This window comes from Rattus norvegicus, chromosome 1, assembly GCF_021556685.1.
Source record: "Rattus norvegicus strain SHRSP/BbbUtx chromosome 1, alternate assembly SHRSP_T2T, whole genome shotgun sequence".
Taxonomy (NCBI): domain Eukaryota; kingdom Metazoa; phylum Chordata; class Mammalia; order Rodentia; family Muridae; genus Rattus; species Rattus norvegicus.
The window spans coordinates 123,550,199-123,690,331 of NC_141534.1; the positions used below are offsets into that span (position 1 = coordinate 123,550,199).

The following is a 140,133-nucleotide window of genomic DNA, read 5'->3' on the forward strand; positions in this document are numbered from 1 at the left end:
TTTGTTTCCCTGCGGTCTAACTTCTTGAGTTCTTTGTATATTTTGGATATAAGGCCTCTATCTGTTGTAGGGTTGGTAAAGATCTTTTCCCAATCTGTTGGTTGCCGTTTTGTCCTAACCACAGTGTCCTTTGCCTTACAGAAGCTTTGCAGTTTTATGAGATCCCATTTGTCAATTCTTGATCTTAGAGCATAAGCCATTGGTGTTTTGTTCAGGAAATTTTTTCCAGTGCCCATGTGTTCCAGATGCTTCCCTAGTTTTTCTTCTATTAGTTTGAGTGTGTCTGGTTTGATGTGGAGGTCCTTGATCCACTTCGACTTAAGCTTTGTACAGGGTGATAAGCATGGATCGATCTGCATTCTTCTACATGTTGCCCTCCAGTTGAACCAGTACCATTTGCTGAAAATGCTATCTTTTTTCCATTGGATGGTTTTGGCTCCTTTGTCAAAAATCAAGTGACCATAGGTGTGTGGGTTCATTTCTGGGTTTTCAATTCTATTCCATTGGTCTATCTGTCTGTCTCTGTACCAATACCATGCAGTTTTTATCACTATTGCTCTGTAATACTGCTTGAGTTCAGGGATAGTGATTCCCCCTGAAGTCCTTTTATTGTTGAGGATAGCTTTAGCTATCCTGGGTTTTTTGTTATTCCAGATGAATTTGCAAATTGTTCTGTCTAACTCTTTGAAGAATTGGATTGGTATTTTGATGGGGATTGCATTGAATCTGTAGATTGCTTTTGGTAAAATGGCCATTTTTACTATATTAATCCTGCCAATCCATGAGCATGGGAGATCTTTCCATCTTCTGAGGTCTTCTTCAATTTCTTTCTTCAGTGTCTTGAAGTTCTTATTGTACAGATCTTTTACTTGCTTGGTTAAAGTCACACCGAGGTACTTTATATTATTTGGGTCTATTATGAAGGGTGTCGTTTCCCTAATTTCTTTCTCGGCTTGTTTCTCTTTTGTATAGAGGAAGGCAACTGATTTATTTGAGTGAATTTTATACCCAGCCACTTTGCTGAAGTTGTTTATCAGCTTTAGTAGTTCTCTGGTGGAACTTTTGGGATCACTTAAATATACTATCATATCATCTGCAAATAGTGATATTTTGACCTCTTCTTTTCCGATCTGTATCCCTTTGATCTCCTTTTGTTGTCTGATTGCTCTGGCTAGAACTTCAAGAACTATATTGAATAAGTAGGGAGAGAGTGGGCAGCCTTGTCTAGTCCCTGATTTTAGTGGGATTGCTTCAAGTTTCTCTCCATTTAGTTTAATGTTAGCAACTGGTTTGCTGTATATGGCTTTTACTATGTTTAGGTATGGGCCTTGAATTCCTATTCTTTCCAGGACTTTTATCATGAAGGGGTGTTGAATTTTGTCAAATGCTTTCTCAGCATCTAATGAAATGATCATGTGGTTCTGTTCTTTCAGTTTGTTTATATAATGGATCACGTTGATGGTTTTCCGTATATTAAACCATCCCTGCATGCCTGGGATGAAGCCTACTTGATCATGGTGGATGATTGTTTTGATGTGCTCTTGAATTCGGTTTGCCAGAATTTTATTGATTATTTTTGCGTCGATATTCATAAGGGAAATTGGTCTGAAGTTCTCTTTCTTTGTTGTGTCTTTGTGTGGTTTAGGTATAAGAGTAATTGTAGATTCGTAGAAGGAATTCGGTAGGGCTCCATCTGTTTCAATTTTGTGGAATAGTTTGGATAATATTGGTATGAGGTCTTCTATGAAGGTTTGATAGAATTCTGCACTAAACCCATCTGGACCTGGGCTCTTTTTGGTTGGGAGACCTTTAATGACTGCTTCTATTTCCTTAGGAGTTATGGGGTTGTTTAACTGGTTTATCTGTTCCTGATTTAACTTTGATACCTGGTATCTGTCTAGGAAATAGTCCATTTCCTGAAGATTTTCAAATTTTGTTGAATATATGTTTTTATAGTAAGATCTGATGATTTTTTGAATTTCCTCTGAATCTGTAGTTATGTCTCCCTTTTCGTTTCTGATTTTGTTAATTTGGACGCACTCTCTGTGTCCTCTCGTTAGTCTGGCTAAGGGTTTATCTATCTTGTTGATTTTCTCAAAGAACCAACTTTTGGTCCTGTTGATTCTTTCTATGGTCCTTTTTGTTTCTACTTGGTTGATTTCAGCTCTGAGTTTGATTATTTCCTGCCTTCTACTCCTCCTGGGTGTATTTGCTTCTTTTTGTTCTAGAGCTTTTAGGTGTGCTGTCAAGCTTATGCCTTAGATTTTACTTGATCGGGTGGATTTTTAAAGTTTCCTATGTGTTCATGTAAATGAAGCACTTACCATTAACATAACGTTTGCTATATACTAAAAGCATTGGTTTGTCATTTAATGATGATTTTTTCTTCTATTTTGAAAATTGTTGCTTTGAGATATTTACTTTTTGTTTGATTGCCTTTTAGATAAAGTTTTACTCATTGGATTTAGCTGACATGGAAATTACCTTCTTGACCGGGCTGTCTTTTAACTCAGAGATTTATTAACTTCTGACTTGTAAGTGCTACATGTACACTCACATGCCACCACAGTTAGCTAGATTTCATTAATGCAAATTATGTGTGTGTGTGTGTGTGTGTGTGTGTATTCTCTCTCTCTATCACTGAAACACTGTCTCTCTGTTTTTAAGTCCCAACTTATGTCTGTGTGGGTGTCTCTCTCTCTCTCTCTCTCTCTCTCTCTTTCTCTCTCTCTCTCTCTCTCTCTCTCTCTGTGTGTGTGTGTGTGTGTGTGTGTGTGTGTGTGTATGTGTAGAGGTATGTAGGTAATAAAGGATGTATATTTCTCAAGATCTGCAGTTACATGTAATTCCTGACATGATTTCTGAGAAATAAGTTTGCAGAGCAGTATTAGTTTTTATAAGTAGAAGCATCACTCAACATCACTATGCAACTTTAAAAATTGGTGATTCTGATGTGCAATGAATATGCAAATGATGCATAAACATAAATGTAGAATAGCTCCTGAATGTTAATAGTTGTACATTCATTTAGTTTTCAATAAATGTAAATATGATATTGACTTAGTAATATCCTTTTCTGCAAGACCTGGGATAGGGAAATGCATAAGGAATTACTCAGTGTGCTTTGAATTTGGACAATCTGCCCTGTGTATTATGATTAAGGAAGGAAAATTTTGCATAAATAAAAGGTGACTTTGAATGCATATGCGAATATTCAGCTTCCTATTCCATAGCAGTATTTTCAGAAGCTATCACTGTGGAGCTAACTTTGGTTCAATATATGACTGAGCAGATAAGTATGGCAATATATTAATTCATGTCATATTGAAAGAAAGGGATGACCACTCTTCAACAGGCTGGGCTACTGCAGATCAGACACTCTGAATCTTCTGTCAATGCTGGAGATATTTAAAGCTTGATGAAAAGATACTTCTGCATTCTTGGTTTCAAAGATAACTTTTAATTATTGATTCCTATTAGTAAAAAAGCCTGTGAGATTACAATGCTGTAGTATTGTATTTATCAAAATTGTCAGAGGATACTTGGTAACAAGTATGCCATAAGTTATAATAACTTATTACCTATAGCAGCAATGTTTGCTTCAATGGCTTTTTTTTTTCTGGCCAGGAAGATGCTGTGCAGAGTAAACTGGATTTAAATATACTGTGTTTCATCTTAATCTGCCAACTATCTGGTCAAAAGTAATGATTTTTAAATAAGTGATATTCTGTCTTCCAGATTTTATACAAAAACACAATTGACAAGGATAATATGTTGGTTTTATAAATAAGAAAATGAATCCTAAATTTTTGCATTTTATACATCTACTGTGTATCAAAGTGTGATTAGGACACTGAACGCCGAAAGAAATTCCTCTTTTATCATATTATTGTGTGTTTGTTTGTTTTTATTGGAATTTCTATATATTTTTCAAATGTTATTCTGTTTCCTGGTTTCCTGGACATAAGCCCGCTATATCATCCTCCTTCCCTTCTTCTCTAAGGGTATTCTCCTCCCCATCGACCCACTCCTGCCTTCCCCCTAACATTCCCTACAGTGAGAGTCCACCGTTGGCAGTACCAAGGGCTTCTCCTTCCTTTGGTGCCCAACAAAGCCTTCTTCTGCTACTTATGAAGTTGGAGCCATGTGTCAGTCCATGTCTTTCAGTAGTTTTAGTCCCTGAGAGCTCTGGTTTTTTGCCATGGTTGTTCTTATGGGGTTGGAAGTCCCTTAAGATCTTTCAGTCCTTTATTTCCTCCAACAGGGATCCCTCATTTGCTGCTCCAAACTCTGCCTCCATATCCCCTCCTATGAATAATTTTGTTCCCCATTTTGTGAAGCAGTGAAGAAGAAACTCACATTTTATGAGCTTTCCACTGTCTCTGATTAATGGTGTGCTCCTTTTCTCTTCCTCCCTTTTTTTTTCTCCTCTGTCTCCTCTTGCTTTTCTCCTTCATTTAATTTCTGTTTTTATTCATATCCCTTTTAATTTTTGGAACTTTGAGACAGTGTCTCATTCTGTAGAGTAGGTTGAGCTCAAATATGAAGTAAACATTTTGTTTCTATTTCTTGAATGATATGATTAATATGTAAGTCAATATATCTTGAGTATTTTAACTTGATTTGTAAATGTGAAAATGACGTTGCTCATTAATTACTTTTACAAATTTTCTTTTTTTGTGAAAAAGATCAGTCACATTGGCAAGTGCCCTTATATCTATCTACTGAGAGGCATAGTCAGAGAGTCTACTATGAGTTTACTTACAGCCAGAACTACATTTTAGAATTTGTTTGTAACAACAACAAAAATATATTAATAAAATTGAAATTGTAGTGGCAGAATAGTATTTCTTCTCTTCCTGTATCTCTAGTGGTAAACAGCAGGTTGCTGAATTAGCAGCTTATATCTCAAACCACAGAGAGGAAGCAGAGAGACTTCTCTCAAAACCTTCCACAAACAATCATCAACCACAAGTCAAATGATTAAAAATTAGAAGCTAATCATTGCCATCTCATTGAAACCACTGCATTCCACGCCTTGTCACCACATCTCACAACCAAATTATAATAAAAGTATATACTATACAAATTTAAAAGACCCCATTATTTTTTCATAGAATGAATCCTGTTTAAAACTTTAAAGTGTCGTTTGAGCCTCAAGTCAATAATTTCAATGTTATCCCGTAAAATCTAAATATAGTTACATATTATTAAGATACAAAGACATAAACATATATTACTTTTTCTCTAACATTAACTCAGGCCATCATGAGAAATACCTTACCTCCTGGGTTCTGTTGTTCCTTGTGTGTATAGCATATAGGCATTTAAGATGAAAGAATCCTCTTCCTTTTGGCATCAAAGTTCAACGGGATTTAGAACATCATTTCCCAAGCAGTACATACAAGGCAGATCTCTGAGACTCATGTCCCTGAGACCACAAATGAGCCCATGAGGGCTCCTTCTTTTTTGGCTTAGTCTCTGGGAACTCTGGGGAGTCTGGTGAGTTGACACTGCTTTTCTTCCTATGAGGTTCTCTTTAAATAAAATTCAGCTCAGCATTATAATGTTTCATGATATTTGTACTTTTTCATATTTAACAAAATAATTTTTCAGTTAAAAGGCAACATACAAATAAACATATGTTTTAACTATGATATTCATTGTTTTAAATTAGTGTTTAATTATCAGCCACCAGCTTCTACAACTGAGTATGTGTTTCTTTTTTTTTTCTTTTATTGGATATCATCTTTATTACATTTTAAATGTTATCCTCTTCATCCATCCCTGCTTCTATGAGGGTGCTCCCTCACCCACCCACCCACTCCCTCCCAACTCCCAACCCAGACTTTCCCCTACACTGGGGCATCTAGGACTGAGTGCCTGTTTTCACATTATGCCCTACAAGGCCTTCTGAGTATGTTTCTTATCCCTAAGCCATTTGCAATAGCCAAAGACTCCATAGTACTTATCAATTTTCCATGCAATATACTTTTACTTGTTTTCCAGCCATAAATATACTCCCAATAAATTATGAAGTACTCACATAAAACTTTACATCAAATTAAAAAAAACATTTTGTGATTATTTGTAAACTGTAAACCCATTAAATTTTAAACAAACACCATTTACCTAGGGATCCTTCCCATGTGCTGCCACCAAGGCCACACTATCACTGATGCCAATAAGTGCTTGCTGACAAGAGCCTGATATAGCTGTCTCTGGAGAGCCTCTGCCAGAGTTTGACCAATACAGATGCGGACGCTTTCAGCCAACAGTTGGACTGAGCACTGGGACCCAATGGAGGATTTAGGGGAAGGAATGAAGGATCTGAAGAGGTTTGCAATACCATAGGAAAAACCATGATAGCAGCTAACCAGACCTCCTAGAGCTCCCAGGGACTAAACACGAAGCAAACAGTACACACTGAGGGACCCAGAGCTCCAAGCCGCAAATGTATCAGAGGATGGCCTTAGGTAGCATCAGTGGGAGGGGACGCCCTTAGTTTAGTGAAGGTTCAATGCCCTAGCATAGGGTAATGCTAGGGTGGTGAGGCAGGATTGGTCTGGTGGATGTTCAAGCAGGCTCACAGAAGCAGGGAGGAGAGGGGATGTCATAGGTGGCTTGTAGCGGGGAAACTGGGAAAAAAATAAAGAAAAATATCAACACATTACAATAATGCAACCTTGTCAAATCTAATTTTTAAAGATAAAATCCCAGATGCTTTTAAAGAGAGAGAGAGAGAGAGAGAGAGAGAGAGAGAGAGAGAGAGAGAGAGAGACTGATGTTTTTAATACACTATACAGGAAAATTGTTGTGATTCCAGCCCCCAGAATTTTGAGATGAATTCACAGCATATAGACTGGTGAAGTACCCAATTAAAAAAAAATCTTGGTGGCAGCCACACGTTTCTTGCTACCCATCCTAATGTTCTGTTTTCCAAATGAAGCACACGCGCGCACACACAGAGAGAGAGAGAGAGAGAGAGAGAGAGAGAGAGAGAGAGAGAGAGAGAGAGAGAGAAAGAAAGAAAGAAAGAAAGGAAGGAAGAGTATTTATATATTTATATGCCTAGAACAGCTCACAGCTCAATGGCTCAGTCACTTCCTAACCTTTATGGGGCTAATTCACCTCCTTCAGATATTCTCAAATTATTACGTACTCAAATCTATATTTCACCATTGATACTTTGGACCCAGTCAGGCAGCCCTCTTGCGGTGTCTTTTTTCTGGCTCTAACATGGCAGCTATGCTCTCTAGTCCTGTACCTTCTCAGGCATGGAGTCTGTCTTTCTCCTTGCATGGGAAAACTCCCTCTATCTCCTCATTCCTCTCTTTCCCTATGACTCCTGCATCTTATAAATCAGGCTTCTGTCTGCATTTCCCACTCATTGGCTCCCTGCAACTTTATTTAGCAATCAGAACCAACTGGGAGCAGGGTCCTTCTGTTACGTTCAGACGTGGGATTCTCATGCTAAAAATTTGGGGACCCAAATTAACATAATATGAGCAGCAATACGCCAAACCCACTACATAAAATAATGTATGAAAAATAAATATATAAATAAGCAAGGTGAAAATTACTTTCAGAGTGTTTGCAATCTTACAAATCACTAGAATGATACGTGTAGGGCTACTATTTGTATTCTGAGATAAATTATCCTTTGTATAAAGATTAATTTCATATATAATTCACAGCTACTTCTGTTTCATATATCATTTAATAAGTTGCATATTATGTTATTTTTACCTTTGCTAATCTTATACTACAATAGTAAGAAGATCAGAGAGAACATTTTTGTTTTTGACGCTATGCATGCATGTATGTTTGTGTGTGTGTGTGTGTGTGTGTGTGTGTTGTGTGTTTGTGTGTGTGTCGAAGAATTCTTCACATATTACATACCATTATGATTCATACAGCATTTTGGATATTTGAAGGCACTTTTAATTGGTAAAACTAAAATATATTTAGATATGATCGAACACATTAGTAATTTTAGAACACAAGAGGATAAAGCAGAAGGATCATAAATTCAATGTTAGTACAGGCTATATAAGAGCAATAGCAGGCAGCCTAGTAAGGTCTTGAATGAATGTTAATAATGTTTCTCTATTTGACATTAATTGCCTAGAGGCTTATTGAACCACTTCCCCTAGCTTTCATAACTATATCTAGGTTCTACTATGGTGTTCATGGTCCCTCCTCTGCTTCCCATGACTGGAGGTTAACAGGTCCAAACCTGCACAGTTTTTGTGCCAGTAATGACATGTTTTGTGAGACCAAGGTATAATGGAGATGTTATATTTGAAAGATGTTCAAACCTATCAAACTTACTTTTTGGCACATATTATTTACCAAATATTAACTCCTTCATGATATTCTTGGAGGAGTGATATAGTATTCTCCTGTTCATATGAGCTTTCAATAGTCCTGATGCTCAGCACTTCGAGTAGGTATAACCAATACTCTTACCTCTGATCGCTGAACAAGAAATTTCTCCAGAAAATCAGTTGCAAATTATTACATGTATACTTAAAATAATAAAGTAAAATAACTAATGAGAGAATGATGGATGAAAAAAATAATGAAGAGAAGAAAAGGAGGGGGAAGAAGTGTGGAGAAAGGAAGACAAAAGAAGGGATAGAGTGAGGGAAGCAGGAAGGAGAAAAAGGAAAAAAGGGAACAGAAGTATATGTAGGTAATAAAAAGGAATAATAGGATTAATAAGATAAATTATATATCAAAGGTACACAAAGAAATCAATTATGTTACATAATCAAAAACTTCTAATACATTTTAATTTGTTTTTTAACGTATTTATTTGCATCGGGCTCAATTCTCCCATCCTTGTCACTTCCTCTTACAATCTTTCCTTGAAATCCCTTCTCCTCTGAGTGAGTGGGTGACGCTCTGGGTATTCTCCCACCCTGGCATATCTTAAACAAAGACATTATGAATGTTAAGTGCAAATGGATGGAACTTGAGAATATCACCATGAGTGACGTAACCTAGTCTCAAATGGACATGCAGGTTATATACTATCTTATAAGGAGATACTAGACCTAAAACTGAGGTTATCCATGCTACCCTCCACAGACTCAAAGAAGTTAAAAAGAAAGAAGATCCAAACAAGATTGCTTGAATCTCACTTATAAGGGGTGAAATAGTCTTATGAGGCATGTGGATGGAGGGATATAGTAGGGAGAGGTAATAATGAGTAGAATGGGGAACTTCAGGGGTGGTCATGAGATGCTACCTGTTCATGAGAGATTGCTACATGGTCATGAAAATGAATGAAAATATGCAAAGGAAAGTGTAGGGGAAGTGGGGGTGGGGTATCTCCATAATGAGACAGAGACTTGGGATAAAATAGTATCTGAAGAATCAATAGAGGTTACCTTAGCCTCTACTCTCAGCACTGGGGATATGGAACCTTTAGAGGCCACCTCCTGTAGCCTGACAGTAACCCCAGAAAAGTTATAGAGACACCAAACAATTCTCAAAATGTTCAAGCCAATATTTATCCTGTGTACAAAAAACGTAGGCACAAGGAATGGGGCAGAGTCAGAGGGACTTACCAACAAATAACCTGACCACCTTGAGTCCCATCTGATGGCGGAAGTACCCATCCCTAACAATATTGATACTCTGTAATATTTGCAGATGGGAGGATGTTTTCTTCAGAGCATCTCTACTGACTCAGAGAGATACAGACACCCACCAAATAGTGAATGACGCTTGAGAACTCTTATGGAAGAACTGGAGAAATGATTGTGGACCCCAAAGGGGATGAGAAATGATTGTGGACCCCAAAGGGGATGAGAATTCCACAAGAAGACCAACAGAGTTAAGAACCTGGTGGGCTCTCAGACACTGAATTACCAACCAAAAATCATATGCCAGCTGAACCTAGACCTCCCTTAACTTTTATAGCAAATGTGAAGCTTGGTTTTTATATTTGTACTGAACAAGTATAAAGGGGTCTATCCCAAATGCTGTTGTTTGCATTTGAGATGCATTCTTGAAGCTTGGGTGCTTTGTTGGCCCCAAATGGAGTGGATGGCCCTAGCCTCACAGAGACTTACCATGCCAAGATGGAGGATACCCATTGGTCCCCCACCCTCTCAGATGATATAAAGGGTGATGGTGAGAAGGATTGTGGGAGGAGTGAGCAGGAGGAGAGCAGTGAGAGGCATGTAAACTGAACAAGTAAAAAACAAAACCAAACAAAACTCCAAGATATGTCCTTTTGTCCCAGTGCATATTTCCAATCGTGTTGTATTTTTACGAAGAATCAAGAGAATAAAAGTTAAGGGATTGGAGAGAGAGTTTGATAGTTGAATACTGCTACTTTTACAGAGTTCCAAGGTATTCACAATTAACTGTAATGATTCAGAAATCAATTCTGTTATTTCTTATTATATTACTATTAATGGCAAAAAGTAATGGGATTGCATGACCTCATTACATTATTTTTTTCCTTAATCTTTTTTATTGGATATTTTCTGTATATACATTTCAAATTTTATCCCCTTTCTTTATTATCCCTCCAGACCCCTTAACCCATTCCTAACCCCCTGACTGCACGAGGGTGCTTCCTCACCCACCTACTCACTCTCTCCTGCCCTGTCATTCTCCTACAGTGTGGCATCAAGCCTTCACAGGAATAAGGTCCTCACTTCCCATTGGTTCCCAACAAGCCCCATCTTCTGGTATATATGAGGCTGTAGACATAGTTTGCTCCATTTAGTTGGAGGTTTAGTCCCTGGGAGTCCCTCACCTACTTCAGTCCCTTTTCTGGCTTCTCTATTCTGGATCCTGTGCTCAATCCAATGTGAAGATCCACCTCTTAGTACTTAAAATTTCTTATAATTTTGTCACCTGAAGTTAACTTTAAAATACATGTACTGCCAAAATTGAATTTTTTTAGGGTAAGATTCAAAATGAGTATCTTCTTATTAAGAAAATTAATTTTTCAATTTCTTCTTTGTAAGAAGTCCTTTTTTGATGGCAGTGAGTTCATTTGAATCATAAAATACATCAATAGATTACCTCAGCAAACCAGGAGTTCTTCTAGTTTTGTTTTTCTAGTTGTGTTACGTGTATGCAGTTGTTATGGTATTTGTGACCCCTGGGAAATGAATATAGATTCAGTCCAATTATCATAAAATATTTATTGATTAGTTCATAATAGTACGAATAATCCCCGAGTCGATTTGAGATTGTTTTAAAGGGAGGGTTTGGGAAAGGACATTTAAAGGAGAAATTCATACAAACACATTGAATACCTATGCAAGGAAGACAAATTTTCTGTTCTGTCAAGTGACTAAGGCAATCCAAAACATCTTTGGCTATCTGCATAAGAAAGTTGCCAAAGCAAAAAAATATCCAGTTAGTCACATCATACAACTAGGTGATTATGTGTGTACATTTTGGCGTGAGGGTCACTGAATCAAGGTTATTGGGAACTTTTCTTACAGGGAGTGACATGAGATAAAATTGGCTCGTGGAACCCCAGAGAGTTGCTTAACATAAAATGTGCCTTGCCATAACACTGTCACAATACAAACATGTTCAATGAAAGTTTATAATATCTCTTTTTCTAGATGTAAAGTCATGTGTCACCATGGTTAGCTAGATTTTAATAATTTTAGTCATGTGTGCATATTTTTCTCCGTCTCCATCTCTGCATCTATCAGTCTCTGTTCTCTCCTCTCTCTCGCTCTCGCTCTCGCTCTCGCTCTCGCTCTCGCTCTCGCTCTCGCTCTCGCTCTTGCTCTCGCTCTCTCTCATGCTCTCTCTCTATTTCTGTCTCTTTCTCTCTCTCCCACATCTTCTTTGTGTGTGGGGGGGATTTGTGCTGGGCGGGAAATGCATAGAAGTATGTACGTGTCAAAGGCTGTCTATGGCTCCAGATCTGCAGTCCCATGTAGTTTTTAGAATCTTGACATGAGTTCTGGGATATCCTCTTACAGGGTAATACTTGATTTTACAAGTAGAAACATCACACAGGATCTTCTATGCAACTTTAAGCCTTGGTGATTTAGATGCATGCTTATTTTTCAAATGAAAGTACAAACCAAAAATATAGAAAGATTCTTGAATTTAAATGTTCATACACTGAATTATTTTCCAGTAAATGTAAATGTGATATGGACTTAGCAATATGTTTTCCCGTGAATCAGAGTCCACACTGGAAAGAGAAATGCATTAGGAAATAGTAAATATGCTTTGAATTCGCACAATGTGCAAAAATCTTCAAAAATAATAAGGTGGCTTTGAATGCATATGGAATTACTCTGCTTTCTATCCTATGGCAGAACCTTCGGAATCTATTCTTGTGTGGCTCAAGTTGCTTCAATGTAGGACTGAGCAGATAACTATTGTAATATATTAATTCAAGCCAAAATGAGAGATGGAGGTTACCACCCTGAAACAGGCTGTGCTATGACAGATCAGTCCCTAAGAATCTTCTACCAATGTTAGAGAAGTTTAAAGATGGCTGAAAACATACTTCTGTCAATTTGAATTTTAAGGATTCCTTTCAAATATGATTTTTATTAGGAACAATGTCACTGAAATGTCAGTGTTGTTTTGTTGTATTTGTTAATATTGTCATAGGATGACTGGCAGCGAGTATTCAGTAAGAAAGATTGATTTATTATTTTAACATCTATATTTGTATCAGTAGCTTTCTCAGGCCAAGAAGTTGCATAGAATGGGTTGGCTTAATCATACAGATTTCCATGTATATCTGCCACCTAGGACTTTAAGGTTATGGTATCATATTGTAGTTCTCTCATCTTCCATATTTTATACAATAGCCACAAAAGATAAGAATTATACAGGGTTACCCAAACAAGAAAACAAATATTTAATTCTTTAGATCTATCCATATACTGTGCAGCAAAGTAAGATTAGGTCACTGGAAATACCTAAAGAAATCCGTGTGTTTTAAAATATATTGTATTATTAATCATACAAGTAATGAATAATTGTGAATATGTACAATTATCAATTCCTTAATTTGAGTTTCATAGTCCTTTCTGGGACATAGAGAGCCAAATTTTTACTGAAGAGGCCAGTGCTAAGTCTCTTGAACCAGGTACTACCCAGGGGGACAGTTTTTCCTACCTGCATTAGCTAATTAAATTAAATGTGCACAAGGATGACAGAGAGTTTGCCTCTCGGGTGACTCTCGATCACATCAAATTTAAAGAGAGAATAACCATCTCAGTAGTATCTAAGAATAAAGGAATGTATGAGATGTGTGCAATAATCTATGCTATGATGTTCTACAGATGAAAACTATGCCTTCATAATCTCTGATTTGAGTATAATTTCTAGCATTGATATTGTTATTTGGGCAACTTACAAAAAGTTCTGTGTACTGATTACAAAATCTGTGTAACAAAGAGGAATTATACAGGCATAGTTAAATGGGCATTTAACATGGGCAGCTAGGAAAGTTGTAGTAGTGTGGTGGAATTAATAGATTTCTTAAATTAACCCAAAAGATACAGGGTTCACTATCGAGGAATATAAAGAATTGTGTAGGTAATGTTTTTGTAATTTTTCTGGACAAAAGTTTCATTTGTACATGCTAGATTTTTCCAAAACCCCTCCTTTCCATAGCATTGAATTCTAGTTTACATACGATGAACATTTTACTCATGTTTCTTGAGCTTTTCTTTACCTCTGCTTATTACAGTCCTCTCCTCTTCCTCCTCCTTCCACATCACTTAATTTCTTCATTTGTTTATTACTTTTTTTTATATTTGAAAGTTGTGAGATAATGTCTCATGCCTGGGCTGTCTTTAAACTTTAATAATCCTTTTGCTTCCATCTCTAGGATGACATGATGAAAGATGTGAGACAATTTACCAGGAATGTTTTTAATTTCATTTTAAAATGTATGTTTAATTTTGATTATTATTTACTTTTAAAAATAATTTTTTTGTGCAGAAAGTCCAGTCTATTTGGTATATGCCTTTAGATGTAATACCTGAGAGGCATAGACAGAGAGTCAGTATTGTTTTTAACTATAGCCAGGATTATGTTTTCGAATCCTTTAATAACAACAACAAAATATATTAATAATATTAAAATTGTAATAGGAAAAGATTTTTTCTCAACTTTCTGTATCTTGGATGGCAAGCAGTAGGTTGCTGAAGTAGTAGTTCATATTTCAAAGAAGAAGAAAAGAGGGCTATTTGAAACATCATGGGATATTTGAATGATAGAATGCTATCTCCAGGGATATTTTTTGCACAGCAATGTTGTATCTCCAAATCTTCCCCAAACAGCCATAGACATGGAGTAAGGTATTTGAAAATTTGAAAGTAATATTGTGCATCTCACTCAAACCACTGTGTTCTGAATCTTGTCATCACAGTCTTACCACCAAATCACAATACTATCATATATTATACAATTTTAAAAGACCCTATCATCTTTCATAGAATGGATATTGTTTAAAAGTTGAAAGTATTTTCTGGACCTCAACTCAATACATTCAATGTAACTGCTATAAAATGAAAAGCAATTAATTTCTTACAGCATACAACAGCACAGAACATATATCACCTTTCCTCTGATATGGATTCAGACTGTCCAGAGAAATCCATAGGATGGTCTTGAGATTCATATTTTTCTGCCTCTTTCTCCTGGGTGGTGTTGTTCCTTGTGTGTATAATCCAACCTGCATTTGTGATGAAGTTCAAGCTTAAATCTGTTTAGTTAGGCAAGTACTTTACCAAATATTGAATATCAAACATGTCTGTCCTGGCACTTGCAGAGTCCCACAGCCTTGCCGTTTCAAACAGTTTACGTATGCAGTACCTTAAAGAATCCAGTAACTTTTTACAATCCACATTTTCTGTAAGAGTCCAAAGTCTCATTTGGAAAATATGGTCTTGTAAAATCAAAATAAAAGTTTTAAACTACTTTATTACTTCAAGAGAATAATCAAGCAACAATGTGAACAAAGCAAAAATGAAACTTCAATCATATTAATAACTCAATATCTTAATAATTGTGATCCACTTACTTTTTTCTGGCATCTGTTAAAGATCTCCATAACTTCTCTAGCTCTTCCTCTGTAGCACATATACAGTTGGACATTCGGGCTAGAGCTGTCTCCAACCCATTGGTGCTACTGATCTTGTCTATCATCCTATGCTATTTGCACATGCCCCATACTGGAGAACCTTGCAGCCAATGAGTTGCACTTGAACCATTAGTCTCTTCTGTCATGTTTTCTGAAACAGATCCCTGCAACAAAGTGACAAGACAAAGCTGTTGTCAATGACATCTCCATGCCTGCATAACTAGCGATATGGGTAGGTGATAGACTTATGACCTCATCATTTTGAAGCACAGTTTATGCACCTTCACCTTGAGGCATCACTTATCAGAGACTTCACATCTGATTGAACGTTTAGACCAAAATGGTCAGCATTTATTATCCAGACACAAAAGCGTTTCCTTCTCTTTAGTAACTCTGGTATTGAAATTACTGAATGGTAATTTCTTCCAGTACATTTTGGAAGCAAGGTTTAGTTCATGAGGGAATAAAAATCCAAGGACACTCGATAAAATACTGAATGAAAAAGAAATTGTAATTTTCTTGACCTTGGATTATACATTTAGTATAATAAAAAATAAAGAGAGAAAGACAGAGAAAAAGAAGGTGGAGATAGTAGAGATAGATAGGTAGATAGATAGATAGATGATAGATAGATAGATAGATAGATAGATAGATAGATGATAGATAGATAGATAGATAGATAGATAGATAGATAGATAGATTGATTAAGCAAGATAAATCTGAAGAATCAGTGTATACCAAAAATGGTAGCCATTAGTGGAAATTGAGAAAATAGACTAACTGAGAAGACATTACTCAAAATGTCTATAAATATCTGGTGATTTGCACTGCAGGTCACCAGTTTTCCCTTCTAGGTCCCAGTTTCCCAACTCCTACAAACCAGTAGTCTGCTCAGAGGAAGAATCCCTTATTTGTACAGATTTTGACAAGTAGAAACTTTTGAAAAAGAACTCGAGTGTCTGAACAAAAGAGAATATTGCAGAGGACAGTCAACCTTATTGTTTCAAAACTAATGGTAAGGATGGATTGAGGAAATATTCTTGTAACAAAGGTACAACAAAAGTAAGTTTTGCTCAAGAAAACTGGAAGGAAAATGTGATTGAAACTAAAAGTCCCAAAGCAAGAGGTGTTACAAACATGGTTTCAGGGCATGTGCAGGGTACACAACTGCTTAAGCTGGGGCCTTGTCTGAGAAGTGTTCTTGTCAATTTAGGCAGATTTAATGTTCAAGATATCTAGTCACTAATGCAGTCTTTGCAAACTCAGTATGAAGGAAGGAGAGATAGGAGGTGGTAAGATTGGTATAGAGAACAGAAATTAAATGAACAATGTGCATCTGATAAATAAATAGAAATATACTTTTGATAAAGTTCTTTCCTTGGGGAGAAAGGAATGGGAAAATGCTACAGTGGTACTAGACAGAACAATTTAAATCAGCTCCTAAGCCTATTCCTCAAATTTCAAAGCCTAGCTTTATAACTGTTCCCCAGCCCTCTCTTAACAAGAATTAGGAAACACCAGTCATTTTTATAGAGAATAGTAAAAGTTTCTCATGAGTGAAATTGAATACCTCTTACACACGAGGTTACAGGAAATTGCATCTTTTTTAGTATATAAACAAGGATTTTTTGTCAGGAAATATCACTTGGATCTTCTTCATTGCATTTTCTAGCATCTTAAGTGAACATCATTGGTTTTTTTCAAAGACCAACCAGGTTTAATTTCCTGAATCAAAATTAGAAAGACTGCTATACCAAGAGGTCATGGATAGTCATTAATTCTTTTTTACATAATCTTAGTTTTAAAATCCTAGATAGATATATTTGTGATATTACCTAATGTCTGAATTTATGGTATAACAAGATGTCCGACTAGCCGTCAGGTTTGCAGGCCAGAATTTTTCAAGTAGACCTGATTTCTTTTTAATTGTGCCAATTGCAAAGATAGATATTTAAATAGACTATTTTATTGGTTGGGACGTTGTATTAGTGGTTGAATATAGGTCTAAGGAGCAAATGTCTGCAGGGATTGAAGAAGAAAGAAGAGTGAATCTTCAGCACCAGTGTGAGTGGCTTCACACATCATAACAAGCAGACATATAGGAGATGTTAATTGAATAATTTCTCTGGAAGATTAGAGCATAGTTAAATTTTGTGAGATTTGTCTAAATAGTTCAAACATCAAAATAAGTTTTAAACTTTTACACCTTAATTAATTAATTAATTAATTAATGGCCTCCTCTCAGCCTCTGTATGCTGTCTGGTGTTCTGGTGTTTGAGAGATCTCGGGGGTCCAGGTTAATTGAGACTACTAGACCCTCTACAGGGTGGTCCTCCTCCTCCTCAGCTTTTTCCAGCTTTTCCCAAATTAAACGACAGGAATCATTAGCTTCTGTCCATTGGTTGGGTATAAGTACCTGCATGTGACTTTCTCAGCTGCTTGATGGGCCTTTCAGAGGGCAGTCATGCTAGGCTCCTGTTTGTAAGCACACCCCAGCATCAGTACTAGTGTCAGGCCTTTGGGCTTCCCCTTGAACCGGATCCCACTTTGGGCCTGTTTCTGGATCTTTTTTTTTCCCTCAGGTTCCTCTCCATTTCCATCCCTGCAGTTCTTTTAGAATAAAATAATTATGGGTCAGAGTTTTGACAGTGAGATAGGAACCCCATCCATCACTTGATGCCTTGTCTTTTTGCTGGAGGTGGTCTCTACCAGTTCCTCTGCGCATTGTAGGGCATTTTGTTTAAGATCCTTCCTTTTGAGTCTTGAGAGTTTCTTACATCACAGGTCTTTGGTATATTCTGTATGATATCCCCAAACTTCGACCCCTTGAAATTGCCTGTTTCCATTCTTTCTGTTGGACTTAGGGTTTCAGTCCTTTCTCCCACACAATACCAGATCATCTTCTCCTTTTCCTCGCCTGCCCCATGTCCCCTTTCCCTCCCCGATCAATCAAACCTCCACCTTGTTATTGTTATCTTCCCACTCCCAGATGGGAGTGATGTGTCCTCACTTGGGCCCTTTGGTTTGCTGAACTGTCTGAATTCTGTTAACTGGATCTTGATTATTACATATATTTTCTTTAACTAATATCAACCGATAAGTGAGAACATACCATGCATGTACTTTTGGTCTGAGTTACCTCACTCAGGGTGATATTTTTTTAGTTCCATCCTTTTGCCTGTAAAAATCAGGATGTCCTCGTTCTTAATAGCTGAGTGGTATTCCACTGTGTAAAGGAACCACATTTACTGGACTCATTCTTCTTTCATGGGACACCTGTTCTGTTTTCCAGCTTCTAACTATCAAAACATGGCTCCTGAGAAAAATGTGGAACATGAGCCCCTGTAGCATGGTGCGGCCTCTTTTGGGTATATTCCAAAGAGTGGTATTGTTGCTTCTTCAGCTAGACCTATTTCTAATTTTTTGAGGAACGTCTGATTGATTACCAGTGTGGTTGTACCAGGTTCCAATACCAGCAGTTGGGAGTGTTCCTCCTTCTCCACATACTTGACAACATGCACTTTCTCCTGAGGCTTTTATCTTAGTCATTCTCATTGATGTAAAGTGGAAACTCATGGTCATTTTCATTGCATTTCTCAGATCACTAAGGACTTTGTACATTTCTTTAGGTGCTTCTCAATCATTCAAGATCCCTCTGTGGTGAATTCTCTTTTTACTTCTATAACCCACTCTTTGTTTGGATATTTTTCTTTTTTCTTTTTTTGGTTAGTTTCTTGAGTTTTTTAATATATGTTTGATATGAGCCCTCTATCATATGTGGAGGTAGTGAAGATTTTGTCCTATCTATAGGTTATTTCCCTAATTTCTTTCTCAGTCAATTTATCATTTGTATACAGTAAGGCTACTGATTTATTTGAGTTAATTTTATATTTGTCAACTTTGCTGAACTTGTTTATCTGTTGGAGTAATTCTCTGGAAGAATGTTTGTGATTGATTACATATACTATCATATCATATGCATATAATGATACCTTTATTTCTTCTTTGCAATTTTATATCCGCTTGATCTCTTTATGTTGCCTTATTTTTCTAGCTAGCACTTTGAGTACTATATTTATTATATATCGGGAGAGTGAGCATCCTTCTCTTGTCTCCCATTATAGTGTGATTACTTCAGGTGTCTCTCCATTTATTTGGTGTTGGCTGTTTGTTTGTAGTAAATTGTTTTTATTTTGTTTAGGTATGGCCTTGGATTCCTGATTTATCCTATACTTTAAACATGAGAGACTGTTATATTTTGCCAAATGCTATTCCTGCATCTAAGGAGATGATCCTGTAATTTTCTTCTTTGAGTTTGTTTATATGGATTTATATGAGTTTCTTAAGTAAATTACTTAAACAGATTTTTATACATTGAACATTTCTAATGTCCTCTCCCTTCCTTGGTTCTCCTAAAAGGCCCCTGCCTCTCAACCTCCCGAGTTCTGCTTCCATGAACATGATATTCCCATGCCCTCAACTCTAGACTCACTGCCCTAGCACTGAGCCTTCACAGGACCAAGGACCTCCCCTCCCATTGATGCCAGATAAGGCCATCCTCTGCTATATAGGCAGCTGGAGCCATGGGTCCCTCCATGTATATTCTTTGGTTGGTGGTTTAGTCCTTGAGAGCTCTGCTGTGTTTGGTCAATGATATTATGGTATTTCCGATGGGATTTCAAAGCCCTTTAGCTTCTTCAGGTCCTCCCCAACACTTCATTTGGGTCCCAGTGCTCAGTATGACGTTTGGCTGCAATTATCCGTATCTGTATTGGTAAGGCTCTGACAGAGACTCTCAGCAGATAGTTATATCATGCTCCTCTCAGGAAGCACTTCTATGCCTCAGCAATAGTATCTGCATTTGGTATATGCCTACAGGGTAGATCTCTAGGTGGGGCAATCAGTGGGTGACCTTTCCTTCAGTCTCTGCTCCACTTTTTATCTCTGCCTTTCCTTCAGACAGGTGTAATTTTAGGTTAATATTGGTGAGATCGGTTAGTGGCCCTATGCCTCAATTGCAGACTGTGCCTAATCTCCAGATATGTTCTCTACTGATTCTCTCTACTGTTTTTTAGGTATTTCAGCTAATGTCATCCCCACCGGGTCCTTGCTTTCCTGGTATATGGGACTTTCTGTTGGCTACAACAGTTCACCATGCTACATTCCTAGAAACTTCTGCTCAATTTCCTGACCATCTGTATATCTATCCAGTATCCTCCCATACCTGGATTCTGCCTCCCCCTTTTCCCTCCCACTCCTCTTTTCTTGCCAATTCCCTCTCACACTCTACCTTTTATTATTGTTTTATTTCCCCGTCTTAGAGGATGCGAAGCATCTACAAATTGGTCTTCCATCTTCTTGACTTTCTTATGGTCTTTCAGTTGTATTGTGGGTGTTCTGAAATTTTTTTGCTAATATCCATTTACTGGTGAGCACACACCATTTATGTTTATTTCTGACTGGGTTAGCTTACTCAGGATGATATTTACTAGTTCCTTTTATTTGCCTAATTATTTCATGAGGTTATTGTTTTTAAAAGCTGAATAGTATTCCTTTGTATAAATGTACCACATTTTCTGCATACATTCCTCTCTTGGAGGGCATCTGGGTTTCAGCTTCTGGCTATTATAAATAAGGCTGTTGTGAACATAGTGGAGCATGTGTCCTTGTTATAATGTTGGAGCATCATTTTAGTATGTGTCATGAATTGGTTTAGCCTACTCCTCAGGTAATACTATGTCCAATTTTCTGAGTGATTTCTCTGAGTGACACACATCCTCACCAGCTTCTTCCGCCACCTGAGTTTCTGATTTAAGGCATTCTGACTTGTATGAGGTGGAATCTCAGTGTCATTTTGATTCCTTTTCCCTGAAGACTGAGAAATCGCTTGGGACAGAGGGAGGTTTTAATGATAATACAAAATATTAATATAAAACTTGGCTTCCTTAATATGTTAAACCAAATATTTTTTTAAAGCTGCTGCCATCTTCAGAGGATATGTGAGACTAAGCAGTTGTGGCCCCAGGTTGAGGATTGACTACAAGAGCTCAAAGATATTTAACATTTCTACTTATGTAAGAGAAAGTCCTTGAATTCTCAGACATTATAGTCTAATTGTTGTAATATATTTATTCTCAGGTAAAAGCTACAACTGCGTACAATAAATAGTTGGCTGCTGGAGGAAATTACAAAAAGCAAAAAGAATGACATAATGTTTAGACAGAAATGTTAGAGTAAATTACAGGCCATTTTCACACAATTTGCAGCACACCATGTTATGAAGACTGGGACATTATTCTTTCCTATGGTATCAAAATTTCCCTGGCTCTTAAGACTGGGTACAGATATCAGCAAACCTCCACAACTCTATCAGAAATTCCATGGAAAGTGAATTTTCAAGGAATTTGACTTTCAATTTTATTTTGTTATGATGATGTTGAGAATTAGAGTAAACATTAATTTAGGCAAGGTCCATATTTGATGGTAGAATTCTCTAAAACTATTACGGTTTTTTATTGGAAAGGAGAAATTTGATAAAAAAGGAAGATCTTTTTGAAAAAAAAAACTTTAATTATTGGAATGACACTGTTAAACACAAGTAGAGCATTGGACAATCACAAAGCTCTAGAGACAGATACCTGAACCTATAAGGGAAAACAGTTACAGCAGAAACCAGAAAAACAGCAACAACAAAATATTTAAATGTTCTAAAAATGTCAGTTTCCTTCCTCAATCAAATTTCATCCAGAATACAGAATCTTTTATTTAGGATATATGTATATTTCACATATAATTCTATGTTAATAAGAACCATGTTTGGATCCTGTAATAGTCTATCTGTTGTAATATATTTATTCTCAGATAATATTGAAACTGCCTCAGTTTCCTCACTTGATGTGGGCACATCTCATTGGTCTTTTGCTATTGGACTCAATGATAGACCACATCAACCCTTTTTATAAACGATGGTTTTGTGACATAGTTTGCAAAGTACTACAGAGAGCTGCTTTAACCTTTGTTTTGCAAGAACCATTTTTTTCTATAAGCAAGAATCCACTTGTGTTCATATCTGAGTATGTTTATCATTCCTCCTGTTTTCAAGATGGTTTCTTATCACTCTGATCCTTTTTGAGCCAGCCTTCCTCAGTAGTTAGACATTTTTCATCCACTGGTCCTCTACTTGCTCTTTGGCTGTAAATTATTTCCTAAGATTCAATGCTAAACTCTGATATAACCAAAATGACATCACAAATAGACTATATTAAAGTTTCTTTTGCTTTCTTAACAAACTGCTTTTCTGACAATATAAAAAGAGTAATAAATATTTTTTAAAAAAGGACAAGTATTTGTTTAAAGTCACTGAGACGATTATCCATACACTGTAATTGGCATAATTCTTGAGGACAAATTATGTGGCACTGAAACAAGCATCTCTTATAAAATTTGTCTCTGCCTTCTGTTTAGATACATTTTGGCGGATATATTAAAGAACTGCAGAATTCCTGTATGTATTCCTGCAGTATGTCCTGTTTAAGATATCCACATTCCATTTAAAGAATCACATCTAAATTTACGTTAAAAACAATAACAACAGCTTACGAATCTGCTAAAAATCCCAAGAAAAAATATTCATTTTAAAATTATGCTAAGTGGTTCGTGATTTCTGTGATCCCTCTATTAAAGCTGAACTCTTCACTTCCTTATTTAGAAAGCAAAACATAGTTTTCGGCGCATTTGTAAATTTATATTTGAAAAAAACAAGACTACCGAAAAACAGAAGGACTTGTACTACTCGTATAATTACGAATTCATTCAAACGAAAATATCCTAAACATGAAAAGTGGAAAAGCAAACGACGGTTTTGTGTTCCTGCAAGCATATTAAGTTAATGAAAGCGGGTGTCACTTCTAAGCTTGGCTCCAGAGGAAGTTGAAAACCGAAAGGAATTTTGGTCCTTGTAGTTTCCTCAGGTTAATAGTCTTTCCCGAAGCCTGGAAGCTGGGGATGGCGGGGTGAGGGAGGGGTGAGACATTGCAGCCTGCAGAGCTTTTATGACTTACTTCCTGTAGCGGGTCTACTGATTGGAGCAGCACTCTGCAATTGGATCTTATTCATTGTTGATGGTAGTGAAAAGAAAAGGATTCCTCGGTATTTTCTAGAAAGCATCTTATTTTCTAATTAATGTAATACTAAAGGATTTTGTGTGTGTGTGTGATAGCTACTCTTGGCTGACACCTTATATAAAATCAGGAATTAGGCAAAAGTCCAGATTTGAGGACACTTTTGAATAAGTTTTACTAGTTTTAAATTGGAATGACTACTTTCAATCTGGATCTTTGAGATGTGAAGATGCAACATTTAATTTAATATTTAAAATCTGACTTTAATATGGGTTGCATCTTCTACTGTAATCCTATGAAAGGACAGGGTAGAAGGAATGTTTTTCTGTTTCCCTTCCTTGATTTTACCTCACTACCATATCCATTACTTAATTTTCTTAAAGACTGCTTTCATTATAATCCTGTTGTATACCACAGAGCAGCTAAGACATGTAGCATGAACAACTACAAGGTTCTTGGATCTTCTATTCATAGACAGCTATTTTTTCAGCTAGATTGACTTCGGCCTGTAAATTATTTGAAAGCATCTCAGGTAGGAAATTATATATTTATTTCATAATTTCTGTTACTCTAGCAATCCATGACTAATAAAAAGAGTGAACAGGAAATTATACTATTTTTACTGATATCAACATGTATAAGGTAGATGGGCGATTCCAGTTTCACTGGGCAAAATTGGGAAAAGAATGATTTAAAATGAAGAATCATGTTTCTATACAAAAACTGTTTTAATAACAAAGGAATCATCCAATTTTAATTAAAGGGGATCTCTATAACATAAAAGAGGTCTCTGTGAGTCTTAATAAGATGCAATGTTGCCATTAAATATCCTCTCCTCCTTAATCAACATGAAATATATTCTTACTTGAACTCTCAGTGGCAGTTAGCAATGTCACTGGGTGCATATCTTTTTTTGCAGGCTTGTAGTGATTCAGAGATTGGTTCTTAGGATTTTTCAGCAAGTGTCTCCATTCCTTTGAGAATAACTTCTCTTTGTGCAATAAGCGGCTTTTGTTCAAAAACTGAGATTAGTATAGAAAAAAATTGGCAAAATACAACACCTCATCATGTTAAAATTCTTGGAAAGTTAAAAATTCACAGACCATACCTAAACATAATAAAAAATATACAGAAAACTAACAGCCACCATCAAATTTAATGGAGAGAAACTTGAATCAGTCCAATAGTAAAATCAGTAACAAGACAAGGCTGCTCACTGTTTCTCTTTTTATCCAATATATTACTTGATGTTCTAGCCAGAACAATTAAAAAATCAAAAATGTCAAAGGGAAACAAATAGGAAAGGAAGAAGTTAAAATATCACTATTGGCAGATTAAATGACAGTATACTTAAGTGACCCCATAGTTCGACCAGAGAATAATTAAGCCTGATAAAAAACTTGACCAAAGTGGCTGAATATAAAATTAGCTCAAATCAATAGCCTTCTTCTATGGAAAATGCAAAGGTACCAAGAAAGAAATAGGAAAACAACACCCTTTTAATAGCCAAAAATAATATAAAGTATCTTGCTGTGACCCTAACTAGCAAGTGAAAGGTCTGTATGACAAGAATTTTAAATCTCTGAAGAAAGAAATAAAAAAAGACCACAGAAAATTGTAAGACTTTCCATGATCATGGAGTAGGATTAACATAGTAATTATGTTCATTTCTCAAAAGCAATCACAATTTCCATGAAATCCCGATCAAAATTCCAACTCAATTTTTCACAAATATAGAAAGACTAATTCTCAACCTTTTCTGGAATAATAAACAAACCAGTATAGTGACAATTATATCCAACAATTAAGGAACTTCTGCGTGAATCACTATCCCTGAACTCAAGCTTTGCTACAAAGCAATAGTGATAAAAACTGAATGGTATTGGTACAGAGACAGCCAAGTAGATGAATACAATAGAATTGAAGACCCAGAAATGAAACCACACACGTATGTTCACCTGATCATTGACAAAGAGGTGAAAACAGTACAGTAAAAAGTAAGCATTTTCAACAAATGGTGATGGTCTCACTGGAGATCTGCAAATAGAAAAATGGATATTGAACGATTTTTATCTTCTTTTACAATTCTCAACTCCAAGTGGAACAAGGACCTGCACATGAAACCAGATACACTGAATCTGATAGAAGAAAAAATGGGAAAGAGCCTTGATCATATTGTCACAGGGGAAAACATACAAACAGAACTCCAATGGCTCAGGCTTTGAGATCAACAATTGATAAATGGGACCCCATTAAACTGAACATTTCTGTAAGGCAAAGGACACTGTTTAAAGGAAAAACAACAACAACAACGTAACAATCCTATATCTGATAGAGATGTAATATCCAAAATATACAAAGACGCAATAATTTAGAGTCCAGAGAATCAATTAATCCAATTTAAAAATGGCATATAGAGCTAAACAGAAAATTCTCAACTGAGGAATCTAGAATGACCATGAAGTACCTAAAAAATTGTTCAACATACTTCGTCTTCAGGCAAATTGTATCAAAACAACACTTGTACTCCAGTTCATACCCAACAGAAAGGGTAAGATCAAAACCTCAGTTGACAGTACATGGTGTCAAGGATGTGGAGAAAAAGGAACACCCCTCCATTGTTGATGGGATTGTAAGAAGGTACAACCACTCTGGAAGCAGTCTAGAAGTTCCTCAGAAAATTGGAAATATATTTACCTGAAGACCACTATCATTCAAAAGATTCTCCAACATATAACAAGAACATGTGTTTGGTTATGTTCATGGCAGCCTTATTATAAGAGCCAGAAGCTGGGATCGACCCAGATGTCTCTCAACGGAAGAAGGGATACAGAAAACATGGTATGTTTACACAATAGAATACTAATTAGCTAGTAAAAATGAAGACTTCGCCAATATTGAAGGCAAATGTGTGGAAATTGAAAATATCATCATGAATATGATAACTCTGATCCAAAAGGACACTCCTAGTTTTGCCTCACTGATAACTAGATATTAGCCTCAAATCTCAGAACTCCCATGACTCACAGACCCTATGAAGCTTACCAAGTATGGATGCTTCCATCCCATTTAGAGGTGGGAAAAATAATCCTGGGAGGCAGAGGCAAAGAAGGACTTGGAATAGGGGAGTCTGTTGTGGGGGGAAAAAGGGAGGGGAGGGTCAGTTGTGGGATGAGAATGGAGAGAAGTGCAGAATTACTGGATAATGAATACAAATATGATGCAGGCTTGAGGTATGGAGGGGGACTAGAAAGTCCTAGATGCCAGGGATGCAAGAGGCCCTCAGGACATAAGAGGGATGATGTTAGCTAAGATACACAAAAGCGTGGAGATACTACTTGAAGAAACCAACTTTCATAGATAGACATGGTCTCCAATTGAGGGATAGAGCCATCCACCCACCTCAAATTCTTTAACACAGAGATGTTCATGTGTAAAGAAAATGCAAAAAAAATGAATCAGAGACTGAAGGAGAGGCTATCTAGTACCCGCCCCACTTTAGCAACCATCCATTTGCAGAGGCAAAAAATACTATTGCTGCGAAGAAGTGTTTTCAGATAGGAATCTGTTATAACTATCCTTTTAGAGGCTCTAGCCCCTAAAAAATGCAACTCCTGACAGGCAGCAAGTAGACTGATCCCAGGGACCCCAATGGAAGAGTTATGGGAAGGAATGCAGCCAATATATGGTTTGCAATCTCTGGAAGAGCAGCTTTGTCAACTATCTGGATTCTTCTGAGCCCCCAGGAACAATTACCAAACAATCAGTATGATACTTGAGTCCATGGCTCCAGCTACATGTGTAGCAGATGACTGCCTTATTTAGCATCATGGTAAGACTGTGTTATTACAGAGACTTTACATTCATTTGCTTCATGTTGAGAAATCAAACATAAGCTATACTGGAAACTTTCCTTGCTGGCTAGTTTTAATAGTGCTAGAAGATGACTGTGTATTTTCTAAGTACAGGGAAAACTTCATAATTTTCTTATCCATTGATAAACCTTAAATACTACCTTAATGGCCTGCCAGGTCAAATGCACTCATAGTGTAATTTTGGCAATACTACTTATTCAAGTAACCAACCACATTCTTGATTAGAATCAATGCCTTTTCAGCAGCAGAGAATTCCGGAATGGTACTACAAACATTGGCAGCAAACATACCTAAGAAATTTGTAGATCCTACCAGAGAATATAATAATATTATTTTCCTAAATGGTCGTTTTGTCAAATACCCTTTTAACTATTCTGTTTATTCTCACGATTCTTTGAGTAGATAAGACTCTTATTATAGTGGGTGTTGATTAGCACTAGAATGAATAACTGTTGAAAATACTGAGAATAAGGACTATTATTATTCAGCCACAGTTGGGATATCTCAAACAACCTGCTTTGGCATCAAGAAATATTAAAGAAAAAGTTGCAGGAATTAAATAAAGCTAGCGGATTAGAGAAATGCTGTGAACTGTTGTCTCTATAAATGTCATGGCTGTTGTAAATATGAACTCCAATGGTTACAGTTAAAGGTACACCGTCACAAGACCAAGGACAAATTCAAGGAAGGAGGATGAAGGTTTTCTCAAAACTCCAACCATGCATGCAGACATTGCTATTGGAGTAAATGTCTAGTAGGGAAGCAAGTGTCCTGTTTCCTTAGAAATGTGGTCACTGGTAAGGATAAAGTGAACCCATTCCAGCATTAAGGCAAGAAAGGACTAACTCAGACCTAGCGTCCTAGTAAATGAAGAAACTCAAAGTATTTTCATTAAAATCAGAAACAAGACTAGGAAGGTCACATTCCATGTCTTATTCAGGACAATATTAGGAATCTTAGGGAAGCAACAAGTGTGTAAGTTATAAAGGCAGTAGGAGTAAGAAAAGCAGAAGTCAATTCATGATCATTTAAATATGATAGGATTCTATAAGTAAAGGTACTAAATATATAACCAGAAACTGCATAGTGCTAGTAATTACATTCAGTAAAGTTCCAGGATTAAAAGATAGTGAAATTAATGTTTCTGTAATGAATATTTTGAGAAAGAAATAATAGACACAATATCCTTTACAATACATATATATTATAAATTTATGTGCAACATTGTTAAATTTATTATGAATATATATTAACACTATGTTATGAAAAGTATCATTTATGTATATATATACAAATATATGTATATATGTGTGTGTGTCTGTACGTACAATATATATTATATATGATAACTGTAGAAAAATCAAAAGTTTACAATGAAAATGTAAGGTATAAGAATAGCAAATTTAAGAAAATTAAAACAGAAAACAGCTCGACATGCTTTTTATGGTCATGGATTATCAGGGCTATTCTTATGAAAATTGCCATTCTAACAAAAGGAATTCACTTATTCAATGTAGTAATCAGTAATACCAATGCCAACCAAAACAATATAGCTGTAATGTTATACGGAAACAAAAAACACAATTATTGTATAAAGAAAACATGAATAATAAAAGAGTTGTAGAAGACATTATGTCAGGTGTTGGGGATTTAGCTCAGTGGTAGAGTGCTTGCCTAGCAAGCACAAGGCCCTGGGTTCAGTAACCAGTCCCGGAAAAAAAAAGAAGACATTATGTCAGATGTAAATTTATATGACATAGCTAAAATAACAAAAGTGTGTGGTATGGTATTACTATGCTATATCAATATTAATCAACACAGAAGCAAAAACCTTCAAGATGCCTCAAAGTGCTGTTGGCATTAGTCACAACAGGCCTTCACTTTGGAAATACATTAAAAATTTTAAATCCAAACAACATTTTGAAATAGAAAACAAAATACAATGACATAAAGGATATGACATGTCTCTGTGGACCACTGTGTTCAAGAGTTTATAATTGCCTACACTGGGTCTTCTGTTCATATCTTATAAAATTCAGTTTAGTGTTTTTATGGGATTCCTACATATGTTAGGTAGTGGGTTTCTGATTCTTCTGCCTATTCTTTTGCAATTTTTCTCCTGTTGGGTTGCAGGGTAAACACTCAGTATCATGGTTTTTGTTTATCTTATTATATTTCATTTCATTGTGCTTGGTTGTTATAATTTGGGATGCGTGGTTCTAAAGAAAAAAGGAATTAGAAATAGAAGGGAATTGAGGTGGGGAGGAACTGTGAGGAGTAGAAAAAAAGAAACTGCAATTATGGTTGATTGTATTAAAATAAATTTTCAATGAAAATATAAAATATGATACATTTTAATGAAAAAATACAGTTACAAAACAACTGCAAACAAACAAACAAACAAAAGAAAAAGACAATACACATCCGTGTTGATTTTTCTGATGAAGAATGGCCAATAACCAGAAATTAGCATACTATTTTCCTATCACATAAATTTCAATCAATCAGGGGTAGAGCCAAAATAAAAAGATAACATATCCAAAGAATGCTATACCTAATTCGCCAGTTTATTGTGGAATCTGTGCAACATTACAAAATTTAAAAAATACTAATAAATAACAAAAATCAAAGGATAATAAAGGACTGTAAACATTCAAACTAGGTTACCTTATTCGATCTCAGAAAATAAATTTATTATTCTGTAACGCTCCTGCTGCTGTGGCTTCCCTCTGACGATAATCTGTATATTAATCCTCTAGTGATTTTCCCCTTCATATCCTTCAGGGCGTGGCAAAACCTAATTTAAATACCTGTAGAAATACTATATTTATGCAGCACCTGTATACCAACACAAATGTTCTTTTTTTATCTGACTGCCATTATTCCCACACCCCAATAACCCAAAATACTGTCAGCTCTTTGAAATATTAATGTTCACTTTGTAAGAGAACTGAGATAAAGTGAGAGGGCAGATTGAAGGTTCAAGGGGAGGGCCCCTGCAGCTAACACAACACAGGACAGGAACAAATGAAGTCAGGTATGTGTATGTAAGAGTTTTTGTTGTTGTTGTTGTTTTGTTTTTTTTGTATTTTATTACCTTGAGTATTTCTCATATACATTTCGAGTGTTGTTCCGTTTCCTGGTTTCCGGGCAAACATCCCCCTCCCCCCTCCCCTTTTTTATGGGTGTTCCCCTCCCCATCCTCCCCCCCTTGCCACCCTCCCCCCAACAATCTAGTTCAGTGGGGGTTCAGTCTTAGCAGGACCCAGGGCTTCCCCTTCCAATGGTGCTATGTAAGAGTTTTCTGATATGATCCTTCAAAGACGTGAGATATATAGAATAATTTTCTAATTGCAACATATTTGAAACACTTAATGTGCAAAAATCATGTCTACCTAAAAAACACAGGATCAAAGTGGGAGCTGACCTTGGTTGCTGCCCTGCCTTGCTGATCATTCCTAGGGTGGAGGTAACAGGCACCTTTGACTGCTTTTCTCAGAACTGAACCTGCTGCACTGACTTGATTAATCACAGTCCCAACCCCCAGTCTGTTCCTGTGAGCCAGCACAACTATGCAGTCACACATGTGTGCATGTTTCCAGGCTCCAGGGATTCAAAATTTGTTCTAAAGCTAACGGCATAAGGAGGAAGTGACGAGCTTTAGGCTTTCCTATTGCTAGTATGGAAGAGGGGGTCTTCACAAGCTCTTTAAAAATCAGTTAGGAGTAAAATTAATGTATTTCCGGGGCAACGGGGATACATAATGGAGATTTATAGTCATCTTTAGATTTCTAAAGGAAAGAAAGAGTGCTTAGGAAAAACATAACCGAAACTAGGGAACATACAAAAACTCTCTATACTTGTAGTACTATCATGAGAAATCACTATGGAATAACAGATAATGCCTTAACAACATTCTGCACTATTCAGGTTTTACTTGATTAGGTGGATTTTTAAAATTTCCTATGTGTTCATGTAAGTGAAAACCTTACCATGTACAAAATATTGTTAATAAAATAATTGGTTTATCTTTCAGTAATGAAGTTTATTTCCCTCGTGTTTTAAAAAGCATTGCTCTGATATAATTTTTTATTTACTTTTATCTGTTTATTTTTAAAACAGAGTATTACTCATTAGAATTTTCTGGACTTGTACCTCACATTTTAGAACAGACATGCTTTGAACTCTGAGATCAACAGCTTCGGCTTCTTAAATGCTAGAAGGGAAGTCATGTGCCACCATGGATACCTAGATTCATTATTATGCTTTCAATCACTACATTTATTTTAGCCACATGGATAATGGATATGTTGAATTTGATGGTTAAGGAGTCTTTTTCCAACATCAGGTTCCCTTCGAGCATCTGAAAATTATCATTTTTCCCTTCAGCTCTGCAGATTCAGTTACCTGAATGATGTTGTCAAAGACTCTCTCCAGGTCTCTGGATATTGGCTCAGTTGTAATAAATGAGACAAATGCAGTTTTCTTAGTGGCATTTTCGAAGGTAACAGAGAACTTCAAGGCCAAATAGACACGTGGACCCTGGTAAAACAGTACGCCCACAGTGCCATCGAAGCTGCAATTCTTCACCAAAGAGACATCTGATAGGAGGGTTTGGAGATAGCACTGTTAGTGGGCCCACTGATACATTAGAACTCTGCAAGTGCAAGGGATTCTTAATCCTAATTTATGTTGTTGAATACCTTGATCTCTACAATCCAAGACCTTTAGGCATCCTGTATCGTGTCTCTCAAGTAGGGCTCTTTGTTCACTCTTGGTAAATTCCCAGGTTTCCCAGTCACTTTATTTTGAATCATTTAGGTATATTTCTCTCTGTTTCTCTCGTTCTCTCTATCTGTCTCTCAGCCTCTGTCTGTCTGTCTGTATATTCTTCTCTGATGATTCTATGATTACTGCCTTAAATATGTGTTTAGCCAATGTTTTGATGCTGTTATTACTGCCATTAAGTCATAATCTCTGTGCTTCCTTGATACTAGTCAGAACCAATAATTAAAAACAGACATAGATTGTCTAATTCATATATATTTAACAGATCCTCTCGATCGTGTCAGAAATCTGCTTTTTATAACATGAAATGTTTAAGTTTACTAGGACAGATAGAGACCTCCAAATCCTCACAGATACCTGGCACAAGATATCCAAGATGATGTCAGAACGACAAGTGTCTCTACCTGGATTGCGGTACAATGGCCACTATGAGAGATGAGGTCATTTTCTTGCCTGTTGCCAGGGCTCACCCTAATCTGTAGACAAACAGAGGACACCCAGAGAATTAAATGTCTCATATTGCCTAGGACAAGGTGAGTCATTGCTCCAAAATTCCTTCTATACAGGAGAGCCTCTCATCTCTAGGCCTGATGGGCAGACTACCTTTGCATGAGTTGTGATGGAGAACACAGGGACCTGGAAAAACTGTTTAGGTAATGATCTACAGACTAACCTATGTCATTTTAATTAATATATTACATCTAGATTATAATTTATTCTTCCCAGTTTTCTGATTACATTGAAGCTAAACTAATGAAAGTGTGACAGCTGAAAACAGACAACTAGTCCCTTACCCCAAGGTAATCCACTAATATATTTGGTCATTAGTCTATTCATTAACTAATTAAGGATATCAGATCTGTTATTAAAATACAAAGGTTTGCCTTGCTCATAGACTTCATGGTAAAGGATATACAAGTTCAGATGAACTTACACAGATGAAATCTTCTGCTAATTCCTTACCTAACCTCAGATTTCAGTTACTAAATATTTCATATTTCTTCCCCTTACTATGTCATTGTTGTATTAGGACTTTAACAGTTTAAAATTCTAATTCTTTTCAAGGGAGTTTTGATAAATTAGCCTAACCATAGTAAAACATTCCACTATATGACCCAACTTTAATAATCACAAGCTAAAATTCTGTTTCCTTTGATTGTCTTCTAAATATATACTTAAACAATATCTCATGCTATATTTAAACTATCATCTATCAAAGTTACAAATTTAAGTTTCCTTTGGCTGTCTTCTATCTACAGACTTGAAGTGTTTCATACACTAAATTCATGTGATCAACAATCAAATTCACAAGAATATCAAATTTTGATTGACTTTTTAATGACTTTTTTTGCTTCCCAAAAGACATTTGTCTTCCCTAATCTCAGTTTAAACACTGTTCATGGTATTAACAAGCATCTCTTTTGTAAATTCATACGCTCCGGGAAACACACTCAGATCTACCTCTCATGGACCAAACAGGCTCCATCTTCCAATCAATAGCCAAGTTTCTACCTGTTCCCTATTCCTCTCCTGTTCCCTGGATTTGAAACTCTCATCTCAACCTCCAATGCTTAAGGGTTTCAAATATACACTTATGAAAACTTATTTTCCCCAAACTTACTTAACTTTATTTTCTACCTCGTGTGTGTGTGTGTGTGTGTGTGTGTGTGTGTGTGCGCGCGCACGCGTGTGAGTGCATGCATGTTAAGTGTGTGTGTTTCTATGTTTGTGTGTGGTTGGGACTGGTGGCATACATGAGGGCACGTGTTTCAGCATTTTGACGAATCCGGGCATTTACTAAAACTCTATATCCAGGACAGCTCCAGGAGAGCAACCCACAGAAGCTCCAGCCTATTCTCATAGAAACAAGCACTTTTCTGGGCCTTCACCTTCCAAACTACAAATGGACAGACCCCAAACAGCAAGAAAATTTAGAAATCTCCTAAGACTTGACCAACGTTTCTATCCCCATTTTCTTAGGTTTCCTAGAGACACATCAATCCAAAGTCAGCAAGAAGCAGCTAAAGGTCACATTGAATCTATTGCTGATATACCATCACGTCTTTCTAGTTTCTCCTATTTTTTATTAGACAAAAATGGAGGAATTTTAGCACCTTAACGTGCTTTCTTTTAGGCTCCACCAAACAGATATTAGCAACAGCCAGGTAGGCTTGGCTTGCAATAAATTGGACTTTTTGGCCTCTCTTAACTTTCTCTGACTCCCTTCTACCTCTCTCCGTTCTCCACATGTGGTTGGCTGGCCTCATCTCTCTGTCTCTCTTTCTCTCTCTGCCTCTCTTTCTCTCTCTGTTTCTCTCTTTCTGTCTCTTTTTCTCTGTGTGTGTGTCTCTGTGTCTGTCTCTCTCTGTGTCTGTCTCTGTATCTCTCTGTCTCTGTGTCTCTGTCTCTCTCTCTCTCTGTCTCTGACTCTGTCTCTCTCTGTCTCTCTCTCTCTCTCCTTCTACTTCTACCTACCTCCCCTTCTTATGCCCAAATAAATTCTCTCCTAGAGTAGACCTGTCCTATGTCTGTTCCCTCTGAGGAAGGGATGAATCTGTATGGGCTTGCTGAGGCAAGTCCTCCAACCAAACCATACCACAATCCACAAAATATATCCTTGGCTTTACAACCACACCAAACTCTGATTTATATTTGAAAAGCATGTACTGTGCATTATAAAATCGTGGAAAGAAAAATATTCAAAAATAAAAAAGTTGTCTCTGACTATATATGGAAATAACTTGCTTCATACCCATGACAGAACTTTCAGAAAGTATACCTGTGTGGCTAAATTTGATTCAATGTAACAATGAGCAGATACATATGGTAACATATCAATACATGCCATGCTGAGAGGAGGGGGATGACCACCCATAAACAGACTGTGCTACTGCAGGTCACTCCCTCTGAAGGTTCTGCCAAAGCTGGAGAAGTTTAAATCTTCTTGAAAACATATGCCTATTGCCTATCATCCTGTAGTTTAAAGATACCTATCAAATACTGATTAGTTGGAGGAAAAAGTCAGTAAAACTACAATGCAGCAGTGTTGTATTTGTCAAAGTTTTCAGAGGATGCCTGGGAGGGAGTATTTAATAAGACAAAGCTGATTCCATATTTTTAAAGGCATAATTTATATCAATAGCAATTTCCAGATGTGGAGTTTCCTGTGTAGAATACACTGGCTTTGAATGCAATCCTTCCTACTTCATGTACCTCTGAGCAGATTAAGATTAAGGCAGTTTTATCATGGATTAGTATACATTACAAATGTTATACAATAGTGACAAAAGTTAAAAATTACATAAGGTTAGAAAACAAGAAAATGCATGTAAGATTTTTTTTTCAGCTTTCAAGATCCTGTGTCAAGGTGGAATTCAGATGCTGAAAACTCAAAGAAATACCTGTGTTTTTAAACAATTTTCAATTTCTATTATAAAAGTAAGAAGTGATTGTTGATATTATTAAAGCATCCTTCTGTGAGCTTTGGGTTTTAGAATTATTGCTTTGGACACATAAAGCCAACTTGTTAGTGAAAAAACCAGTGCTAAGGATCCACAACTTTGTGCTGACCACAAGACAGGTTCTGCTTTCTAAATTAAATTAAGATAATCCTGCTCAGTAATGATGGAAGCTTGTCTCTTAGGTGATTCTAAATCTCATCAGGTTGAAAAAGAAAATAACCATCTCAATATTATTTAAGAATAAAAACCTGTATAAGATGTATGCAGTAATCTTTACTATGATATTCTGTGGATAGATATCATGGCTTTGTAATTTCTGCATTTGATTTCAGTTAGAGAATTGGAAATATTATTTTTGAAACTTATAAAAAATTTGTATGTCCTAATACGATATCTGTTTAATGAAGGGGACTAAGAGACGAGTACAATGGTTACTTAACATGGGCAGTTAGAAGAATTGTTGCAATATTGAATTAATAGATCATAAAATTGACCCAAATGATACATGGAACGCTATCAGGGAATAAAAAAAAAATGTGTACCTATTGTTTTTGTTTTTCTTGGGAGGACTCTAATTATGCTCAGTGTTCCATGTTCCCTTTTTTCATAGCAGAGAATTCTAGTGTACATGGGATAATCTTTTAACTCATGTCTCTTGAGCTCTTCATTGTATCTGAATATTGGAGTCCTCTCTTCTCCCTCCTTGCCTTTACATACTTTCTTCTTTTGATCATCCTTTCTTTATTTCTGGAACTTTGAGAAAGAGGCTCATTCTGTAGCCTAGGCTGTCCAAACAATTGTAGTGGTCAGTTTGCTTATATCTCCTGAAGGATATGATTACAGATGTGAGGAAATAAACCATGAGAGCTATTTTTAATTCTCTTCTATTTACACATTACTTATATTCTTTGTCTTTTTATTGGATAGTTTATGTATTTATATTTCAAATATTATTCACTTTCCTGGTTCCCTTCTCTTCCATCGCCCATCCCAATGCTTCTATGGGGATGCTCACCCTCCCCCCAGCCCTCTCACACCTCAAAACACTGGCATTCCACTACACTAGGGAAAAGTGCCCTCAGAGGACCAAGGAATCCTTGCTGTCATTGCAAGATAATTCTATCCTCTGCTACACGGGCAGCTAAAATCATGGGTCCCCAAGTTGGTGGTTTAGTCTGAGGAAACTCTGGGTTGTCTGGTTGGTTGTTGTTCTTCCTACGTGGTTTCAAACCCTATCAGCTCCTTCAGTCCTTTCTCTAATGCCTTCAGTGGGGTCCCTGCTTAGTCTGATGGTTAGCCACAAGAATATTAATTTGTATAGGCAAGGCTCTGGCAGAACCTCTCAGGAGACTTTCACATCAGGCTCCTGTCCACAAGCTTCTCTTGGCCACAGCAGTAGTGACTGGGTTCCGTGGATGCATATGGGATGGATCCACAGGCTGGGCAGTATCTGCATGGCCTTTCCCTCATTCCCTGCTCCCTTAATATCATTGTATTCCCTACCATGAGTATTGGGTCCCCCCTTCTAAGAAGGACTGATGCATCCAAATTTTTGTCTTCCTTCATCTTGAGTTTCATATGGTATATTAACTGTATCTTGGATATTCTGGAACTTGGGTAAATATCCACTTACCATTGAGTGCATATCATTTATGTTCTTTTGTGAGTAGGTTACCATACTCCAGATAACATTTTCTAGTTCCATTCATTTGCTTATGAATTTCATGAAGTTATTTTTAATATCTGAGCAGTACACCATTGTGCAAATGTAACATGGTTTCTGTATCCATTCCTCTGTTGAGCAACATTGGGTTCTTTCCAGCTTCTGGTATTATAAATAAAGTTGCTAGGAGCATAGTAGAGCATTTGTCTTTATTATATACTGGCGCACCTTTGGGTATTAGCTCTGGAGTGTTATCGTTGGAACCACATTTTGAACTGTGTCCAATTTTCTAAGTAATTGCCAGATTGATTTCCAATGTCGTTTTAACATCTTACAGTCACACCGGCAATGGATGAGTTTTTCTCCTTCTCCACATCCTTGCTTGCATTTGCTGTCACCTGAGTTATTGATCTCAGTCATTATGATTTGTATAATGTGGAATTTCAGCATCATTTGATTACCATTTCCCTGATGACTAAGGATGTTGAACATTTATGTAGGAGCTTCTAAACCACTTGAGATTCCCAAGTTAAGTACTCTTTGTTTAGCTCTCTACCTCATTTTTAAGTGGATTATTTCAAATTATTATTATATTAAATGAATAATTATTATTTTAAATAGGATTATTGAGTCTAATGTCTTGGTTAATGTATATTTTCAATATTAACCTTGTATTAGATGTCCAGTTGCTGAAGAACTTTTCCCAATCTATGGGTTGCAGTTTTGTCCAGTTTATAATTCCCTTTGCTTTCTCTCAAGGTCCTATTTATAAATTCTTTATCTTAGAATATGAGCCATTGTTGTTCCTTTGTTCGAAGTACTTCCTTTTCTTCAAAAGGGAAGAATCAAGCAAAAATATGAAGCAATAAAATGAAACATCACCATCGTTTATACTTCAATCTATTAATATTTGTGATCCACTTACTATTTTGTGATATCTTTTAAGGCAATCGGTAAAGTTTTCTATCTCGGAATACTACAGAACCTGTACAGCTAGTATTTTAATATAGATAGATATGGCTATTTCCTCACCATGGTGGCTGCTGATTGTTCTGGTTGTCCTATTATTCTTGCATCCCCCAAATACTGGGGTACATTGCAGCAACTGGGTTTTAACATTTAACAATAACCTCTTCTTGCATGTCTTCAGGAAATCTATCCATACCACCCCCGCAGCTCCCCAGTGACAAGCCTCAGTGGCTTTCCATGAAGTCTCCATGCCTTCATAAAATGTTACTACCTAAATACTTACTACCTCATCAGTTTTTGAACAAAGTTTCATGCTGAACCCCAAAGCATCACTTCCCAGAGACATTACCTCTTTGATTTTGGACTTTTCTGTATTACAACTGATTCATTATTAAGAGCAAAATGGCCAGCATTCACTGCCAACATACCAAGGGTTTCAAATTAGTGGCTTCAGTATTGAAATTTGTGAATTGAAAATTTCTCTAGTACATCCAGGAAACAAAGTTTACCTCATGTGGAAAGGGAATTCTGGAGGATTCAGGCTAAGAGACTGAGTAAGAACTACAATGCATTCCTCTTTATCTCTGCTTTTATATTTAATGCAGGGAAAAAGAAATTAGAGATATAAATAGACATAGAGAGATACAGAGAAAGAAGATGAGAGAGACAGAGATAAAGGAGAGACAGGGAGAAAGATTCTAGACAAGATGAGCCTGAAGAAACAGTAGATTCTGAAGCTGTTAGCCACTAGAGTAATTAGATCAGCTGAGAAGATATTACTAAAAAATCAGCCCAAAATAGGCACTGTGAATCAATACTCCATGTTACCACTCTTCTCTTCCTGGTTTCCAGGTGCCCCTCTGATATAAAGCAGAAAATTACTCTGAGGAAACAAGGCTGATTAATAGAGATTATGACAGTCCACAGAGGTGATCAAGAGCTAGAGGTACAAATATAAAGCACAGAGGTCAGTGCACCTTATTGTTTCAAATATGCTGGTGAGGATGTACTGAGAAATGTATTCTGGTAACAATAAAAATGGCAAACATATTTTTGTTCAAGGCATATGAAATTAACATAATGCCCAAATACAAATCCAATAGCAGGAATTGTTTTTTGCTTGATTGCAAGGAAATTGAATGGCATACAAGTGATTGAATCAGGGCCATGCCTGAGAAATATTCCCCTGGATTTAGGGAATGTCTATTGTTCAGGATATCTAGTACATAATATGGACACAATAAATTCAGTATGAAGGAAGGAGAGGCTGAATTAGTTCATCCAAAGGAATTAAATCACTGGTGTTTGAATCACTCACTCTTGATGAAAAGATTTGTTCCTAGTTCTATTGTAACATGCTAGGCCATATTTAGTTGATATGTCTCAAGGAAACTCGCCTTTTTTTGAAGGTTATTTTGGAGAAGTATAGTTGGATGACAGTAAAGATATGGGAAACGACTTGATGAAGAGGAAAGAGGATACACTCTACAGGGTATTTAATGAATGAGAAAATAATTTTAAAACAAATAATAGAAAATCCTGAATGTAGAACAACAGAAATTTAATACTGCTAACACTCAAGATCAAGATTTCAAAATTTTGCTTTAAGCCCATATATTTTATAAGTATATATGCAATGAAAAAGACACCTTAGAAACCGAGTTATGTTTATCCTATAAAACATAATTATCTTACCAGCTACTGGGAGGAAAAGAGGAGAGGAAAGGAAAAATTGGGACAGGATGAGGTATACGAGGAGATCAGGATGATTTGCAGAATGTCAGGAAATTGAACAAATGTGTAGAGCAGTGGGGGATGGGGATCTGTAGGTAGCCACCAGAAAGTCCCAGATGCCGGAAAAGCAAGAGGTTTCCAAGACTCAAAGGGGGCGAGATTAGCTAAACTGTCCAACAAAGGGAGGAAGAAACTGCAGAGTCTAAATCCAGAGGTTAAGCAAGGCCCCAGTTGGGGGATGGGTTCACTCACTCATCTTCAAATTTTAAACCAGATATGCTACTGTCTAGAGGAAATACATGGACAAAGTGTGGAGCAAAGCCTGAAGGAAAGGCCATGCAGTATCTGACCCTGCTGGTGATCCATTGCATATACAGATATCAAACCCAGACACTATAGCTGATTTCAAGAAGTGCTTGTTGACAGGAACCTGATAGAGATGTCTCTTGAGAGGTTCTGCCAGAGACTGACAAATACAGAGGCATATGCCTCCGCCCAACAATTGAATGAGCAATGGGATTCCAAATGAGGAATAGGGAAAGTATTGAAGGAGGTGAAGAAGCTTGCAACCTCCTAGGAAGAACAAAAATCTCAACCAACCAGAGCCCCCCCCGGGGGGGCTCCCAGGGTCTATACCACAAACCAAAGTTATGCACTGAGGGACTCATGGCTCTAGCCACATTTTGAGTAGAGGGTGGCTTTATCTAGCATCAATGGGAGGAGAGACACTTGGTCCTGTGAAGGCTAGATGCCCCAGTGTAGGGGAATGCCAGGACAGAGAGGTAGAAGTGGGTGAGTCAATGGAAGAACACCCTCATAGAAGCAGTGGTACATGTAATGGGACAGGGTTTTGCAGAGGGGAAACCTAGAAATGAGTTAACGTTTGAAATCCAAATAAATAAAATATCCAAAAATGAATGAGTAAAAATAAGAAATTTACATAGGAAAAGTTGAACATCGACAAGAAAAATAAATAGAAAAATTTTTGTGCTGAGATACATATTGAAGACGTTAATAAGCAATAAGCCCATGAGGAGCAATTAAAGAGTTGTATATTTAAAGAGGAAAAGCTTTATCCTACATGCAAAACAAAAGAAACTTCAAGAGGAAGTTCCTCACTGCTGGTGAAAAAAACACACTTTTACTGCCACATTGGAAATCAGTTTGGTTTCCTGGAAATGATTTACCTCAAGTTCCATGTGTACCATTGTTGATTATAAATTGATGGGATTCCATATCATATTATAGACATACTTACTAGTTCCTATTCTTTGTGGCTATAGTCATATTAGTTATAAATAGGAAATAGCCTACCTTTCCATAGTGGAGAAATTAATAAAAATATGGTATATTACAAAATGAAATATTACTAGGCTATTAAAAATGAAGTAATGGATCTCATAGTTAAATGGATGGAACAACAACAACAGCAAACCTCATTGTGAGTTATCCAGAACCTTAAAGACAAAACAGTCTGTATAGTTTATATTTGGATGTTTTACGACTTGACAACAGCATACAAGAATTAGGATGGAGGGAAGGATTTTGTGACAATTGAGAAATAATATGAATAATTATTGTGATAATTTGGAATGACATTGGAATGCAGCAATTAAATGGAGATTGGGGAATGAAGAAGACACTGTGAAATACTAAGGGGGACAGCTAAAACTTTGAGTCAGATCAGTTCTTAATATATAACATAAATAAAATGTCTAAAGGAAATAAAAAATAATGGGAGAGAATGACCGAATTAGACATCTCTTCCCACCAAATGAATTCTCCAACCCCATGTATTGGCTCTATCTACTATATTTTTTTTGGCCAATGTGTCCTCATTGTAATACTCCAATCACTTCAAACTATTGCCTAAGCTACTGAATGCTCCATACAACTCATGATAGCTCTACTGTTGAAGACAACACCTACATTTTTTGAACATAGAGAAGACAAACAGGTGCCTAACTAAAACCTTTACCTCCTGAATAGTGTTGCTGGTTCTGAAATGTGTTTGGCATGGTTACGGAGGGAAAACTTAAACACCAACCCACCTCTATACTACTTGACCTACCACAGTCAGCTGCCTACAGGATACACTGCTGCAATAGTGGCACCATCAATGGAGTAAACAATACTATCTGACTGGATTTGAGACATACACAATGAGACAGAACACATTTCTACCTTTGTGCTCATGACAAAACACTGGAGTTTAAGGATTAAAGCAGGTATTATTGTTTGCTATAGAAATGTAGGTACAAAATGATTCCTAATAACATTCTTTTTTGCCCATATGTCAATATACTGCTCTCCTATTAACACAAAGCTAGCATATACAATAGATGGAGCCAGTTATAGAGAACCATATCTCCACAACATGCAGAGCAAATGACCTTGGATCATACTATCATAAATGAGTCAATGCCATCTAATCTTTTCCTTCATAGCTCAGGAAAGTTTTGTAGAAGGCATGGAAGAAATATTGTAAAGCACAGTGGTGCTGGGAGGAATGCAAGCAAGTTAATAATGTCCAGATACAACAGGACTGATACACATATTGACTCATATAAATCAGGAAGCCATGCCTAGGTTCTGCACAGGTTTGCAGGTCAAAATTATTTTGATAGCCGAGTAATATTCCATTTTGTAGATGTACCACATTTTTGTATCCATTCCTCATTTGAAAGGCATCTGGGTTCTTTCCAGCTTCTGGCTATTATAAATAAGGCTGCTAAGAACATAGTGGAGCATGAACTGAATAATATCATCCTGTGTGAGGTAACCCAATCACAGAAAAACACACATAGTATGCACTCATTGATAAGTGGCTATTAGCCCAAATGCTCGAATTACTCTAGATGCACAGAACACATGAAACTCAAGACGGATGATCAAAATGTGAATGCTTCACTCCTTCTTTAAAAGGGGAAAAAGAATACCCTCGGCAGGGAATAGGGAAGCAAAGATTAAAACAAAGGCAGGAGGAACAACCATTCAGAGCCTGCCCCACATCTGGCCCATACATATGTCCTGTTATTTGAATCAAAACCTGTAGCCAAACAGAACATAGGCCAGAAGGGAAAGGCAAATGTTATTACTCTGCTAAATGAACACTGTATTAATCTAAGTCCTAATGACTTATCCTTAGACCCATAGCTTACTGTATTTTTCAACCCTCTTGAGAGAAGACTCGTCTGCTGTCACATCATGCCTAACAGAGATCAATAGCTGTTCAAGATTCACGAAACAAGAGAATGCTCAATTCCAGTCACTAAATAAAAAGTCTATATCTTGTCTCCTTTCCAAGCTTCAGGATTCATTGTGGAAGACAGGCTGGTAGAGTTATAACTATTATAGACAGTAAAGGAATAAAGTCAGCTTTCTTCAATATTGTGGCTACTGCTGAATAGTACACACTTCAGCGTAAGATACTCAGAGATTTATTCTCTCTCTCTCTCCCTCTCTCTCTCTCTCTCGCTCTCTCTCTCTCTCTCTCTCTCTCTCTCTCTCTCTCTCTCTCTCTCTCTCTCTGTGTGTGTGTGTGTGTGTGTGTGTGTGTGTGTGTGTGTGTGTGTACCATGACCACATGTAAAGGTCACAGAAAAATTTGGAGAGTCAGTTCACTACATGTGCATGTGTATATATTCTAGGGAGCAAACTCAAATTGTCAGGCTTAAACAGCAATCACCTTTGTCTGAATTGCCAGGGTGGCAGGATGCCTAGGCATTCCCCACCTGCTCAGAAGGGGAGAGGAAGAATAGGGGAAAGTTTGTGGGAGGGGTGGTGATTTGGGAGGGGGACAATGAGCACAATCTAAAGGGAAGAATTAAAATATAAAATTAAGTTTTAAAAAGTTAAAAATTATTTTCATATATATATATATGTATATATATGTATATATATGATCTTGTAATAAATATACACATCAGGAAACTCATAATATCATGGGTCTGTATTTCATTGGAGGGAGTTTTTAAAAACCAATCGTATAAATATGAAGGGAAACTAGTGACAGACTAATTGTATTAATAAGGCTTTTACTTCTGTGAACAGAAACCATGAGCAATGCAACTCTTACAAAGATCACATTGAACTATGGCCGACTTATAGGTTCAGAGGTTCAGTTTATTACCTTCAAGGTAGAAGCACAGCAGTTTTAAGGCAGACATGGGGCTGTAAGAGTTGAGAGTTACACTTATATTATGAAGGCAGCAAGCAGAAGATTGGATCCCAGATAGCTAATATGTGGTTATTAAAGACCACACACACAGGAACACACCTACTCCAACAAAACTACATCACCAAATAGTCCAACTAGCTGGGCCAACCATATACAAACCACTGAACTACATTGTGCTGCTAGTAGAAGCTGAGATGTGAGGAGTGAATGTGAGGAAGGATAAATATCCCTAAAGTCGTTTTGAGAAAGGCATATGGAATCAAGCTTCTGTAAGAGGGGCTTCTCTACACAAATATTTATATGAACTTTTTTCAAATAATGTTAACTAGTAATAAGACAATGGTTTCTCCACAGGACACTATAGTCAGACAAGTACATTGTCCAGTGCCAGATTGGGTTGTCTACTTTGAATTTACTTTCCAGAGAATTCGCATAAAATCCATCCCATTACAAACCTTCTCGGTTACCATACAGAATTTGAGAGTAAGACCCTATTGCTTAGGTAAACACATGGTTAAGTCAAAGAACAGAGTGAATGTATCGAGCATTGACCAATAAGCTTGATTCTACTGTGTACCTTAGTGGATAGCTTTCATAGTACCAGAATATATGAAGCAGGCTACTGCAGAAGAAGTATAATCACCACTTCATCAAGCCTGGAAATACTTCCTGCCAATGAATACTTCTGATACAGTGATGAACTGCCTATCATGAGAATTACCAACATTTTTAGTTGAATTTGAGTCCCAAAATGAAACCCATAATTGGCACAGTTTTCTGCAGTAGGATCCTGCAACTAAACAGGGCCTTCATAGTACTTGCACATCTCCCACTATTACCATGCTAAGTCTTACTGATTTAAATCAATCCATAAGTCATAATCATACCAATAATTTAGTGTACACATGAAAATATTCAAAGAATCAAAAATCTGGCATACCCTTGTATAAAATGTATAGGCATAGTTTATTGTTTAAATGGGAAGGGAGGGATTTTTGTTTATATCAGTTAATAAATGCAATTTTCAGTTTTAGCACATATTGTATTTTCTGTGTAAAACTATGGGGAATGGAAATAATCATATACAAAATAGTTGATAGATTCCATAAACCTATTGGATGCTTCTGTCCATGGATTCATGGTTAATAAATGATTAAATTAGTGCATATCGAAGAAAGTACTATCATGATATACATTAATGCTTTTGTGAGCTTACATGAAGGAAGGATACCAGTAAAAGCAATGTGAGTAATGCATTATGATTCCGAATTGCTAGCACCAATATACTATGTAAATTTTATGATATTTCCTTTAACCATATGTGGGTTTTACTTGAAAAAAAGAGAGCTCAAATTTTTGAAATGCATAAAATAATATAGAAAAAATTAATATTGAAATTAATCATTTTTTGGGCTCCAGTTTCTTTTTAAAAACTCTAAAATAGGAAAATTATTAACTTAGGTGCTATATAAATTTCAGTTTAATCTATGAGTTACTTTCTTGCGAGAGAGCAGTCTTAGGATTAAGTGCTCAAAATTTGAATTTTATAAACAATGCTTTAATCATCCACTTGTGATATATGGATGATTTTGGAAGTAGGTTTATAGTATGGAGAATCATTTCTCTGAGGAAAATAAAATTGTGAGAGAACTAAGGTTGAAAAAGTAAGAGGACTACTTCAAAAGCGGTCCTGTAGCTAAATAAAAATTAAATTTCAGACAATGTCTATAAGCTTGTGAGATGCAGAAAATATTATGAGTATATTTGTAATACTTATTTCATCGTCATGTGTTTTCTAAAAATGTAAAATCTATTATTTTATAGTTGGCAATTGAGACCACTCGAAAATTTGGCTTTGAATGCTCTATAGGTCTTGACAAAAATATATACAAGAATTCTTGGTGAAAAGTTGTGACTGAAAAGGATGATTCCTTAGAACCCCAGGGATGGACAGAAGTTGGAAGACTTCTGATCACAAACGTATTATTTATTATTAGTGGAAAATATTTATTTCCTTAACTACCCTCTCTGATTTTGCAACCAAAATATTTTAGGAGTGTTCTGAAACAAGAATTTCTTAGTTCAGTTCATATATGAAGTCAAAGAAAGAAATTCCACACTGGGACGTGGTAATTTGCCAGGCAATGGGAAAACTATATTTTACCTATGTCTTTACATATATATGATATCTAGTTCCATTTCTTTGGGGAGAAATTGATGCTTTGCTATCAAAAAATAACATTTGAGTAGTAAGTATGAATAGGGAACCATTTTAAAAATCCAAGGACTGAAAATGACTAAACATTTAGTAAAATTTAACAAAAATATATTACAAGGCCTGAAGGTAACATAAAAAAGTGAAAATCATTACTACTAGGCTGCAAAAATTCAGAATTGTGGTATAAGGTATAAGCTATAGGATATATATATATATATATATATATATATATATATATATATATATATATATATATCTGTATCCAAAGAGCACATCTGAGTAGTGGTTGACATTTACAGTCAGGGCGTCTCCCCATGGATCTCTTTGGGCCAGAATAAGCATGCATAGACTTATTTCAGTTAAGGGAATCATGTACTATCCAAAAGATTACATGATCCATCTGCTGTAAATATTTTCTTTTACACAGGTGAAGGAAAGTGTATCAAAGGCTGTGTATCAATCATATATATATATATATACATATATATGTATATATATGTATATATATATATATATATATATATATATATATGATTTCATGAAGAACTTGCTGACAGGAGCCTGGTATGGCTGTTCCCTGAGCGATTCTATCAGGACCTAACCAAAATAGATTCATATAGAGTCAATCATCAGACTGAGACTTGGAGACACCAATGGAATACAAATATATATATATATATATATATATATATATATATATATGTTTGTAAGAGAGGAAGTAAATACTTTAGGAACAGGATTAATTTTATTCTAGAAAAAAATAACCTATAACAGATTAATAGAAAATTGCAGACAAAAAATCTTTAACATGGAAAGACAAGTTGAACTGATCAGTTTTAATAGTTTAATAGTGTGTTAGAGGTTGAAGCCTTTTTAGTGTAATGATCCTAGAAGGAGGCTTCAGTGGTTGCTTTAACAAGGAACTGATTTGTACTATATGCGGATGTGAAAAAAAAACTTTTAAGAATAAACTATCCTCATGGGTAGTTTTGAGGCATACATGCATTCAGAGGCAAACAGGACCCACCATTTGTGCTGAATGTTCTTATATCATACACTACATTTCCACAAAGTACAGACCCAGTGTTCTGGCCTTACTGAAAACAAGTATATGTCTTGGCAGTGATCTGAGAGTACTAATGGATATAACTGTGGGAAGAATCTGGATCTAGGGCTGTCAATAGCATTGCTACCTCCTTGGATTCTGAGGAAAATGATATGGTCATTCTTACATTGAAAAAATTTTTTCAAGTAACTTGTCATTAACTTTTTAATTCATCATTCTATTCATTTACACTTCAAATGATATCCCTTTTACCTGTTATCCCTCCACAACGCCCCATCCCATTCCTTCTCTCCCTATTCCCTTTGCCTCTATGAACATGCCTCTCTACCCTTTCATCCACTCCTGCCTCATCACTCTAGCATCATCCTGGGCGGGGTCTTAGGACTCCACAGAATCAAGGCCCTTTCCTCCTGTTTCTGTTAGATATGGCCATCCTCTGCTACACAAGAATCTATAGCCACGTGATTCTCCAGGTATACTTCTTGGTTGGAGGTTTAGTCTCTGGTAGCTCTGGCTTGTCTTCTTAAATCATATTGTTCTTTCATTGCTGTTCCAATTGCCTTCAGCTCCTTCAGTCCTTCCCCTAGCTATCCCATTGGGGTCTCCAAGGCTCAGTCTGATGATTGGTTGTATCTGCATCTATTTGGTTAGGTGATGATAGAACCACTCAGGGAATAGCCATACCAGGCTCCTGTCAGCAAGTGCTTCTTGAAATCAGCAGAAGGGTTGGGGTTTGGTGTCTGCAGAAGGAACAGATTCCTTGATAGGGCAGTCTCTGAATGGCCTTGCCTTCAGGTTCTATTCCAGTTGTGGGGCCCGTCTTTCCTTTTGTCAGGAACATTTCTGGATTAAAATTTTTGAGATGGGTGGGTGGCCCCATCCCTCAACTAGGGGTGGTGCCTATCTACTGCAGGTGGTCTCTTCAGATTCTATCTCCCCTTTTTGGGGGTACTTTTGCTAAAGTCATCCCTGTTTGGTCCTAGGAGCCTTTTGTTTCCCTGGCGTCTGGGAATTTTTAGTAAATATCCCCAGTTCTGCAGTCCTACTGCTAATTATTTCTATTCAGTTCCCTGACTTTCTGTATTTCTCTTCTATTGCTTCCAATACCTGATCTTGTCCTGTCTTATCCCCTCTCCCTCCTGTCTTCCTCCCATGTCCCTCCCTTCCTCTATCTCCTGTGATTATTTTGTTCTCCCTTCTATGTAGGATTTATGCATCCACATTTTGGTCTTCTGTCTTCTTAACCCAGATATCACTCAACACTGTGTCCATAAACAATTGAAAGAATAATGAAAATATGGTACATTAACTCAATGAAATGAAACTCACTTCTTGAAATAATAAAATCATGGAACTCTTACTTAAGTGAATAGAACTAGGAAAAATCATCCTGAGTGAGAAAAATCATCCTGAGTGAGGTACTCAGAACCCAAAGAAAAATTTAGGATGTTTTCACTTAAAAATACTTCTTAGGTTTTGTTATTTTGTCTTTTTTTTTTTCAGAGTTGAGGACGGAATCCAGGGCCTTGCCTAGCAAGTGCTCTACAACTGAGCTAAATCCCCAACCACTAGGTTTTAATCCTTACAAATGCATGTAAGAATCTTTAAATCCTCAGTGGAAAGATATAGAGTGAGGAACTAGAAATTATAGAAGGTTTTCCTGAATAACTAAAAACATAATTAAATCTGGAGACATGTGGTGTAAGGTGGTAGTTGAATGGGAATATTAAATGCAGAAGTGGAGGAAAGTGGGGTAAGGGACACCAGAATCTGTGGACTCTCTGAAGAATGTTATAGAAATTACTACAGTAGAGGCTCCTTAATATTAACTATGTGAATGGAATATTCTTAAAACACATCATAAAATAATGGGGAGAGTAGAACCTAACTGCCATATCTCACTAGCAAAGCCATTCCAGTGTCATGTATGGGTTACATCTATTTGAGTTTTGATGACTGAGATCACACAGAAGCTCCCAAACAACTTACATTCCTACCCACATAATTGGTTGCTTTAGAAAAACTGATGACAGAACCATATTGATGAAACAACACTTACCTATCTCATTGAACATGAAGAAGTTAACCTGGTGACTAACTGGAGTATTCACCCCTTCCAGATAGTGTTCATGGATTGGAAAATTTATTCATACTTCCTGAGGAGAAAAGGAAAGGTGAACATAGCTGAAATCTTTCAATTTACAATGGTGGACTAGCTACAGTGTACACGAGTGCAATAGTTGTACAAATGTGATGAGAGTAACAATTACGTGAAAGGATTTAATGCCCAGTCCATGAGACACGATCCTGACATACCTCATATGTCCAAGAAAAGAGAAATAAGTAGATTGTGGACCAAGGGGCATATCAAACACCAGTTTTTCTGCAGAAGCAATGTACCAATTTAAAGAACCCTAAAGATATTCTGTCATTCCCTTTATAAGTATATTACTCAGCCATGATCACAGAAGCTGCAATCTGTTGTTGGTGGAAACAAAGGCAGAGACACATACCTGAACACTGTATAGAGATTAAGAGAAATTTGATAACTCAGTTGTAAATGCAAATTCTCTATTAATACTCTCCCTTCACCTCTCATGAATCTTTTTCTTGGGAGAAAACTGAGAGCACCTGGTAATGGAAAGAATGTAACAAAGAACCAATGTCTTTCAGATGTAACAGACATGACTAACTCACATATGATCTCACATAGAACATGACAGCATGATATGGTTTCCATAGAGTAAAGTGAATTGACTCCCACTACTGAGGGAAATAAATAAACATGATCTACCATCTCTAACCATGAAGCTATTTCCACTATAGAAAGGTTCCTAAAGGATAAATTAATTTAATATTGTGGAGTCTAATTGATTATAGAAATCGCACTTATGGAAGATTTTATTCAAAGCAGTAGACAGGCAAATCATATGAACTCAATTCTATTTTGACAATAATTTTATGAATCCTAATGCTGTATCTCTCAACATAAAAAAGCAGATATAATTGAACAAAAGAGAAAATGTGAAAGAGCCTCAGTGCGCTCCAGGAGATTTCATGATAAGGTCATGAGGTATACACACAATAAACATTCTTTGCTAGACACAGAGGATTCATCCTTGTGCTATCTAGGAATGTTTCCCTGGTGGTTATCTTTCATAATGCTCTAAAACACTATTCATGCTCCATTAAGAAAAAAAATAATGGTTTTCTTATCCATTAATAATCGTTATATGCTACAATAATGAATGGCCAGGTAAAATGCATTAACATCGCAAATGTACAAAGGTATTTTGTGCTTAACCAACCACATTATTAATTAGAAGTGAGGCCAGTTCTACAGGACAGAATTTTTGAATGATAGTACAATGATGATCAATAAACTCAGCCAAGGATTTTAAAGTCCCTAGTAAAGAACACACTGACATTGTTTTTCTAAATCATCATTTTGTCAAATTCCTTTTTAAATATTTCTGCTATGTCCTTTGGTATGTGTTGCTGATTATTTCCATAGATAACACTTTCATTACTAATGTTTTGTTGGCACAATGATACATATTTACATAAAGGACTGTGAATAAGCAACAGTCAGTACTCAGACATAGTTGGGGATTCTAAAACTCCCCAGATGGGTAAAAGCTAGAGGACTGGAACAAATGCTATGGGATGTCTCTATAAATGGCACGGCTGTTGTAAACATGGCCTCCTAAAGTTAGGGTTACATGTGTGCCCCTCAAAAGACTGAGCAAATATTCAAGAATGGAAGAAGGAGGGCTTCTCAATATTCCAACCCTATATGCACACATCCTTACTGACATAAATGGCTACCAGAGTAGCAAGTTTCCTGTTTCCTTAGAGATGTGGTCACTGGTAAGGATAAACAGAACATATTTCAGAGAAATAAAACAACATACAATAAAATCAGAGGGAGCATCCTGCTAAATGGTGATAAACTCAAAACATTTTTATTAAAATGAGGAACAAGAGAAGGAAGTTTATTCTTCCTGTCTTATTCAGCATAGTATTAGGAGACTCCTTTGAATATGATATGATTTTATGCATAAAAGTTCCAAAATGTGGCATCAGGAACCTGACAATTCTGATCCCTACATTCAGCAATGTAGCAGTATAAAAAATTTATGAAAATTCATGTCCTGAAATAACAAATACTTTGAGTAACATACTATAGAAACAATATCATTTATAAAACATTATATATCATATTGTTATATAATATATGTCATATACCATGTTATATAAAATATTACATATATATTACATATGTATATATTTGATTACCAATAATATTCATCACACAAATTATAAAATAGTGTTGTAAAACTAGATGGAGACAAAAAAGATTCCGTGTAAAATAAACCTGAATAATGATAAAAGTTCAGGCAGTATCTGCATGGCAGATTTCATATTATTCTATAACATAGCTGCAGTAACAAAAGTGTAATGAATGTTGCCACTCTGTTATATCTGTATTAATTAACACCTGTTTAGAAGCAAGAACCTTAGCAAACCCTCGGACTGCTCTTGACTTGGATCAACATAGTCTTGAATTTAAGATTTTTTAAATCTTAAACACAAACAACATTTTGAAATAAAAAACAAAATACACTGAATAAAAGAATAGGATAAGCCTTTGATAAAATCTGTGTCTCAAACCTAATATTAGTCTGCATTGTTGCCTCTGTACACATCTGAGAGCATTCAATTTAGTGTTTTTATGGCATACTTGAGTGTGTTAACAGTTGGGTCTCTGATTCTTGTGTCTGCTCATTTTCCTTCTGTTGGATTGCCTTGTCCACCTTCAATATGCTCTTACTATATCTTATTATATTTCATTTTATTTATGTTTGGTTGTTATCCCTTGAGTGTTCTTTTCCTCATGAGAGACAGAAAGGGAAGTGATCTGGAAGGGAGGGGAGGTGGTTAGAAACTGGGAAGGGTTAAAAAGAGGAAAAATGTAATCATGATATAAAAAAATAAATAAGAATGGAAATGAAAACCTGGACAAAAATCAATTTTCAATTAAAATATCCCATTTTATAAAGAAAAACAAAATACAATTCCAAAAAAGACCAGAAATAATACAAACAGAAACAAAAGCAAAAACACCCTTGTGGCTTTATCTGATGGAAGATGGCCAAACTCTCCAGCAAACAAACCACCCAAAAAAGCCCAAAACCAAATCTGCATTCTGTTTTGCATATCTTATAAAATTCATCCGTATCAGAGGATGAAAGCAAAGTATAGACTACATATCCAAAGAAAGTTATTTCCAATCCACCAGTTTATTGCTGAATCTGGGCAAAATTTCAAAAGACACTAAAGCATTGTCATAACATTGAAATTGGATCACCTTATGTGATCACAGAAGAAAATGGTTTATCATTCTGTATTACTCTATGCATTGTATTTCATGTGAGTATGTTTGTAAGTATATATGTGTATATATATATATATATATATGTTTCCACATGCCTGAAGTACACACACCCAAATTCACTCTGCCCACTACTCTTTCTTACAGCCATTTTGAAACACTTATCCTTTATTGTAACTAACATTACATCAAAACTCATTCTTACCTGATACCCCTAACTATTCAGAAAATGGAGGTGCAAACCACTTGATCTATTGTGTGCTTTCCCTCTGATGATAATCTGTATGGTAACTTTCAAGTGTTTTTAATTCCTCAAATCTTTCAGTCTATGGCAGATGCCCAGATACCACTGTAACTTCATTTATGGATGTAATTTTTATGCAAAATCCATTTATGAACTTAAATTCCTTTTTATTATTCTGACTGCCATTACTCCCACACACCAATAATCCACAATACTGTCAGCTCTTTGAAGTGCTAATATTCACCCTGTAAGAGAACTGAGCTGAAGTGACAGGGCAGACTGACAGCTCAAGGGGAGGGGCACTGGGGCAAACACAACACAGGACAGGACAAAGGAAGCCAGGTCCTGATCTGATAGGTTTGTGATCTGACTATTCAGAGTCAAAGGCTTGAGATGTATAGAATAATCTACTATTCCAACCAATTTGCCATATTTAGTGTGAAAAAATCACGTCTATGAAATAAATTATGGGGATATGAGGGAGCTGACCTTGTTTGCTGCATTGCCTTGCTGACCAGTCCTAGGGTGCTTTGACAGGCATCTTTGTCTGCCTCTTCTCTGAACAGGATCTGCTGCATTACTTAAGTAATCACACTGTCCTCTGCCCCCGTTCTGTGCTAGTGAGCTAGCATAACCCTCCAATCACGCATGTGTGCATGGTTCCAGGCTGTAGAGATTCAAAATCTTTTCGAAAGCTAATGACACAAGGCAGGTTGCAATGAGCTTTAAGTTGTCCTATTGCTAGTATGAAAGTGGGGGGACTTCATAAACCGCTGTATAAATTGGTCAGGGATAAATTCAAGGTGATTTTTGAGCAATGATGCCTATAGGATATTGAATTATATTCACATTTAGATCTCTATACAAAGGAAAGAAAGAGTGCTTAGGAAAAATGTAACAAAATTAGAGAATGTACGAAACCACTAGATACTTGTAATATCAGGAGAAATCACTAAAGAATAAAAGATACTACTTCAATAATATTCTGCATTAGTCAGATTTAGCTTGATTAGTTGGATTTTTAGAGGATCTGATGTGCTCATGTAAATGAAGCACTTGCCATTAACATAATGTTTGTTATTTACTAAAAGCATTGGTTTGTGATTCAATGATGATTTTTTCTTCTGTTTTAAAAATTGTTACTTTGATATATTTACTTTTTTGTTTGATTGCCTTTTAAAGAGGTGCTTACGTGTTCAATTTAGCTGGAATGGAAATTCACTTGATGAGAGGGCTGTCTTTTAATTCAGAGATTTATTGACTTCTGACTTGTAAGTGCTACATGTAAACACACATGTCACCACAGTTAGCTATATTTTAATGTTAATTATGTGTACATGTATACATTCTCTCTGTCTCTATCACTGAGACTCTGTCTCTCTATTTTTAAGCCCGAACTTGTGTCTGTGTGCGTGTGTGCGTGTGTCTTTCTCTGTATGTCTTTCTGTCTGTCTCTGCTCTGACACACACACTCTCTCTCTCTCTCTCTCTCTCTCTCTCTCTCTGTGTGTGTGTGTGTGTGTGTGTGTGTGTGCGCGTGTGTGTGTGTGTATGCATATGTGTAGAGGTATTAGGTACTAAAGGCTGTATATGTATCAAGATATGCAGTTACATGTAATTTGAGATTCCTGACATGAGTTCTGAAAAATAATTTTGCAGAGCAGTATTACTTTTTATAAGAAGAAGCATCACACCACATCACTATGCAACTTTAAACCTTGGTGATTCTGATGCCCAATGAATATGAACATGGAGTACAAACATAAATGTAGAGTAGCTCCTGAATGTTAATGATTCTACAATTATTTATGTTTCAATAAAGGTAAATTATATTGACTTAATAATATCCTTTTCTGCAAGACAAAGTGTAACTGGGAAAGAGAAATGCATCAGGAATTACAGAATGTGCTTCAAATTTGGACAATCAGCCCTGTGTCTGACAATCAAGGAAGGAAATTATTTGCAAAAACAACAAGGTGACTTTGAATGCATACTGGAATACTCAGCTTCCTATTCTATAGCATTACTTTCAGAAGCTATCCCTGTGTGGCGAACTTTACTTCAATATAGGACTGAGCAGATAAGGATGGCAATATATTAATACATATCATATTGAGAGAAGGAATGACCACTCTTATACAGGCTGGGCTACTGCAGATCAGATCCTCTGAATCTTCTGTCAATGCTGGAGATGTTTAAAACTTGCTGCAAAGATTATTCTGCAATCTTGATTTTAAAGATACCTTTCAAAGATTGATTCCTAATATTAAAAATACTGTGAAATTACAATGCTGTAGTATTGTATTTATCAAAATTGTCAGAGGGTACTTGGTAACAAGTACACAAGTTACAGTAATGTATTATATAGAGAGGCAATGTTTGCATCAATAGCTTTTTTTCGGGACAGGAAGATGCTGTGCAGAATACACTGGATTTACATGTACAGTGTTCCGTCTTAATCTGCCAGCTATTGGGTTAAAAATAATGGTTTTTATGTAAGGGATAATGGCAACGATAATGTATGGTTTTCTAAACAAGAAAAGGAATCCTAAATGTTTTTACATTTTATACATGTACTGTGTGTCAATGTGTGATCAGGACACTGAAAACACTGAAAGAAATCCCTGTATTTCATCATATTGTTGTGTGTTTGTTTGTTTGTTTTTACTGGATTTTTTATTTATATTTCAAATGTTATTCACTTTCCCAGTTTCATAGACATAAGCCAGCTATCCCATCTTCCTTCCTTCCTTCTGTAAGGGTGTTCTCATCTCCACCAAGTCCCTCCTGCCTTCCGTCCAACATTCCCCTACTGTGAGAGTCCACATTGGCAGGACCAAGGGCTTCCCCTTCCGCTGGTGCCAAAACAAGTCTATTCATAGCTACCTATGCAGTTGCAGCCCTGCATCAGTCCATGTATAGTCTTTAAGTAGTGGTTTAGTCCCTGGGAGCTCTGTTTTTTTGCCATGGTTGTTCTTATGGCGTTCCAAGCCTCTTAAGTTCTTTCAGTCCTTTATTTCCTCCAACGGGGGGCCTTCATTTGCTGCTCCAAACTCTGCCTCCATATCCCCACCTATGAATATTCTTGTTTCCCCTTTTATGAAGGAGTGAAGAAAAAACTCACATTTTATGAGCTTTTCATTTTCTCTGATTAGTGGAGTCCTCCTTTTATCTTCTTCCTCCTTGTTCTCCTCTGAATCCTCCTCTTTTTCTCCTTTATTTTATTTCTAGTTTTGTTCATATTCTGTTTAATTTTTGGAATTTGTGAGACAGTGTCACATTCTGTAGAGTAAGTTGGGCAAAAATATGAAGTAAATATTTTGCTTCTATTTCTTCAATGATATGATTAATATGTAAATCAATATATCTTGAATGCTTTAATTTGATTTGTAAATGTGAATTTGACTTTGATAATCAATTACTTTTATAATTTTTTGTTTTGTGAAAAAGTCCAGTCATGTTGGCACATGCCCTTATATCTAACAATTTAGAGTCATAGGAAGAGAGTCTACTATGAGTATACTTACTGCCAGAATTACATATTAGGATTTGTAACAAAAACAAAAATATATTAATAAAATTCAAATTGTACTATAGTAGCAAAAATTATTTCTTCTCTTTCTGTATTTCTAGTGGTAAGCAGCAGGTTGCTGAATTAGCAGCTTATATCTCAAACCACAGAGAAGAAGCAGAGAGACTTCTCTCAAAACCTTCCACAAACAATCATCAACTAGGAGTCAACTGTTTAAAAATTAGAAACTAATCGTTGACATCTCATTGAAACCACTGCATTCTACTCCTTGTCACCACAGTCTTACAACCAATTTATAATAAAAGTATACTATACAAATTTAAAAGACTCCATTATTTTTCATAGAATGAACCATGTTTAAAAGCTTAAAGTGTCATTGAGCTTCAAGTCAATACTTTCAATGTTACCCCTGTAAAATCAAAATATAGTTACATATTTTAGCATACAAGCACATAAATCATATATAATTTTTTCTCTAAAATGATTTCAGGCTGTTCTGATTAATGGTTAGGATGACCTTCAGCATCATATTATTCTGTCCCTACCTCCTGGCTGCTGTTGTTCCTTGTGTGTATAGTATATCTGCATCTGTGATGAAGGTCATTCAAATCTGTTTATGTTAGGCAAATATTTTACCAAAGGTTGAATATCAAACATATCTGTCCTTGGAATTAAAAACCCAATAGCATTTCCATTTTCAAGTCTTTCACAATCCAAATTCTCTATAAAACTCTAACATCTCATTTTGAAAAGGGGGCTCCTTTAAAAATGTACTTTCTAACCTCCAGAGAGAAGAAGCAATCAACGACGTGAATAGAGAAAAATCAAACCACAATCGTGTTAATACCTCAACATCTTATTACCTGTGATCCACTTATATTTTCTGGTATATTTGAAAGGGTCTGAGCAACATCACCATCACCATCATCATCATCACCATCATCATCACCATCATCATCATCATCATCATCATCATCATCATCATCATTATCATCATCAACAACAACATCATCAACAACAGCAACAACAACAACAACAATAACAACCACCTCATTGTGAGTTATCCAGAAGGTTAAAGACAAATACAGAATGGATCTGCTTATATTTTGATATTTTAAGCCCTGACAATGGCATACAAGAATTAGGCAGGAGGAAAGGATTTTATGAGGGTAGAGAAACAATATAAATAATTATGGGGCATATTTGGGGGATACATTGGAATGTAGCAAATAAATGGAGATGGGGGAATGAAAAGGAGAGAGTGGAATAGTAAGAGGATCAGCTATAAGTAGGAGTCAGATCACTTCTTAATATATAACATAAATAAAAAAAAGGATATTTAAAAAGTTGGAGAGAATGACAGAAATAGACATCTCTTCCCACCAAATGAAATCTCCGACCCCATGTATTGGCTCTATCTACTATATTTTTGGCCAATGTGTCCTCATTGTAATACTCCAATCACTTCAAGCTATTGCCTAAGCTACTGATTGCTGCATAAGGCTGATGATGGCTCTATTGTTGAAAACAACACCTACATTTCTTTTGAACATAGAGAAGACAAACAGGTGCCTAACTAAATCATTTACCTTTTGAATAGTGTTGCTGGTACTGAAATGTGTTTGGCAGGGTTATTGAGGGAAAACTTAAACACCAACCCACCTCTATACTATTTGACCTACCACACTCAGCTGCGTACAGGATACAATGCTGCAATTGTGGCACCTTCAAGGGAGTAAGCAACCACTATATGACTGGATTTGAGACATACAGAGTGAGATAGTACACATTTCTACCATTGTTCTCATGACAAAATACTGGGGTTTCAGGCTTAAAGCAGGTATTGTTGTCTGCTATGCAAATGTAGATGCAAAATGATTCCTAACAATATTCTGTTATGCCCATATATCAGTATATTGCTCTATTGTCATCACAAAAGCTAGCATATATAATAGATGGGGACAGTTACAGAGAACTATATCTGCACAATATACAAAGTGAAAGACCTTGGATCATACTCTCATATATGCGTCATTACCAGCTAATCTCTTCCTTCATGGCTCAGGAAAGATTTTTAGAAGTCATGGTAGAATTATTGTAAGGCACAGTGGTACTGGGAGGAATGCAAGCAAGTGATCAATAATGTCCAGATACAAAAGCACTTATATACATATATACTTATATAAACCAGGAAGCCATGCAAAGGATCTGCAGAGGTTTTGCAGGTCAAATTATTTGGTGTCCAACCACTAATATCTGAATCTGAATATGATCTACCTCACTAAGAAGCTCTCTCATTGTGACATAATTTCTAAATCAAAAGTGCTTTGGTCCAGTACAGTTTCATGGGAATAGAACCTACAATCAAGCAGGTACTTCATTCTACCTTACATAAATCAATGGTAGTTTTGAATATTTTTATTCATAATATATTATATTTTTGACCATGCTGGTAATTTCTCATATATTTTGACTCCCAATTTAATATTTTCTTCGACTTTCTCTGTAAGTATGTATCTCTGTGTGTCTATGTGCTTCTTGTGTTTTATCATTTTTGATTACATTGGTCATTTGTTCTGTTTTAGTCAGGTTAGTTTTTTTCTTTTCATGTTTTCTAAGGGTTGGGGTGAGAACATGAGGAAATAGGTCATTTTCCAGATGGAAAGAATCAGGGAGGATGAAATAATGAGGCAGGATATATTGTCGGAAAAAATCAATTTTCAAAAATTATTAATTCAAAAACTGATACAGATTGATATTATTTCATCTTCATGTATTAAAATTTAATTAAGCAAGTCTTCAGAGGATAAATTTCTTTCTATTGGTCAGAGGAAAACTTGTGCAAGTCAATCCTCTATTTCTACTCTGATGCCTTCCTGGATAGAACTCTGTTTTAATTGGAGTTCATTTTACATACTCTTTTAACTCACTGGTGAATCAAATATTTCTTTCACTGAAACAGTGAAGTTCCAACCCAGAAACTGCCATATCCTGGGCATACATCCTAGACTGAGCAACACTCCTGTGTCTCAATGGTTTAGAAAAGAATGAATATCATTTGATTTGATTTGTACTGTCCTTTTTTTTTGAGCATGAGATATAAAGTTACTGAAAAATATTTTACTCTAATTATGTCTCAGATAAAGTAGTTATTTGTTTATTTATGTCATTTAAACTCACTTCTTTTGCTGATTTGTGATGCATCCTCCCAAACTGTAGCCTAGGGTTCCTTCTCACTAGTTTAATCCAAAGTGTACTCAGACGGGTAGTCCCAGTTCATCTCTCTCACTGTGGAATTACAGGTTACAGCATGGTACCTTCCGTCTACATTTTCATATTTGAAAAATTCAGTCCCTAAAAGAATTGAACTTCAAAGGTAAATGAATGGAACTAGAAAACATCATACTGAATGAAGTTTCCAGACCACCAAGACAAGTATATTATATATTTGCTTATGTGGACATTAGCTGTTAAGTCAATGAACCAATGTACAATCTACAGAAGCAGAGAAATTGTGTTTAGAATTTGGGATTAGGAGTAATAGATAGGTCTCCTTAGGAAAGGGAACTAGAATAGATCAATATGCATGGTATGGGTCTTGAAAAGGGAGGGAAGATGTACTGATAATTAGTGAAGACGTCAGTAGAGGAAGGAATATGGAGATAAATAAAATTAAGAGGCATCCTATGGTTACTGTGTTAACAAACAGCAAATGCTTTATGAATATATGCATATGGATGCAGTTTAAAAGATTTCTTTTAACATTATGTTTCTGGAATCAGAAGTTTTGATTATTTACTATAGGTTAGGTAGAAATGCTATGACTTTGTGCATATCCTAGTTAGTGAGATGATAATTCTGAACATGCATATAACTGTATTCCTGAAGGCATAACATTATAAAGTCACATGCACCCAACTGTTACTGTATGTAGGACAGGGAAAAGGGTAAAAGATAATGAACAAATGTGGAGTGGCACTTTGAGATATTGATCTTCAGTAATTAACTGAATATTGTTGATAGAATCCAATTCACCAAGATCTGTCTGTCTATCTATCTATCATCTATCTATCTATCTATCTATCTATCTATCTATCTATCTATCTATCTATGATCATTCTAACTACCTACTTACCTATATATCTACCTACTTATCTATATTTTATTATTATGGATATAATAAAAACATGCCATCAGCAAAATTTCATGCATGTATTTATGCATTATATTTGTGTGTGTGTGTGTGTGTGTGTGTGTGTGTGTGTGTGAATTTCTTAGTGTGGCTTGATCATATTCACATTTCCTTCCATTTCTTCCAGAAGAAATCCTTCCCTGCCCATCTAGTTTTGTATCTTTTTCAGAAACAATTTATACTGCAGTATATATAGCTGTGAATCCACCAACTTGTTACATTAACAAGGCTGGAAAAAGTACCTACTAATGCAATAGTGTTATGATTGACACGAAAATAACCAGCCTACATTCTGGCTGGATTTAAGGCTTGTTCCTCAAATTGAAATGTATAAATTTTCTTGCTATTCGAATCAAAATCCTGTAGCCAAACATAACATAGGCCTGAAGGGAAAGCAAATGTTATTACTCTGATAAAAGAACATAGTATTAATCTAAGTCCTAATGACTTGTCCTTAGACCCATAGCTTACTGTATTTTTCAACCCTCTTGAGAGAAGATTCTTCTGCTAGAACATCATGCCTAACATAAAGATCAATAGCTGTTCAAGATGCATGGCGTAAGACAATGATCAATTCCAGTCACTAAATAAAATATCTATATCCTTTTTATCTCCCAGGGTTCATGATTCATTGTGGAAGAAAGGCTTGTAGAGTTATGAGTATTATAGACAGTATAGAACTAAAGTCATCTTTCTTAAATGTTGTGACTACTGTTGACAACTACACACTGACTTCAGTGTAAGATACACAGAGATTTATTCTCTCTTTCTCTGTCTCTCTGTCTCTGTCTCTCTGTGTGTGTGCGTGTGTGTGTCTCTCTCTCTCTCTCTGTGTGTGTGTGTGTGTGTGTGTGTGTGTGTGTGTGTGTGTGTGTGTGACATGACCACATATAAAGGTAACAGGAAAAATTTGGAGAGTCAGCTCACTACATGTGCATGTATATGTATTTTAGAGAGAAAACTCAAATTGCAAGGCTTAAACAGCAATCACCTTTGTCTAAATTGCCAGGGTCTTAGGATGCCTAGACAGGCCTCACCTGCCTAGAAGAGGAGGGGGAGAATAGGGGAAAGGTTGTGGGAGTGGTGGTGACATGTGAGGGGACAGCAAGCAGAAAGTAAAGGGAAGAAATAAAATATAAATTTAAATTTTAAAAAGTTAAAAATGATTTTCACATACACATGTTCTAGTGGTAATAAATACATAAGTCAGGAAACTCACAATATCATAAGTCTGTATTTCATTGGAGGGGAGTTTTTACAAAACAATGGTATAAATATGAAGGGAAACTAGTGACAGACTAAGTGTCTTACTAAGGTTTTTACTTCTGTGAACTGAAACCAAGAACAAGACAGCACTAATAAAGATCACATTGAATTGGGGCTGGCTTATAGGTTCAGGGGATCAGTCTATTATCTTTAAGGTAGAAGCATGGCAGTGTCAAGGCAGACATGGGCATTCAAGGGTTGAGAGTTACACCTATATTATAATGGCATCAAGCAGAAGATGGATTCCAGATAGCTAAGATGTGGGTATTGAACTCCACACACACAGTGACACACTTACTCCAACAAAGCTATATCTCCTAACAGTGCCATTCCCTGGGCCAAGCATAAACAAACCACTGAATAAATGGTGATGGTAGTAGAAGCTGTGATTTGAGGAATGAATGTGAGGAAGGGTAAATATCCCTAAAGTCGTTTTGAAAAAAGCATATGGAAGCAAACTTCTGTTAGAAACATTTTCCAAATAAGGTTAACTAGTAATAAGACAATGGTTTCTCGACAGGACACTATAGCCAGACAAGTACATTGTCCAGTGCCAGATTGGGTTGTCTACTTTTAATTCACTTTTCAGAGATTTCCCATACAGTACATCCCATTAAAAACCTTCTTGGTTATTATACAGGATTTTAAAGTAAGACCCTATTGCTGAAGTAAGCACACGGTTAAGTCAAAGAACAGAGATAAATTTATCTAGCATTGCACAATAAGCTTGATTCTACTGTGTATCTTAGAGAATAGTTTTCACAGTACCAGAATATATGAAGCAGGCTACTGAAGGTGAAATGAAATCACTACTTTGTCAAGCTTGGGTATACTCTCTGCCAATGAATACTTCCAATACGGTGATGAATTGCCTATCATGAGAATAACCAACATTTTAAGTTGGATTTGAGTCCCACAATGAATTCTAAAATTGGCACAGTTTTCCGTAGTAGGATCCTGCACCTAAACAGTGCATTCATACTACTTGCACATCGACTACTATTATTGTGCTAAATCTTACGGATTTAAATCAACCCATAACTCATAAACATACCAATAAATAAGTGTTCCCATGAAAAATATTCAGAGACTAGAAAACCACACATACACAAGGATAAATGAGTAGGCATAATTTATTTCTTAAATAGGAAGGCAGTGATTCTTGTTTATATTGTATAAGTTAATATATGCAATTTTCAGAGTTAGCACATGTAGAATTTTCTGAGTAAAAATATGTGGCACAATAATGCAAATTATTGATAGATTCCATAAACCCATGTGGATGGTGCTTTCCATGTATTCGTGATCATTAAATAATTAAACAGTGCATTCAGACGAAGGTACCATCATGATAGACATTATTGCTTTTGTGAGTTAAAATGGGGACAGGATTACAGTAAAGGCAATGTTAGTAATGCATCATGATTCCAAATTGCCTACACCAATATACTATGTAAATTTTATGATTTTTCCCTTCACCATTTGTGGATGTTCTTTGAAAAAAGGGAGGTCAAAATATTGAAATGCATAAAATAATAGAGAAAAAAGGTAATATTGGAATTGATAAATTTGTTGTGCTGCAGTTCCTTTTTAAAAAGTCTGAAATACGAAGATTATGACCTTAGGTTTTATATAAATTCCGGTTTAATCTATGAGTTACTTTCTTACTACAGACCAGTCTTGGGAAATAAGTGCTCCAAATTTGAATGTTATAAACAATGCTTTATCATCCACTTGTGGTATATCAGTTTGTTCCAGCAGATTTCAAGATAAGATCATGATGTATACACACAATAAAATTTCTTTGCAGGACATAGAGAATTAAACCTTGTGCTATCCAGCAAAGTTTCCCTGGTGGTTATCTTTCTTAATGCTAGAAAACACTATCGAGTCTCCATTAAGGAAAAATAATGGTTTTCTTATCCTTTAATAATCCTTATATGCTACAATAATGACTGGCCTAGTAAAATGCATTAACATTTCAACTGTGTAAAGGGAATTTTGTGCTTAACAAACCAAATTATTAATTAGAGGGAGGCCAGTACTAGAGGGGAGAATTCAGGAATGATACTACAAACATGATCAATAAACTTGGCTAGGGATTTTAAAGATCCTACCAGAAAACACACTAGCATTGCTTTACTAAATATTAATTTTGCCAAATTCCCTTTTAAATATTTCTGTTATGCCCTTTGGCATGTGTTGCTGATTATTTCTGTAGATAACAATTCTATTACTAATTTTTTTTTGTTGGCACAATGATACATATCCACACAAAGGACAGTGAATAAACAACAGTCAGTACTCAGACACAGTTGGGGATTCTAAATGTCCCTATACTGGGTAAAAACTAGAGGACAGGATCTAATGCCTTGGAATGTCTCTATAAATGGCCTGGCTATTGTAAACATGGCCTCCTATAGTTAGAATTACATGTGTGCCCCTCACAAGATTGAGAAAAAATTCAAGAAAGGAAGAGGAGTGCTTCTCGTTATTCCAACTCTATCTGCACACATTCTTACTGACATAGATGGCTAATGGGGTAGCAAGTGTCCTTCCATTGAAATGTGGTCACTGCTAAGGGTAAACAGAACATATTTCAGAAAAATAAAACAACAGACAACAAAAACAGAGGGAGCATCATGTTTAATGGTGAGAAATTCAATTTTTTTTATTAAAATCAGGAACAGGACAAGAAAGTTCATTCTTCCTGTCTTATTCAGCAAAGTATTAGGAGATTCCTTTGACTAAGATATTATGTATGCATAAAAGTTTCTAAACGTGGCAGCAGAAACCTGATAATGATTAAAATTACTTTCAGCAATGTAACAGTGTGAAAAAATTAATGAAAAGACATGTCCAGAAGTAACAAATATTTTGAGGAACAAACTATGTAAACAATGTCATTTATAAAACATTATGTATAGTGTTGGGGATTTAGCTCAGTGGTAGAGTGCTTGCCTAGCACGTGCAAGGCCCTGGGTTCAGTCCCCAGGTCCGAAAAAAAGAAAAGAAAAGAAAAAAAAAACATTATACATAATACTGTTATATAATATATATTATATAACAACATTTTATATAAAATGTTACATATATATTACCTATGCATATATTTGATGATGAACAATAATATCATTCACAGAAATTAAAAAATAATGTTGTAAAATTATATGGAGACAAAAAAGATACCCTGTAATATAAACCTGAATAGTAAACAAAGTTGAGGAGATATCAACATGCCAGATTTCAAATTGTATTGTGTAATAGCTGAAGTAACAAAAACTATAATGAATGGTGCTACTCTGTTATTTCTGTATTAATTAACACCTCTTTAGGAGCAACAGCCTCAGGAAACCCTCAGAATGATGTTGGCTTGGATCAAAATAGGCATGTATTTTATAAATTATTTTTTAAAATCTGAAACCCAAACAACATTTTGAAATACAAAACAAAATACAATAGGTAAAAGTATAGGGCGTGCCTGTGAGTAAATCTGTGTCTCAAAGTCTATTATCAGTCTGCATTCTTTCCTCTTACACATCTTAGAGCATTCAATTAGGTATATTTATGGCATACCTGAGTGTGTTAAAAATTGGTCTCTGATTTTTGTGTCTGCTCGTTTTACTTTGTTGGATTGCCTTGTCCACCCTCAATATGTTCTTTAAATATCCTACTATATTTCATTTTGTTAATTTTTGGTTGTTATCCCTTGGGTGTAATTTTCCTCATAAGAGCCAGAAAGGGAAGAGATCTGGAAGGGACAGGAGGTGGGGAGAAACTGGGAAGAGTTTTAAAAAAGGAAAAATATAACCGTGATATAAATAAAAATTAAAATGGAAATGAAAAATTGGGAGAAAAATCAATTTTCACTAAAACTACAACACCATTTTATAATAAAAAACAAAATATAATTCCAAAAAGCCCAGAAAGAATACAAAGGAACAGAAACAAAAGAAAGGCACACCCTTGTGGATTTATCTGATGGAGGATAGCCCAGCCACCCCCCAAAAAAACATAACCGCACAAAAAAACCAAAAACAAATCTGCATTATATTTTGCATATCTTATAAAGTTAATCCAAATCAATGGATCAAAGCAAAGTATAGATTACATATCCAAAGAAAGTTAGTTTCATTCCACCAGTTTATTATTGAATCTGGGCAAGATTTAAAAGTAAAAACATATTAACAAATAACATATACCGAAAGACACTAAAGTATTGTCTTAACATTCAAACTAGATCACCTTATGTGATCACAGAAGAAAACGGTTTATTATTCTGTACTACTCTATAAAGTGTATGTGATGTGAGTATGTGAGTATGTGTGTGTTTTTGTGCATATATATGTACACACATATGTATATATATATATATGTAGATATAGATATAGATATAGATATAGATATAGATATAGATATAGATATAGATATAGATATAGATATAGACATAGATATAGATATATAGATATATACATGTGGAAACTTGCTGGACGGTGCAGCACGTTTCCACATGCCTGCAGTTCACAAAACCAAATACACTCTGCCCACTACTCTTTTTTACAGCCATTTTGGAAACCCCTTTCCTTTATTATAACTATCAGAACATCAAAACCCATTCTTACCTGATGACCCAACTATTCAGAAACTGGGAGGTACAAACTACATCATCTATTGTGTTCTTTCCCTCTGATGATAATCTGTATGTTAACTCTCAAAGTGATTTTAATCCCTTCATATCATTCAGTCTATGGCAGATACTGAGATACCACTGTAACTTCCTTTATGGGTGTAATTTTTATGCTAAATCCGTACACAAACTTAAATGTCCTTTTTATATTCCTGACTGCCATTACTCCCACACACCAATAATCCACAATTTGGTCAGCTCTTTGAAATGCTAATGTTCACCCTGGAAGAGGAGGGACCTGAAGTGACAGGACAGATTGACAGCTTAAGGGGTGGGGCACAGCAGCAAACACAAGACAGGACAAAGGAAGCAAGGACCTGATCTGATAGCTTTCTGATCTGACTTTTCAGAGTCAAATGCTTGAGATCTAGAGAATAATCTTTTATCCCAACAAATCTGAAATATTTAGTGTGAAAAAAATCTTATCTACCTATGAAAATATTTTGGGGGTTTGAAAGAGCTGACCTTGTTTGCTGCATTGCCTTGCTGACCAGTCCTAGGGTGCTTGTGACAGGCATCTATGTCTGCCTCTTCTGTGAGCAGGACCTGCTGCATGACTTAAGTAATCACACTGAACCCGCCCCCAGTCTGTGCTAGTGAGCCAGCATAACCCTCTAATCACGCATGCGTGCATGGTTGCTAGGCTGCAGAGATTCAAAATCTTTTCGAAATCTAATGACACAAGGCAGGCAGATGTGATCTTTAAGCTGTACTATTGCTAGAATGAAAGCGCTGGGTCTTCACAACCCCTGTATAAATTGGTCAGGGATAAATTCAAGGTGCTTTCTGGGCAATGATGACTACAGGGTATTGAATTATATTCACATTTAGATCTCTATACACAAGAAAGAAAGAGTGCTTAGGAAAAATGTAATAAAATTACAGAATGTACGAAAGTACTAGATACTTGTAATATCAGGAGAAATCACTAAAGAATAAAAGATGCTACTTTATTAAGATTATGCCTTAGAACTACACGCCCGAAAGCAGAACACTCTGTCCCCATAACTGACTGAAAGAGAGGAAAACAGGTATACAGCACTCCTGACACAAAGGCTTATAGGACAGTCTAGCCAATGTCAGAAATAGCAGAACAAAGTAACACTACAGATAATCTGATGGCGAGAGGCAAGCGCAGGAACCCAAGCAACAGAAACCAAGACTACATGGCAACATCGGAGCCAAATTCTCCCATCAAAACAAACATGGAATATCCAAACACACCAGAAAAGCAAGATCTAGTTCCAAAATCATTTTTGATCATGATGCTGGAGGACTTCAAGAAAGACATGAAGAACTCCCTTAGAGAACAAGTAGAAGCCTACAGAGAGGAATCGAAAAATGCCTGAAAGAATCGCAAAAATCCCTGAAAGAATTCCAGGAAAACATAAATAAACAAGTAGAAGCCCATAGAGAGGAGACACAAAAATCCCTGAAAGAATTCCAGGAAAACACAATTAAACAGTTGAAGGAATTAAAAATGGAAATAGAAGCAATCAAGAAAGAACACATGGAAACAACCCTGGATATAGAAAACCAAAAGAAGAGACAAGGAGCTGTAGATACAAGCTTCACCAACAGAATACAAGAGATGGAAGAGAGAATCTCAGGAGCAGAAGATTCCATAGAAATCATTGACTCAACTGTCAAAGATAATGTAAAGCGGAAAAATCTATTGGTCCAAAACATACAGGAAAGCCAGGACTCAATGAGAAGATCAAACCTAAGGATAATAGGCATAGAAGAGAGTGAAGACTCCCAGCTCAAAGGACCAGTAAATATCTTCAACAAAATCATAGAAGAAAACTTCCCTAACCTAAAAAAAGAGATACCCATAGACATACAAGAAGCCTACAGAACTCCAAATAGTTTGGACCAGAAAAGAAACACCTCCCATCACATAATTGTCAAAACACCAAACGCACAAAATAAAGAAAGAATATTAAAAGCAGTAAGGGAAAAGGTCAAGTAACATATAAAGGGAGACCTATCAGAATCACACCAGACTTCTCGCCAGAAACTATGAAGGCCAGAAGATCCTGGACTGATGTCATACAGACCCTAAGAGAACACAAATGCCAGCCCAGGTTACTGTATCCAGCAAAACTCTCAATTAACATTGATGGAGAAACCAAGATATTCCATGACAAAACCAAATTTACACAATATCTTTCTACAAATCCAGCACTACAAAGGATAATAAATGGTAAAGCCCAAAATAAGGAGGCAAGCTATACCCTAGAAGAAGCAAGAAACTAATCATCTTGGCAACAAAACAAAGAGAATGAAAGCACACAAACATAACCTCACATCCAAATATGAATATAAAGGGAAACAATAATCACTATTCCTTATTATCTCTCAATATCAATGGCCTCAACTCCCCAATAAAAAGACATAGATTAACAAACTGGATACGCAACGAGGACCCTGCATTCTGCTGCCTACAGGAAACACACCTCAGAGACAAAGACAGACACTACCTCAGAGTGAAAGGCTGGAAAACAACTTTCCAAGCAAATGGTCAGAAGAAGCAAGCTGGAGTAGCCATTCTAATATCAAATAAAATCAATTTCCAACTAAAAGTCATTAAAAAAGATAAGGAAGGACACTTCATATTCATCAAAGGAAAAAGCCACCAAGATGAACTCTCAATCCTCATCTTTGGTTGGTTTATATACAAGTGTGCAATTTCTAGGCTTGAAAGTAAAATGATGCTATCTGGTGCTGGATAGAGGAGCCTTATTTTTTATTATGGCAGCTTGCTATTTTTGTAACATGGTGATTTGGTTGAACACAATAAAGTACAGTAGTAACTGATCTCCCCTTCTTCCTGGATGAGTGAGGAGATGATTAAATGTTGATGTCAGCATCCTTGAGCATATTTAGATAAGCTTTTGTTGAAAAGGATGCTGTGTTTGATTGTGGTCCGAAGCTTTGAAGCACTACGTGGCATCTCCTTCCTTGGAGGTCTCACTGTTTAAACATAACATATTTGATAGCTTGTTGGTAAGGTGAGGTCCAGCTTGTCTCCACTAGGTCATCTTCATGTGAATCCGGTGGTTATACGGTTTTGTTCTAGGGATATTTCATTTTTTTAATAACGGTTTTAGCTGACATTCATGGAGAGAATGAATCCTTAGAACTGTGCCACTAGTGAAAGGAAATCCTGTCTAGAGTATGTTTCCTTACAAAGCTGTGTCACACCATCCTTTGGGCCCTCTGCTGGAAAATTAGAATCAAGTCTCAATTAATGCCTTTTAAATTGTATCCTCTAGTATTATAGATGTAGGACAGTACTGTATCATACCTCTGAGGATGTAAAATAGCTTGTACCTGCTTTATGATACATAGTAGTGACCGTGCTTTATCAGAGCTGTTTTTAATGATGTTGCTCAGAATGTTTTCTTTCCAGATGATGACTGAGAAGCTAATTAAAAAAAATGGTGCCAGGTACCACAAGTGTAACAGAACTGTGCTGTTTTCTCGGGTTTTGTTTTTTTACTTTTTTTTTTTTAATGGAGTGTGCTGGATGTCTCTACAGTTTTGTTTAGATGACTGCAGAACGTGGAAAAGCTGTTGCTCCTGTTGATGCATAACACACTGCTATTATTGGTCTTTTTATATAACTATAAATATATATATACAGATATATAATTTGAATTTTTTGAAACTTTAGCTGTGCTGTCAACTTTGGAAAAAAGTATCCCCGTTTACTGTGTTGAGTTGGCACTGTACAGAAATTAACAGCCATATTGGTCTAGAAATATTGAACTTAAGTTTTTTCCATTTGTACAGGGGTAACACACTGTATTAAATATGTAAGGTCTTATCTACGTGGGTTTGATTACAAAAACTAATGAAGTATTCTCTAAATTAAAAAAAAAGAGGTCTCTGTGAGTCTTAATAAGATGCCATGTTGCCATTAAATATCCTCTGCTCCTTAATCAACATGAAATATATTCTTACTTGAACTCTCAGTGGCAGTTAGCAATGTCACTGGGTGCATATCTTTTTTTGCAGGCTTGTAGTGATTCAGAGATTGATTCTGAGTATTTTTCAGCAAGTGTCTCCATTCCTTTGAGAATAACTTCTGTTTGTGCAATAAGGGGCTTTTGTTTAAAAACTGAAGTTAGTATAGAAAAAAAATTGGCAAAATATAACACCTCATCATGTCAAAATTCTTGGATAGAACAAAAATTCACAGAACATACCTAAACATAATAAAAACAATATACAGGAAACTAACAGCCACCATCAAATTTAATGGAGAGAAACTTGAAACAGTCCAATAGTAAATCAGTAACAAGACAAGGCTGCTCACTGTTTCTCTTTTTATCCAATATGTTACTTGATGTTCTAGCCAGAACAATTAGACAATAAAAAATGTCAAAGGGAAACAAATTGGAAAGGAAAAAGTTAAAATATCACTATTGGCAGATTAAATGACAGTATACTTAAGTGACCCCAAAGTTCCACCAGAGAATAACTAAGCCTGATAAAAAAAACTTGACCAAAGTGGCTGAATATAAAATTAGCTCAAATCAATAGCCTTCTTCTATGGAAAATGCAAAGGTACCAAGAAAGATAATAGGAAAACAACACCCTTTATAATAGCCACAAATAATATAAAGTATCTTGCTGTGACCCTAACTAGCAAGTGAAAGGTCTGTATGACAAGCATTTTAAATCTCTGAAGAAAGAAATAAAAAAAAAAAAACACAGAAAATTGTAAGACTTCCCATGATCATGGAGGAGTAGGATTAACATAGTAACTATGTTCATTTATCAAAAGCAATCACACTTTCCATGAAATCCCGATCAAAATTCCAACTCAATTTTTCACAAATATAGAAAGTCTAATTCTCAACCTTTTCTGGAATAATAAAAAACCCAGTATAGTGACAATTATATCCAACAATTAAGGAACTTCTGCGTGAATCACTATCCCTGAACTCAAGATTTGCTACAAAGCAATAGTGATAAAAACTGAATGGTATTGGTACAGAGACAGCTAGGTAGATGAATACAATAGAACTGAAGACCCAGAAATGAAAACACACGTGCGTTCACCTGATCATTGACAAAGAAGTGAAAACAGTACAGTCAAAAAAGTAAGCATTTTCAACAAATGGTGCTGGTCTCACTGGAGATCTGCAAATAGAAAAATGGATATTGAACGATTTTTATCTTCTTTTACAATTCTCAAGTCCAAGTGGAACAAGGACCTGCACATGAAACCAGATACACTGAATCTGATAGAAGAAAAAATGGGAAAGAGCCTTGATCATATTGTCACATGGGAAAACATCCAAACAGAACTCCAATGGCTCAGGCTTTGAGATCAATAGTTGATAAATGGGACCCCATTAGACTGAAGATTTCTGTAAGGCAAAGGACACTGTTTAAAGGAAAAAACAACAACAAGAACGTAACAATCCTATATCTGATAGAGATGTAATATCCAAAATATACAAAGAACTCAATAATTTAAACTCCAGAGAATCAAGTAACCCAATTAAAAAATGGCGTATAGAGCTAAATAGAAAATTCTCAACTGAGGAATCTTGAATGACCATGAAGTACCTAAAAAATTGTTCAACATACTTAGTCTTCAGGCAAATTGTATCAAAACAACACTTGTATTCCAGTTCATACCCAACAGAAAGGGTAAGATCAAAACCTCAGTTGACAGTAGATGGTGTCAAGGATGTGGAGAAAGAGGAACACCCCTCCATTGTTGGTGGGATTGCAAGAAGGTACAACCACTCTGGAAGCAGTCTAGAAGTTCCTCAGAAAATTGGAAATATATTTACCTGAAGACCACTATCATTCAAAAGATGCTCCAACATATAACAAGAACATGTGTTTGGTTATGTTCATGGCAGCCTTATTATAAGAGCCAGAAGCTGGAATCGACCCAGATGTCTCTCAACGGAAGAATGGATACAGAAAACATGGTATGTTTACACAATTGACTACTACTTAGCTAATAAAAATGAAGACTTTGCCAATATTGAAAGCCAACGGGTGGAACTCGAAAATATCATCATGAATATGATAACTCTGATCCAAAAGGACACTCCTAGTATTGCCTCACTGATAAATAGATATTAGCCTCAAATCTCAGAACTCCCATGACTCACAGACCCTATGAAGCTTACCAAGTGTGGATGCTTCCATCCCATTTAGAGGTGGGAAGAAAATAATCATGGGAGGCAGAGGCAAGGAAGGACTTGGAATAGGGGAGTCGGTTGTGGGGGGATAAAGGGAGGGGAGGGTCAGTTGTGGGATGAGATTGGAGAGAAGTGCAGAATGACTGGAAAATGAATACAAATATGATGCAGGCTTGAGGTATGGAGGGGGACTAGAAAGTCCTAGATGCCAGGGATGCAAGAGGCCCTCAGGACCTAAGAGGGATGATGTTAGCTAAGATACCCAAAAGCGTGGAGATACTACTTGAAGAAACCAACTTTCATAGATAGACATGGTCTCCAATTGAGGGATAGAGTCATCCACCCATCTCAAATTCTTTAACCCAGAAATGTTCATGTGTAAAGCAAATGCAAAAAAAATGAATCAGAGACTGAAGGAGAGGCTATCTAGTACCTGCCGACTTTGGCAACCATCCATTTGCAGAGGCAAAAACTACTATTGCTGCCAAGAAGTGTTTTCAGATAAGAATCTGTTATAACTATCTTTTTAGAGGCTCTAGCACCTAAGATAGATGCAACTCCTGACAGGCAGCAGGTAGACTGATCCCAGGGACCCCAATGGAAGAATTATGGGAAGGAATGCAGCCAATGTATGGTTTGCAATCTCTGGAGGAACAGCTTTATCAACTAACTGGATTCTTCAGAGCCCCCAAGTACCAAACAATCAGTATAATAACTGAGTCCATGTCTCCAGCTATATGTGTAGCAGAGGGCAGCCTTATTTAGCATCATGGTAAGACCGTGTTATTACAGAGACTTTACATTCTATTTGCTTCACGTTGAGAAATCAAACTTAAGCTATACTGGAAACTTTCCTTGCTGGATAGTTTTAATAGTGCTAGAAGATGACTCTGTATTTTCTAAGTACAGGGGAGAACTTCATAATTTTCTTATCCATTGATAAACCTTAAATGCTAAATTATTGGCCTGCCAGGTCAAATGCACTTGTAGTGTAATTTTGGTAATACTACTTATTCAAGTAACCAACCTCATTCTTGATTAGAATCAATGCCTTTTCTGCAGCAGAGAATTCCGGAATGGTACTGCAACATTGGCAGCAAACATACCTACGAAATTTGTAGATCCTAGCAGAGAATATAATAATATTATTTTCCTAAATGGTCATTTTGTCAAATACCCTTTTAACTATTCTGTTTATTTCCATAGTTACATTCTCATGATTCTTTGAGTAGATAAGACTCTTATTATAGTGGGTGCTGATTAGCAATAGAATGAATAACTACTAAAAATACTGAGAATAAGGACTATTATTATTCAGCCGCAGTTGGGACATCTCAAACAGCCTGCTTTGGCATCAAGAAATATTAAAGAAAAAGTTGCAGAAATTAAATAAAGCTAGAGGATTAGAGAAATGCTGTGAAATGTTGTCTCTATAAATGTCATGGCTCTTGTAAATATGAACTCCAATGGTTACAGTTAAAGGTACACCTGTCACAAGACCAAGGACAAATTCAAGGAAGGAGGATGAAGGTTTTCTCAAAACTCCAACCATGAATGCAGACATTGCTATTGGAGTAAATGTCTAGTAGGGAAGCAAGTGTCCTGTTTCCTTAGAAATGTGGTCACTGGTAAGGATAAAGTGAACCCATTCCAGCATTAAGGCAAGAAAGGACTAACTCAGATCTAGCATCCTAGTAAATGAAGAAACTCAAAGTATTTTCATTAAAATCAGAAACAAGACTAGGAAGGACACATTCCATGTCTTATTCAGTACAATATTAGGAATCTTAGGGAAGCAACAAGTGTGTAAGTTATAAAGGCAGTAGGAGTAAGAAAAGCAGAAGTCAATTCATTATCATTTAAATATGATAGGATTCTATAAGAAAAAGGTACTAAATATATAACCAGAAACTGCATAGTGCTAGTAATTACATTCAGTAATGTTCCAGGATTAAAAGTTAGTGAAAAAATAATGTTTCTGTAATAAATATTTTGAGAAAGAAATAATAGACACACTATCCTTTACAATACATATATATTATAAATTTATGTGCAACATTGTTAAATATATTATAAATATATATTAACACCATGTTATGAAAAGTATCATTTATGTATGTATATACATATATGTGTGTGTATGTGTACATACAATATATATTATATATGATAACTGTAGAAAATTCAAAAGTTTACAATGAAAATGTAAGGTATAAGAATTGCAAATTTAAGAAAATTAAAACAGAAAACAGAGCTTGACATGTCTTTTATGGTCATGGATTATCAGGACTATTCTTATGAAAATTGCCATTCTAACAAAAGGAATTCACTTATTCAGTGTAGTAATCAGTAATACCCATGCCAACTAAAACAATATAGCTGTAACGTTATATGGAAACAAAAAACACAATTATTGTATAAAGAAAACATGAATAATAAAAGAGTTGTAGAAGACATTATGTCATGGGTTGGGTATTTAAGCTCGATGGTAGAGCGCTTGCCTAGCAAGCGCAAGGCCCTGGGTTCGGTCCCCAACCCCGGAAAAAAAAAAAGAAGACATTATGTCAGATGTAAATTTATATGACATAGCTAAATAACAAAAGTGTGTGGTTTGGTATTAATATGCTATATCTATATTAATCAACACAGAAGCAAAAACCTTCAAGACCCCTCAAAGTGCTGTTGGCATTAGTCACAACAGTCCTTTACTTTGGAAATACATTAAAATTTTAAATCCAAACAACATTTTGAAATAGAAAACAAAATACAATGACATAAAGGATATGACATGTCTCTGTGGATCACTGTGTTCAAGAGTTTATAATTGCGTGCACTGGGTCTTCTGTTCATATCTTATAAAATTCAATTTAGTGTTTTTATGGGATTCCTACATATGTTAGGAAGTGGGTTTCTGATTCTTCTGCCTATTTCTTTTGCAAGTTTTCTCCTGTTGGGTTGCCTTGTCAACACTCAGTATCATGGTTTTTGTTTATCTTATTATATTTCATTTCATTGTGCTTGGTTGTTATAATTTGGGATGCGTGGTTCTAAAGAAAAAAAGGAATTAGTTACAGAAGGGAATGGAGGTGGGGAGGAACTGTGAGGAGTAAAAAAAGGAAACTGCAATTATGGTTGATTGTATTAAAATAAATTTTCAATGAAAATATAAAATACGATACATTTCAATGAAAAATACAGTTACAAATCAACTGCAAACAAACAAACAAACAAAAGAAAAAGACAATTCACGTCATTGTTGATTTTTCTGATGAAGAATGGCCAATAACCAAAAATTAGCACATTATTTTCCTATCACATAAATTTCAATCATTCAGGGGGCAGAGCCAAAATAAAAAAGATAACATATCCAAAGAATGTAATCCCTAACCCGCCAGTTTATTGTGGAATTTGTTCAACATTACAAAATTTAAGAAATACTAATAAATAACAAAAATCAAAGGAAAATAAAGGACTGTAAACATTCAAACTAGGTTACCTTATTAGATCTTAGAAAATAAGTTTATTATTCTGTAACACTGTTATAAATACATATATATATACATATACATATACATATACATATATGTATACATATACATATTCATATACATATACATACACATACACACACAGACACACACACACACACACACATATATATATATCCTGTGTGTGTGTGTGTGTGTGTAGTGTAAAAGATATCCCACATTTCCATATTTTGGGACTTCATACATCTGAATTTACTCTCCACTACCCTCTGTTAAAGCCAATTTGGAAACCCCTTTTCTTTATTATAAGTATCATAGTGTAAGAACTCCTAGTGCCGTGGTTTCCCTCTGACGATAATCTGTATATTAAACTTCAAGTGATTTTTCCCCTTCATATCGTTCAGGGTGTGGCAAAACCTAATTTAAATACCTGTAGAAATATTATTTTTATGCAGCACCTGTATACCAACACAAATGTTCTTTTTTTATCTGATTGCCATTATTCCCATACACCAATAATCCACAATACTGTCAGCTCTTTGAAATGTTAATGTTTTAACTTTGTAAGAGAACTCAGATAAAGTGACAGGGCACAGGCTCAAGGGGAGGGCCACTGCAGCTAACACAACACAGAACAGGAAAAAATGAAGTCAGGTACACATGTAATAGTTTTCTGATCTGATCCTTCAAAGACGTGAGATATATAGAATAATTTTCTAATTGCTACATATTTGAAACACTTAATGTGCAAAAATCATGTCTACCTAAAAAACACAGGATCAAAGTGGGAGCTGACCGTGGTTGCTGCCCTGCCTTGCTGATCATTCCTAGGGTGGAGGTAACAGGCACCTTTGACTGCTTTTCTCAGAACTGAACCTGCTGCACTGACTTGATTAATCACAGTCCCAAACCCCAGTCTGTGCCTGTGAGCCAGCACAACCATGCAGTCACACATGTGTGCATGTTTCCAGGCTCCAGGGATTCAAAATCTTTTCTAAAGCTAACGGCATAAGGAGGAAGTGACGAGCTTTAGGCTTTCCTATTGCTAGTATGGAAGAGGGGATCTTCACAAGCTCTTTAGAAATCAGTTAGGAGTAAAATTAATGTATTTCCGGGGCAACGGGGATACATAATGGAGATTTATAGTCATCTTTAGATTTCTTTTTTTTTTTTTATTAACTTGAGTATTTCTTATATACATTTCGAGTGTTATTCCCTTTCCCGGTTTCCGGGCAAACATCCCCCTCCCCCCTCCCCTTCCTTATGGGTGTTCCCCTCCCAACCCTCCCACCATTGCCGCCCTCCCCCCATAGACTAGTTCACTGGGGGTTCAGTCTTAGCAGGACCCAGGGCTTCCCCTTCCACTGGTGCTCTTACTAGGATATTCATTGCTACCTATGGGGTCAGAGTCCAGATTCAGTCCATGTATAGTCTTTAGGTAGTGGCTTAGTCCCTGGAAGCTCTGGTTGCTTGGCATTGTTGTACTTTTGGGGTCTCGAGCCCCTTCAAGCTCTTCCAGTTCTTTCTCTGATTCCTTCAATAGGGGACCTATTCTCAGTTCAGTGGTTTGCTGCTGGCATTCGCCTCTATATTTGCTGTATTCTGGCTGTGTCTCTCAGGAGCGATCTTCATCCGGCTCCTGTCGGTCTGCACTTCTTTGCTTCATCCATCTAGTCCAATTGGGTGGCTGTATATGTATGGGCCAAATGTGGGACAGGCTCTGAATGGGTGTTCCTTCAGTCTCTGTTTTAATCTTTGCCTCTCCCTTCCCTGCCAAGGGTATTCTTTTTCCTCATTTAAAGAAGGAGTGAAGCATTCACATTTTGATCATCCATCTTGAGTTTCGTTTGTTCTAGGGATCTAGGGTAATTCAAGCATTTGGGCTAATAGCCACTTATCAATGAGTGCATACCATGTATGTCTTTCTGTGATTGGGTTAGTTCACTCAGGATGATATTTTCCAGTTCCAACCATTTGCCTACGAATTTCATAAACTCGTTGTTTTTGATAGCTGAGTAGTATTCCATTGTGTAGATGTACCACATTTTCTGTATCCATTCCTCTGTTGAAGGGCATCTGGGTTCTTTCCATTTTCTGGCTATTATAAATAAGGCTGCGATGAACATAGTGGAGCACGTGTCTCTTTTATATGTTGAGGCATCTTTTGGGTATATGCCCAAGAGAGGTATAGCTGGATCCTCAGGCAGTTCAATGTCCAATTTTCTGAGGAACCTCCAGACTGATTTCCAGAATGGTTTTACCAGTCTGCAATCCCACCAACAATGGAGGAGTGTTCCTCTTTCTCCACAACCTCGCCAGCATCTGCTGTCACCTGAGTTTTTGATCTTAGCAAATCGCACTGGTGTGAGGTGAAATCTCAGGGTTGTTTTGATTTGCATTTCCCTTATGACTAAAGATGTTGAACATTTCTTTAGGTGTTTCTCAGCCATTCGGCATTCCTCAGCTGTGAATTCTTTGTTTAGCTCTGAACCCCATTTTTTAATAGGGTTATTTGTTTCCCTGCGGTCTAACTTCTTGAGTTCTTTGTATATTTTGGATATAAGGCCTCTATCTGTTGTAGGGTTGGTAAAGATCTTTTCCCAATCTGTTGGTTTCCGTTTTGTCCTAACCACAGTGTCCTTTGCCTTACAGAAGCTTTGCAGTTTTATGAGATCCCATTTGTCAATTCTTGATCTTAGAGCATAAGCCATTGGTGTTTTGTTCAGGAAATTTTTTCCAGTGCCCATGTGTTCCAGATGCTTCCCTAGTTTTTCTTCTATTAGTTTGAGTGTGTCTGGTTTGATGTGGAGGTCCTTGATCCACTTCGACTTAAGCTTTGTACAGGGTGATAAACATGGATCGATCTGCATTCTTCTACATGTTGCCCTCCAGTTGAACCAGCACCATTTGCTGAAAATGCTATCTTTTTTCCATTGGATGGTTTTGGCTCCTTTGTCAAAAATCAAGTGACCATAGGTGTGTGGGTTCATTTCTGGGTCTTCAATTCTATTCCATTGGTCTATCTGTCTGTCTCTGTACCAATACCATGCAGTTTTTATCACTATTGCTCTGTAATACTGCTTGAGTTCAGGGATAGTGATTCCCCCTGAAGTCCTTTTATTGTTGAGGATAGCTTTAGCTATCCTGGGTTTTTTGTTATTCCAGATGAATTTGCAAATTGTTCTGTCTAACTCTTTGAAGAATTGGATTGGTATTTTGATGGGGATTGCATTGAATCTGTAGATTGCTTTTGGTAAAATGGCCATTTTTACCATATTAATCCTGCCAATCCATGAGCATGGGAGATCTTTCCATCTTCTGAGGTCTTCTTCAATTTCTTTCCTCAGTGTCTTGAAGTTCTTATTGTACAGATCTTTTACTTGCTTGGTTAAAGTCACACCGAGGTACTTTATATTATTTGGGTCTATTATGAAGGGTGTCGTTTCCCTAATTTCTTTCTCGGCTTGTTTCTCTTTTGTATAGAGGAAGGCAACTGATTTATTTGAGTTAATTTTATACCCAGCCACTTTGCTGAAGTTGTTTATCAGCTTTAGTAGTTCTCTGGTGGAACTTTTGGGATCACTTAAATATACTATCATGTCATCTGCAAATAGTGATATTTTGACCTCTTCTTTTCCGATCTGTATCCCTTTGATCTCCTTTTGTTGTCTGATTGCTCTGGCTAGAACTTCAAGAACTATATTGAATAAGTAGGGAGAGAGTGGGCAGCCTTGTCTAGTCCCTGATTTTAGTGGGATTGCTTCAAGTTTCTCTCCATTTAGTTTAATGTTAGCAACTGGTTTGCTGTATATGGCTTTTACTATGTTTAGGTATGGGCCTTGAATTCCTATTCTTTCCAGGACTTTTATCATGAAGGGGTGTTGAATTTTGTCAAATGCTTTCTCAGCATCTAATGAAATGATCATGTGGTTCTGTTCTTTCAGTTTGTTTATATAATGGATCACGTTGATGGTTTTCCGTATATTAAACCATCCCTGCATGCCTGGGATGAAGCCTACTTGATCATGGTGGATGATTGTTTTGATGTGCTCTTGAATTCGGTTTGCCAGAATTTTATTGAGTATTTTTGCGTCGATATTCATAAGGGAAATTGGTCTGAAGTTCTCTTTCTTTGTTGTGTCTTTGTGTGGTTTAGGTATAAGAGTAATTGTAGATTCGTAGAAGGAATTCGGTAGGGCTCCATCTGTTTCAATTTTGTGGAATAGTTTGGATAATATTGGTATGAGGTCTTCTATGAAGGTTTGATAGAATTCTGCACTAAACCCATCTGGACCTGGGCTCTTTTTGGTTGGGAGACCTTTAATGACTGCTTCTATTTCCTTAGGAGTTATGGGGTTGTTTAACTGGTTTATCTGTTCCTGATTTAACTTTGATACCTGGTATCTGTCTAGGAAATAGTCCATTTCCTGAAGATTTTCAAATTTTGTTGAATATAGGTTTTTATAGTAAGATCTGATGATTTTTTGAATTTCCTCTGAATCTGTAGTTATGTCTCCCTTTTCATTTCTGATTTTGTTAATTTGGACGCACTCTCTGTGTCCTCTCGTTAGTCTGGCTAAGGGTTTATCTATCTTGTTGATTTTCTCAAAGAACCAACTTTTGGTCCTGTTGATTCTTTCTATGGTCCTTTTTGTTTCTACTTGGTTGATTTCAGCTCTGAGTTTGATTATTTCCTGCCTTCTACTCCTCCTGGGTGTATTTGCCTCTTTTTGTTCTAGAGCTTTTAGGTGTGCTGTCAAGCTGCTGACATATGCTCTTTCCTGTTTCTTTCTGCAGGCACTCAGCGCTATGAGTTTTCCTCTTAGCACAGCTTTCATTGTGTCCCATAAGTTTGAGTATGTTGTATCTTCATTTTCATTAAATTCTAAAAAGTTTTTAATTTCTTTCTTTATTTCTTCCTTGACCAGGTTATCATTGAGTAGAGCATTGTTCAATTTCCACGTATATGTGGGCATTCTTCCCTTATTGTTATTGAAGACCAGTTTTAGGCCGTGGTGGTCCGATAGCACGCATGGGATTATTTCTATCTTTCTGTACCTGTTGAGGCCCGTTTTTTGACCAATTATATGGTCAATTTTGGAGAAAGTACCATGAGGAGCTGAGAAGAAGGTATATCCTTTTGCTTTAGGATAGAATGTTCTATAAATATCCGTTAAGTCCATTTGGCTCATGACTTCTCTTAGTCTGTCGACATCACTGTTTAATTTCTGTTTCCATGATCTGTCCATTGATGAGAGTGGGGTGTTGAAATCTCCCACTATTATTGTGTGAGGTGCAATGTGTGTTTTAAGCTTTAGTAAGGTTTCTTTTACGTATGTAGGTGCCCTTGTATTTGGGGCATAGATATTTAGGATTGAGAGTTCATCTTGGTGGATTTTTCCTTTGATGAATATGAAGTGTCCTTCCTTATCTTTTTTGATGACTTTTAGTTGGAAATTGATTTTATTTGATATTAGAATGGCTACTCCAGCTTGCTTCTTCTGACCATTTGCTTGGAAAGTTGTTTTCCAGCCTTTCACTCTGAGGTAGTGTCTGTCTTTGTCTCTGAGGTGTGTTTCCTGTAGGCAGCAGAATGCAGGGTCCTCGTTGCGTATCCAGTTTGTTAATCTATGTCTTTTTATTGGGGAGTTGAGGCCATTGATATTGAGAGATATTAAGGAATAGTGATTATTGTTTCCCTTTATATTCATATTTGGATGTGAGGTTATGTTTGTGTGCTTTCATTCTCTTTGTTTTGTTGCCAAGACGATTAGTTTCTTGCTTCTTCTAGGGTATAGCTTGCCTCCTTATGTTGGGCTTTACCATTTATTATCCTTTGTAGTGCTGGATTTGTAGAAAGATATTGTGTAAATTTGGTTTTGTCATGGAATATCTTGGTTTCTCCATCAATGTTAATTGAGAGTTTTGCTGGATACAGTAACCTGGGCTGGCATTTGTGTTCTCTTAGGGTCTGTATGACATCAGTCCAGGATCTTCTGGCCTTCATAGTTTCTGGCGAGAAGTCTGGTGTGATTCTGATAGGTCTCCCTTTATATGTTACTTGACCTTTTTCCCTTACTGCTTTTAATATTCTTTCTTTATTTTGTGCGTTTGGTGTTTTGACAATTATGTGACGGGAGGTGTTTCTTTTCTGTTCCAATCTATTTGGAGTTCTGTAGGCTTCTTGTATGCCTATGGGTATCTCTTTTTTTAGGTTAGGGAAGTTTTCTTCTATGATTTTGTTGAAGATATTTACTGGTCCTTTGAGCTGGGAGTCTTCACTCTCTTCTATACCTATTATCCTTAGGTTTGATCTTCTCATTGCGTCCTGGATTTCCTGTATGTTTTGGACCAGTAGCTTTTTCTGCTTTACATTATCTTTGACAGTTGAGTCAATGATTTCTATGGAATCTTCTGCTCCTGAGATTCTCTCTTCCATCTCTTGTATTCTGTTGGTGAAGCTTGTATCTACAGCTCCTTGTCTCTTCTTTTGGTTTTCTATATCCAGGGTTGTTTCCATGTGTTCTTTCTTGATTGCTTCTATTTACATTTTTAATTCCTTCATCTGTTTGATTGTGTTTTCCTGGAATTCTTTCAGGGATTTTTGCCATTCCTCTCTGTAGGCCTCTACTTGTTTATTAATGATTTCCTGTGTTTCCCTAAGTGTGTTCATGTCTTTCTTGAAGTCCTCCAGCATCATGATCAAATATGATTTTGAAACTAGATCTTGCTTTTCTGGTGTGTTTGGATATTCCATGTTTGTTTTGGCGGGAGAATTGGGCTCCGATGATTGCATGCAGTCTTGGTTTCTGTTGCTTGGGTTCCTGCGCTTGCCACTCGCCATCAGATTATCTCTAGTGTTACTTTGTTCTGCTATTTCTGACAGTGGCTAGACTGACCTATAAGCCTGTGTGTCAGGAGTGCTGTAGACCTGTTTTCCTCTCTTTCAGTCAGTTATGGGGACAGTGTGTTCTGCTTTCCGGCGTGTAGTTTTTCCTCTCTACAGGTCTTCAGCTGTTCTTGTGGGCCTGTGTCTTGAGTTCACCAGGCAGCTTTCTTGCAGCAGAAAATTTGGTCTTACCTGTGGTCCCGAGGCTCAGGTTCGCTCGTGGGGTGCTGCCCAGGGGCTCTCTGCAGCGGCAGCAACCAGGAAGACCTGTGCCGCCCCTTCCGGGAGCTTCAGTGCACCAGGGTTCCAGATGGTCTTTGGCTTTTTCCTCTGGCGTCCGAGATGTGTGTGCAGGGAGCAGTCTCTTCTGGTTTCCCAGGCTTGTCTGCCTCTCTGAAGGTTTAGCTCTCCCTCCCATGGGATTTGGGTGCAGAGAACTGTTTATCCGGTCTGTTTCTTTCAGGTTCCGGCGGTGTCTCAGGCGCAGAAGTCCTGCCGCTCCTGGGCCCTCCCCCACGGGAGCCCAGAGGCCTTATACAGTTTCCTCTTGGGCCAGGGATGTGGGCAGGGGTGAGCAGTGTTGGTGGTCTCTTCCGCTCTGCAGCCTCAGGAGTGCCCACCTGACCAGGCGGTTGGGTCTCTCTCTCACCGGGTCTGGGAGCAGAGAGCTGCTGCGGGCCGGGATCCGCGGGTGTGGGACTTCCCGTAAACACAGACAGTGCCTCGTAGAGAAATTCTGCTTCCGTGTCCCAAGGTCACCAGGCAGCTTTCTTGCAGCAGAAAATTTGGTCTTACCTGTGGTCCCGAGGCTCAGGTTCGCTCGTGGGGTGCTGCCCAGGGGCTCTCTGCAGCGGCAGCAACCAGGGAGACCTGTGCCGCCCCTTCCGGGAGCTTCAGTGCACCAGGGTTCCAGATGGTCTTTGGCTTTTTCCTCTGGCATCCGAGATGTGTGTGCAGGGAGCAGTCTCTTCTGGTTTCCCAGGCTTGTCTGCCTCTCTGAAGGTTTAGCTCTCCCTCCCACGGGATTTGGGTGCAGAGAACTGTTTATCCGGTCTGTTTCTTTCAGGTTCCGGCAGTGTCTCAGGCACAGAAGTCCTGCCGCTCCTGGGCCCTCCCCCACGGGAGCCCAGAGGCCTTATACAGTTTCCTCTTGGGCCAGGGATGTGGGCAGGGGTGAGCAGTGTTGGTGGTCTCTTCCGCTCTGCAGCCTCAGGAGTGCCCACCTGACCAGGCGGTTGGGTCTCTCTCTCACCGGGTCTGGGAGCAGAGAGCTGCTGCGGGCCGGGATCCGCGGGTGTGGGACTTCCGGTAAACACAGACCGTGCCTCCTAGAGAAATTCTGCTTCCGTGTGTCCCAAGCTCACCAGGCAGCTTTCTTGCAGCAGAAAATTTGGTCTTACCTGTGGTCCCGAGGCTCAGGTTCGCTCGTGGGGTGCTGCCCAGGGGCTCTCTGCAGCGGCAGCAACCAGGAAGCCATCTTTAGATTTCTAAAGGAAAGAAAGAGTGCTTAGGAAAAACATAACCGAAACTAGGGAACATACAAAAGCTCTCTATACTTGAAGTACTATGATGAGAAATGATTAAGGAATAATAGATTCTCCCTTAAAACATTCTGCACTATTCAGGATTTACTTGATTAGGTGGATTTTTAAACTTTCCTATGTGTTCATGTAAGTGAAAACCTTACCATGTACAAAATATTTGTTGTTTAATAAAATAATTGGTTTATCTTTCAGTAATGAAGTTTATTTCCCTCGTGTTTTAAAAAACATTGCTATGATATAATTTTTATTTACTTTTTTTGTTTATTTTTAAAACAGAGTATTACTCATTAGAATTTTCTGGACTTGTACCTCACATTTTAGAATAGACATGCTTTGAACTCTGAGATCAACAGCTTTGGCTTCTTAAATGCTAGATGGAAAGTCAGGTGACACCATGGATACCTAGATTCATTATTATGCTTTCAATCACTACATTTATTTTAGCAACATGGATAATGGATATGGTGAATTTAATGGTTAAGGAGTCTTTTTCCAACATCAGGTTCCCTTCGAGCATCTGAAAATCATCATTTTTTCCCTTCAGCTCTGGAGATTCAGTTACCGGAAAGATGTTGGCAAAGACTCTCTCCAGGTCTCTGGATATTGGCTCAGTTGAATAAATGAGACAAATGCAGTTTTGTTAGTGGCATTTTTGAAGGTAACAGAGAACTTCAAGGCCAAATAGACACGTGAACCCTGGTAAAACAGAAGGCACACAGTGCCATCGAAGCTGCAGTTCTTCACCAAAGAGACATCTGATAGCAGAGTGTGGAGATAGCACTGTTAGTGGGCCCACTAACACATTACAACTCTGCAAGTGCAAGGGATTCTTAATCCGATTTTATGTTGTTGAATACCTTGAACTCTACAATCCAATACCTTTAGGCATCCCGTATCGTGTCTCTCAAGTAGGGCTCTTTGTTTACTCTTGGTAAATTCCCAGGTTTCCCAGTCACTTTATTTTTAATCATTTATGTATATTTCTCTCTGTTTCTCTCGTTCTCTCTATGTGTCTCTCAGCCTCTGTCTGTCTGTATATTCTTCTCTCTGCCTCTCTCTGTCTCTCTGTCTCCCTTTATATTTCTCTGTCTCTGTCTCTGTCTCTGTCTCTCTCTCTCTCTGTCTCTCTCTCTCTCTCTCTGTCTCTCTCTCTCTCTCTCTCTCTGTGTGTGTGTGTGTGTGTGTGTGTGTGTGTGTGTGTGTGCCTGTGTGTGTGTGTTTGTTCGGGAACAAAATGTAGAAGTATATTGATGCCAAAGTCTGTGTATTTCTTCAGAAATGCAGTTCCATGTAGTTTCAAAATTCCTGGTATAATTTCTTGGAAATCTTGTAAAGCACTCCTTGTTTTCATAAGCAGAAACATCACTCAGTCTCTTCTATGCACATTTAATCCTTGGTGATATAAATGCCTGCTGAATATGAGAATAAAAATGTAGAAAGGCTTCTGATTTTAAATGTTCCTACACAATAATTTTCCAGTAAATAAAAATATGACTTAGCAATATCCTTTCTGCAAGTTAAAGACTACATAGGAAATAAATAAGGAATTAATAAATGTGTAGCACCTTAGCATTTCTTCTAGGTCCTACCCAATCGTTACCTACATACTGCCAGGTAGGCCTGGCTAGATATAAAAGGGAGTGTTTACACTCTCTCTATGCCTTTTTTTCTTCCTGACTTTCTTCTCCCACTCCATTACTACATCTCCCCTTCCTAGATGTATTCCTGACTAGCCTCCTCCTCCCCTTATATCCACCCTCTACTTTGTCTCTACTGTTTTCTTACCTACACTTCCCATGACCCTAAACAACTCTATTCTACACTAGACCCATCTTATGGCTCTTACCTTGGAGGAATGGATGCCTCTGCATGGGTCTGCTGAGAAATCCCATCACACAAAACTGTGTTCCATAAAAATATATCCTTGGATTTATAAAACACAGCATTTGGTGTACTAATTTCGTTTTGCAAACTGGCAGGTTCACATTTCCTGCCACCTCACACACTTTCCAGCCATTTTCTTGATATTCCTTTCTTCCCAAACAGGGGCAAGTTGGAAAGACGACCTCCCACCACTCACAAAAGAAGTCCTCCCACCACTCACACATTAGTCAGGATAAAAGGCCACTGGTCTCTATTCAGCTCACATCCACCCCCTCTAGTTTCCTTGGCAGCAGAGGTATTCATAGCCTACAAGATTGGCCTTTCTAGCTGACTCCTCCTCTTAGGACCTCTACCCTTGGGTGAGTTCTATTTCTCTTCCTATGATGGTTTCTCTCTCACTGATAAAAAATACTAGGCCTAGGTAAATCATTCTACCTTTGGCACTGGCTCCACAACTCAGGTGTTGGTCACAGCTCAACCCCTAGTTTATCTCCTACTGTCCTGACAAACTACACTAGTTGACCATTCCATTCTTAATTATTAACTTATCATTGGGTTTCTGGAAGTAATAAGGTTAATAACTCCTATTCTCACTCAAAGATAATGGCTTCATTGCTATTTTTAACCTCTGTATTGGGATGTCTCCTGGTCTTAAAGGCTTCCAAATTTGTTTCCAATACCTGAAAGGTAATAACTCTAAATGGCCTCTTAACTGCACATTGAAAAAACTTTTACAACTCTCACCAGCAATGTGAAAAATGGAAGGTTTCTATGTATAGGATTTTGCCCACCTTCGCTCCCAACCACTTTATTCCTTGATCCAACTACCTTGCTCTCTACTCCCTGAACCTTTATCTCTCCAGGTCTTGTTTCACTGCTGTTGACAGCTATTTGGTCTAGCAGAAAGTCTTAAATTTCTGCCTCCTTGGAATTTTTTACTTCTTATTTCTTTCCATTCTGAAATACCCTACCTCTAAGCCAGCTCTGTCGTGAGAAGGAGGAGCAGACATGCTCCATGGGCCTGCCTCAGATGTGCCACACCACCATTTAGACTGCACTGCTTAGATCATGCTGGTTGGAACCGCACAGTGGCAGAGGCTGCTTGAAGTGACAGGGAGGAAATCTCCTAACATTAAAAAATAATGACCTGGCCACCAGCAGAACATGTCTATTTGTATCTTTGCATGTTTTCCTCTGCTGATACATAGCCATGCTTCTACAGGAAACTGTCATTCAGCTCAGAGATATAACAAACACCAGTGGAGCTATAGCTACAGCACCATCTTGGATGAAGGCAACCCATGATTTTGCCATCTTTGTTATGTGTATTCCTCACATGACATCTCTCATTACGAGAACGGCCTGAATTAAAGATGCCATGGACACTTAACAATAAAGATAAAGGTTTCATACTATTTCTGTCTAGCTGTGGTAAATAATTTTAATACTCATTTAAAGATTTACAACAGTAAATATGATCACTGCCTTAAATATCTGTTTAGCCAATGTTTTGATGCTGTTATTACTGAAAACATTAAGTCATAATCTCTGTGCTTCCTTGATACTAGTCAGAACCAATAATTAAAAACAGACATAGATTGTCTAATTCATATATATTTAACAGATCCTCTCAATCGTGTCAGAAATCTGCTTTTTATAACATGAAATGTTTAAGTTTACTAGGACAGATAGAGACCTCCAAATCCTCACAGATACCTGGCACAAGATCTCCAAGATGATGTCAGAACGACAAGTGTCTCTACCTGGATTGCGGTACAATGGCCACTATGAGAGATGAGGTCATTTTCTTGCCTGCTGCCAGGGCTCACCCTAATCTGTAGAGAAACAGAGGACACCCAGAGAATTAAATGTCTCATATTGCCTAGGACAAGGTGAGTCATTGCTCCAAAATTCCTTCTCTACTGGAGAGCCTCTCATCTTCCAAGCCTGATGGGCAGACTACCTTTGCATGAGTTGTGATGGAGAACCCAGGGACCTGGAAAAACTGTTTAGGTAATGATCTACAGGCTAACCTATGTCATTTTAATTAATATATTAAATCTAGATTATAATTTATTCTTCCCAGATTTGTGATTACATTGAAGCTAACTAATGAAAGTGTGACAGCTAAAAACAGACAACTAGTCCCTTACCCCAAGGTAATCCACTAATATATTTGGTCATTAGTCTATTCACTAACTAATTAAGGATATCAGATCTGTTATTAAAATACAAAGGTTTGCCTTGCTCATAGACTTCATGGTAAAGGATATACAAGTTCAGATGAACTTACACAGATGAAATCTTCTGCTAATTCCTTACCTAACCTCAGTTTTCAGTTACTAAATATTTCATATTTCTTCCCCTTACTATGTCATTGTTGTATTAGGACTTTAACAGTTTAAAATTTTAATTCTTATCAAGGGAGTTTTGATAAATTAGCCTGACCATAGTAAAACATTCCACTATATGACCCAACTTTAATAATCACAAGTTCAAATTTTGTTTCCTTTGATTGTCTTCTAAATATATACTTACACTGTATCTCATGCTATATTTAAACTATCATCTATAAAAGTTACAAATTTAAGTTCCCTTTGGCTGTCTTCTATCTACAGACTTGATGTTTCATACACTAAATTCATGTGATCAACAATCAAATTCACAAGAACATCAAATTTTGATTGACTTTTTAATGCACACCTAAAAATGCTTTTCATTATACTAAATTTATACCTATTCATTCTCCTAGCAAGAAGTCCTTCTTTCTCCTTCTGCTCTCCAAAAGACTTTTGTCTTCCCTAAGCTCAGTTTAAACACTGTTCATGGTATTAACAAGCATCTCTTTTGTAAATTGATACGCTCCAGGAAACACACTCAGATCTACCTCTCATGGACCAAACAGGCTCCATCTGCCAATCAATAGCCAAGTTTCTACCTGTTCCCTATTCCTCTCCTGTTCCCTGTATTTGAGCGTCTCCTCATCTCAACCACCAAGACCTAAGGGTTTCAAATATACACTTAAGAAAAGTTATTTTTCCCCTAACTTACTTAACTTTATTTTCTACCTCGTGTGTGTGTGTGTGTGTGATTGTGTGTGTGTGTGTGTGTGTGTGTGTGTGTGTGTGTGTGCACCATGACCACATGTAAAGGTTACAGAAAGATTTGGATTGTCAGTTCACTACATGTGCATGTGTACATATTCTAGAGAGCAAACTCAAATTGTCAGGCTTCAACAGCCAACACCTTTGTCTGAATTGCCAGGGTGGGAGGATGCCTAGGCAGGCCTCACCTGCTCAGAAGGGGAGAGGAAGAATAGAGGAAAGTTTGTGGGAGGGGTGGTGATTTGGGAGGGGGACAATGAGCATAATGTAAAGGGAAGAATTAAAATATAAAATTAAGTTTTAGAAAGTTAAAAATGATTTTCATATATATATATGTATATACATACATACATACATACATATATATATATATATATATATATATATGTTCTTGTAATAAATATACACGTCAGGAAACTGATAATATCATGGGTCTGTATTTCATTATAGGGGAGTTTTTAAAAAACAATTGTATAAATATGAAGGGAAACTAGTGACAGACTAAGTGTCTTAATAAGGCTTTTAATTCTGTGAACAGAAACCATGAACCATGCAAAACTTATAAAGATCATATCGGGTTGTGACCGACTTACAGGTTCAGAGGTTCAGTCTATTATCTTCAAGGTAGAAGCATAGAAGTTTTAAGGCAGACATGGAGCTATAAGAGTTGAGAGTTACACTTACATTATGAAGGCAGCAAGCAGAAGATTGAATCTCAGGTAGCTAAGATGTGGTTATTAAAGACCACACATACAGGGACACACATACTCCAACAAAACTACATCACCAAATAGTGCAACTAGCTGGGCCAACCATATACAAACCACTGAACTACATGGTGATGCTAGTAAAAGCTGAGATGTGAGAAGTGAATGTGAGGAAGGATAAATATCCCTAAAGTCGTTTTGAGAAAGGCATATGGAATCAAGCCTCTGCAAGAGGGGCTTCTCTACACACACACACACATACACACACACACACACACACACACACACACACACACAATATATATATATATATATATATATATATATATATATATATATATATATATATATATATATATACTTTTTTCAAATAAGGTTAACTAGTAATAAGACAATGGTTTCTCCAGAGGACACTATAGCCAGGCAAGTACATTTTCCAGTGCCAGATTGGGATGTCTACTTTGAATTTACTTTCCAGAAAATTCGCATACAGTCCATCCCATTACAAACCTTCTTGGTTACCATACAGAATTTGAGAGTAAGACCCTATTGCTGAGGTCAACACATGGTTAAGTCAAAGAACAGAGTGAATGTATCGAGCATTGACCAATAAGCTTGCTTCTACTGTGTACCTTAGTGGATAGCTTTCATAGTACCAGACTAAATGAAGCAGGCTACTGCAGAAGAAGTATAATCACCACTTTGTCAAGCTTGGAAATACTTTCTGACGATGAATACTTCTGATACAGTGATGAACTGCCTATCATGAGAATTACCAACATTTTAGTTGGATTTGAGTCCCAAAAGGAAACCTATAATTGGCACAGTTTTCTGTAGTAGGATCCTGCAACTAAACAGGGCCTTCATACTACTTGCACAGTGACCACTATTACCATGCTAAGTCTTACTGATTTAAATCAATCCATAATTCATAATCATACCAATAAATTTGTGTACCATGAAAATATTCAAATAATAGAAAATCTTGCATACCCTTGCATAAAATGTATAGGTATATTTTATTGTTTAAATGGGAAGGCAGGGATTCTTATTTATATTATATAAGTTGATATATGCAATTTTCAGTTTTAGCACATATGGTATTTTCTGTGTAAAACGATGTGGCATGGAAATAATCATATACAAAATAGTTGATAGATTCCATAAACCTTTTGGATGGTTCTGTCCATGGATTCATGGTTATTAAATAATTAAAATACTGCATATCGAAGAAAGTACCATCATGATATACATTAATGCTTCTGTGACCTTGCATGAAGGAAGGATACCAGTAAAGGCAAAGTGAGTAATGTATCATGATTCCAAATTGCTTCCACCAATACACTATGTAAATTTTATGATATTTCCTTTAACCATATGTGGGTCTTACTTGAAAAAGAGAGCTCAAATTTTTGAAATGCATAAAATAATATAGAAAACAATATTGAAATTAATCATTTTTTGGGCTCCGGTTTCTTTTTAAAAACTCTAAAATAGGAAAATAATGAACTTAGGTGTTATATAAATTTCTGTTTAATCTATGAGTTACTTTCTTGCGAGAGAGCAGTCTTAGGATTAAGTACTTAAAATTTGAACTTTATAAACAATGCTTTAATCATCCACTTGTGATATATGGGTGATTTTGTAAGCAGGTTTATAGTATAGAGAATCATTTCTCTGAGGAAAATAAAACTGTGAGAGGACTAAGGTTGAAAAAGTAAGAGGACTACTTCTAAAAGCAGTCCTGTAGCTAAATAAAAATTAAATTTCAGACAATATCTATGAGCTTGTGAGAGAATATTTGTAATACTTATTTCATCCTCATGTGTTTTCTAAAAATGTTAAATCTATTATTTTATAGTTGGCTATTGAGACAACTGGAAACTTTGGCTTTGAATGCTCTATAGGTCTTGACAAAAATATATACAAGAATTCTTGGTGAAAATTTGTGACTGAAAAGGATGATTAATTAGAACCCCAGGGATGGACAGAAGTTGGAAGACTTCTGATCACAAACGTATTATTTATTATTAGTTGACAATATTTATTTCCTTAACTACCCTCTCTGATTTTGCAACCAAAATATTTTAGGAGTGTTCTGAAACAAGAATTTCTTAGTTCAGTTCATATATGAAGTCAAAGAAAGAAGTTCCACACTGGGACGTGGTGATTTGCCAGGCAATGGGAAAACTATATTTTACCTATGTCTTTACATATATATGATATTTAGTTCCATTTTTTGGGGAGAAATTGTTGCTTTGCTATCAAAAAATAACATTTGAGTAGTAAGTATGACTAGGGAAATATTATAAAAATCCAAGGACTGAAAGTGACTAAAGATTTAGTACAATTTAACAAAAAATATATTACACGGCCTGAAGGTAACATACAAAAAGTGAAAATCATTACTACTAGGCTGCAAAAATTCAGAATTGTGGTATAAGATATATGATATATATATATATATATATATATATATATATATATATATATATATATATATATATATATATATATATATATATATATGATGTCAAGAAGAACTTGCTCACAGGGGCCTGGTATGGCTGTTCCCTGAGCGATTCTATCAGGACCTAACCAAAATAGATGCAGATAGAGTCAATCATCAGACTGAGCCTTACAGACACCAATGGAAAACAAATATATTTGTTTGTAAGAGAGGAAATAAATACTTCAGGAATAGGATTAATTTTATTATAGAAAAAAACATAACCTATCAAAGATTAATATAAAATTGCAGACAAAAAATCTTTAATATGGTAAGACAAGTTGAACTGATCATTTTTAATTGTTTAATAGTGTATTAGAGGTTGAAGCCTTTTTAGTGTAATCATCCTAGAAGGAGGCTTCAGTGGTTGCTTTAACAAGGAACTGATTTGTACAATATGCGGATGTGAAACAAAAAAACTTTTAAGAATAAACTATCGGCATGGGTAGTTTTGAGGCATACATGCATTCAGAGGTAAACAGGACCCACCATTTGTGCTGAATGTTTTATATCATACAGTACATTTCCACATAGTACAGACCCAGTGTTCTGGCCTTACTGAAAACAAGTATATTTCTTGGCAGTGATCTGAGAGAACTAATGGATATAACTGTGGGAAGAATCTGGATCTAGGGCTGTCAAGAGCACTGCTACCTCCTTGGATTCTGAGGAAAATGACATGGTCATTCTTACATTGAAAGAATTTTTCAAGTTACTTGTCATTAATTTTTTAATTCATCATTCTATTCATTTACACTTCAAATGATATCCCTTTTATTTGTTATCCCTCCACAACGCCCCATCCCATTCCTTCTCTCCACATTCCCTTTGCCTCTATGAACGTGCCTCTCTACCCATTCATCTACTCCTGCCTCATCACTCTAGCATCATCCTAGGTGTGGTCTTAGGAATCCAGAGGACCAAGGGCCTTTCCTCCTGTTGATATTAGATAAGGCCATCCTCTGCTACACATGAATCAATAGCCACGTGGATCTCCAGGAATACTCTTTGGTTGGTGGTTTACTCTGGTAGCTCTGGCTGGTTTGTTTAAATCATATTGTTCTTTCAATGGGGTTGCAATCGCCTTCAGGTCCTTCAGTCCTTCCCCTAGCTATCCCATTGGGGTCTCCAAGGCTCAGTCTGATGATTAGCTATATCTGCATCTATTTGGTTAGGTGCTGATAGAACCACTCAGGGAACAGCCATACCAGGCTCCTGTCAGCAAGTGCTTCTTGAAATCAGCAGAAGGGTTGGGGTTTGGTGTCTGCAGAAGGAACAGATTCCTTGATAGGGCAGTCTCTGAATGGCCTTGCCTTCAGGTTCTATTCCAATTTTGGGGCCCGTCTTTCCTTTTGTCAGGAACATTTCTAGATTAAAATATTTGAGATTGGTGGGTGGCCCCATCCCTCAACTAGTGGGGGTGCCTATCTACTGCAGGTGGTATCTAGAGGTTCTATCTCCCTTTTTGGGGTACTTTTGCTAAAGACATCCCTGTTTGGTCCTAGGAGCCTCTTGTTTCCCTGGCGACCGGGAATTTTTAGGAGATACCACCAGTTCTGCAGTCCCCACTGCTAATTATTTCTATTCAGTTTCCTGATTTTCTGTATTTTTCTTCTATTGCTTCCAATACCTGATCTTGTCCTGTCTTTTCCCCTCTCCCTCCTCTCTTCCTTCCAGGTCCCTCCCTTCCTATATCTCCTGTGATTATTTTGTTCTCCCTTCTATGTAGGATTTATGCATCCACATTTTGGTCTTTTGTCTTCTTAACCCAGATATCACTCAACACTGTGTCCACACACAATTGAATGAATAATGAAAATATGGTACATTAACTCCATGAAATGTAACTCACTTCTTGAAATAATAAAATCATGGAACTCTTATTTAAGTGAATAGAACTATGAAAAAGTCATCCTGAGTGAGAAAAATCATCCTGAGTGAGGTACTCAGAACCCCAAAGAAAAATTTAGGATGTTATCACTTAAAATTGCTTCTTAGGTTTTGTTATTTTTGTCTTTTTTTTTTTTTTCAGATTTGAGGACGGAACCCAGGGCCTTGCCTAGCAAGTGCTCTACCACTGAGCTAAATCCCCAACCCCTAGGTTTTATTCCTTACTAATGCATGTAAGAATCCTTAAATCCTCAGTGGTAAGATATAGAGTGAGGAACTAGAAATTATAGAAGGTTTTCCTGAATAACTAAAAACATAATTAAATCTGGAGACATGTGGTGTAATGTGGTAGTTGAATGGGAATATTAAATGCAGAAGTGGAGGAAAGTGGGGTAAGGGACACCAGAATCTGTGGACTATCTGAAGAATGTTATAGAAAAGTATTACAGTAGAGGCTCCTTAATATATAATATGTTAATGCTATATTCTTAAAACACATCATATAATAATGGGGAGAGTACAACCTAACTGCCATCTCTCACAAACAAAATACCCTCCAGTGCCATGTATGTGTTACATCTATTTGGGTTTTGATGACTGAGATCACACAGAAACTCCCAAACAACTTACATTCCTATCCACATCATTGGTTGGTTTACAAAAACAGATGACAGAACCATATTGATGAAACAACACTTACCTATCGCATTGAACATGAAGAAGTTAAGTTGGTGACTAACTGGAGTATTCACCCCTTCCAGATAGTGTTCATGGATTGGAAAATTTATTCATACTTCCTGAGGAGAAAAGGAAAGGTGAACATAGCTGAAATCTTTAATTTACAATGGTGGACTGGCTACAGTGTACACGAGTGCAATAGTTGTACAAATGTGATGAGAGTAACAATTACATGAAAGGATTTAATGCCCAGTCCATGAGACATGTTCCTGACATACCTCATATGTCCAAGAAAAGAGAAATAAGTAGATTGTGGACCAAGGGAAATATCAAACACCATTTTTCTGCAAAAGCAATATACCAATTTAAAGAATCCTAAAGATATTCTGTTCTTCCCTTCAATAAGTATATTACTCAGCCATGATCACAGAAGCTGCAATCTGTTGTTGGTGGAAACAAAGGCAGAGACACATATCTGAACACTGTGTAGAGATTAAGAGAAATGTGTTAACTCAGTTGTAAATGCAAATTCTCTATTAATACTCTCCCTTCACCTCTCATGAATCTTTTTCTTGGGAGAAAACTGAGAGCTCCTGGTAATGGAAAGAATGTAACAAAGAACCAATGTCTTTCAGATGAAACAGACGTGACTAACTCACATATGATCTCACATAGAACATGACATCATGATATGGTTTCCATAGAGTAAAGTGAATTGACTCCCACTACTGAGGGAAATAAATAAACATGATCTGCCATCTCTAACCATGAAGGTATTTCCAATATAGAAAGGTTCCTAAAGGATAAATTAATTTAATATTGTGGAGTCTAATTGATTATAGAAATCGCACTTATGGAAGGTTTTATTGAAAGCAGTAGACAGGCAAATCATATGAACTCAAATGTATTTTGACAATAATTTTATGAATCCTAATGCTGTATCTCTCAACATAAAAAAGCAGATATAATTGAACAAAAGAGAAAATGGGAAAGAGCCTCAGTGCGCTCCAGGAGATTTCGTGATAAGGTCATGAGGTATACACACAATAAACATTCTTTGCTAGACACAGAGGATTCATCCTTGTGCTACTCAGGAATGTTTCCCTGGTGGTTATCTTTCATAATGCTCTAAAACACTATTCAGGCTCCATTAAGAAAAAAATAATGGCTTTCTTATCCATTAATAATCCTTATATGCTACAATAATGAATGGCCAGGTAAAATGCATTAACATCGCAAATGTACAAAGAATTTTGTGCTTAACCAACCACATTATTAATTAGAAGTGAGGCCAGTTCTACAGAACAGAATTTATGAATGATAGTACAATGATGATCAATAAACTCAGCCAAGGATTTTAAAGTCCCTAGTAAAGAACACACTGACATTGTTTTTCTAAATCATCATTTTGTCAAATTCCTTTATAAATATTTCTGCTATGTCCTTTGGTATGTGTTGCTGATTATTTACATAGATAACACTTTTATTACTAATGTTTTGTTAGCACAATGATACATATTTACATAAAGGACTGTGAATAAGCAACAGTCAGTACTCAGACATAGTTGGGGATTCTAAAAGTCCCCAGATGGGTAAAAGCTAGAGGACTGGAACAAATGCTATCGGATGTCTCTATAAATGGCACGGCTGTTGTAAACATTGCCTCCTAAAGTTAGGGTTACATGTGTGCCCCTCAAAAGACTGAGGAAATATTCAAGAAAGGAAGAAGGAGGGCTTCTCAATATTCCAACCCTATATGCACACATCCTTACTGTCATAGATGGCTACCAGAGTAGCAAGTTTCCTGTTTCCTTAGAAATGTGGTCACTGGTAAGGATAAACAGAACATATTTCAGAGAAATAAAACAACATACAACAAAATCAGAGGGATCATCCTGCTAAATGGTGATAAACTCAAAACATTTTTATTAAAATCAGGAACAAGAGAAGGAAGTTTATTCTTCCTGTCTTATTCAGCATAGTATTAGGAGACTACATTGAATATGATATGATTTTATGCATAAAAGTTCCTAAATGTGGCATCATGAACCTGACAATTCTGATAATTACATTCAGCCATGTAGCAGTATAAAAAATTATGAAAATTCATGTCCTGAAATAACAAATACATTGTTTAACAAGCTATAGAAACAATATCATTTATAAAACATTATGTATCATATTGTGATATAATATATGTCATATACCATGTTATATAAAATATTACATATATTACATATGTCTATATTTGATTACCAATAATGTTCATCACACAAATTAAAAAATAGTGTTGTAAAATTAGATAGAGACAAAAAAAATTCCCTGTAAAATAAACTTGAATAATGAACAAAGTTCAGGTGGTATCTGCATGGCAGATTTCAAATTATTCTATGACATAGCTGAAGTAACAAAACTGTAATGAATGTTGCCACTCTGTTATATCTGTATTAATTAACACCTCTTTAGAAGCAAGAATCTTAGCCAACGGTCAGACTGCTGTTGACTTGGATCAACATAGTCTTGAATTTAAGATTTTTTAAATCTTAAACACAAACAACATTTTGTAATAAAAAACAAAATACAATGAGTAAAAGAATAGGATAAGCCTCTGAGGAAATCTGTGTCTCAAACCTATTATTAGTCTGCATTGTTGCCTCTGCACACATCTGAGAGCATTCAATTTAGCGTTTTTATGGCATACTTGAGTATGTTAACAACTGGGTCTCTGATTCTTGTGTCTGCTCATTTTCCTTCTGTTGGATTGCCTTGTCCACCTTCAATATGTTCTTACTATATCTTATTATATTTCATTTTGTTAATGTTTGGTTGTTATCCCTTGAGTGTTCTTTTCCTCATGAGAGACAGAAAGGGAAGTGATCTGGAAGGGAGGGGAGGTTTTTAGAAACTGGGAAGGGTTAAAAAAGGAAAAATTTAATCATGATATAAATAAAATAAATAAGAATGGAAATGAAAAACTGGACAAAAATCAATTTTCAATTAAAATACACCATTGTATAAAGAAAAACAAAATGCGATTCCAAAAAAGACCAGAAATAATTCAAACAGAAACAAAAGCAACAACACACCCTTGTGGATTTATCCGATGGAGGATGACCAAACTCCCCAACAAACAAACCACCCAAAAAAAAAAAAAACCAAAACCCAAATGTGCATTCTATTTTGCATATCTTATAAAATTCATGCATATCAGAGGATGAAAGCAAAGTATAGACTACATAGCCAAAGAAAGTTATTTCCAATCCACCAGTTTATTGTTGAATCTGGGCAAAATTAAAAAGACACTAATGCATTGTCAAAACATTGAAATTGGATCACCTTATGTGATCACAGAAGAGAATGGTTTATCGTTCTGTACTACTCTATGCATTGTATGTCATGTGAGTATGTTTGTAAGTGTTTTTGTGCATGTATATTTATATATACATACATACATACATACACACACACATATATATATATATATATATATATATATTTCCACATGCCTGCCGTTCACACACCCAACTTCACTCTGCCCACTACTCTTTCTTACAGCCATTCTGAAACACTTATCCTTTATTGGAACTATCATAACATCAAAACTCTTTCTTACCTGATACCACTAACTATTCAGAAACTGGAGGTGCAATCCACGTGATCTATTGTGTGCTTTCCCTCTGATGATAATCTGTATGTTAACTCTCAAGTGTTTTTTATTCCTTCAAATCTTTCAGTCTATGGCAGATACCCAGATACCACTGTAACTTCATTTATGGATGTAATTTTTATGCAAAATCCATTTACGAACTTAAATTCCTTTATATTTTTCTGACTGCCATTACTCCCACACACCAATAATCCACAATACTCTCAGCTCTTTGAAATGCTAATATTCACCCTGTAAGAGAACTTATCTGAAGTGACAGGGCAGATTGACAGCTCAAGGTGAGGGGCACTGCAGCAAACACAACACAGGACAGGACAAAGGAAGCCAGGTCCTGCTCTGATAGGTTTCTGATCTGACATTTCAGAGTCAAAGGCTTGAGATGTATAGAATAATCTTCTTTTACAATGAATTTGCCATATTTAGTGTGAAGAAATCACCTCTATGAAACAAATTATGGGGATATGAGAGAGCTGACCTTGTTTGCTACATTGCCTTGCAGTCCAGTCCTAGGGTGCTTTGACAGGCATCTTTGTCTGCCTCTTGTCTGAACAGGACCTGCTGCATGACTTAAGTAATCACACTGTAACCCGCCCCTGTTCTGTGCTAGTGAGCTAGCATAACCCTCCAATCACGCATGTGTGCATGGTTGCCAGGCTGCAGTGATTCAAAATCTTTTCGAAAGCTAATGACACAAGGCAGGCAGATGTGATCTTTAAGCTGTACTATTGCTAGAATGAAAGTGCTGGGTCTTCAAAAACCCCTGTATAAATTGGTCAGGGATAAATTCAAGGTGCTTTTTGGGCAATGATGCCTACAGGATATTGAATTATATTCACATTTAGATCTCTATACAAAGGAAAGAAAGAGTGCTTAGAAAAATGTAACAAAATTAGAGAATGTACGAAACCACTAGATACTTGTAATATCAGGAGAAATCACTAAAGAATAAAAGATGCTACTTTAATAATATTCTGCATTAGTCAGATTTAGCTTGATTAGTTGGATTTTCAAAGGATCTGATGTGCTCATGTAAATGAAGCACTTGCCATTAACATAACGTTTGTTATTTACTAAAAGCATTGGTTTGTGATTCAATGATGATTTTTTCTTCTGTTTTAAAAATTGTTACTTTGATATATTTACTTTTTTGTTTGATTTTCTTTTAAATAGGTGCTTACTTGTTCAATTTAGCTGGAATGGAAATTCACTTGATGACAGGGCTGTCTTTTAACTCAGAGATTTATTGACTTCTGACTTGTAAGTGCTACATGTAAACTCGCATGTAACCACAGTTAGCTGGATTTTTAACGTTAATTATGTGTACATATATACATTCTCTCTGTCTCTACCACTGAGATTCTGTCTCTCTACTTTTAAGCCCGAACTTGTGTCTTTGTGGGTGTGTCTTTCTCTGTCTGTCTGTCTGTCTGTCTGTCTGTCTCTCTCTCTCTCTCTCTCTCTCTCTCTCTCTGCTCTGTCTCTGACTCTGTCTCTGTCTTTGTCTCTCTGTGTCTCTCTGTCTGTCTCTCTCTCTCTTTCTCTCTGTGTGTTTGCATATGTGTAGAGCTATTAATTGCAAAAGGCTGTATTTGTCTCAAGATATGCAGTTACATGTAATTTGAGATTCCTGACATGAGTTCTGAGAAATAATTTTGCAGTGCAGTATTACTTTTTATAAGCAGAAGCACCACTCAACATCACTATGCAACTTTAAACCTTGGTGATTCTGATGACCAATGAATATGAAAATGGAGTACAAACAAAAATGTAGAGTAGCTGCTGAATGTTAATGATTGTACAATCATTTATGTACAATCATTTATGTTTCAATAAAGGTAAATTATATTGACTTAATAATATCCTTTTCTGCAAGACAAAGTGTACCTGGGAAAGAGAAATGCATCAGGAATTACAGAATGTGCTTCGAATTTGGACAATCAGCCCTGTGTCCTACAATCAAGGAAGGAAAACATTTGCAAAAACAACAAGGTGACTTTGAATGCATACGGAATACTCAGCTTCCTATTCTATAGCATTACTTTCAGAAGCTATCCCTGTGTGGCGAACTTTACTTCAATATAGGACTGAGAAGATAAGGATGGCAATATATTAATACATATCATATTGAGAGAAGGAATGACCACTCTTAAACAGGCTGGGCTACTGCAGATCAGACCCTCTGAATCTTCTGTCAATGCTGGAGATGTTTAAAACTTGCTGCAAAGATTATTCTGCAATCTTGATTTTAAAGATACCTTTCAAAGATTGATTCCTAATATTAAAAATCCTGTGAAATTACAATGCCGTAGTATTGTATTTATCAAAATTGTCAGAGGATACTTGGTAACAAGTACACAATTATAATAATTTACTATATAGAGAGGCAATGTTTGCATCAATAGATTTTTTTTCTGGACAGGATGATGCTGTGCAGAATAGACTGGATTTAAAATACAGTGCTCCATCTTAATCTGCCAACTATTTGGTTAAAATAATGGTTTTTATGTAAGCGATAATGGCAACGATAATTTATGGTTTTCTAAACAAGAAAATGAATCCTAAATGTTTTTGCATTTTATACATGTACTGTGTGTCAATGTGTGATCAGGACACTGAAAACACTGAAAGAAATCCCTGTGTTTTATCATATTATTGTTGGTTTGTTTGTTTGTTTTTACTGGATTTTTTTATTTATATTTCAAATGTTATTCACTTTCCCGGTTTCCTAAACATAAGCCCACTATCCCATCTTCCTTCCTTCCTTCTCTAAGGGTGTTCTCATCTCCATCAAGCCCCTCCTGCCTTCCCCCCCAACATTCCCCTACATTGAGAGTCCAACATTGGCAGGACCAAGGGCTTCCCCTTCCACTGGTGGCCCAACAAGTCTATTCTCTGCTACCTATGCAGTTGCAGCCCTGGGTCAGTCCATGCATAGTCTTTAAGTAGTGGTGTAGTCCCTGGGAGCTCTGGTTTTTGCCATGGTTGTTCATATGGCGTTCCAAGCCTCTTAAGTTCTTTCAGTCCTTTATTTCCTCCAATGGGGGTCCTTTATTTGCTGCTCCAAACTGTGCCTCCATATCCCCACCTATGAATATTCTTGTTTCCCCTTTTATGAAGGAGTGAAGAAGAACCTCACATTTTATGAGCTTTTCGTTTTCTCTGATTAGTGGAGTCCTCCTTTTATCCTCTTCCTCCTTTTTCTCCTCTGATTCCTCCTCCTTTTCTCCTTTATTTTATTTCTAGTTTTGTTCATATTCTGTTTAATTTTTGGAATTTGTGAGACAGTGTCACATTCTGTAGAGTAAGTTGGGCAAAAATATGAAGTAAATATTTTGCTTCTATTTCTTAAATGATATGATTAATATGTAAGTCAATATATCTTGAATGCTTTAATTTGATTTGTAAATGTGAATTTGATTTTGATCATTAATTACTTTTAGATTTTTTTGTTTTGTGAAAAAGTCCAGTCATGTTGGCACATGCCCTTATATCTAACAATTTAGAGTCATAGGACGAGAGTCTACTATGAGTATACTTACAGCCAGAATTACATTTTAGAATTTGTAACAAAAACAAAAATATATTAATAAAATTCAAATTGTAGTATAGTAGCAAAAAATTATTTCTTCTCTTTCTGTATTTCTAGTGATAAGCAGCATGTTGCTGAATTAGCAGTTTATATCTCAAACCTCAGAGAAGAAGCAGAGAGTCTTCTCTCAAAACCTTCCACAAACAATCATCAACTAGGAGTCAACTGTTTAAAAATTAGAAACTAATCGTCGACATCTCATTGAAACCACTGCATTCTACTCTTTGTCACCACAGACTTACAGTCAATTTATAATAAAAGTATACTATACAAATTTAAAAGACCCCATTATTTTTCATAGAATGAACCCTGTTTAAAACCTTAAAGTGTCGCTGAGCCTCAAGTCAATACTTTCAATGTTACCCCTGTAAAATCAAAATATAGTTACATATTTTAGCATACAAGCACATAAAGCATATATCACTTTTTCTCTAAAATGATTTCCCGCTCTTCTGATTAATGGTTAGGATGACCTTCAGCATCATATTATTCTGTCCCTACCTCCTGGCTGCTGTTGTTTCTTGTGTGTATAGTATATCTGCATTTGTGATGAAGGTCAAATTCATATCTGTTTATGTTAGGCAAATATTTTACCAAAGGTTGAATATCAAACATATCTGTCCTTGGAATTAAAAACCCAATAGCATTTCCATTTTCAAGTCTTTCACAATCCAAATTCTCTATAAAACTCTAACATCTCATTTTGAAAAGGGGGCTCTTTTAAAAATGTACTTTCTTACCTCCAGAGAGAAGAAGCAATCAATTATGTGAACAGAGCAAAATCAAACCACAATGGTGTTAATACCTCAACATCTTATTGCCTGTGATCCACTTACTATTTTCTGGTATATTTGAAAGGGTCTGAGCAACATCATCATCATCAACAACAACAATAACAACCACCTCATTGTGAGTTATCCAGAACCTCAAAGATAAATACAGAATGTATCTGCTTATATTTTGATATTTTAAGCCCTGACAATGGCATACAAGAATTAGGCAGGAAAAAAGGATTTTATGAGTGTAGAGAAACTATATAAAAAATGATGGGGCATATTTGGGGGATACATTGGAATGTAGCAAATAAATGGAGATGGGGGAATGGAAAGGATAGAGTGTAATACTAAGGAGGACAGCTATATGTAGGAGTCAGATCAGTTCTTAATATATAACATAAATAACAAATAAAGGATATTAAAAAATGGGAGAGAATGATAGAACTAGACATCTCTTCCCACCAAATGAAATCTCCGACCCCATGTATTGGCTCTATCTACTATATTTTTGGCCAATGTGTCCTCATTGTAATACTCCAATCACTTCAAGCTATTGCCTAAGCTACTGATTGCTGCATAAGGCTGATGATGGCTCCATTGTTGAAGACAACACCTACATTTCTTTTGAACATAGAGAAGACAAACAGGTGCCTCACTAAAACATTTACCTTTTGAATAGTGTTGCTGGTACAGAAATGTGTTTGGCAGGGTTATTGAGGGAAAACTTAAACACCAACCCACCTCTATACTATTTGACCTACCACACTCAGCTGCCTACAGGATACAATGCTGCAATCTTGGCACCTTCAAGGAAGTAAGCAACCACTATATGACTGGATTTGAGACATACAGAGTGAGATAGAACACATTTCTTCCATTGTTCTCATGACAATATACTGGGGTTTAAGGTTTAAAGCAGGTATTATTGTCTGCTGTGCAAATGTAGATGCAAAATGATTCCTAATAATATTCTGTTATGCCCATATATCATTATATTGCTCTATTGTCATCACAGAAGCTAGCATATATAATAGATGGGGCCAATTACAGAGAACTATATCTGCACAATATACAAAGTGAAAGACCTTGGATCATACTCTCATAAATGAGTCATTACCAGATAATCTCTTCCTTCATGGCTCAGGAAAGATTTTTAGAAGTCATGGTAGGAATATTGTAAGGCACAGTGGTACTGGGATGAATGCAATTAAGTGATCAATAATGTCCAGACACAACAGGACTGATATACATATATACTTATATAAATCAGGAAGCCATGCAAAGGATCTGCAGAGGTTTTGCAGGTCAAATTTTTTGGTGTCCAACCACTAATATCTGTATCTGAATATGATCTACCTCACTAAGAAGTTCTCTCATTGTGACATAATTTCTAATATCAAAAGTGCTTTCATCCAGTACAGTTTCATGGGAATAGAACCTACAATCAAGCAGGTACTTCATTCTAACTTACATAAATCAATGGTAATTTTGAATTTTTTTATTCATAATATATTATATTTTTGACCATGCTGGTAATTTCCCATATATTCTGACTTCCAATTTAATATTTTCTTCGACTTTCTCTGTAAGTATGTATCTCTGTGTGTCTATGTGCTTCTTGTGTTTTATCATTTTTGATTCCATTGGTCGTTTGTTCTGTTTTAGTCAGGTTAGCTTTTTCTTTTCATGTTTTCCAAGGGGTGGGGTGAGAACATGAGGAAATAGGTCATTTTCCAGATGGAAAGAATCAGGGAGGATGAAATAATGAGGCGGAATATATTGTCGGAAAAAAATCAATTTTCAAAAATTATTAATTCAAAAACTGATACAGATTGATATTATTTCATCTTCATGTATTAACATTTAACTAAGCAAGTCTTCAGAGGATAAATTTCTTTCTATTGGTCAGAGGAAAACTTGTGCAAGTCAATCCTCTATTTCTACTCTGATGCCTTCCTGGATAGAACTCTGTTTTAATTGGAGTTCATTTTACATACTCTTTCAACTCACTGGTGAATCAAATTATTTCATTCACTGGAACAGTGAAGTTTCAACCCAGGAACTGCCATAGCCTGGGGATACTTCCTAGACTGAACAACGCCCCTATGTCTCAATGGTTTAGAAAAGAATGAATATCATTTGATTTGATTTGTACTGTCCTTTTTTTCGAGCATGAAATATAAAGTTACTGAAAAATATTTTACTCTAATTATGTCTCAGATAAAGTAGTTATTTGTTTATTTATGTCATTTAAACTCACTTCTTTTGGTGATTTGTGATGCATCCTCCCAAACTGCAGCCTAGGTTTCCTTCTCACTAGTTTAATCCAAAGTGTACTCAGACGGGTAGTCCCAGTTCATCTCTCTCAGTGTGGAATTACAGGTTACAGCATGGTACCTTCCGTCTATATTTTCATATTTGAAAAATTCAGTCCCTAAAAGAATTGAAATTCAAAGGTAAATGAATGGAACTAGAAAACATCATACTGAATGAAATTTTTCAGACCACCAAGACAAATATATTATCTATTTGCTTTTATGAGGACATTAGCTGTTAAATCAATGAACCAATGTACAACCTACAGAAGCAGAGAAATTGTGTTTAGAGTTTGGGACTAGGAGTAATAGATAGGTCTCCTTAGGAAAGGGAACTAGAATAGATCAATATGCATGGTATGGGTCTTGAAAAGTGAGGGAACAAGTAGTGATAATTAGTGAAGACGTGAGTAGAGGAAGGAATATGAAGATAAATAAAATTAAGAGGCATCCTATGGTTACTGTGTTAACAAACAGCAAATCCTTTATGAATGTATGCATATGAATGCAGTATAAAAGATTTCTTTTAACATTATGTTTCTGGAATCAGAAATTTTGATTATTTACTATAGGTTAGGTAGAAATGCTATGACTTTGTGCATATCCTATTTAGTGAGATGATAATTCTGAACCTGCATATAACTGTATTCCTGAAGGCATAACATTATAAAGTCACATGCACCCAACTGTTACTGTATGTGGGACAGGGAAAAGGGTAAAGGATAATGAACAAATGTGGAGTGGCACTTTGAGATATTGATCTTCAGTAATTAACTGAATATTGTTGATAGATTCCAATTCACCAAGATCTGTCTGTCTATCTATCTATCTATCTATCTATCTATCTATCTATCTATCTATCTGTCATCATTCTACCTACCTACTTACCTACATATCTACCTACTTATCTATAATTTATTATTATGGATATAATACATTTGGCATCAGCAAAACTTCATGCATGAATTTCCGCATTATATTTGTGTGTGTATGTGTGTCTGTGAATTTCTTAGCGTGGCTTGATCATATTCAGCTTTTCCTTCCATTTCTTCCAGATGAAATCCTTCCCTGCCCATCTAGTTTTGTATCTTTTTCAGAAACAATTTAAACTGGAGTATATATAGCTGTGAATCCACCAACTTGTTACATTAACAGGCCTGGAAAAGTTACCTACTGATGCAATAGTGGTATGAGTGACATCAAAATAACCAGCCTACATTATTGTTGGATTCAAAGCTTGTTCCACAAATTGAAATGTATAAATTGTCCTGTTATTTGAATCAAAAACCTGTAGCCAAACATAATATAGGCCTGAAGGGAAAGCAAATGTTATTACTCTGACAAAAGAGCATAGTATTAATCTAAGTCCTAATGACTTATCCTTAACCCATACCTTACTGTATTTTTCAACCGTCTTGAGAGAAGATTCTTCTGCTAGAACATCATGCCTAACATAAAGATCAATAACTGTTCAAGATGCATGGAGTAAGAGAATGCTCAATTCCAGTCACTAAGTAAAATGTCTATATCATGTTTATCTCCCAGGGTTCAGGATTCATTGTGGAAGAAAGGCTTGTAGAGTTATAAGTATTATAGACAGTATAGAACTAAAGTCAGCTTTCTTAAATGTTGTGACTACTGCTGACTACTACACACTGACTTCTGTGTAAGATACACAGACATATATTCTCTTTTTCTCTGTCTCTCTGTCTCTCTGTCTCTCTGTCTCTCTGTCTCTCTGTCTCTCTCTGTCTCTCTCTCTCTCTCTCTCTCTCTCTCTCTCTGTGTGTGTGTGTGTGTGTGTGTGTGTGTGTGTGTGTGTGTGTGTGTGTGCCATGACCACATATAAAGGTCACAGAAAAATTTGGAGAGTCAGTTCACTACACGTGTTTGTATATGTATTCTAGAAAGAAAACTGAAATTGCCAGGCTTAAACAGCAATCACCTTTATGTAAATTGCCAGGGTCATAGGATGCCTAGACAGGCCTCACCTGCCTAGAAGAGGAGGGGGTGAATATTTGAAAGGTAGTGGGAGCGGTGGTGACATGGGAGGGGGACAGCAAGCAGAAAGTAAAGGGAAGAAATAAAATATAAAATTAAATTTTAAAAAGTTAAAAATGATTTTCACATACATATGTTCTAGGTGTAATAAATATATAAGTCAGGAAACTCACAATATCATAGGTCTGTATTTCATTGTAGGGGAGTTTTTACAAAACAATGGTATAAATATGAAGGGAAACTAGTGACAGACTAAGTGTCTTACTAAGGTTTTTACTTCTGTGAACTGAAACCAAGAACAAGACAGCACTAATAAAGATCATATTGAATTGGGGCTGGGTTATAGGTTCAGCGGTTCAGTATATTATCTTTAAGGTAGAAGCATGGCAGTGTCGAGGCAGACATGGGCCTTCAAGGGTTGAGAGTTACACCTATGTTATAATGGCATCAAGCAGAAGATTGAATCCCAGATAGCTAAGATGTGGGTATTGAAGGCCACACACACAGTGACACCCTTACTCCAAAAAGGTACATTTCCTAACAGTGCCACTCCCTGGGCCAAGCATAAACAAACCACTGAATAAATGGTGATGGTAGTAGCAGCTGAGATTTGAGGAATGAATGTGAGGAAGGGTAAATATCCCTAAAGTGGTTTTGAAAAAGGCATATGGAAGCAAACTTCTGTAAGAGGGGCTTCACTACACAAATATACATAGAAACATTTTACAAATAAGATTAACTAGTAATAAAACAATGGTTTCTATACAGGACACTATAGCCAGACAAGTACATGGTCCAGTGCCAGATTGGGTTGTCTACTTTTAATTCACTTTTCAGAGAATCCCCGTACAGTCCATCCCATTAAAAACCTTCTTGGTTACTATACAGGATTTTAAAGTAGGACCCTATTGCTGAAGTCAGCACACGGTTAAGACAGTGAACAGAGATAAATTTATCTAGCATTGCCCAATCAGCTTGATTCTACTGTGTATCTTAGTGGATAGTTTTCACAGTACCAGAATATATGGAGCAGGCTACTGAAGGTAAATGAAATCACTACTTTGTCAAGCTTGGAAATCCTCCCTGCCAATGAATACTAATACTTCCAATACAGTGATGAATTGCCTATCATGAGAATAACCAACATTTTTAGTTGGATTTGAGTCCCAAAATGAATTCCAAAATTGGCACAGTTTTCCGTAGTAGGATCCTGCACCTAAACAGTGCATTCATACTACTTGCACATCGACTACTATTACCGTGCTAAGTCTTACTGATTTAAATCAACCCATAAATCCTAACCATACCAATAAATAAGTGTTCCCATGAAAAATATTCAGAGACTAGAAAACCACACATACACATGTATAAATGAGTAGGCATAATTTATTTCTTAAATAAGAAGGCAGTGATTCTTGTTTATATTGTATAAGTTAATATATGCAATTTTCAGAGTTAGCACATGTACAAATTTCTGAGTAAAAATATGTGGCATAATAATAATGATATATGCAAAATAGTTGATAGATTCCATAAACCCATGTGGATGGTGCTTTCCATGTATTCGTGATCATTAAATAATTAAAACAGTGAATTCAGACGAAGGTACCATCATGATAGACATTATTGCTTTTGTGAGTTGAAATGGGACAGGATTACCTTAAAGGCAATGTTACTAATGCATCATGATTCCAAATTGCCTACACCAATATACTATGTAAATGTTATGATTTTTCCCTTCACCATTTGTGGATGTTCTTTGAAAAGAAGGAGGTCAAAATGTTGAAATGCATAAAATAGTAGAGAAAAAAGGTAATATTGGAATTGATAAATTTGTTGTGCTGCAGTTTCTTTTTAAAAAGTCTGAAATACGAAGATTATGACCCTAGGTTTTATATAAATTCCAGTTTAATCTATGAGTTACTTTCTTACTACAGACCAGTCTTAGGAACTAAGTGCTCCAAATTTGAATTTTATAAACAATGCTTTATCATCCACTTGTGGTATATGGGTGATTTTGGAAGCAGATTTATAGTATGGAGAATCATTTCTCTGAGGAAAATGAAACTGTGAGAGGACTAAGGTTGAATAAGTAAGAGGACTACTTCAAAAAGCAGTCCTGTAACTAAATAAAAATTAAATTTCAAAGAATATCTATGAGCTTGTGAGATTCAGAAAAACTCATGAGTATATTTGTAATACTTATTTCAACCTCATGGGTTTTCTAAAAATTTAAAAACTATTACTTTAAAGTTTGCTATTGAGACCCTTTGAATTTTGGAAGTTGATTGTGCTCTAAGTCTTGCCAAAAATAAGTTCAAGAATTCTTCGTGAAAATTTGTTGAATGCAAAGGATAATTTGTTAGAACTTCAGGCATGGGCAGAAGTTGGAAGACTTCTGATCACAAACCTATTAGCTATTATTAGTGGACAATATTTTTTCCTTAAATACCCTCTCTGATATTGCAACCAAAATATTTTAAAGGAGTTCTAAAACAAGAATTTCTTAGTTCAGTTCATATATGAAGTCAATGAAAGAAGTTCCACACTGGGACGTGGTGATTTGCCAGGCAATGGGAAACCTATAATTACCTATGTCTTTACATATATATGGTATCTAGTTCCATTTCTTTGGGGAGAAATTGATGCTTTTATCTCAGAAAATAATGATTGGGTAGTAAGTATGCAATCCAAGGCCAGACAGTAACTAAAGCATTAGTAAAGTTAAACAAAAAATATATTACGAAGCCTGAAATTAACATACAAGAAGTGAAAATCATTAGTACTAGGCAGAAAAATTCAGAAATGTGGTTTAAGGTATATACGTTTGTAAGGGAGGAAGTAAATACCTTAGGAACAGGATTACTTTTATTCTAGAAAAAAATTACCTATCAAATTTAAGAGAAAATTGCAGAAGAAAATATCTTTACCGTGGAGAGGCAAGTTGGACAGATAATTTTTTTAATCTTTTCCCCATCTTTATTAAATTGGATAATTCTTATTTACATATCAAATTTTAATCCCTTTCCTGGTTTCCAGTCCAACATCACCCTAACACCTCCCACTCCCTGTCTAGTTGAGTGTTCCCCTCCCAAACCTCCCCCCATTACTGCCCTCCCACTAGACACCCATTCACTGAGGTCCAGCTTTGGCAGGACCAAGGGCTTCCCCTTCCACTGGTGCCTTACTAGGCTACCTATGCAGTTGGAACCCAGGGCCAGTCCATATATCGTCTTTGTGTAATGGCTTAGTCCCTGGAAGTTCTGATTTGTTGACATTGTTGTTCTTATGGGGACTCAAGCCCCTTCAAGCTCTTTCAGCCCTTTTTCTGATTCCTTCAATGGTGGTCCTGTTCTCATAATATGGACAGTACTTTTTAATAGTTTAATACTGTGTTAGACGTTGAAGACTTTTTAGTGTGATCATCCTATAAAGAGGCTTCAATGGTTGCTTTGATAAGGGACTTATTTGTCCAGTATGCCAATGGAAAAATACTTGGGAGAACAAACTATCCTCCTGGGTAATTCTGAGGCATACATACATTCATTCAGAGGCAAACAGGACTCACCATTTGGGCTGAAATTTCTTAGATCGTACAATACATTTCCACATAGTACAGACTCAATTTTCTGGCCTTACTGAAAACAAGTATATTTCTTGGTAATGATGTGAGAGTACTGAAGGATATAACTGTGGGAAGAATCTGAATCTAGGGTTGTCAAGAGCACTGCTACCTACTTGGATTCTGAGGAAAATAACATGGCTATTCTTACATTGAAAGAATTTTTAAAGAAACTTATCACTCTTTTTAATTAGGCATTTTATTCATTTACACTTCAAATGATATGCCATTTATCTCTTATCCCTCCACAACGCCCAATCCCCTTCAGCCTCTCCCCATCCACTTTGCCTGTTTGAGCGTGCCTGTTTACAATGCCTAGACTGTGAGACACAATCTTGACATAGCTCATATGCCCAAGAAGAGGGAAATAAGTAGACAGTGGACCAAGGGACATACCAAACACCTTTTTTTTTCTGCGAAAGCAATGTAGCAATTTGAAAAATCCTAATAATATTCTGTTATTCCATTTAATTAATATATTGTTCAGCCATGATCACAGAACCTACTATCTCTTATTGATGGCCACAAAGGCAGACATATACCTGAAGAATGTGTAGAGAATAAGAGAGATTTGGTAACTCAGTAATAAATGCAAGTTCTCTATCAAAACTTTCCCTTCATCTCTCATGATTATCTGTGTTGGGTGAAAACTAACAGCAAGTGGGAATAGAAAGAATGCAACCAAGGAACCAATTTTTTCAGATATAACAGACCTAACTCACATGTCATCTCATATAGATCATTAGAGCAGGTATATGGTTTCCATAGAGTAAAGTGAATTGGCTCCCATTACTGAGAGAAAGAACTAAACACAATCTACGATGTCTAACCATGAAGCTATTTCCAAAATACAAATGTTCCTAAAGGAGAAATTAATTTAATATGGTGGAGTCTAACTGATTATAGAAATCACATTCCTGGAAGGTTTTATTCAAAGCAGTAGACATCCAAATCATATGAACTCAATGGTATTTTAACAAAATATTTTGAATCCTAATTCTGTGTCTTTCAAAATAAAAACCAATAAAATTGAACAAAAGAGAAAGTGGAAAAGAACATCAGTTTCTTCCAGCAGATTTCAAGATAAGATCATGAGGTATACACACAATAAAATTTCTTTGCTGGACATAGAGAATTCAACCTTGTGCTATCCAGCAAAGTTTCCCTGGTGGTTATCATTCATAATGCTAGAAAACACTATCGAGGCTCCATTAAGAAAAAATAATGGTTTTCTTATCCATTAATAATCCTTATATGCTACAGTAATGACTGGCCTAGTAAAATGCATTAACATTTTAACTGTGTAAAGGGAATTTTGTGCTTAATTAACCAAATTATTAATATGAGGGAGGCCAGTACTACAGGAGAGAATTCAGGAATGATACTACAAACATGATCAATAAACTTGGCTAGGGATTTTAAAGATCCTACCAGAAAACACACTAACAGTGCTTTACTAAATATCGATTTTGTCAAATTCCCTTTTAAATATTTCTGTTACGTCCTTTGGCATGCATTGCTGATTATTTCTGTAGATAACAATTCTATTACTAATTTTTTGTTGGCATAATGATACATATCCACATAAAGGACAGTGAATAAGCAACAGTCAGTACTCAGACACAGTTGGGGATTATAAATGCCCCTATACTGGGTAAAAACTAGAGGACAGGAACTAATGCCTTGGAATGTCTTTGGAAAGGGCCTGGCTCTTGTCAACATGGCCTCCTACAGTTAGAGTTACATATGTGCCCCTCACAAGTTTGAGCAAAAATTCAAGAAAGGAAGAGGAGGGCTTCTCAATATTCCAACTCAATCTGCACACATTCTTACTGACATAGATGGCTAAAGGGGTAGCAAGTGTCCTGTATCCTTAGAAATGTGGTCACTGCTAAGGATAAACAGAACATATTTAAGAAAAATAAAACAACAGACAACAAAAACAGAGGGAGCATCCTGTTAAATAGTGAGAAATTCAATTTTTTTAATTAAAATTAGGAACAGGACAAGAAGGTTCATTCTTCCTGTCTTATTCAGCAAAGTATTAGGAGATTCCTTTGACTAAGATATTATTTTATGCATAAAAGTTTCTAAATGTGGCAGCAGAAACCTGATAATGATTAAAATTACTTTCAGCAAAGTAACAGGGTGAAAAAATTAATGAAAAGCCATGTCCAGAAATAACAAATATTTTGAAGAACAAACTATGTAAACAATGTCATTTATAAAACGTTATGTATAGGTTTGCGGATTTAGCTCAGTGGTAGAGTGCTTGCCTAGCACGTGCAAGGTCCTGGGTTCGGTCCCCAGCTCCGAAAAAAAGAAAAGAAAAGAAAAAAAATTATACATAATACTGTTATATAATATATGTTATATAACAACATTTTATATAAAATGTTACATATGTATTACCTATGCATATATTTGATGATGACCAATAATATCCTTCACAGAAATTAAAAAATAATGTTGTAAAATTATATGGAGACAAAAAAGATACCCTGTAATATAAACCTGAACAGTAAACAAATTTGAGGAGATATCATCATGCAAGATTTCAAATTGTATTGTGTAATAGCTGAAGTAACAAAAACTATAATGAATGGTGCTTCTCTGTTATTTCTGTATTAATTAACACCTCTTTAGGAGCAACAGCCTCAGGAAACCCTCAGAATGATGTTGGCTTGGATCAAAATAGGCAAGTATTTTATAAATTATTTTTTAAATCTGAAACCCAAACAGCATTTTGAAATACAAAACAAAATACAATAGGTAAAAGTATAGGGCGTGCCTGTGCGTAAATCTGTGTCTCAAAGTCTATTATCAGTCTGCATTCTTTCCTCTTACACATCGTAGAGCATTCAATTTAGTATATTTTTTTTTCTTTTCTTTTTTTTGGAGCTGGGGACCGAACCTAGGGCCTTGCGCTTGCTAGGCAAGCGCTCTACCACTGAGCTAAATCCCCAACCCTCAATTTAGTATATTTTATGGCATACCTGAGTGTGTTAAAAATTGGGTCTCTGATTTTTGTGTCTGCTCGTTTTACTTTGTTGGATTGCCTTGCCCACCCTCAATATGTTCTTTAAATATCTTACTGTATTCCATTTGGTTAATGTTTGTTAATCCCTTGGGTGTAATTTTCCTCATAAGAGCCAGAAAGGGAAGAAATCTGGAAGGGACAGGAGGTGGGGAGAAACTGGGAAGAGTTTAAAAAAAGGAAAAATATAACCGTCATATAAATAAAAAATTAAAATGGAAATGAAAAAATGGGACAAAAATCAATTTTCACGAAAACTAAACACCATTTTATAATGAAAAACAAAATACAATTTCAAAAAGCACAGAAGGAATACAAAGAAACAGAAATAAAAGAAAGGCACACCCTTGTGGATTTATCTGATGGAGGATAGCCAAGCCACCCCCCCAAAAAAAAACATAACCGCACAAAAAAACCAAAAACAAATCTGCCTTATAATTTGCATATCTTATAAAATTCATCCAAATCAATGGATCAAAGCAAAGTATAGATTACATATCCAAAGAAAGTTATTTCCATTCCACCAGTTTATTATTGAATCTGGGCAAGATTTAAAAGTAAAAACATATTAACAAATAACATATACCGAAAGACACTAAAGTATTGTCTTAACATTCAAACTAGATCACCTTATCTGATCACAGAAGAAAACGGTTTATTATTCTGTACTACTCTATGCAGTGTATGTGATGTGAGTATATGAGTATGTGTGTGTGTTTGTGTATATATATATACACACACATATATATATATATATATATATATATATATATATATATATATATATATATATATATATACACACATGTGGAAACGTGCTGGAAGGTGCAGCACGTTTCCACATGCTTGCAGTTCACAAAACCAAATACACTCTGCCCACTACTCCTTTTTACACCCATTTTGGAAACCCCTTTCCTTTATTATAGCTATCAGAACATCAAAACCCATTCTTACCTAATGACCCAACTATTCAGAAACTGGGAGGTGCAAACTACATCATCTATTGTTTTCTTTCCCTCTGATGATAATCTGTATGTTAACTCTCAAAATGATTTTAATCCCTTCATATCATTCAGTCTATGGCAGATACTGAGATACCACTGTAACTTCCTTTATGGGTGTAATTTTTATGCTAAATCCGTACACAAACTTAAATGTCCTTTTTATTTTCCTGACTGCCATTACTCCCACACACCAATAATCCACAATTTGGTCAGCTCTTTGAAATGCTAATGTTCACCCTGGAAGAGAAGGGACCTGAAGTGACAGGTCAGATTGACAGCTCAAGGGGTGGGGCACAGCAGCAAACACAAGACAGGACAAAGGAAGCAAGGACCAGATCTGATAGCTTTCTGATCCGACTTTTCAGAGTCAAATGCTTGAGATCTAGAGAATAATCTTTTATCCCAACAAATCTGAAATATTTAGTATGAAAAAAATCTTATCTACCTATGAAAATATTTGGGGGTTTGAAAGAGCTGACCTTGTTTGCTGCATTGCCTTGCTGACCAGTCCTAGGGTGCTTGTGACAGGCATCTATGTCTGCCTCTTCTCTGAGCAGGACTTGCTGCATGACTTAAGTAATCACACTGTAACCCACCCCCAGTCTGTACTAGTGAGCTAGCATAACCCTCCAATCACGCATGCGTGCATGGTTGCTAGGCTGCAGAGATTCAAAATCTTTTCGAAAGCTAAGGACACAAGGCAGGCAGATGTGATCTTTAAGCTGTACTATTGCTAGAATGAAAGCGCTGGGTCTTCAAAAACCCTGTATAAATTGGTCAGGGATAAATTCAAGGTGCTTTCTGGGCAATGATGACTACAGGGTATTGAATTATATTCACACTTAGATCTCTATACACAAGAAAGAAAGAGTGCTTAGGAAAAAATATAACAAAATTACAGAATGTACGAAAGTACTAGATACTTGTAATATCAGGAGAAATCACTAACGAATAAAAGATGCTACTTTATTAATATTATGCCTTAGATTTTACTTAATCGGGTGGATTTTTAAAGTTTCCATGTGTTCATGTAAATGAAGCACTTACCATTAACATAACGTTTGCTATATACTAAAAGCATTGGTTTGTCATTCAATGATGATTTTTTCTTCTATTTTAAAAATTGTTGCTTTGAGACATTTACTTTTTGTTTGATTGCCTTTTACATAAAGTTTTACTCATTGGATTTAGCTGAAATGGAAATTACCTTCTTGACCGGGCTGTCTTTTAACTCAGAGATTTATTAACTTCTGACTTGTAAGTGCTAAGTGTAAACTCACATGCCACCACAGTTAGCTAGATTTCATTAATGCTAATTATGTGTGTGTGTGTGTGTGTGTGTGTGTGTGTGTGTGTGTATAAATTCTCTCTCTCTCTATCACTGAAACACTGTCTCTCTGTTCTGAAGTCCCAACTTATGTCTGTGTGGGTGTGTCTGTGTGTGTGTGTGTGTGTGTGAGTGTGTATGTGTAGAGGTATGTAGGTAATAAAGGCTGTATATTTCTCAAGATCTGCAGTTACATGTAATTCCTGACATGATTTCTGAGAAATAATTTTGCAGAGCAGTATTAGTTTTTACAAGCAGAAGCATCACTCAACATCACTATGCAACTTTAAAAATTGGTGATTCTGATGTGCAATGAATATACAAATGAGGCATAAACAAAAATGTAGATAGCTCCTGAATGTTAATATTTGTACATTCATTTAGTTTTCAATAAATGTAAATATGATATTGACTTAGTAATATCCTTTTCTGCAAGACCTGGGATAGGGAAATGCCGAAGGAATTACTCAGTGTGCTTTGAATTTGGACAATCTACCCTGTGTAATATGATTGAGGAAGGAAAATTTTGCATAAATAAAAGGTGACTTTGAATGCATATGCGAATATTCAGCTTCCTATTCCATAGCAGTATTTTCAGAAGCTATCCCTGTGGAGCTAACTTTGGTTCAATATATGACTGAGCAGATAATTATGGCAATATATTAATTCATGTCATATTGAAAGAAAGGGATGACCACTCTTAAACAGGCTGGGCTACTGCAGATCAGACCCTCTGAATCTTCTGCCAATGCTGGAGATGTTTAAAGGTTGATGAAAAGATACTTCTGCAATCTTGGTTTCAAAGATAACTTTTAATTATTGATTCCTATTAGTAAAAAAGCCTGTGAAATTACAATGCTGTAGTATTGTATTTATCAAAATTGTCAGAGGATACTTGGTAACAAGTATGCCATAAGTTATACAAATTTATTACCTATACTGGCAATGTTTGCTTCAATGGCTTTTTTTTCTGGCCAGGAAGATGCTGTGCAGAGTAAACTGGATTTAAATATACTGTGTTTCATCTTAATCTGCCAACTATCTGGTCAAAAGTAATGGTTTTTAAATAAGGGATATTCTGTCTTCCAGATTTTATACAAGAACACAATTGACAAGGATAATATATGGTTATATAAACAAGAAAATGAATCCTAAATTTTTGCATTTTATACATTTACTGTGTATCAAAGTGTGATTAGGACACTGAAAACACCGAAAGAAATTCCTGTTTTATCATATTATTGTGTGTTTGTTTGTTTTTATTGGATTTTTCTATTTATATTTCAAATGTTATTCTGTTTCCTGGTTTCCTGGACATAAGCCCGCTATCTCATCCCCCTTCCCTTCTTCTCTAAGGGTGTTCTCCTCCCCATCCACCCACTCCTGCCTTCCCCCTAACATTCCCCTACAGTGAGAGTCCACCCTTGGCAGTACCAAGGGCTTCTCCTTCCTTTGGTGCCCAACAAAGCCTTCTTCTGCTACTTATGAAGTTGGAGCCATGTGTCAGTCCATGTCTCTCAGTAGTTTTAGTCCCTGGGAGCTCTGGTTTTTTGCCATGGTAGTTCTTATGGGGTTGCAAGTCCCTTATGATCTTTCAGTCCTTTATTTCCTCCAACAGGGATCCCTCAGGTGCTGCTCCAAACTCTGCCTCCATATCCCCTCCTATGAATAATTTTGTTCCCCATTTTGTGAAGCAGTGAAGAAGAAACTCACATTTTATGAGCTTTCAATTGTCTCCGATTAATGGAGTCCTCCTTTTCTCCTCCTCCCCTTTTTTCTCCTCTGTCTCCTCTTGGTTTTCTCCTTTATTTAATTTCTGTTTTTATTCATATCCCTTTTAATTTTTGGAACTTGTGAGACAGTGTCTCATTACGTAGAGTAGGTTGAGCTCAATTATGAAGATAACATTTTGTTTCTATTTCTTGAATGATATGATTAATATGTAAGTCAATATATCTTGAGTACTTTTAACTTGATTTGTAGATGTGAAAATGACGTTGCTTATTAATTACTTTTAAAAATTTTCTTTTTTTGTGAAAAAGATCAGTCACATTGGCAAGTGCCCTTATATCTATCTACTGAGAGGCATAGTCAGAGAGTCTACTATGAGTTTACTTACAGCCAGAATTACATTTTAGTATTTGTTTGCAACAACAACAAAAATATATTAATAAAATTGAAATTGTAGTGGCAGAATAGTATTTCTTCTCTTTCTGTATCTCTAGTGGTAAGCAGCAGGTTGCTGAATTAGCAGCTTATATCTCAAACCACAGAGAGGAAGCAGAGAGACTTCTCTCAAAACCTTCCACAAACAATCATCAACCACAAGTCAAATGGTTAAAAATTAGAAGCTAATCATTGACATCTCATTGAAACCACTGCATTCCACGCCTTGTCACCACAGTCTCACAACCAAATTATAATAAAAATATATACTATACAAATTTAAAAGACCCCATTATTTTTTCAAAGAATGAACCCTGTTTAAAACTTTAAAGTGTCGTTTGAGCCTAAAGTCAATAATTTCAATGTTATCCCGTAAAATCAAAATATAGTTACATATTATTAAGGTACAAAGAAATAAGCATATATTACTTTTTCTCTAAAATGAACTCAGGCCATCATGAGAAATACCTTACCTCCTGGGTTCTGTTGTTCCTTGTGTGTATAGCATATCGGCATTTATGATGAAAGCATCCTCTTCCTTTTGGCATCAAAGTTCAACGGGATTTAGCACATTCTTTCCCAAGGACTACATACAAGGCCGATCTCTGAGACTCATGTACCTGAGACCACAAATGAGCCCATGAGGGCTCCTTGTTTTTTGGCGTAGTCTCTGGGAACTCTGGGGAGTCTGGTGAGTTGACACTGCTTTTCTTCCTATGAGGTTCTCTTTAAATAAAATTCAGCTCAGCATTATAATGTTTCATGATATTTGTACTTTTTCATATTTAACAAAATAATTTTTCAGTTAAAAGGCAACATACAAATAAACATATATTCTAACTATGATATTCATTCTTTTAAATTAGTGTTTAATTATCACCCACCAGCTTCTACAACTGAGTATGTGTTTCATTTTTGTCTTTTATTGGATATCATTTTTATAATATTTTAAATGTCATCCTCTTCATCCATCCCTGCTTCTATGAGGGTGCTCCCTCACTCACCCACCCACTCCCTCCCAACTCCCAGCCCAGACTTTCCCCTATACTGGGGCATCTAGGACTGAGTTCCTCTTTTCCCATTGATGCCCTACAAGGCCTTCTGAGTATGTTTCTTATCCCGAAGCCATTTTCAATAGCCAAAGACTCCATAGTACTTATCAATTTTCCATGCACTATTCTTTTACTTGTTTTCCAGCCATAAATATACTCCCAATAATTTATGAAGTACTCAGATAAAACTTTTACATCAAATTAAAAAACATTTTGTGATTATTTGTAAACTGTAAACCCATTAAATTTTAAACAAACACCATTTACCTAGGGATCCTTCCCATATGCTGCCACCAAGCCCACACTATCACTGATGCCAATAAGTGCTTGCTGACAAGAGCCTGATATAGCTGTCTCTGGAGAGCCTCTGCCAGAGTTTGACCAATACAGATGTGGACGCTTTCAACCAACAGTTAGACTGAGCACTGGGACCCAATGAGGATTTAGGGGAAGGACTGAAGGATCTGAAGTGGTTTGAAACACGATAGGAAAAACCACGATAGCAGCTAGCCAGACCTCCTAGAGCTCCCAGGGACTAAACACCTAAGCAAACAGTACACAGTGAAGGACCCAGAGCTCCAAGCTGCAAATGTATCAGAGGATGGCCTTAGGTAGCATCCGTGGGAGGGGAGGCCCTTAGTTTAGTGAAGGATCAATGCCCTAGCATAGGGGAATGCTAGGCTGGTGAGGCAGGATTGGTCTGGTGGATGTTCAAGCATGCTCACAGAAGCAGGGAGGAGAGGGGATGTCATAGGTGGCTTGTGGCGGGGAAACTGGGAAAAATAAAGAAAAATATCAAAACATTACAATAATGCAACCTTCTCAAATCTAATTTTTAAATATAAAATCCAAGATGCTTTTAAAGAGAGAGAGAGAGAGAGAGAGAGAGAGAGAGAGAGAGAGAGAGAGAGAGCCTTTATATATTGATATGACTAGAACAGCTCACAGCTCAATGGCTCAGTCACTTCCTAATCTTTATGGGGCTAATTCACCTCCTTCAGATATTCTCAAATTATTACATACTCAAATCTATATTTCACCATTGATACTTTGGACCCAGTCTGGCAGCCCTCTTGGGGTGTCTTTTTTCTGGCTCTAACATGGCAGCTATGCTCTCTAGTCCTGTATCTTTTCAGGCATGGAGTCTGTCTTCCTCCTTGCATGGGAAAACTCCCTCTATCTCCTCATTCCTCTCTTTCACTGTGACTCCTGCATTCTATAAATCAGACTTCTGTATGCCTTTCCCAGTCATTGGTTCCCTGCAATTTATTTACCAATCAGAACCAACTGGGAGCAGAGACCTTCTGTTAAGTTAAGACGTGGGGTTCTCATGCAAACAATTTTGAGGACCCAAATTAACATAATATGAGCAGCAATATGCCAAACCCACTACATAAATTAATGTATGAAACAATAAATATAGAAATAAGCAAGGTGAAAATTACTTTCAGAGTGTTTGCAATTTTACAAATCACTAGAATGATACATGTAGGACTACTATTTGTATTCTGAGATAAATTATCCTTTGTTTAAAGATTAATTTCATATATAATTCACAGCTACTTCTGTTTCATATATCATTTAATAAGTTGCATGTTACTTTATAATTACCTTTGCTAATCTTATACTACAATAGTAAGAAGATCAGAGAGAATATTTTTGTTGTTGATGCTATGCATTCATGTATGCTTGTGTGTGTGTGTGTTGTGTGTTTGTGTGTGTGTTGAAGAATTCTTCACATATTACATATCATTATGATTCATACAGTATTTTTGATATTTGAAGGCACTTTTAATTGGTAAAACTAAAATATATTTAGATATGATCGAACACATTAGTAATTTTAGAACTCAAGATGATAAAGCAGAAGGATCATAAATTCAATGTTAGTACAGGCTATATAAGAGCAAGAGCAGGCAGCCTAGTAAGGTCTTGAATGAATGTTAATAATGTTTCTCTATTTGACATTAATTGCCTAGAGGCTTATTGAGCCACTTCCCCTAGCTCCCATAACTATATCTAGGTTCTACTATGGTGTTCATAATCCCTCCTCTGCTTCCCATGACTGGAGGTTAACAGGTCCAAACCTGCACAGGTTTTGTGCCAGTAATGACATGTTTTGTGAGACCAATGGTATAATGGAGATGTTATGTTTGAAAGATGTTCAAACCTATCACACTTACTTTTTGGGACGTATTATTTACCAAATATTACCTCCTTCATGATATTCTTGGAGGAGTGATATAGTATTCTACTGTTCATATGAGCTTTCAATAGTCCTGATGCTCAGCACTTGGACTAGTTATAACCTATGCTCTTACCTCTGATCGCTGAACAAGAAATTTCTCCAGAAAATCAGTTTCAAATTATTACATGTATACTTAAAATAATAAAGTAAAAGAACTAATGAGAGAATGATGGATGAAGAAAATAATAAAGAGAAAAGGAGGGGGAAGAAGTTAGGAGAAAGGAAGACAAAAGAAGGGATAGAGTAAGGGAAGCAGGAAGGAGAAAAAGGAAAAAAGGGGACAGAAGCATATGTAGGTCATAAAAAGGAATAATAGGATTAATAAGATAAAATACATTATATATCAAAGGTACACAAAGAAATCAATTATGTTATATAATAAAAAAACTTCTAATACATTTTAATTTGTTTTTTAACGTATTTGCATCGGGCTCAATTCTCACATCCTTGTCAATGCCTCTTACAATCTTTCCTCGAAATCCCTCTTCCTCTGAGTGAGTGGGGGATGCTCTGAGTATTCTCCCACCCTGGCAGTTCTTAAAAAAAGACATTATGAATTATAAGTGCAAATGGATGGAACTTGAGAATATCACCATGATTGATGTAACCGAGTCTCAAATGGACATGCGGGTTATATACTATATTATAAGGAGATACTAGACCTAAAAGTGAGGTTATCCATGCTACCCTCCACAGACTCAAAGAAGTTAAAAAGAAAGAAGATCCAAACAAGATTGCTTGAATCTCACTTATAAGGGGTGAAATAGTCTTATGAGGCATATGGATGGAGGGATACAGTAGGGAGAGGTGATAATGAGTAGAATGGGGAACTGCAGGGGTGGTCATGAGATGCTACATGGTCATGAGATATTGCTACATGGTCATGAAAATGAATGAAAATATGCAAAGGAATGTGTAGGGGAAGTGGGGGTGGGGTATCTCCATAATGAGACAGAGACTTGGGAGAAAATAGTATCTGAAGAATCAATAGAGGTTACCATAGCTACTACTCTCAGAACTGGGCATATGGAATCTTTAGAGGCCACCTCCTGTAGCCAGACAGTAACCCCAGAAAATTTATAGAGACACCAAACAATTCTCAAAATGTTCAAGCCAATATTTATCCTGTGTACAAAAAACGTAGGCACAGGGAATGGGGCAGAGTCAGAGGGACTGACCAACAAATAACCTGACCACCTTGAGCCCCATCTGATGGTGGAAGTACAGATCCCTAACAATATTGATACTCTGTAATATTTGCAGACGGGAGGATGTTTTCTTCTGAGCATCTCTACTGACTCAGAGAGATACAGACACCCACCAAATAGTGAATGGAGCTTGAGAACTATTATGGAAGAACAGGAGAAATGATTGTGGACCCCAAAGTGGATGAGAATTCCCCAAGAAGACCAACAGAGTTAAGACCCCTGTGGGCACTCCTTCTTTAAAAGGGGAACAAGAATACCCTTGGCAGAGAAGAGAGAGGCAAAGATTAAAACAGAGACTGAAGGAACACCCATTCAGAGCCTGCCCCACATGTGGTCCATGCATATACAGCCACCCAATTAGACAAGATGGATGAAGCAAAGAAGTGCAGACCGACAGGAGCCGGATGTAGATCGCTCCTGAGAGACACAGCCAGAATACAGCAAATACAGAGGCGAATACCAGCAGCAAACCACTGAACTGAGAATAGGACCCCCGTTGAAGGAATCAGAGAAAGAACTGGAAGAGCTTGAAGGGGCTCGAGACCCCGTATGTACAACAATGCCAAGCAACCAGAGCTTCCAGGGACTAAGCCACTACCTAAAGACTATACATGGACTGACCCTGGACTCTGACCTCATAGGTAGCAATGAATATCCTAGTAAGAGCACCAGTGGAAGGGGAAGCCCTGGGTCCTGCTAAGACTGAACCCCCAGTGAACTAGACTGTTGGGGGGAGGGGGACAGTGGGGGGAGGGTGGGGAGGGGAACACCGATAAGAAAGGGGAGGGGGGAAGGGGATGTTTGCCCGGAAACTGGGAAAGGGAATAACACTCGAAATGTATATAAGAAATACTCAAGTTAATAAAAAAAAAAAAAAGAGCCCTGTGGGCTCTCAGACACTGAATTACCAACCAAAAAGCGTATGCCTGCTGAACCTATAACTCTCTTAACTTTTATAGCAAATGTGAAGCTTGGTTTTTATATTGGTACTGAACGAGTATAAAGGGGTCTATCCCAAATGCTGTTGTTTTCATTTGAGATGCGTTCTTGAAGCTTGGGTGCTTTGTTGGGCCCCAATGGAGTGGACGGCCCTAGCCTCACAGAGACTTAACATGCCATGATGGAGGATACCCATTGGACCCCACCCTCTCAGATGATATAAAGGGTGATTGTGCGAAGGATTGTGAGAGGAGTGAGCAGGAGGCGAGCATTGAGAGGCAAGTAAACTGAACAAGTAAAAAACAAAACAAAACAAAACAAAACAAAACTCCAAGATATATCCTTTTGTCCCAAATGCATATTTCCAATCATGTTGTATTTTTACGAAGAATCAAGAGAATAAAAGTTAAGGGATTGGAGAGAGAGTTTGATAGTTGAATACTGCTACTTTTACAGAGTTCCAAGGTATTCACAATTAACTGTAAGGATTCAGAAATCAATTCTGTTATTTCTTAATATATTACTATTAATGGCAAAAAGTAATGGGATTGCATGACCTCATTTCATTACATTTTTTTCTTAATCTTTTTTATTGGAAATTTTCTTTATTGACATTTCAAATTTTATCCCCTTTCCTTGTTATCCCTCCAGACCCCTTAACCCATTCCTCACCCCCTGACTCCAAGAGGGAGCTTCCTCACCCGCCCACTCACTCTCTCCTGCCTGTCATTCCCCTATAGTGTGGCATCAATCCTTCACAGGAACAAGGTCCTCACTTCCCATTGGTTCCCAACAAGCCCCATCTTCTGGTATATATGAGGCTGTATACATAGTTTGCTCCATTTAGTGGGAGGTTTAGTCCCTGGGAGTGTGGGGTGTCTGCCTTGTTGATACTGTTGTTATTCATATGGGGTTGCAAACCCCCTCAACTACCTCAGTCCCTTTTCTGGCTTCTCCATTCTGGACCCTGTGCTCAGTCCAATGTGAACACCCACCTCTTAGTACTTAAATTTTCTTATAATTTTGTCACCTGAAGTTAAGTTTAAAATGCATGTACTGCCAAAATTGAATTTTTTAGGGTATTATTCAAAATGAGCATCTTCTTATTAAGAAAATTAATTTTTCAATTTCTTCTTTATAAGAAGTACTTTTTTGATGGCAGTGAGTTCATTTGAATCATAAAATACATGAATAGATTACCTGAGTAAACCAGGAGTTCTTCTAGTTTTGTTTATCTAGTTGTGTTATGTGTATGCAGCTGTTATGGTATTTGTGACCCCTGGGAAATGAATATAGATTCAGTACAATTATCAAAAAATATTTATTGAGTAGTTCCTAATAGTATGAATAAACCCCGAGTCGATTTGAGATTGTTTTAAAGGGAGGGTTTGGGAAAGGACATTTAAAGGAGAAATTCATACAAACACATTGAATACCTATGCAAGGAAGACAAATTTTCTGTCTGTCAAGTGACTAAGTCAATCCAAAACATCTTTGGCTCTCTGCATAAGAAAGTTGCCAAAGCAAAAAAAATATCCAGTTAGTCATATCATACAACTAGATGATTATGACTGTACATTTTTGTGTGAGGCTCACTGAATCAAGGTTATTGGGAACTTTTCTTACAGGGAGTGATATGAGATAAAATTGGCTGGTGGAAACCCAGAGAGTTGCTTAACATAAAATGTGCCTTGCCATAGCACTGTCACAATACAAACATGTTCACTGAAAGTTTATAATTTCTCTGTTTCTAGATGTAAAACCATGTGTCACCATGGTTACCTAGATTTTATTAATTTTAGTCATGTGTGCATATTTTTCTCTGTCTCCATCTCTGCCTCTATCAGTCTCTGTTCTCTCCTCTCTCTCTCTCTCTCTCTCTCTCTCTCTCTCTCTCTCTCTCTCTCTCATGCTCTCTCTCTGTTTCTGTCTCTTTCACTCTGTCCCACTTCTCTCTTTGTGTGTGTGTGTCAGGGTTTGTGTTGGGGGGGGGGGAGATGCATAGAAGTATGTACGTATCAAACGCTGTCTATTGCTCCAGATCTGCAGTCCCATGTAGTTTTTAGAATCCTGACATGAGTTCTGGGATATCCTCTTACAGGATAATACTTGATTTTACAAGTAGAAACATCACAGAGGATCTTCTATGCACCTTTAAGCCTTGGTGATTTAGATGCATGCTTATTTTGCAAATGAAAGTACAAACCAAAAATATACAAAGGTTCTTGATTTTAAATGTTCATACACTGAATTATTTTCCAGTAAATGTAAATATGATATGGACTTAGCAATATCTTTTCCTGTGAATCAGAGCCTACACTAGAAAGAGAAATACATTAGGAAATAGTAAATGTGCTTTGAATTTGCACAATGTGCAAAAATCTTCAAAAGTAATAAGGTGTCTTTGAATGCATACGGAATTATTCTGCTTTCTATCCTATGGCAGAACCTTCATAATCAATTCTTGTGTGGCTCAAGTTGCTTCAATGTAAGGCTGAGCAGATACCTATTGTAATATATTAATTCAAGCCAAAATGAGAGATGGAGGTGACCACCCTGAAACAGGCTTTGCTATGACAGATCCGTCCCTAAGAATCTGCTACCAATCCTGGAGTAGTTTAAAGATGGCTGAAAACATACTTCTGTCTTTTTGAATTTTAAGGATTCCTTTCAAATATTGATTTTTATTAGGAACAAAGTCGGTGAAATGTCAGTGTTGTTTTGTTGTATTTGGTAATATTGTCATAGTATGACTGGCAGCGACTATTCAGTAAGAAAGATTGATTTATTATTTTAACATCTATATTTGTATCAGTAACTTTCTCAGGCCAAGAAGTTTTTGCATGGAATGGGTTGGCTTAATCATACAGATTTCCATGTATATCTGCCACCTAGGACTTTAAGGTTAAGGTATCATATTATAGTTTTCTCTTCTTCCATATTTTATATAATAGCTACAAAAGGCAAGAATTATATAGGGTTACCCAAACAAGAAAACAAATATTTAATTCTTTAGATCTATCCATATACTGTGCAGCAAAGTAAGATTAGTTCACTGCAAATACCTAAAGAAATCCGTGTGTTTTAAAATGTATTGTATTATTAATCATACAAGTAATGAATAATTGTGGATATGTACAATTATCAATTCCTTAATTTAAGTTGCAGAGTCCTTTCTGGGACATAGAGAGTCAAATTTTTACTGAAGAGGCCAGTGATAAGTCTCTTGTACCAGGTCCTACCCAGGGGGACAAGTTCTCCTACCTGCATTAGCTAATTAAATTAAATGAGCACAAGGATGACAGAGAGTTTGCCTCTCCGGTGATTCTCGATCACATCAAATTTAAAGAGAGAATAACCATCTCAGTAGTATCTAAGAATAAAGGAATGTATGAGATGTGTGCAATAATCTATGCTATGATGTTCTACAGATGAAAACCATGACTGCATAATCTCTGATTTGATTATAATTTCTAGCATTGATATTGTTACTTGGGCAACTTACAAAAAGTTCTGTGTACTGCTTACAAAATCTGTGTAACAAAGAGGAATTATACAGGCATAGTTAAATGGGCATTTAACATGGGCAGCTTGAAAAGATGTAGTAGTGTGGTGGAATTAATAGATTTTTAAATTAACCCAAAAGATACAGGGTTCACTATCTAGGAATATAAAGAATTGTGTAGGTAATGTTTTTAAATTTTTCTGGACAAAAGTTTCATTTGTACATGCTCGATTTTCCCAAAACCCCTCCTTTCCATAGCATTGAATTCTAGTTTACATATGAGGAACATTTTACTCATGTTTCTTGAGCTTTTCTTTACTTCTGCTTATTACAGTCCTCTCCTCTTCCTCCTTCTTCCACATTACTTAATTTCTTCATTTGTTTATAACTTTTTTTTATATTTGAAAGTTGTGGGATAATGTCTCATGCCTGGGCTATCTTCAAACTTTAATAATCCTTTTGCTTCTATCTCTAGGATGACATGATGAAAGATGTGAGAAAGTTTGCCAGGAATGTTTTTAATTTCATTTTAAAATGTACACTTCATTTTGATTATTAATGACATTTAAAAATAAATTTTTGTGCAGAAAGTCCAGTCTATTTGGTATATGCCTTTAAATGTAATACCTGAGAGGCATAGACAGAGAGTGAGTATTGTTTTTAACTACAGCCAGGATTAAGTTTTGGAATCCTTTAGTAACAACAAAAAATATATTAATAATATTAAAATTATAATAGGAAAAGATTTTTTCTCAACTTTCTGAATCTTGGATGGCAAGCAGTAGGCTGCTGAAGTAGTAGTTCATACTTCAAAGAAGAAGAAAAGAGGGCTGTTTGAAACATCATGGGATATTTGAAAGATAGAATGCAATTTCCAGGAATATTTTTTGCACAGCAATGTTGTATCTCCTAATCTTCCCCAAACAGCCATAGACATGGAGTCAGGTATTTGAAAATTTGAATGTAATATTGGGCATCTCACTCAAACCACTGTGTTCTGAATCTTGTCATCACAGTCTTACCACCAAATCACAATACTACCATATATTATACAATTTTAAAAGACCCTATCATCTTTCATAGAATTAATATTGTTTAAAAATTGAAAGTATTTTCTGGACCTCAACTCAATACATTCAATGTAACTGCTATAAAATGAAAAGCAATTAAATACTTACAGCATACAACAGCACAGAACATATATCACCTTTCCTCAGATATGGGCTCAGACTGTCCAGAGAAATCCATAGGATGGTCTTGAGATTCATATTTTTCTGCCTCTACCTCCTGGGTGGTGTTGTTCCGTGTGTGCAATACAACCTGCATTTGTGATGAAGTTCAAGTTTAAATCTGTCTAGTTAGGCAAGTACTTTACCAAATATTGAATATCAAACATGTCTGTCCTGGCACTTGCAGAGTCCCACAGCCTTGGCCTTTCAAACAGTTTACAAATGCAGTACCTTAAAGAATCCAGTAACTTTTTACAATCCAAATTCTCTGTAAGAGTCCAAAGCCTCATTTGGAAAATATGGTCTTGTAAAATCAAAATAAAAGTTTTAAACTACTTCTTTACTTCAAGAGAAGAATCAAGCTACAATGTGAACAAAGCAAAATAGTGTTAAAACTCAATATCTTAATAATTGTGATCTACTTACTTTTTTCTGGCATCTGTTAAAGATCTCCATAACTTCTCTAACTCTTCCTCTGTAGCACATATACACTTGGACATTCGGGCTAGAGCTGTCTCCAACCCATTGGTGCTGCTGATCTTGTCTATCATCCTATGCTTATGATCTCATCATATTTGGAGCACAGTTTCTGCACCTTCACCTTGAGGCAACATTTCTCAGAGACTTCACATCTGAATGAATGTTTAGACCAAAATGGTTAGCATTTATTATCCAGACACACAGCGTTTCCTTCTCTTTAGTAACTCTGGTATTGAAATTACTGAATGGTAATTTCTTCCAGTACATTTGGGAAGCAAGGTTTAGTTCATGAAGGAATAAAACTCCAAGGATAGTAGATAAAATACTGAATGAAAAATACATTGTACTTTTCTTGATCTTGGATTATATATTTAGTATAATAAAAAAAAATAGGAGAGAAAGACAGAGAAAAAGAAGGTGGAGATAATAGAGATAGATAGATAGATAGATAGATAGATAGATAGATAGATGATAGATAGATAGATAGATAGATAGATAGATAGATAGATAGATAGATAGATAGATAGATAGATTAGGCAAGATAAATCTGAAGAATCAGTGCATACCACAAATGGTAGCCAACAGTGGAAATTGAGAAAATAGACTAACTGAAAGACATTACTCACAATGTTGACAAATATCTGGTGATTTGCAGTGCAGGTCACCAGTTTTCCCTTCTAGGTCCCAGTTTCCCAACTCCGACAAACCAGTAGTCTGTTCAGAGGAAGAATCCCTTATTTGTACAGATTTTGACAAGTACAAACTTTTGAAAAAGACCTCGAGTGTCTGAAGAAAAGGGATATTGCAGAGGACAGTGAACCTTATTGTTTCAAAACTAATGGTAAGGATGGATTGAGGAAATATTCTTGTAACAAAGGTACAGCAAAAGTAAGTTTTGCTCAAGAACTCTGGAAGGATAATGGGATTCAAACTAAAAGTCCCAAAGCAAGAGGTATTACAAACATGGTTTCAGGGCAAGTGCAGGGTACACAACTGCTTAAGCTGGGGCCTTGTCTGAGAAGTGCTCATGTGGATTTAGGCAAATTTAATGTTCAAGATATCTAGTCTCTAATACTGTCTTGGCAAACTCAGTATGAAGGAAGGAGAGATAGGAGGTGGTAAGATTGGGTTAGAGGACAGAAATTAAATGAACAATGTGCATCTGATAATTAAGTATAAAGATACTTTTGATAACGTTCTTTCCTTGGGGAGAAAAGAATGGGAAAATGCTACAGTGGTACTAGACAGAGCAATTTAAATCAGCTCATAAGCCTATTCCTCAAATTTCAAAGCCTTGAGTTATAACTGTTCCCTAGCCTTCTCTTAACAATAATTAGGAAACACCAGTCATTTTTATAGAGAATAGTAAAAATTTCTCATGAGTGAAAACTGAATACCTCTTACACATGAGGTTACAGGAAATTGCATCTTTTTAAGTATAAAAAACAAGGATTGTTTGTCAGGAAATATTACTTGGATCTTCTTCATTGCATTTTCTAGCATCTTAAGTGAACATCATTGGTGTTTTCAAAGACCAACCAGGCTTAATTTCCTGAGGAAAAATTAGAAAGACTGCTATACCAAGAGATCATGGATAGTCATTAATTCTTTTGTTACATAATCTTAGTTTTAAAATCCTAGATAGATATATTTGTGATATTACCCAATGTCTGAATTTATGGTATAACACGATGTCCGACTAGTCGTCAGATTTGCTGGCCAGAATTTTTCAAGTAGACCTGATTTCTTTTTAATTGTGCTGATTGCAAAGATAGATATTTAAATAGACTATTTTAGTGGTTGGGACTTTGTATTAGTGTTTGAATATATGTCTAAGGAGCAAATGTCTGCAGGGATTGAAGAAGGAAGAAGAGTGAATCTTCAGCACCAGTGTGAGTGGCTTCACAGATCATAACAAGCAGACATATAGGAGATGTTAATTGAATAATTTCTCTGGAAGATTAGAGCATAGTTAATTTTTTGTGAGATTTGTCTAAATTATTCAAAACATCAAAATAAATTTTAAACTTTTACACCTAAATTAATTAATTAATTAATGGCCTCCTATCAGCTGTTGTATGCTGTCTGGTGTTCTGGTGTTTGAGAGATCTCGGGGGTCCAGGTTAATTGAGACTACTAGACCCTCTACAGGGTGGTCCTCCTCCTCCTCAGCTTTTTCCAGCTTTTCCCAAATTAAAAGACAGGAATCATTAGCTTCTGTCCATTGGTTGGGTATAAGTACCTGCATCTGACTTTCTCAGCTGCTTGATGGGCCTTTCAGCGGGCAGTCATGCTAGGCTCCTGTTTGTAAGCACACCCAGCATCAGTACTAGTGTCAGGCCTTTGGGCTTCCCCTTGAACCGGATCCCACTTTTGGCCTGCTTCTGGATCTTTTTTTTTCCTCAGGTTCCTCTCCATTTCCATCCCTGCAGTTCTTTTAGAATAAAATAATTATGGGTCAGAGTTTGACAGTGGGATAGGAACCCCATCCATCACTTGATGCCTTGTCTTTTTGATGGAGGTGGTCTCTACCAGTTCCTCTGCGCATTGTAGGGCATTTTGTTTAAGGTCCTTCCTTTTGAGTCTTGAGAGTTTCTTACATCCCAGGTCTTTGGTATATTCTGGATGATATCCCCAAACTTCGACCCCTTGAAATTGCCTGTTTCCATTCTTTCTGTTGGACTTAGGGTTTCAGTCCTTTCTCCCACACAATACCAGATCATCTTCTCCTTTTCCTCGCCTGCCCCATGTCCCCTTTCCCTCCCCGATCAATCAAACCTCCACCTTGTTATTGTTGTCTTCCCATTCCCAGATGGGAGTGATGTGTCCTCACTTGGGCCCTTTGCTTTGCTGAACTTTCTGAATTCTGTTAACTGGATCTTGATTATTACATATTTTTTCTTTAACTAATATCAACCTATAAGTGAGAACATACCATGCATGTATTTTGGGTCAGAGTTACCTCACTCAGGGTGATATTTTTTTAGTTCCATCCTTTTGCCTGTAAAAATCAGGATGTCCTCGTTCTTAATAGCTGAGTGGTATTCCATTGTGTAAAGGAACCACATTTACTGGACTCATTCTTCTTTCATGGGACACCTGTTCTGTTTTCCAGCTTCTAACTATCAAAACATGGCTCCTGTGAAAAATGTGGAACATGAGCCCCTGTAGCATGGTGCGGCCTCTTTTGGGTATATTCCAAAGAGTGGTATTGTTGCTTCTTCAGCTAGACCTATTACCAATTTTTTGAGGAACGTCTGATTGATTACCAGTGTGGTTGTACCAGGTTCCAATACCAGCAGTTGGGAGTGTTCCTCCTTCTCCACATACTTGACAACATGCACTTTCTTCTGAGGCTTTTATCTTAGTCATTCTCATTGATGTAAAGTGGAAACTCATGGTCATTTTCATTGCATTTCTCAGATCACTAAGGACTTTGTACATTTCTTTAGGTGCTTCTCAATCATTCAAGATCCCTCTGTTGTGAATTCTCTTTTTACTTCTATAACCCACTCTTTGTTTGGATATTTTCCTTTTTTCTTTTTTTGGTTAGTTTCTTGAGTTTTTTAATATATGTTTGATATGAGCCCTCTATCATATGTGGAGGTAGTGAAGATTTTGTCCTATCTATAGGTTATTTCCCTAATTTCTTTCTCAGTCAATTTATCATTTGTATAAAGGAAGGCTGCTGATTTATTTGAGTTAATTTTATATTTGTCAACTTTGCTGAACTTGTTTATCTGTTGGAGTAATTCTCTGGAAGAATGTTTGTGAATGATTACATATACTATCATATCATATGCATATAATGATACCTTTATTTCTTCTTTGCAATTTTATATCCGCTTGATCTCTTTATGTTGCCTTATTTTTCTAGCTAGCACTTTGAGTACTATATTTATTATATATCGGGAGAGTGAGCATCCTTCTCTTGTCTCCCATTATAGTGTGATTCCTTCAGGTGTCTCTCCATTTATTTGGTGTTGGCTGTTTGTTTGTAGTAAAATGTTTTTATTTTGTTTAGGTATGGCCTTGGATTCCTGATTTATCCAATACTTTAAACATGAGAGAGTGTTATATTTTGCCAAATGCTATTTCTGCATCTAAGGAGATGATCCTGTAATTTTCTTCTTTGAGTTTGTTTATATGGATTTATATGAGTTTCTTAAGTAAATTACTTAAACAGATTTTTATACATTGAACATTTCAAATGTCCTCTCCCTTCCTGGGTTCTCCAAAACGGCCCCTGCCTCTCAACCTCCCGAGTCCTGTTTCCATGAACATGATTTTCCCATGCCCTCAACTCCAGACTCACTGCCCTAGCACTGAGCCTTCACAGGACCAAGGGCCTCCCCTCCCATTGATGCCGGATAAGGCCATCCTATGCTACATAGGCAGCCTGAGCCAGGGGTCCCTCCATGTATATTCTTTGGTTGGTGGTTTAGTCCTTGAGAGCTCTGCTGTGTTTGGTCAATGATATTGTGGTTTTTCTGATGGGGTTTCAAAACCCATTAGCTTCTTCAGGTCCTCCCCAACACTTCATTTGGGTCCCAGTGCTCAGTATGATGTTTGGCTGCAATTATCCACATCTGCATTGGTAAGGCTCTGACAGAGACTCTCAGCAGATAGTTATATCATTCTCCTCTCAGGAAGCACTTCTATGCCTCAGCAACAGTATCTGCATTTGGTATATGCCTACAGGGTAGATCTCTAGGTGGGGCAATCAGTGGGTGACCTTTCCTTCAGTCTCTGCTCCACTTTTTATCTCTGCCTTTCCTTTAGACAGGTGTAATTGTAGGTTAATATTGGTGAGATCAGTGGGTGGCCCTATGCCTCAATTGCAGACTGTGCCTAATCTCCAGATATGGTCTCTACTGATTCTCTCTAGAGTTTTTTAGGTATTTCAGCTAATGTCATCCCCACCGGGTCCTTGCTTTCCTGGTATCTGGGACTTTCTGTTGGCTACAACAGTTCACCATGCTACATTCCTAGAAACTTCTGCTCAATTTCCTGACCATCTGTACATCTATCCAGTCTCCTCCCATACCTGGATTCTGCCTCCCCCTTTTCCCTCCCACTCCTCTTTTCCTGCCAATTCCCTCTCACCCTCTACCTTTTATTATTATTTTATTTCCCCTTCTTAGAGGAAGCGAAGCATCTACAAATTGGTCTTCCATCTTCTTGACTTTCATATGGTCTTTCAGTTGTATTGTGGGTATTCTGAAATTTTTTTGCTAATATCCATTTACTGGTGAGCACACACCATTTATGTTTATTTCTGACTGGGTTAGCTTACTCAGGATGATATTTACTAGTTCCATTCATTTGCCTAAGTATTTCATGAGGTTATTTTTTTTAAAAGCTGAATAGTACTCCTTTGTATAAATGTACCACATTTTCTGCATACATTCCTCTCTTGGAGGGCATCTGGGTTCCAGCTTCTGGCTATTATAAATAAGGCTGTTATGAACATAGTGGAGCATGTGTCCTTGTTATATGTTGGAGCATCTTTTTAGTATGTGTCATGAATTGGTATAGCTGACTCCTCAGGTAATACTATCTCCAATTTTCTGAGTGATTTCTCTGAGTGACACACATCCTCACCAGCTTCTTCTGTCACCTGAGTTTCTGGTCTAAGGCATTCTGACTTGTGTGAGGTGGAATCTCAGTGTCATTTTGATTCCATTTCCGTGAAGCCTGAGAAATCCCTTGGGACAAAAAGAGGTTTTAATGATAATACAACATATTAATATAAAACTTGGCTTCCTTAAAATGTTAAACAAAATATTTTTTAAAGCTGCTGCCATCTTCAGAGGATATTTGAGACTAAGCAGTTGTATCCACCGGTTGAGGGTTGACTACAAGAGCTCAAAGATATTTAACACTTCTACTTATGTAAGAGAAAGTCCTTGAATTCTCAGACATTATAGTCTAATTGTTGTAATATATTTATTGTCAGGTAATAGCTACAACTGCCTACAATAAATAGTTGGCTGCTTGAGGAAATTACAAAAAGCAAAAAGAATGACATAATGTTTAGACAGAAATGTTAGAGTAAATTACAGGTCATTTTCACACAATTTGCAGTACACCATGTTATGAAGACTGGGACATAATTCTTTCCTATGGTATCAAAATTTCCCTGGCTCTTAAGACTGGGTTCAGATATCAGCAAACCTCCACAACACTATCAGAAATTCCATGGAAAGTGAATTTTCAAGGAATTTCACTTTCAATTTTATTTGGTTATGATGATGTTGAGAATTAGAGTAAACATTAATTTAGGCAAGGTCCATATTTGATGGTAGAATTCTCCAAAACTATTACGGTTTTTTTATTGGAAAGGAGAAATTTGATTAAAAAGGGAAGATCTTCTTTTTGAAAAAAAACTTTAATCTTTGGAATGACACTGTTAAACACAAGTAGAGCATTGGACAAACACAAAGCTCTAGAGACAGATACCTGAACCCATAAGGGAAAACAGTTATAGCAGAAACGAGAAAAACAGCAACAACAAAATATTTAAATGTTCTAAAAATGACAGTTTCCTTCCTCAATCAAATTTCATCCAGAATACAGAATCTTTTATTTAGGATGTATGTATATTTCACATATAATTCTATTTTAATAAGAACCATGTTTGGATCCTGTAACAGTCTCTCTGTTGTAATATATTTATTCTCAGATAATATTGAAACTGCCTCAGTTTCCTCACTTGATGTGGGCACATCTCATTGGTCTTTTGCTTTTGGACTCAATGATAGACCACATCAACCCTTTTTATAAAAGATGGTTTTGTGACATAGTTCGCAAAGTACTACAAAGTACTACAGAGAGCTGTTCAAACCTTTGTTTTGCAAGAACCATTTTTTCTATAAGCAAGAATCCACTTGTCTTCCTATCTGAGTATGTTTCTCATTCCTCCTGTTTTCAAGATGGTTTCTTATCACTCTGATCCTTTTTGAGCCAGCCTTCCTCAGTAGTTAGACATTTTTCATCCACTGGCCCTCCACTTACTCTTTGGCTGTAAATTATTTGCTAAGATCCAATGCTAAACTCTGATATAACCAAAATGACTTCACAAAAAGACTATATTGAAGTTTCTTTTGCTTTCTTAACAAACTGCTTTTCTGACAATATAAAAAGAGTAATAAATATTTTTTTAAAAAAAGGACAAGTATTTTTTGTCGTCACTGAGACGACTATCCATACACTGTAATTGGCTTAATTCTTGACGACAAATTATGTGGCACTGAAACAAGCATCTCTTATAAAATTTGTCTCTGCCTTCTGTGTTTAGATACATTTTGGCGGATATATTAAAGAACTGCAGAATTCAAAGTATGTCCTGTATTAGATATCTACATTCCGTTTAAAGAATCACATCTAAATTTACGTTTAAAACAATAAAAACAGATTACGAATCTGCTAAAAATTCCAAGAAAAAATTTTCATTTTAAAATTATGCTAAGTGGTTCGTGATTTCTGTGATCCCTCAATTAAAGCTGAACTCTTCACTTCCTTATTTAGAAAGCAAAACATAGTTTTCTGCACATTTCTAAATTTACATTTGAAAAAAAACAAGACTACCGAAAAACAGGAGGACTTGTACTACTCGTATAATTACGAATTCATTCAAACGAAAATATCCTAAACATGAAAAGTGGAAAAGCAAACGACGGTTTTGTGTTCGTGCAAGCATATTACGTTAATGAAAGCGGGTGTCACTCCTAAGCTTGGCTCCAGAGGAAGTTGAAAACCGAATGGAATTTTGGTTCTTGTAGTTTCACCACGTTAATAGTCTTTCCCAAAGCCTGGAAGCTGGGGATGGTGGGTGCGGGAGGGGTGAGACATCGCAGCCTGCAGCGCTTTAATGACTTACTTCCTGTAGCGGGTCTACTGATTGGAGCAGCACTCTGCAATTGGATCTTAGTTATTCTTGATGGTACTGAAAAGAAAAGGATTCCTCGGTATTTTCTAGAAAGCATCTTTTCCTAATTAATGTAATACTAAATCCACTCATCAAAATAGTCTAAGTGAAATTTAAAAGTAAGTGTTAAACATACCACCCATCACAAGGAAGGCTGCCAATTGCTTTGTGCAGCAACAGTTAAATCACTGATGGTTCCTTCACCCAGCATTGATGAGAGGTTTTGGTCCTAAACTCACTGTAACTTTTTATGGTAAGGTCGGGTGTTCTGTTCACACATCCTTGGGAAACCAGTTACCAGGTTTTTTGTTGTTGTTTTGTTTTGTTTCTGTTGTTGTTGTTTTGCTTTGTTTTTAAAGGGAATGGAAGGAGTGGATCTGGGGTGAGAGGAGAACTATTGTGGAGAGATGCATAGAGTGGTTGAAGGGAAATGGAGTGTAATGAGCGAGAGAATAATAATAATAATAATAATAATAATAGTTAATATTATTATTATAAATCTTAAATGTAACACAATAAAAGTTGAATAAGACTAATAGTGAAGAACGAGAACTATAAAAATTTGCTCAAAACACTTCTTTATGTATATATGAGAGGAAAAAGTCACTTAGAAACAGAATTATGTTTATTCTTGTAAGGCTTATCTACCAGCTCTTGGTAGAAAGTTACAAAGCAGAGTTCAGTATCTACAAACAAGGTAAACAAACCTTTTTAACTGGTTAGTTACAATGTTATCCCCAAATTGCAGGTAACCCAAAAGGCCCTATTGGAGCCAATTCTGATGGAAATATGTAAGGGTCTTTATTATGAACTCTATTTCAAGGTATCCCACTCTCCCCAATACAGCATATCAGAGGGAGATCCCCCAGTTTAGGCATTCGGTGATTTATTATGGTTAAATCAATTTGTGAATTTCCATAAGGGTCAACAAGTTAATATTTTATAAACTGCATTCTGGTGTATTCTGTAGGAACAGAACACAGGGACAAACCCAACTGATGAACAGGATGGTTTTCTATTCTCTGCAGGATGTCTTGAGACATTTACATGTATCTTGACTCTTTTATTGTAGCATGACTAACTGTTGCTAAGGGGTAAGGGGTGGCCATAGGATGATTGTGTAGGTGAACTTTGTGACTTTCTTCCTAGAGTTGGAGTTTAGCCCTTGGCTCAGAAAATGGTGTTTCTTCTTAAACAGATTTGGTAGGGATTGACAAAAGGTTAACAATTTTGATAAGCAATCATACTAAGAGGAATGATTGAAGAGGGGTTGATTTAAGGATCAAAAGTTTTGTACCACTTGCAAAACAAACCTGGGGTGTGAAGGGCTTGTCTCCATGCTGATATCTGAGGACTACCTGCATTCAGAAACCAATAGGAACTACCTGTAGGTCAGCTGCTTCTGATCATTCAGAATAACACCTAAAACCCCTCCACCCAACCACTGTATAGAGCTAATTGCTCAAACTTAATAGAAAAATAGCATATATCTTTGGCCAATCCAGAAGTACTAATGACCATCACTGAAGAAGGTATCTGAAAATACTGTTGCCAGAAGTTCTGCCCCCATCATGGTTGCTGAAAAAAGTAAATGTGGCAACTCTCCAATGATGGGGTATTTTAAAGTACAACCGGCTTCAGCACCTCAACTAATAAAGCCCTATTTGTTATAGAAATTATAATGTGACTGAACATATGCAGAAAATGCAACTATAAAGAATGAAGCATAAATATATACACAATTGTTAAATAAATCGATTTCACTTTTAAATCTGTATTTTGTATGTGCTCATGGCAAATATTTCTCTCCATCTGGTTTTAATGTCAGTCAGTCTCAGAGGATATTTATTGAACTTTATTTTGTTAATTTGTGTATAATGTGATGTGCCATCTAACAGCGTCCTGCAGCATTCTTCCTATATCTCTGAAGAACATACCTTAAGTAGTCCATGTAGACATCAGGGATAGGATTTGACTTTGAGATGACTGTTTAAATTCTTTGAAAACAGCACCATTATTTCATATTCTTTATCCCTCTGTATTCTACTAAGCATCTTTTTAGGAGTTCCCATCACATTTTCTGTTTTTTCAAATAGTGTATGGCACAGGGAGCCATATAGAGATACTCACACCTTTAAGCATAGTTTGGATTGTGGATCTAACTGCAAGAATGAATTCTATGTTGTAGCTCTATGAGAGCTAAAAAGAATTTATACCCTGAGAATTCATTTCTCATGACCATTTCCTTTGTTATATGTTCTTTGATTTTCCTATCATCATATTTTTTCTCTATCACAAATCTGCCCATGAAGCTTAGAGCTTCATAGTTTCTCTTCCCCCACTTACAGATTACAAGTTTTTAAATTCATAACCAAATTTTATTCAGGAGTTTGGTGGCCCCTTTTGTACTGATGAAACCACAAAATTGTATTTTTGTGTATATACATGCACACACACATACATATATGATATGTTTTATATATACATATGTATATATATATATATTATACTAGCTATATGTACATATTCAGGTATATATTCTATTATTTCATATAATAAAATGCTTAATACCCATATCTTAAATATACTTCAAAATTTGGGTGCCCTTTTTTCTCTGGCCTCTTCCTGAATACTTATACTTCTACTGTCCCTTGTAACTCTAATTTCCAT

General features: G+C 36.4%; 1 long non-coding RNA gene across 5 annotated transcripts; it reads right to left on the reverse strand.

Annotated features, from left to right (window-relative positions):
• Window positions 1–11,154: 11,154 nt before the first annotated feature.
• LOC148007680 (uncharacterized) lies at window positions 11,155–115,930 on the reverse strand. Of its 5 annotated transcripts, none has more exons than XR_015646632.1 (7): window positions 115,859–115,930; window positions 95,391–95,487; window positions 88,197–88,315; window positions 49,243–49,339; window positions 15,050–15,273; window positions 14,558–14,701; window positions 12,640–13,848 (listed from the first exon to the last, which is right to left on the reverse strand). It is a non-coding gene; the product is annotated as an uncharacterized LOC148007680 (long non-coding RNA). The 5 variants fall into 5 exon arrangements; XR_015646634.1 differs by having other exon boundaries at window positions 95,391–95,542; window positions 115,825–115,930; XR_015646646.1 differs by lacking the exons at window positions 88,197–88,315; window positions 95,391–95,487; window positions 115,859–115,930 and adding exons at window positions 11,155–11,355; window positions 66,965–67,033 and having other exon boundaries at window positions 13,697–13,848; window positions 14,587–14,701.
• Window positions 115,931–140,133: the final 24,203 nt, after the last annotated feature.